At 45.2% G+C, this 144,179-nt stretch overlaps 3 protein-coding genes across 3 annotated transcripts in view; all 3 read left to right on the top strand.

The window, feature by feature from the left end:
- The window catches only part of LOC130371258 (protocadherin-15-like), a 191,955-nt gene extending 156,917 nt beyond the window's left edge, over positions 1-35,038 (top strand). Inside the window, exons 36-40 of the mRNA XM_056576975.1 lie at positions 25,772-25,793; positions 26,254-26,292; positions 26,571-26,644; positions 30,282-30,411; positions 33,786-35,038. Coding sequence (XP_056432950.1) covers positions 25,772-25,793; positions 26,254-26,292; positions 26,571-26,644; positions 30,282-30,411; positions 33,786-34,574 — 1,054 coding nt within the window. The 3' untranslated portion in view covers positions 34,575-35,038. The remainder of the gene's footprint in view (positions 1-25,771; positions 25,794-26,253; positions 26,293-26,570; positions 26,645-30,281; positions 30,412-33,785) is intronic.
- A 29,159-nt stretch (positions 35,039-64,197) lies between these two features.
- On the top strand, positions 64,198-109,622 carry svild (supervillin d). Its single transcript, XM_056577728.1, has 26 exons — positions 64,198-64,586; positions 79,366-79,465; positions 80,414-80,512; positions 80,690-80,973; positions 81,457-81,592; positions 87,755-87,902; positions 88,905-88,979; positions 89,295-89,381; positions 89,739-89,913; positions 90,696-90,868; positions 92,068-92,223; positions 92,730-92,866; positions 97,316-97,463; positions 98,680-98,825; positions 98,991-99,166; positions 99,931-100,066; positions 100,635-100,947; positions 101,628-101,782; positions 102,760-102,862; positions 103,475-103,682; positions 104,001-104,134; positions 105,162-105,317; positions 106,054-106,197; positions 106,536-106,648; positions 106,860-107,015; positions 107,229-109,622. The coding sequence occupies exons 1-26, from the start codon at positions 64,198-64,200 to the stop codon at positions 107,313-107,315; spliced, it is 4,134 nt and encodes a 1,377-aa protein (XP_056433703.1). The 3' UTR covers positions 107,316-109,622.
- Positions 109,623-114,095: 4,473 nt separating this feature from the next.
- On the top strand, positions 114,096-115,871 carry LOC130371866 (homeodomain-interacting protein kinase 1-like). The gene is made up of 7 exons (XM_056577725.1): positions 114,096-114,195; positions 114,288-114,411; positions 114,596-114,700; positions 114,782-114,881; positions 114,970-115,408; positions 115,589-115,671; positions 115,759-115,871. Exons 1-7 carry the CDS (start codon positions 114,161-114,163, stop codon positions 115,869-115,871), a joined length of 999 nt encoding a protein of 332 aa, XP_056433700.1. The 5' UTR covers positions 114,096-114,160.
- Positions 115,872-144,179: the final 28,308 nt, after the last annotated feature.

The raw sequence follows: 144,179 nt of genomic DNA, 5'->3' as shown, positions 1-144,179 counted from the left end.
GAAGACCGGCTGCTATTAATAACGTGTGTAGTGTGCAGGGTTTCATGAGAGTCACCGTCGCTATCTCTGCTTTGTGAGTGGCTTCGTGTGAGGATTGAATAATATCTTGTATTTTGTAAAAAAAAATTGTGAAGATAGCAGCAAATTCTTCAGTTTATGATGGTTCTGTGTGACACTCAGTGATCTAAAAGTGATAAATTGTGCATAAAGGAAAGAAGAGAATGTTGGTTGGACAAGACTGAAAGTCTTGAATGAGAGAACTGGATAAAAAAAGAGCGATACCGAAAGAACAGTAAAGAAAGTAAACATTTAAAAGTAGACTCCAGGGAGGAGGACTTGCAGAAAGATATGATTGGATGTTGATGTACCGTATTTCAGTTTGAAAGAGAAGCAGGATGGAGGGAGAGGAAGGGTGGGGAGATGGAGAGGGAAGAAGAGAATACGCTGAGAGAGACGCAGTGGTTTATTGAGTGTCCCAGAGTCTGCATCTAAAGCTGATAACATTTCCTATACAGTGCACACACATTAGGCTTTTTTATACTGCCACTGCCGGCAATTTCCCTGCCTTGCTTGTGTGAATCCGAGGGGGTAGAATCCCCTGTTCGTCACTGCGCGGGCTTTCTTGGTAGGCGGGGCTGCGCATGGAGAGTAGACCTCTTTAGAATAATTTGCATACTCCCAAATGTTTTTATTTGTTTATGAAGGAAGACACCTGCATGCAAGAATGAGTAAAACGTGATTAAGTATTTACAAGTGCAAAAACGGCAACATATTCTTTATTTTGCTGACCACTTTTTTTTAAAAGTCTTGTTCGCGTTGTCGCCCAAGTATTGCCGCATGACAAATCATCATCGCTTTGCAAGTTTTATCTGGCGAATTCGTGGCGCCACATCTTTTGCCCGCCAACGGTGCTTCATGCCAATTCATTCTCAACCATGGCCGAGATAACCACCATTGCATGTCCCTTTACTTGTTGTGGAAAAAGGGAGAGACGTCGGAGAACGTTCTCCGACACAGTCTTTTCATAATATTGTAATGACCACGGAAGAGGCAGTAAATGAAGTATTAATTAGACAACCACAGCAATGCCGGTAACTACAACAAACCCTGCAAAGCCCTGTCTCCACGAGACAGGGCGGAGGCGCACACAGCTTTTGACCATGATATTATATATTATATTATATTATATATAGAGCTCCGGGAGTCGCAAACAGCAACAATCACTTTCTCCTCCATGCTGCGGTTCACTCCGGACTGCACTGCAGGGAACGGTTGGCCGTTTGAACGCTGATTGGCTGTTGTGAATTGAATCATGGAATGCTCGGTTCTCAGCCGAGTCAGTCAGACTCAGCTCCTCACTCCTCATTCTCAAACGATTGTTGAAGTCGGTCATCAATCAACACAACATTATAACTTTGGCTGGGTCTCAATTCAGGGGACGCATCCTTGGAAGGACGCGGTCTATGAAGGTGTGGCCTTCGTAGAACCTGAAGGCCGGAGCAAAGGCCGAACAAACGTTTTTAAATGAGACGGTCTGGCCTACGGAGCATTTCAGGTTTGCGTCACAAGCCGTTAACACCCTTTACCTTGCGTGACGACGCGCCGCTCCTGTCACCTAGCAACCCTGACAGCTGCGGTTCAAACCGGACGGCGGAGGAGAAATATGGAGCCGCTATATAATAATTATGTTAAATGTAACGTTAATTAGTTTAACGTTATATGTATACAAATTTAAAATACCGGTAGTCCCAACTTTATTTTATCATAAAAAAGTGTTTTTACATAGTTTTGTCATTAAATATGTAATTTGCTGCAACTGCCGCTTCCACTCTATCCGACGCCATTTCTGTAAAAATCCAGCGCGCAATGAATCTTGGGATACGTTGGGCCGTGAAGGATCCAGCCGGTGGATATATATAATGTTTGAATTGTGCAAATAAGTTATTTTGCATATGAAGAGCATAGTTAGAAATTTCACAGAATGTTCTGGAGGTAGTTAAGGAGTCTGATGGCCTGTGGCAAAAAGCTGTTGCTGAGTCTGGTACTCCTGCAACCGCATGCTGCGGTAGCGCTTGCCAAAAGGTAGGAGGGTGACCAGTTTGTGTGCTGAGTGGGAGGCGTCTTTGATGAGGGTGCTGGTGGCTCTCTTGTGGCAGCGGGACGGGCACAGGTCCTGGATTGATGGTTGGGCTGATCTGGTGATCTTCTCTGCTGCCCTCACCACCCTCTGTAGTGCCTTCTTGTCCGCCGCAGGGCAGCTGCAGTACCAGACTGAGAGGCTTCCGGTAAGGAGGCTCTCAATAGCACCCATGATGCCCACTACAGTTGTGTCGTCTGCGAATTTGATGATGTGGTTTTAGCTTTGTCTGGCACAGCAATCATGAGTCATCAGAGTGAACAAAAGCAGGCTCAGGACACACCGCTTGGGGACCCCGGCGTTCATGATGGACATCTCTGAGGATTTTATCCCACCTATCTTCTCACTGTCTGTGGTCTGTTGGTCAGAAAATGCAGTAGCCACTTGCTAAGTGAGGATTTAGATTTTTTGATTTTATTCACCGGGTGTTGGGGGATGACTGTGTTGAAGGCGGAGTTGAAGTCGATGAACAGCATCCGCATGTAACAGCTTTTCTACATCTGCCCACACACACACACACACACACCAGGGGTTAAAACTAACTTTTTGTACTACCTACCCGGAATCGTCCCGAAAAACCTTTTGAACCGTCCCAAATCGTAAGTACACCCTTAGTCACAGAAATGTGGTCTACTTGACCTTCTGCCAGTACTCCACCATTAGTGACTGCATTAACTGAGTTGTATTGATTGAATTGAACGAAGCTCAGTCCTTTTTCCATTTACCTTTTCATATTATACATGCAGAAAGTGTTGAAAACTTAAACAGAAAAATTAAGTCAGGGCCCACAAAAATCTCTTCGTCCCGAGGTCGACCCGAGAGAGAATATTGATCCACCCGATGACAATTAATTACATCCCCGGGACGTTGGTAGTTTTAATCCCTGACACACACAGGTACACACACACACATACACACACACCCTGTAGAAGCTCCCCCTCTGACACTGACAGCTTGTGATGCGTCGTGTTTGTGTTTGTGTTGTGATGTAGGACAGGGGAGGGGAAGACCGGCTGCTATTAATAACGAGTAGTGTGCAGGGTTTCACGATAGTCAGCGGCGCTGTCTCTGCTTGGTGGGTTGCTTCGTGTGAAGCACTGCTTGTTTCAATGCTCTAAAATTAATAATTATAATAATAATAAAAATAATAATTAATGCATACAGGAAAGATGAGAAAGTTTGTTGGATATTGACTGAAAGACTTCTTGAATGAGAGAACTGGATAAAAAAAAGAGCGATATAAAAAGTAGAAAGGAAAACATTTAAAAGTAGACTCCAGGGAGGAGGACTTGCAGAAAGATATGATTGGATGGGGATGTACCGTCTTTCAGTGTGAAAGAGAAGCAGGATGGAGGGAGGGGAAGGGTGGGGAGATGGAGAGGGAAGGAGTGAATGGAGCGAGAGAGTAAGAGAAAGAGATACGCAGTGGTTTATTGAGTGTCTCAGAGCCCGCTCAAAAGCTAATAACATTTCCTGTACAGTGCACACAAATTCACTCAGACAAAAGCGAGCACACACACACACACACACACACACACACACACACACACACACACACACACACACACACACACACACACACACACACAGACACAGACACAGACACGCACGCATGCACACACACACACACACACAGACAGACACACAGACACACACACACACGCACAAACACACGCACACACACACACACACACACACACACACACACACACAAACAAACCAATTTTGGAGTTGGTGAATGAACTTAAATCATAAGGAACCCTTCAGGGAATTCTGTTCTTTTAATGCAGAAATAAGTTTGTTATGAAATACAAATACAGATACAAAATGAGCCGGGACACAGACAAAGTAGCTTAACTACTGCAGTGAACAACTCCGCCACCAGGGGGCGGGGTTTCACCCAAAACAAATCCAAAAATATATATTTTTATTTAGAGCTGACGCATGGTGACACCTGGCGGTAGCTTTTTGAATATCCCACTTACATTTTCAGTGGGATATTCAAAAAGCTACTGCCAGGGGCCTCTACAAATAGTCAAATTTCCTATCCTTTATGCCTCCTATCCTTAACCTTTGAGGAAAACGTCATCGGGTCAAGGAGAGATGAAAAGGTGCTTCCTTTCGAACATAGGAAAAGACAGCACTGTTTAAAATTGGGTTAGACGGCGGTTGTGCTGACCTCTATCGCCTCTAGTTTGAAACTACAATTTTCCGAAGATAGACTAAAACAAGCGCTCTTTGATCCATGCGTTCTTGTCGTATTGATTTCAATCAGGTTATCGCCAACAGTGAGAATCACTTAGGTTGGACTTGACCAACCGGAATATTTTAGGCCACTTGAATTCCAATTCACATGTGAAAAAAAAAGAGGCTAAACTTATGTTGATGTTGAAATTAACTGCCCCCAGTAGTCTTTCTTAAATGTGAAGTTGACATTTTCTTATGGTGTATTTTATGTGCTTACTAACCAGCAATAAATGAATTCATTTATATTCAAATAATTATGTTTCTGGAATTGGTATCCATTATTATCAATTGCGTCTTCGCGTGGTGTCTTCGTCGGTGGCATGTTGCTTTAAATATTGCCGCCGTAAAGGATTATGGGATACCACTATCTCCTTTCCTTACGCAAAAGAAGTAGGAGTAATGTTGATATATGTATGATATATGTATGATTGCAAGTAACTGTAGTTACCCGTTCAGAACCAAAAGGAAGCGCTGTTGCGCAATGCATGTCTGTGACTAGTATAGACCCTAGAAGAGTATCTGTGTTATAAAGGCTGGGAAGAATTTAAAATTACAAATATGTAAATGTTGAAAGTATATGGACCGTCGCGATCCCCATTGAAACGAATGGCGCGGTGACTTGTCTTCACACCGAGAGCTGGTAGGTTGTGAAAAATGAATTAAACTGTAATCAGACAACGCGGTTATATGCTATAGACCCTAGACTAGAGTATCTGTGGTATAAAGGCTGGGACGAATTTCAAATGAAAAATATGTACACTTAATGTCGAAATTATCGACCGTCCCGATTCCCATTGAAACGAATGGCGCGGTGACTAGTCTTCACAACGAGAGCTGGTAGGTTGGAAAAAATGAAAACTGTCCTGCTGTTTCTCCATCCGCCAAGCATGTGCCATTGGTGTGCCATTGGTGCAGGGATCTTCTACCCTATTAGAAGATCTGGGCTAATAGACGCCGGGTCTCTTTGTCTCGCTGCTCCCGTGTACCTGGTGGTTACTCTGCTGGCTACTCTTTCCAGCATGTTGCCAGCTGCTCCACACACACGTCGCGTTTTACACCTTTTGGTTTGATCACTCCTTGAAATACTTTGCACTACACCTTTTCTTTTTACAGTACTGTCTTTATTCTATCAATGTTAAAATAAACATATTTATCATTGAACCTTTAGCTATAGTGTGGTCTCCCATTTTCATGTCACAGCTGCTTTGAGCCAGGTGGTCGTGACACATGCTTGACCTGTGTAGCTGTGAACTCATGTTTTGTAATTTATTGTTTGATGTGTACTTAGGGTTATGATAAGTCCTATAATTTAGTGTTCACCTTGAATGACTCTGCAAAGCAGTGCCAAAATTTAAATATGTTTGAACCATTCAGTGAACAAAAGGCAACAGGCTGATTTTAGGGTGTCACTCAATGACATGCAAATGCAGACCGAAGCGTAATCAACACGCACACTCAAATGGTGTGAAGTGCCGACTTTCTACTCCTCATTCACATAAGGGAATTAACATTTCCGATGGCTAAAATACTACCTTAGTAATAGTAATCTATTTTAAGCCCCACTGTCAAAGATAAATAATGTTCAAAATAAATGGTATAACAATATTATAAATGAAAATCGGAAAACATTCAGTTTAATCCACCTCATGTTTGTAAAGAAACCTCAGTAAATCAAACATGAAAGATACAGTTCTTTGATTGGCCATATTTTTATTGTTATTGTTCAAATAAACCGTCATAGACCCTATGGACAGGTTTTACGAAGTTTACAAACAGAAGAATAAGTCAAGTAGCACTGCTCATCATTCCAACCATTCTGCGCCCAAAATGTATTAATGGCACAATGTTCAGTTCCAGAGTGGTTGTTTGGCTCGTTCTGGTACCAAAAAGCAGAGTCACTTCGGGACCCATCGCTCCACATCCAGAAGCCTTCTTCATGCACATCACTGAATCCTATCCAGTGGTGCCCTTTGTCCGGGTCAGAGTTCTCTACTAGCGCGGTAATGAATTGCACTTCTTCGGAGCTATGGATGGAGACCAGGTGTGCGTCCATAGATTGGCAGTGACGCTCAGCTTGGGCCCAGGTCAATTGTCTACCAATATATTTGTAGCAGTCTGTGTCAAATTCATTCCAGAAGGACGGACAGGAGCCGCGCTCAATTTTCACATTGGAGTCAGTTGAAGGCTTGGTAAGTGGACCTGCCAGGGCAAGGGCGTGCAGGCCACACAGGAGAACGCAGCGCAAGAACATTGCTGGACTCTTTCACTCTCTATTGAGCTGTGTCTGGAAATGTGTGAAGAGGTAGTGAGGAAGGCTCTCTTTTTATTGGCTTATTGAAGGACATCTGCATGATGCAATGGATTACATGGAGCCAATAATCAGACTTCATGCAAGAAAGAACACATCCAGCAGTGCCAGCACAGGTGGCAGATTTCACATGGAACTGATAATCCACAATCAGTTGGCTTCACTTAGAAAGAACATTTATGAAAGTTCCTGCTGGACAAACAAGTCCACTTTTTGAAGTGGGTCGCGGCACCGCCACAGATGCAGTTCAATTCAATTCAATTCAATTCAAAGTGTTTATTGTCATATGCACAAATGAGACGTTCTCGGTTGTGCAATGAAATTCTTCCTTTGTTTCCACAGACTGAATGCCAATGTTTTTTACAAGATAGATAGAAGAAATAATACATTTAAGTTAAGTTACAATAAATAAATAAATAAAACAGAATGGTGCAAAGCCAAAGTGCGTGAGCATAATGTAAACAGCTGCGGCAGTCCTGAGGTAGAATACTCCTTAACAACAGACTCCTATCTGTTGTTAAGGAGTCTGAGGGCAGTGGGGAAGAAAGAGTTCTTTAGTTTTGATGTTTTGGACTTCATATTTCTGTACCTCCGTCCTGAGGGTAGAAGTGTAAACAGTCCATGCTGGGGGTGGGTGGGGTCCTTGAGTATGGAGGCAGCTCTCCTGTGGACTCTGCGGTGGTAGATGCTCTGCAGAGAGGGCAGTGGGGTTCTGATGATCTTCTCTGCCGTCTTTACCACTCTCTGCAGTCGTCTGCGATCCAGAGCAGAAGTGCTGCCGTAACAGACAGCGATACAGCCGGTCAAGATGCTCTCAACAATGCAGCTGTAGAAGTTTCTGAGGATCTCAGGCGACATGCCAAACTTCCTCAGCCTCCTCAGGAAGTACAGCCGCTGTTGGGATTTCTTAACCAGCTGTGTGGTGTTGAGTGTCCAAGTGAGGTCGTCGCTGATGTGGACGCCGAGGTACTTGAAGCTGCTCACCCTCTCTACTTCAAGCTCCCCGATAAACAGTGGCCGATGAGGACTCCTTTTCTTCCTCAAGTCCACTATCATCTCCTTGGTCTTGTCCTTGTTGAGGGTGAGGTTATTGTCCTCACACCATGACACCAGACTGGCCACCTCCCTCCTGTAGGCCGCTTCGTCCCCGCCCGTGATGCGTCCTATCACTGCGGTGTCGTCCGCAAACTTCAGGATGGTGTTGTCTATGTGGGAGGCGACATAGTCATGAGTGAACAGGGTGTAGAGGATGGGGCTGAGCACGCAGCCCTGTGGCGTGCCAATGTTTGTGATGATGCTGGCTGAAGTCCTATTTCCAATCCTGACAGATTGGGGCCTGCCAGTCAGAAAGTCCTGGAGCCAGTCACAGATGGTGGGGTGCAGACCTAGTGTAGACAGTTTGTCGGTGAGTTTGTGGGGGATGACTGTATTGAAGGCGGAGCTGTAATCCACAAAGAGCGTCCTGATGTAGGAGTCTTTATTTTCCAGATGGGAGAGGGAATAGTGGAGAACAGCAGCGACAGCATCAGAGGTGGACCTGTTGGGCCGGTAGGCATATTGCAGGGGGTCCAGGGTGTCTGGTATGCTGCTCTGAATGTGGGTCAGCACCACTCTCTCAAAGCACTTCATAATGATTTGAGTGAGTGCTATTGGTCTGTAGTCATTCAGGCAGCTTGGTGGGCTCTTCTTTGGAACAGGGATGATGGTTGTGGTCTTGAAACAGGAGGGAACTGTGCAATGGCTGATGGAAAGGTTGAAAATGGATGTGAGAACATCAGCCAGCTCGTTGGCGCATACTCTGAGAGCTCGCCCAGGGATGTTATCTGGTCCGGCTGCCTTGCGAGGGTTGATGTTCCTAAGGACTCTGTGTACCTGTCCTGATGAGACGGTTGGTGGGGGGGAGAGGGGGAGGGTGCTCCTGGTGTGTGAGGGCCTCCTCTCTGTGGTGGGGCTGGAGGTCTCGAAGCGGGTGTAGAAGGTGTTGAGCTCATCCGGCAAGCTGTCTGTGGAGCTGATGGTGCTGGTGGTGGTCCTGTAGTCAATGATGTGCTGCAGGCCTTGCCACATCCGCCCGGAGTCAGCAGTGGAATAGAAGCCATCCAGCTTCACTCTGTACTGCCTTTTGGCTGCTCTGATGGCTTTTTCCAGAGCATACTTCGCAGCTTTGTACTCCGTCTCATTGCCTGATTTAAATGCACGCAGCATGTGGCGTACCTGACTGTTAATCCAGGGCTTCTGGTTGGGAAACCTCTTCACTTGTATGGTGGGCACGATGTTGTCAACACAAGTGCTAATATACCCACTCACATACTCAGCATAGTCCTGTATGCTGACAGAAGAGTCCTCCAGTGTGCCTGCAGCTTTAAACACATCCCAGTCTGTCTGAGCAAAACAGTCCTGCAGGATGCTCTCAGTGTCTGGTGTCCAGAGTTTGACTTGTTTAGTCACAAGGTTTGTCTGTTTCAGCCTTTGTCTGTATGCAGGATACAGGAACAAAGAGATGTGGTCTGAGTGCCCGAAGTGGGGGCGGGGTGCGGCCCGTAGGCACCACGTATGCTGCTGTAAACATGATCCAGTTGTTGTGTGCGATATGATCAGTGATGGGCCGTCAGGGCCAGCAGGGCCTTCTCTGCTGGGCCTGTCAAAATCCAAATAATATATATATATTTTTCTTTTTCAAACTTATATTAATTTGTGTTTGAACGCATCTTAATTCCATATTTTTTTCAACACAACATAATTCCTAATTTTTTGTAAGGCTGAGCTCAGCTGAATAACGCGTCACAGCTGGGTTAGATGGACCGGCGGGGCCAGCACTGACAGTATTGCTAGCCTTTCGCTGAAGCTGCAACCTCCCATTGGATTATAAATTTGACCGACGTTTGAAATCAGCCAATAAAATGTTGATTTTTAGTAATAGAACGGCCCAAGGGCCCAGCAATATGCCGGTGTGAGTACCATATGTGTTCGGCTGCCAGATCGGCTCGGGGTCCTGCGCTTACTGATGACGTATTGACACTTGACGTATCGACACAAGCCAACGGACATCCCCCGGAAGTGTTGTTTATAAACGGTGCTCAATCAGTTTTGGCTTTGATTTCATTGAACGGAGCCTGTTCTCTCACAAAGCCATTGGAAACACGTCTAAAAGCAGTGATGAATGCATATTTTTATTTTCACATATGTTAAAGTAAGGATTGGCATTGTTAAAGTTAGATATTAAGACAGTATTTTCTATTAACTGAAAATGAAGAACTTGGACAGTCATATGATTGATGAGATTTTATTTGCTCATACAAAACAGAATAAATAAGACAATACATTGATACAACTGAGGAACAGCTAAATGTAAATCCATAAAAAACGGCATGATTTGATCCCATGGTGAATTGAGGATGAATTCATGAATTTGTTCATATTAGATATTCATCTTATTCCTTGAAAATTGATTTTCTTTTTATGATTTTCCAGATTTTCAATGAATTGTATCCTTGCCTATACAACTAATAACAATGAATAATGTAACATTTTCCTCATTTCCACTAGGGGTATCTTTGCTCTATAATTTAACAAACATCGTTACGCCCAAACCACACCTACGGGTAATTAGGCTACTTCAGACCAACCCTTTTTAGATTTGCGCCGGGCGAAAGAGTCATTTTTCGTGGCGGAAAAATAGCGACGTCGCCATAGAACCGCCTACAAAGCTTGGCGCTTGGCGCTTCTCACTTGCGTTTCAGACCGTTAAAATAGGGCCCTATATGTTCCACATACACACACACCCTGTAGAAGCTCCCCCTCTGACACTGACAGCTTGTGATGCGTCGTGTTTGTGTTTGTGTTGTGATGTAGGACAGGGGAGGGGAAGACCGGCTGCTATTAATAACGAGTAGTGTGCAGGGTTTCACGATAGTCAGCGTCGCTGTCTCTGCTTGGTGGGTTGCTTCGTGTGAAGCACTGCTTGTTTCAATGCTCTAAAATTAATAAATTGTGCATACAGGAAAGATGAGAAAGTTTGTTAGATATTGACTGAAAGACTTCTTGAATGAGAGAACTGGATAAAAAAAAGAGCGATATAAAAAGTAGAAAGGAAAACATTTAAAAGTAGACTCCAGGGAGGAGGACTTGCAGAAAGATATGACTGGATGGGGATGTACCGTCTTTCAGTGTGAAAGAGAAGCAGGATGGAGGGAGGGGAAGGGTGGGGAGATGGAGAGGGAAGGAGTGAATGGAGCGAGAGAGTAAGAGAAAGAGATACGCAGTGGTTTATTGAGTGTCTCAGAGCCCGCTCCAAAGCTAATAACATTTCCTGTACAGTGCACACAAATTCACTCAGACAAAAGCGAGCACACACACACACACACACACACACACACACACACAGACACAGACACAGACACGCACGCACGCACGCACGCACGCACGCACGCACACACACACAGACACACACACAGACACACACACACACACACACGCACAAACACACGCACACACACACACACACACACACAAACAAACCAATTTTGGAGTTGGTGAATGAACTTAAATCATAAGGAACCCTGCAGGGAATTCTGTTCTTTTAATGCAGAAATAAGTTTGTTATGAAATACAAATACAGATACAAAATGAGCCGGGACACAGACAAAGTAGCTTAACTACTGCAGTGAACAACTCCGCCACCAGGGGGCGGGGTTTCACCCAAAACAAATCCAAAAATATATATTTTTATTTAGAGCTGACGCATGGTGACACCTGGCGGTAGCTTTTTGAATATCCCACTTACATTTTCAGTGGGATATTCAAAAAGCTACTGCCAGGGGCCTCTACAAATAGTCAAATTTCCTATCCTTTATGCCTCCTATCCTTAACCTTTGTGGAAAACGTCATCGGGTCAAGGAGAGATGAAAAGGTGCCTCCTTTCGAACATAGGAAAAGACAGCACTGTTTAAAATTGGGTTAGACGGCGGTTGTGCTGACCTCTATCGCCTCTAGTTTGAAACTACAATTTTCCGAAGATAGACTAAAACAAGCGCTCTTTGATCCATGCGTTCTTGTCGTATTGATTTCAATCAGGTTATCGCCAACAGTGAGAATCACTTAGGTTGGACTTGACCAACCGGAATATTTTAGGCCACTTGAATTCCAATTCACATGTGAAAAAAAAAGAGGCTAAACTTATGTTGATGTTGAAATTAACTGCCCCCAGTAGTCTTTCTTAAATGTGAAGTTGGCATTTTCTTATGGTGTATTTTATGTGCTTACTAACCAGCAATAAATGAATTCATTTATATTCAAATAATTATGTTTCTGGAATTGGTATCCATTATTATCAATTGCGTCTTCGCGTGGTGTCTTCGTCGGTGGCATGTTGCTTTAAATATTGCCGCCGTAAAGGATTATGGGATACCACTATCTCCTTTCCTTACGCAAAAGAAGTAGGAGTAATGTTGATATATGTATGATATATGTATGATTGCAAGTAACTGTAGTTACCCGTTCAGAACCAAAAGGAAGCGCTGTTGCGCAATGCATGTCTGTGACTAGTATAGACCCTAGAAGAGTATCTGTGTTATAAAGGCTGGGAAGAATTTAAAATTACAAATATGTAAATGTTGAAAGTATATGGACCGTCGCGATCCCCATTGAAACGAATGGCGCGGTGACTTGTCTTCACACCGAGAGCTGGTAGGTTGTGAAAAATGAATTAAACTGTAATCAGACAACGCGGTTATATGCTATAGACCCTAGACTAGAGTATCTGTGGTATAAAGGCTGGGACGAATTTCAAATGAAAAATATGTACACTTAATGTCGAAATTATCGACCGTCCCGATTCCCATTGAAACGAATGGCGCGGTGACTAGTCTTCACAACGAGAGCTGGTAGGTTGGAAAAAATGAAAACTGTCCTGCTGTTTCTCCATCTGCCAAGCATGTGCCATTGGTGTGCCATTGGTGCAGGGATCTTCTACCCTATTAGAAGATCTGGGCTAATAGACGCCGGGTCTCTTTGTCTCGCTGCTCCCGTGTACCTGGTGGTTACTCTGCTGGCTACTCTTTCCAGCATGTTGCCAGCTGCTCCACACACACGTCGCGTTTTACACCTTTTGGTTTGATCACTCCTTGAAATACTTTGCACTACACCTTTTCTTTTTACAGTACTGTCTTTATTCTATCAATGTTAAAATAAACATATTTATCATTGAACCTTTAGCTATAGTGTGGTCTCCCATTTTCATGTCACAGCTGCTTTGAGCCAGGTGGTCGTGACACATGCTTGACTTGTGTAGCTGTGAACTCATGTTTTGTACTTTATTGTTTGATGTGTACTTTTAGGGTTATGGTAAGTCCTATAATTTAGTGTTCACCTTGAATGACTCTGCAAAGCAGTGCCAACATTTAAATATGATTGAACCATTCAGTGAACAAAAGGCAACAGGCTGATTTTAGGGTGCCACTCAATGACATGCAAATGCAGACCGAAGCGTAATCAACACGCACACTCAAATGGTGTGAAGTGCCGACTTTCTACTCCTCATTCACATAAGGGAATTAACATTTCCGACGGCTAAAATACTACCTTAGTAATAGTAATCTATTTTAAGCCCCACTCTCAAAGATAAATAATGTTCAAAATAAATGGTATAACAATATTATAAATGAAAATCGGAAAACATTCAGTTTAATCCACCTCATGTTTGAAAAGAAACCTCAGTAAATCAAACATGAAAGATACAGTTCTTTGATTGGCCATATTTTTATTGTTATTGTTCAAATAAACCGTCATAGACCCTATGGACAGGTTTTACGAAGTTTACAAACAGAAGAATAAGTCAAGTAGCACTGCTCATCATTCCAACCATTCTGCGCCCAAAATGTATTAATGGCACAATGTTCAGTTCCAGAGTGGTTGTTTGGCTCGTTCTGGTACCAAAAAGCAGAGTCACTTCGGGACCCATCGCTCCACATCCAGAAGCCTTCTTCATGCACATCACTGAATCCTATCCAGTGGTGCCCTTTGTCCGGGTCAGAGTTCTCTACTAGCGCGGTAATGAATTGCACTTCTTCGGAGCTATGGATGGAGACCAGGTGTGCGTCCATAGATTGGCAGTGACGCTCAGCTTGGGCCCAGGTCAATTGTCTACCAATATATTTGTAGCAGTCTGTGTCAAATTCATTCCAGAAGGACGGACAGGAGCCGCGCTCAATTTTCACATTGGAGTCAGTTGAAGGCTTGGTAAGTGGACCTGCCAGGGCAAGGGCGTGCAGGCCACACAGGAGAACGCAGCGCAAGAACATTGCTGGACTCTTTCACTCTCTATTGAGCTGTGTCTGGAAATGTGTGAAGAGGTAGTGAGGAAGGCTCTCTTTTTATTGGCTTATTGAAGGACATCTGCATGATGCAATGGATTACATGGAGCCAATAATCAGACTTCATGCAAGAAAGAACACATCCAGCAGTGCCAGCACAGGTGGCAGATTTCACATGGAACTGATAATCCACAATCAGTTGGCTTCACTTAGAAAGAACATTTATGAAAGTTCCTGCTGGACAAACAAGTCCACTTTTTGAAGTGGGTCGCGGCACCGCCACAGATGCAGTTCAATTCAATTCAATTCAATTCAAAGTGTTTATTGTCATATGCACAAATGAGACGTTCTCGGTTGTGCAATGAAATTCTTCCTTTGTTTCCACAGACTGAATGCCAATGTTTTTTACAAGATAGATAGAAGAAATAATACATTTAAGTTAAGTTACAATAAATAAATAAATAAAACAGAATGGTGCAAAGCCAAAGTGCGTGAGCATAATGTAAACAGCTGCGGCAGTCCTGAGGTAGAATACTCCTTAACAACAGACTCCTATCTGTTGTTAAGGAGTCTGAGGGCAGTGGGGAAGAAAGAGTTCTTTAGTTTTGATGTTTTGGACTTCATATTTCTGTACCTCCGTCCTGAGGGTAGAAGTGTAAACAGTCCATGCTGGGGGTGGGTGGGGTCCTTGAGTATGGAGGCAGCTCTCCTGTGGACTCTGCGGTGGTAGATGCTCTGCAGAGAGGGCAGTGGGGTTCTGATGATCTTCTCTGCCGTCTTTACCACTCTCTGCAGTCGTCTGCGATCCAGAGCAGAAGTGCTGCCGTAACAGACAGCGATACAGCCGGTCAAGATGCTCTCAACAATGCAGCTGTAGAAGTTTCTGAGGATCTCAGGCGACATGCCAAACTTCCTCAGCCTCCTCAGGAAGTACAGCCGCTGTTGGGATTTCTTAACCAGCTGTGTGGTGTTGAGTGTCCAAGTGAGGTCGTCGCTGATGTGGACGCCGAGGTACTTGAAGCTGCTCACCCTCTCTACTTCAAGCTCCCCGATAAACAGTGGCCGATGAGGACTCCTTTTCTTCCTCAAGTCCACTATCATCTCCTTGGTCTTGTCCTTGTTGAGGGTGAGGTTATTGTCCTCACACCATGACACCAGACTGGCCACCTCCCTCCTGTAGGCCGCTTCGTCCCCGCCCGTGATGCGTCCTATCACTGCGGTGTCGTCCGCAAACTTCAGGATGGTGTTGTCTATGTGGGAGGCGACATAGTCATGAGTGAACAGGGTGTAGAGGATGGGGCTGAGCACGCAGCCCTGTGGCGTGCCAATGTTTGTGATGATGCTGGCTGAAGTCCTATTTCCAATCCTGACAGATTGGGGCCTGCCAGTCAGAAAGTCCTGGAGCCAGTCACAGATGGTGGGGTGCAGACCTAGTGTAGACAGTTTGTCGGTGAGTTTGTGGGGGATGACTGTATTGAAGGCGGAGCTGTAATCCACAAAGAGCGTCCTGATGTAGGAGTCTTTATTTTCCAGATGGGAGAGGGAATAGTGGAGAACAGCAGCGACAGCATCAGAGGTGGACCTGTTGGGCCGGTAGGCATATTGCAGGGGGTCCAGGGTGTCTGGTATGCTGCTCTGAATGTGGGTCAGCACCACTCTCTCAAAGCACTTCATAATGATTTGAGTGAGTGCTATTGGTCTGTAGTCATTCAGGCAGCTTGGTGGGCTCTTCTTTGGAACAGGGATGATGGTTGTGGTCTTGAAACAGGAGGGAACTGTGCAATGGCTGATGGAAAGGTTGAAAATGGATGTGAGAACATCAGCCAGCTCGTTGGCGCATACTCTGAGAGCTCGCCCAGGGATGTTATCTGGTCCGGCTGCCTTGCGAGGGTTGATGTTCCTAAGGACTCTGTGTACCTGTCCTGATGAGACGGTTGGTGGGGGGGAGAGGGGGAGGGTGCTCCTGGTGTGTGAGGGCCTCCTCTCTGTGGTGGGGCTGGAGGTCTCGAAGCGGGTGTAGAAGGTGTTGAGCTCATCCGGCAAGCTGTCTGTGGAGCTGATGGTGCTGGTGGTGGTCCTGTAGTCAATGATGTGCTGCAGGCCTTGCCACATCCGCCCGGAGTCAGCAGTGGAATAGAAGCCATCCAGCTTCACTCTGTACTGCCTTTTGGCTGCTCTGATGGCTTTTTCCAGAGCATACTTCGCAGCTTTGTACTCCGTCTCATTGCCTGATTTAAATGCACGCAGCATGTGGCGTACCTGACTGTTAATCCAGGGCTTCTGGTTGGGAAACCTCTTCACTTGTATGGTGGGCACGATGTTGTCAACACAAGTGCTAATATACCCACTCACATACTCAGCATAGTCCTGTATGCTGACAGAAGAGTCCTCCAGTGTGCCTGCAGCTTTAAACACATCCCAGTCTGTCTGAGCAAAACAGTCCTGCAGGATGCTCTCAGTGTCTGGTGTCCAGAGTTTGACTTGTTTAGTCACAAGGTTTGTCTGTTTCAGCCTTTGTCTGTATGCAGGATACAGGAACAAAGAGATGTGGTCTGAGTGCCCGAAGTGGGGGCGGGGTGCGGCCCGTAGGCACCACGTATGCTGCTGTAAACATGATCCAGTTGTTGTGTGCGATATGATCAGTGATGGGCCGTCAGGGCCAGCAGGGCCTTCTCTGCTGGGCCTGTCAAAATCCAAATAATATATATATATTTTTCTTTTTCAAACTTATATTAATTTGTGTTTGAACGCATCTTAATTCCATATTTTTTTCAACACAACATAATTCCTAATTTTTTGTAAGGCTGAGCTCAGCTGAATAACGCGTCACAGCTGGGTTAGATGGACCGGCGGGGCCAGCACTGACAGTATTGCTAGCCTTTCGCTGAAGCTGCAACCTCCCATTGGATTATAAATTTGACCGACGTTTGAAATCAGCCAATAAAATGTTGATTTTTAGTAATAGAACGGCCCAAGGGCCCAGCAATATGCCGGTGTGAGTACCATATGTGTTCGGCTGCCAGATCGGCTCGGGGTCCTGCGCTTACTGATGACGTATTGACACTTGACGTATCGACACAAGCCAACGGACATCCCCCGGAAGTGTTGTTTATAAACGGTGCTCAATCAGTTTTGGCTTTGATTTCATTGAACGGAGCCTGTTCTCTCACAAAGCCATTGGAAACACGTCTAAAAGCAGTGATGAATGCATATTTTTATTTTCACATATGTTAAAGTAAGGATTGGCATTGTTAAAGTTAGATATTAAGACAGTATTTTCTATTAACTGAAAATGAAGAACTTGGACAGTCATATGATTGATGAGATTTTATTTGCTCATACAAAACAGAATAAATAAGACAATACATTGATACAACTGAGGAACAGCTAAATGTAAATCCATAAAAAACGGCATGATTTGATCCCATGGTGAATTGAGGATGAATTCATGAATTTGTTCATATTAGATATTCATCTTATTCCTTGAAAATTGATTTTCTTTTTATGATTTTCCAGATTTTCAATGAATTGTATCCTTGCCTATACAACTAATAACAATGAATAATGTAACATTTTCCTCATTTCCACTAGGGGTATCTTTGCTCTATAATTTAACAAACATCGTTACGCCCAAACCACACCTACGGGTAATTAGGCTACTTCAGACCAACCCTTTTTAGATTTGCGCCGGGCGAAAGAGTCATTTTTCGTGGCGGAAAAATAGCGACGTCGCCATAGAACCGCCTACAAAGCTTGGCGCTTGGCGCTTCTCACTTGCGTTTCAGACCGTTAAAATAGGGCCCTATATGTTCCACATACACACACACCCTGTAGAAGCTCCCCCTCTGACACTGACAGCTTGTGATGCGTCGTGTTTGTGTTTGTGTTGTGATGTAGGACAGGGGAGGGGAAGACCGGCTGCTATTAATAACGAGTAGTGTGCAGGGTTTCACGATAGTCAGCGTCGCTGTCTCTGCTTGGTGGGTTGCTTCGTGTGAAGCACTGCTTGTTTCAATGCTCTAAAATTAATAAATTGTGCATACAGGAAAGATGAGAAAGTTTGTTAGATATTGACTGAAAGACTTCTTGAATGAGAGAACTGGATAAAAAAAAGAGCGATATAAAAAGTAGAAAGGAAAACATTTAAAAGTAGACTCCAGGGAGGAGGACTTGCAGAAAGATATGACTGGATGGGGATGTACCGTCTTTCAGTGTGAAAGAGAAGCAGGATGGAGGGAGGGGAAGGGTGGGGAGATGGAGAGGGAAGGAGTGAATGGAGCGAGAGAGTAAGAGAAAGAGATACGCAGTGGTTTATTGAGTGTCTCAGAGCCCGCTCCAAAGCTAATAACATTTCCTGTACAGTGCACACAAATTCACTCAGACAAAAGCGAGCACACACACACACACACACACACACACACACACACAGACACAGACACAGACACGCACGCACGCACGCACGCACGCACGCACGCACACACACACAGACACACACACAGACACACACACACACACACACGCACAAACACACGCACACACACACACACACACACACAAACAAACCAATTTTGGAGTTGGTGAATGAACTTAAATCATAAGGAACCCTGCAGGGAATTCTGTTCTTTTAATGCAGAAATAAGTTTGTTATGAAATACAAATACAGATACAAAATGAGCCGGGACACAGACAAAGTAGCTTAACTACTGCAGTGAACAACTCCGCCACCAGGGGGCGGGGTTTCACCCAAAACAAATCCAAAAATATATATTTTTATTTAGAGCTGACGCATGGTGACACCTGGCGGTAGCTTTTTGAATATCCCACTTACATTTTCAGTGGGATATTCAAAAAGCTACTGCCAGGGGCCTCTACAAATAGTCAAATTTCCTATCCTTTATGCCTCCTATCCTTAACCTTTGTGGAAAACGTCATCGGGTCAAGGAGAGATGAAAAGGTGCCTCCTTTCGAACATAGGAAAAGACAGCACTGTTTAAAATTGGGTTAGACGGCGGTTGTGCTGACCTCTATCGCCTCTAGTTTGAAACTACAATTTTCCGAAGATAGACTAAAACAAGCGCTCTTTGATCCATGCGTTCTTGTCGTATTGATTTCAATCAGGTTATCGCCAACAGTGAGAATCACTTAGGTTGGACTTGACCAACCGGAATATTTTAGGCCACTTGAATTCCAATTCACATGTGAAAAAAAAAGAGGCTAAACTTATGTTGATGTTGAAATTAACTGCCCCCAGTAGTCTTTCTTAAATGTGAAGTTGGCATTTTCTTATGGTGTATTTTATGTGCTTACTAACCAGCAATAAATGAATTCATTTATATTCAAATAATTATGTTTCTGGAATTGGTATCCATTATTATCAATTGCGTCTTCGCGTGGTGTCTTCGTCGGTGGCATGTTGCTTTAAATATTGCCGCCGTAAAGGATTATGGGATACCACTATCTCCTTTCCTTACGCAAAAGAAGTAGGAGTAATGTTGATATATGTATGATATATGTATGATTGCAAGTAACTGTAGTTACCCGTTCAGAACCAAAAGGAAGCGCTGTTGCGCAATGCATGTCTGTGACTAGTATAGACCCTAGAAGAGTATCTGTGTTATAAAGGCTGGGAAGAATTTAAAATTACAAATATGTAAATGTTGAAAGTATATGGACCGTCGCGATCCCCATTGAAACGAATGGCGCGGTGACTTGTCTTCACACCGAGAGCTGGTAGGTTGTGAAAAATGAATTAAACTGTAATCAGACAACGCGGTTATATGCTATAGACCCTAGACTAGAGTATCTGTGGTATAAAGGCTGGGACGAATTTCAAATGAAAAATATGTACACTTAATGTCGAAATTATCGACCGTCCCGATTCCCATTGAAACGAATGGCGCGGTGACTAGTCTTCACAACGAGAGCTGGTAGGTTGGAAAAAATGAAAACTGTCCTGCTGTTTCTCCATCTGCCAAGCATGTGCCATTGGTGTGCCATTGGTGCAGGGATCTTCTACCCTATTAGAAGATCTGGGCTAATAGACGCCGGGTCTCTTTGTCTCGCTGCTCCCGTGTACCTGGTGGTTACTCTGCTGGCTACTCTTTCCAGCATGTTGCCAGCTGCTCCACACACACGTCGCGTTTTACACCTTTTGGTTTGATCACTCCTTGAAATACTTTGCACTACACCTTTTCTTTTTACAGTACTGTCTTTATTCTATCAATGTTAAAATAAACATATTTATCATTGAACCTTTAGCTATAGTGTGGTCTCCCATTTTCATGTCACAGCTGCTTTGAGCCAGGTGGTCGTGACACATGCTTGACTTGTGTAGCTGTGAACTCATGTTTTGTACTTTATTGTTTGATGTGTACTTTTAGGGTTATGGTAAGTCCTATAATTTAGTGTTCACCTTGAATGACTCTGCAAAGCAGTGCCAACATTTAAATATGATTGAACCATTCAGTGAACAAAAGGCAACAGGCTGATTTTAGGGTGCCACTCAATGACATGCAAATGCAGACCGAAGCGTAATCAACACGCACACTCAAATGGTGTGAAGTGCCGACTTTCTACTCCTCATTCACATAAGGGAATTAACATTTCCGACGGCTAAAATACTACCTTAGTAATAGTAATCTATTTTAAGCCCCACTCTCAAAGATAAATAATGTTCAAAATAAATGGTATAACAATATTATAAATGAAAATCGGAAAACATTCAGTTTAATCCACCTCATGTTTGAAAAGAAACCTCAGTAAATCAAACATGAAAGATACAGTTCTTTGATTGGCCATATTTTTATTGTTATTGTTCAAATAAACCGTCATAGACCCTATGGACAGGTTTTACGAAGTTTACAAACAGAAGAATAAGTCAAGTAGCACTGCTCATCATTCCAACCATTCTGCGCCCAAAATGTATTAATGGCACAATGTTCAGTTCCAGAGTGGTTGTTTGGCTCGTTCTGGTACCAAAAAGCAGAGTCACTTCGGGACCCATCGCTCCACATCCAGAAGCCTTCTTCATGCACATCACTGAATCCTATCCAGTGGTGCCCTTTGTCCGGGTCAGAGTTCTCTACTAGCGCGGTAATGAATTGCACTTCTTCGGAGCTATGGATGGAGACCAGGTGTGCGTCCATAGATTGGCAGTGACGCTCAGCTTGGGCCCAGGTCAATTGTCTACCAATATATTTGTAGCAGTCTGTGTCAAATTCATTCCAGAAGGACGGACAGGAGCCGCGCTCAATTTTCACATTGGAGTCAGTTGAAGGCTTGGTAAGTGGACCTGCCAGGGCAAGGGCGTGCAGGCCACACAGGAGAACGCAGCGCAAGAACATTGCTGGACTCTTTCACTCTCTATTGAGCTGTGTCTGGAAATGTGTGAAGAGGTAGTGAGGAAGGCTCTCTTTTTATTGGCTTATTGAAGGACATCTGCATGATGCAATGGATTACATAGAGCCAATAATCAGACTTCATGCAAGAAAGAACACATCCAGCAGTGCCAGCACAGGTGGCAGATTTCACATGGAACTGATAATCCACAATCAGTTGGCTTCACTTAGAAAGAACATTTATGAAAGTTCCTGCTGGACAAACAAGTCCACTTTTTGAAGTGGGTCGCGGCACCGCCACAGATGCAGTTCAATTCAATTCAATTCAAAGTGTTTATTGTCATATGCACAAATGAGACGTTCAATGGATTGAATGCTTGTTTTTTACAAGATAGATAGAAGAAATAATACATTTAAGTTAAGTTACAATAAATAAATAAATAAAACAGAATGGTGCAAAGCCAAAGTGCGTGAGCATAATGTAAACAGCTGCGGCAGTCCTGAGGCAGAATACTCCTTAACAACAGACTCCTATCTGTTGTTAAGGAGTCTGAGGGCAGTGGGGAAGAAAGAGTTCTTTAGTTTTGATGTTTTGGACTTCATACTTCTGTACCTCCGTCCTGAGGGTAGAAGTGTAAACAGTCCATCCTGGGGGTGGGTGGGGTCCTTGAGTATGGAGGCAGCTCTCCTGTGGACTCTGCGGTGGTAGATGCTCTGCAGAGAGGGCAGTGGGGTTCTGATGATCTTCTCTGCAGTCTTTACCACTCTCTGCAGTCGTCTGCGATCCAGAGCAGAAGTGCTGCCGTAACAGACAGCGATACAGCCGGTCAAGATGCTCTCAACAATGCAGCTGTAGAAGTTTCTGAGGATCTCAGGCGACATGCCAAACTTCCTCAGCCTCCTCAGGAAGTACAGCCGCTGTTGGGATTTCTTAACCAGCTGTGTGGTGTTGAGTGTCCAAGTGAGGTCGTCGCTGATGTGGACGCCGAGGTACTTGAAGCTGCTCACCTTCTCTACTTCAAGCTCCCCGATAAACAGTGGCCGATGAGGACTCCTTTTCTTCCTCAAGTCCACTATCATCTCCTTGGTCTTGTCCTTGTTGAGGGTGAGGTTATTGTCCTCACACCATGACACCAGACTGGCCACCTCCCTCCTGTAGGCCGCTTCGTCCCCGCCCGTGATGCGTCCTATCACTGCGGTGTCGTCCGCAAACTTCAGGATGGTGTTGTCTATGTGGGAGGCGACATAGTCATGAGTGAACAGGGTGTAGAGGATGGGGCTGAGCACGCAGCCCTGTGGCGTGCCAATGTTTGTGATGATGCTGGCTGGAGTCCTATTTCCAATCCTGACAGATTGGGGCCTGCCAGTCAGAAAGTCCTGGAGCCAGTCACAGATGGTGGGGTGCAGACCTAGTGTAGACAGTTTGTCGGTGAGTTTGTGGGGGATGACTGTATTGAAGGCGGAGCTGTAATCCACAAAGAGCGTCCTGATGTAGGAGTCTTTATTTTCCAGATGGGAGAGGGAATAGTGGAGAACAGCAGCGACAGCATCAGAGGTGGACCTGTTGGGCCGGTAGGCATATTGCAGGGGGTCCAGGGTGTCTGGTATGCTGCTCTGAATGTGGGTCAGCACCACTCTCTCAAAGCACTTCATAATGATTGGAGTGAGTGCTATTGGTCTGTAGTCATTCAGGCAGCTTGGTGGGCTCTTCTTTGGAACAGGGATGATGGTTGTGGTCTTGAAACAGGAGGGAACTGTGCAATGGCTGATGGAAAGGTTGAAAATGGATGTGAGAACATCAGCCAGCTCGTTGGCGCATACCCTGAGAGCTCGCCCAGGGATGTTATCTGGTCCGGCTGCCTTGCGAGGGTTGATGTTCCTAAGGACTCTGTGTACCTGTCCTGATGAGACGGTTGGTGGGGGGGAGAGGGGGAGGGTGCTCCTGGTGTGTGAGGGCCTCCTCTCTGTGGTGGGGCTGGAGGTCTCGAAGCGGGTGTAGAAGGTGTTGAGCTCATCCGGCAAGCTGTCTGTGGAGCTGATGGTGCTGGTGGTGGTCCTGTAGTCAGTGATGTGCTGCAGGCCTTGCCACATCCGCCCGGAGTCAGCAGTGGAATAGAAGCCATCCAGCTTCACTCTGTACTGCCTTTTGGCTGCTCTGATGGCTTTTTCCAGAGCATACTTCGCAGCTTTGTACTCCGTCTCATTGCCTGATTTAAATGCACGCAGCATGTGGCGTACCTGACTGTTAATCCAGGGCTTCTGGTTGGGAAACCTCTTCACTTGTATGGTGGGCACGATGTTGTCAATACAAGTGCTAATATACCCACTCACATACTCAGCATAGTCCTGTATGCTGACAGAAGAGTCCTCCAGTGTGCCTGCAGCTTTAAACACATCCCAGTCTGTCTGAGCAAAACAGTCCTGCAGGATGCTCTCAGTGTCTGGTGTCCAGAGTTTGACTTGTTTAGTCACAAGGTTTGTCTGTTTCAGCCTTTGTCTGTATGCAGGATACAGGAACAAAGAGATGTGGTCTGAGTGCCCGAAGTGGGGGCGGGGTGCGGCCCCGTAGGCACCTCGTATGCTGCTGTAAACATGATCCAGTTGTTGTGTGCGATATGATCAGTGATGGGCCGTCAGGGCCAGCAGGGCCTTCTCTGCTGGGCCTGTCAAAATCCAAATAATATATATTTTTTTTTCTTTTTCAAACTTATATTAATTTGTGTTTGAACGCATCTTAATTCCATATTTTTTTCAACACAACATAATTCCTAATTTTTTGTAAGGCTGAGCTCAGCTGAATAACGCGTCACAGCTGGGTTAGATGGACCGGCGGGGCCAGCACTGAAAGTATTGCTAGCCTTTCGCTGAAGCTGCAACCTCCCATTGGATAATAAATTTGACTGACGTTTGTAATCAGCCAATCAAATGTTGATTTTTAGTAATAGAACGGCCCAAGGGCCCAGCAATATGCCGGTGTGAGTACCATATGTGTTCGGCTGCCAGATCGGCTCGGGGTCCTGCGCTTACTGATGACATATCGACACTTGACGTATCGACACAAGCCAACGGACAGCACCCGGAAGTGTTGTTTATAAACGGTGCTCAATCAGATTTGGCTTTGATTTCATTGAACGGAGCCTGTTCTCTCACAAAGCCATTGGAAACACGTCTAAAAGCAGTGATGAATGCATATTTCTATTTTCACATATGTTAAAGTAAGGATTGGCATTGTTAAAGTTAGATATTAAGACAGTATTTTCTATTAACTGAAAATGAAGAACTTGGACAGTCATATGATTGATGAGATTTTATTTGCTCATACAAAACAGAATAAATAAGACAATACATTGATACAACTGAGGAACAGCTAAATGTAAATCCATAAAAAACGGCATGTTTTGATCCCATGGTGAATTGAGGATGAATTCATGAATTTGTTCATATTAGATATTCATCTTATTCCTTGAAAATTGATTTTCTTTTTATGATTTTCCAGATTTTCAATGAATTGTATCCTTGCCTATACAACTAATAACAATGAATAATGTAACATTTTCCTCGTTTCCACTAGGGGTATCTTTGCTCTATAATTTAACAAACATCGTTACGCCCAAACCACACCTACGGGTAATTAGGCTACTTCAGACCAACCCTTTTTAGATTTGCGCCGGGCGAAAGAGTCATTTTTCGTGGCGGAAAAATAGCGACGTCGCCATAGAACCGCCTACAAAGCTTGGCGCTTGGCGCTTCTCACTTGCGTTTCAGACCGTTAAAATAGGGCCCTACATGTTCCTGTTACTATGTAACCTAACCATTAATATAGATCCCAAATGTTTCCTTGCTGAAATGCTATTTATTTAAACTACTCTGAATGTAATGTGTTATCCTATGGGTGAATGGTTTTTAATAGAATCATAAATGTATATATTACATATAAATAGGATGCTTCTTCAGGCACTGAGTGAAGATAAATATCTGGTGTTTCATTCAACATTTGAATCCTATGATTTGTTACTTTAGTTGATTATTTTTTTTACTTGTCCTATGATTTGTAAACGTTGGATATGGGTCTGAGTTAACTCAGCCCCTCTTTATGTTTCTCTCACTCCCTAAACCCCCCTATCTCTCCTCCTTGTCTCTAACTCTCCAAAGCACTGTCTCTCTCTATTCATCTATACCAGTGTTATTCCTTACCTCTTTGTCCCCCACTTTGCATCTTGGACCGTTGGTACTACTTTCCTTCAATCTACTTACTTATTTTATTAATATCCTGCAGTGTGCAATGACCTTTTTATCCAATTCCAATATAATCCTAAATCAAACATTATAGTTGTGTCTCCATCTCCCATTTCTCCCGTTATCTCATTCTCTCTCTCATATGTCCATGCTGGATATATTCTCATGTCTCTCTCTATGTCTCTCTACCATGCAGGCGAGGATATGGCCAACAAGAGGTAGGTGCAATGTACCAAACGGTCCTCACGTCCACACACTGTGTAGCATGGCTCTCTTTACCATAGATGTCCCCTCTACTTCTCTCTTGTCTTTTCTATCTCGGGTTGAGATGGAGAAGAGAGTCGTCACAGTGCATGAGATGAAGTGTTTGTGGCAGATGACTCAAAACGTCCTTTCTATGCTAAATGCTTAATCATAGATGGCAATGCATTTATATAGCGCTTGTCTTATCTGTGGCCAGTAGCAGCACTAAATGCCTTTCAGACCACCATTCATACACTCATTACCCATTCACTCATTAATGCCACGGTGGTGGCAGCCATCTAGAGATCACTGGGTGGACAAACTTCCTTTTATTTGTCCTTTATCTCAACCTTCTTTGAATGATATTCCTACCTTTTCAAATGGTCCTTCCCTTCTCTCCGTCCATCCTTTCTTCCTTCCTCTCCTTCATGACAGACACAACAACTCCTCAGACCGTCTCTTCTTCGACCAGAGGTATACACTCCTTCTCTCTATCCCTCTCAATCTCTCTCTCTTTCTTTTAGCAGCCATGTTTTACTCTATCTACCTGTCTCTCTAACTATATTTCTGTCTGTTGTATTTGTTTGTGTACGGTGGGTCTCTGCATATCTGTGTGGGTCTCTGTGTATACCGTCAACTCAGTGGGGTGGTCAGTGGTCTGAGGGTTTTGGTGTGCATGTGTGTGTTTTTGTGTTTGTGGAAGTGTGGAAGTGTGTAAGTCCTGCTAACTATGTCTTTATCAACCTGTGCAGGAGCTGTCTATGGAGTCAGGGATCGATCCCGGGCAAGACTACTACGCACAAGAATACTACAACTATGAGCACGGGTTGGTGTCTGTGTGTGTGTGTGTGTGTGTGTGTGTGTGTGTGTGTGTGTGTGTGTGTGTGTGTGTGTGTGTGTGTGTGTGTGTGTGTGTGTGTGTGTGTGTACACGATTTTGAAAGGCAGATTATATCATGTATGTATGTTATCTCCTGACCTTAATCAGAATCTAAAAACTTAAACATGTCTAAATTCAATGAATCTCTGGTTAAGATCAAGATCAAATGCTGAACAATGGCTTGCAGTTCATTTACCCAGCCTGTTCTCTGTCTCCCTACACTAAGGAATCAAAGCTCATTAGCTAGCTGACATTTCAATGTCATCTGTCGGATCGGTGGTTCACTTTAAAGGGGTGATATCATGCCACCAGGTGTGAGTGGGATTAGCCGTTACAAGACGCTTGAAAATCTGACTTTCCCTGTGCCTTAGTGACATCACTGGCTGGATAGATCAGCAACATTTGCCACAGTACACCGGGTAGGCTGGTGGGCTGATCTATCCAGCATACATCTAGGTGGACATGCCCACTGGTGATTTTACTAGGGCCCAGGTAATGGCAGATTTTCAAACGTCTTGAAATGGCTAATCACACCCACACCTGGTGGCATGATATCACCTCTTTAATACAGGTTCACTCCGTTTCCCCTTGAGAGGCTCCACCCAAACTCCGACCATTGCGTCGTAAATGACATATTTATAATTTTTTAATTTGCTATTTTTAAAATGTGCTGTATTGTCCAATCCAGATAGAGCAATAAGAGTAACTGCTGTTGAGTGAGATACAGTCGACCCCCAGGGGAGGAAAGGCAGTGTTTCAAAGTCTCGTGAGGACTCAACGAGAAGCGTCTTGTCTCCTCTGATGCACAACGCTGTCAGCACCGAAACCCTAGAAGAGCACTCACACACTCACACACGTTCTGACACACTTACCTGAACCGTGTGTGTCACTGCATAACCTGTGTGTGTGTGTGTGTGTGTGTGTGTGTGTGTGTGTGTGTGTGTGTGTGTGTGTGTGTGTGTGTCTGTGTGTGTGTCTGTGTGTGTGTTTGTGTGTGTGCGGAAATATGCACACAGCGAAAAACAAACAGATGCCAACACACACAATTGTTAACCACGTAACACCAGAGATGTTATAAAATGCGCCTCGACAGCAACATTGCATTGCTCCCATCTGTGTGTGGTTTTGTGTGTGTGTGTGTGTGTGTGTGTGTGTGTGTGTGTGTGTGTGTGTGTGTGTGTGTGTGTGTGTGTGTGTGTGTGTGTGTGTGTGTGTGTGTGTGTGTGTGTGTGTGTGTGTGTCAGCCATCTGTGATGGATTGTGCAATTTTTATCATTTTGGCTTCAGACTCCTGGGAAGAACGCACACACACACACACACACACACACACACACACACACACACACACACACACACACACACACACACACACACACACACACACACACACACACACACACACACACACACACACACACACACACACACATATTCATCTCTTACAATTTATTTAGTATATCTCTCACTCACTTGATTACCATCCCTCTCTTTTAATGAACACACACATGCACACACAAACACGTACACACACACACACACACACACACACACACACACACACACACACACACACACACACACACACACACACACACACACACACACACACACACCACACACACCACACACACATAAACACATTTGTCTCTTGCTGCAGTGGAAGCTAATCACATAGCTGGCGGGATGTGAGAAAATAGGCCAGATGTTGGTGGCTCAGAATGATGCTAACAAACTCCTGTCTGGCTATTGGGACAGGACAGGGCACGGCTGTTAAATCCTGATTCAGATTAACTCACACAGGGGGGCCGAAATTGGGGTATAATTTTGTTTCTGATAAATTTCCATACTGGTGGGAAACTGGTCTCTCGTTCTGATTAATTCACACAGGGTGGAGAAACAGTTTTTCTATTATGATTAATGTAGGTTAAATCTTGAATGATTTCAAAGGGTTTATACATGAACGTAACGTATTTTTCTTTTTCGTTGTTTTTTTTGCTCATCCCATTTGGTTCTAAATGCACTTCCAGGGCCGATTAACACAATTAACACAATATACGGGGACAGCCATTCTTGTTTGAGACAACACATGGCTTCAGCTTCTCTTTAATGCAAAGATCCAGGCCCTCCGCCCGCTAAAGAGATGAAAGTAACAAATGGAACAGTTTACACAGTACTGTGGCTGACCAATCAAAAGGGCTGCCATTCACTCAGTACCGTCAGCGTTAGTTCTGCACATGACAACCGGCATCTCCGTTTATTTTGTGGATTGTAGTCATTGCCAAGACAAAGACAGATTGTATAGAAATAATGACAATATGTCATTTTTAGGCTTGGTATGTGATTGGCTGATTCATGGGATTAATGCTGTAGTGGGAGTGGCTAGAGTGTTTAGATACTGTTTATGGTTGATCTCAAAAGATAATTCTGACATGACGTATCTCATTCAGTTGGGAATAATTAAGAGACGTTTTACTCTTTATCATTTGTCTTTGCTACATGATTTTTCTTATCCAAATATGGTAAGTCAATTCGCGAGTCCTGTTCATGTTGATTGTAATAGTACATGCATTCTTTCTGTTGAAGTGTTCTAGAGCCTCCTGTAGGCCAGTAGGTAGAACGTATCCTACTCCTGTTAATTAAGATTGCATTGAGTTTGCGTTCTCATTGGGTGTTTAAAGTCACATGTTGTCAGTCCCTTGTTTAGTTCAGAGGTTAGCAACCGCTTTCCTGTAAAGTCGGCTAGGTACAAGATCTCTCTTTTCATTTGGCTCCATCTGCCTGAAAACGGGCACAGGAAACGACCTTCAATTAATGGACATACAAGTGCACGTTGACAATGGACTTTATGCTGCCTCGTCATTGAAGCGACCTGGCGTTACTTCAATCGAGTTAGAGTGTTTAGCTATCTGGTGATGGGTGCAATGTCACTATCTGGTGAATAGTGACATTAGGAAGACTTCATAATACATGACTGCCCTCTAGTGCTGGGTTAGAAACAGAGTGAAAGAGTAAGAGCAGAGTAAAGGTGACCATTCCAATCAGAAGGCCCCATAAAAGCAGCCCTGCCTGATTTAAAGGGAAGGTTAATATGGACTGCATCAGCAGCTCTGGACCAAAGCAGGAGGCTCGTATACATTTCACTCAAGGGCCTGTTGGTATCTCTCCTTTTGCAGTTCTCTCCATCTTTTCACTTTATCACTCCTGATAAAAGAAACAATTGAAACGGTCAAGGCTTTTCCTTGTTTATTGTCAACCGAAAGCATAACATACCTCAAAGTGAGAGAGTTGGAGAAGCGATACACAAAAAAAGACACAGAACACACTAATCCTTGATAAAGAGCTTTTATAAACGTATTTTATCCTGCCATGCAGACAGACCATCTTTGCACTAAGCACCGGTTTTACTACTTTATTTTGCTTTATTAATATTTAACCCAACAGTGTGACATTGTTATCCAATTATAATATAATTAAATAAAATACTACAATTTTATTTCTCTCTCTCTCTCTCTCTCTCTCTCTCTCTCTCTCTCTCTCTCTCTCTCTCTCTCTCTCTCTCTCTCTCTCTCTCTCTCTCTCTCCAGCTATGAGCTCCCTCAGTACGGCAGCCGCAGGAAGTTGATCTCCCCCGCGGGTCTCTATGACGAGTATGGTGAGGTGGTCGTCGATGACGACGGCAGCTTCTACTACAGCCCCCAGGACTCTGAGACCGAGGTGTGTGTGAGGGGGTCCGACGTTAACATGAACATCAGGAGTAGAAGTCACTGGACAATTTAACGACTTTTTATAATTGATGTATTTTAAGGAACTAAACGCGCTGATAAAATGCAATTAAGCAAGATTACGTAACGTCAAATCAAATGAAACTACAATGGATACAATGTTATGCCATCACATCAGATAAAGTCAAATCAATTTGGGGTTACATTGTGGGGTTAAATCAGTCAACATGAGATCAGATCAGATCAGATGAGATGGATTTGGTTTGTTTTCTTGTTCATTCCTCATGTTTGTTTTTGTTCCATCATATTTGTTCGACCATTTTCTTTGACAAAACTCCCCCGGAACACAACGTTGTTTTTTTCGTGCAACAACAATATCGCCATGCCAATAGGCGCCACGGGGGCACGGCGGCAGAAGACCACTCAGGGCGGGGAAGATAGCCCCAAAGCCGACAAACTCCCTGGCTCCTCCTCCTCCTCCTCCACCTTTTACTTCTCGTCCCCCCTCCACTACCGGAACCACAGCGGGGCCCCTGGGGCCCGAACGGGGCCCCTCTCAGGCAGTGGAGCAGAGCCAGACCAACGGGGTGGTCCGCGCTGGGGCCCAGAGCCCCAGAGCGGCCCCTACAGGGGCAGCAGCAGCATTTTCCCGGGTGATGGCTGCCCTGAAGCTGAGCACACTGTTCCCCTCTAGGGGTAAGAAGACGGGGCCGCCCCCGGCCCTGCAACCCCCCTGGAGCAAGGCCAAGGTGGGGCCCCTGGAGGAGGCGGGCGGGGGGAGGCCAGAGGGGGATGGGAGGAGAGAAGGAGCAGGGGGTAGAGGGTGGGAGGGCGAAGGAGGAATGGAAGGAGGCAGAGGTAGAGGAGGAGGGGGAGAACCTCGATGGAAGGACAGCAATGGACAGGCAGGGGGAGAGGGGGGGGGAGGAGGAGGCGATGGGGGAGGAGGGAGAGAAGGTGGAGGAGGAAGAGGGTGGGCGGTGGAAGGAGGGATGGAAGGAGTCAGAGGTAGTGGAGGAGAAGGAGGAAGAGGAGAGAGGTTGCAAGCAGATCCTCGATGGAAGGGCAGCAATGGACAGGCAGGGGGAGAGGGGGGGGGAGGAGGAGGCGATGGGGGAGGAGGGAGAGAAGGTGGAGGAGGAAGAGGGTGGGCGGTGGAAGGAGGGATGGAAGGGGTCAGAGGTAGAGGAGGAGAAGGAGGAAGAGGAGAGAGGTTGCAAGCAGATCCTCGATGGAAGGGCAGCAATGGACGGGCAGGAGGGGAGAGGCGTGGAGGGAGAGAGGGAGTGGGAGGCAGAGGGTGGGAGGGGGAAGCTGGGGTGGAAGGAGTCAGAGGGAGGGAAGAAGGAGGAGAGAGATCGCAAGGAGGAGAACCGCGATGGAAGGAAAGCAATGGGTGGGCCGGAGGAGAGGGGCAAGTAGGGAGAGGAGGAGGAGGGGGAGGAGAAAGAACAAAAGGAGGAGAACCTCGGTGGAACGAGAGCAATGGGTGGGCCGGAGGAGAGGGGACAGTGGGGAGAGGGAGAAAGGGAGGAGGAGTCGGAATGAACGGGGGAGAACCTCGATGGACGGACAGCAACGGATGGGCAGGTGGAGGGAGGGAGAGGAGGGAGGCCAGAGAGATAGTGGCAGGGGAAGGAGAGGGGAGAGGCCGGGAGCGGTGGAGGGGCAGAGAGGCGGAGGTCATGAGGAGAATCGAGGCCATAGCGATGAGCAACCGAGGGGGGGAGGGGTGGGGGAGGGGAGTCGTAGGGGGAGAGGTCATGGCGGACGGCCCGGCGTTCCTCGACGAGGGCTACTTCAAGGGGTCCCAGGACGCACGAGCACCGGCCCCCAGCAGACAGCAGCTCGGCCCCGACTCCAGCCTGGCCTCCCTCTACCACCGGCTCCTCCGGCTCCCCGGGCCCCTCAGGGCGGGGGGCGGAGGGGAGGGGGAGGACCGCAGCAGTGGGAGGAGGAGGAGGAGGTCCGACTCCATCGGGGATCTCAGCGTCTCGGCGCAGGTGTCCCGGGGGTCCAGGGAGCGCAGGGGCCCCGGGCGGGCCGGAGAGCGCAGGGGCCCCGGGGGGGCCCGGTCACCTGACTCTCAGTGGGAGAGGGGCAGCCAGACGTCTGCCTCAGAGTGGGCCGACTCGGACGCAGAGCTGAGCTCCAGGACCGGGACGGAGTATGGTACCGAGTCCGGGACGGAGTCCGGGACGGAGTCGGGGTCGACGGGGACGGCTGGGGAGGAGACGGGGTCCGACGGAGGAGGGAGGGAGGGGGAGCGAGACCCCAGGAGGGGGGAGGAGGGGGAGGATTCGGTTGGGGGGTCAGATTCAGAAGGGAGAGGAGGAGGTGGAGGAAGAGGAGGAGGAGGAGGAGGAGGAGGAGGTGGAGGGGAAGACGAGGGCGAGGCTTCGAGTGGCGGGACGGAGAAGTCCGGCTCCAGTCGAGCTGTTGAGAAGAGAGGGAGGACTCACAAAAGCACTGATGGTTTCCGGCGATCAAGGCCTAAAACCTCCCGGCACTCTTCCTCGTCCTCGACTTTGCACAGAAGAATAGAAGAAGAGGGAGAGGATGAGGAGTTGGGAGACGAAGAGAAGCCCAGCAAGGGGTCCCGACTTGCCAAGTCGAGTCGATCTTTGTCATCCTCATCGACATCATCGTCCTCGAGGAGGCGGTCCTCTGACAGACACGTCTGCCAATCAGAGGACAGCTTTGGCGTGATTGACATCATGAACGAAATCCTATCGCCAATCACAGAGGACGATGAGGAGGAGGAGGGAGAGGACAGTGTACACACAGAGAACGATGGCATGGATGGAGGGAGATGAGGTTGTAACTTGGAGATTAGATGATCTGCAGAGACAGTAAGATCTTCCCCAACAAACAGCCCTGGCTGGAGTTTGCCGTGATTACCTGAGTGGAATTAACCTTTATTTACTTCTTTCCTGCCTGTGTTTGGCGTACTCTTCGCTGACTCTTTGTCCTCGAGGAGTTACTGTGTCGGTTTTCAAACTTTTACTCTTCCTCTTTCTGGTTATTTATTCCCCGCCTCTTATGCCTCTGATAAGCATGCTGGGATTGACTCTCCCTCTGTATCTTCTAACCCATCTGGCCATGGAGAGAGATGGTCTTTTGGCCTTCATTGGTCTCTGAAGAAAACCTTTCGGGTATTTTTGGATTTCCAGTGTGGAGATTCTCATTCCCCTTTTGGTCATGTCGGCACTATCTTCACTCTGTGACCTTGCTTGGTTTTTAAGTTCCGCCCTCATTTTAAAACCAGTTTCTCTGTCTGTATGCTTTTGTGTGCAATACATTTAAATGACAGATAAAGTCGTTTAGACTCTATTCTAATTCTAATGTGTGTATGTGTGTCCCCAGTACGGCAGTAGGACGCGCCGTGTCAAGCTGGTGATGGACCGGGAGTACGAGACCAGTTCCACCGGCGAGGAGAGCGCCCCGGAGCCCCAGCGCCCCAACCGCCTCGCGTCGTCCGTCAAAAGCCACGCCAACAACAATGGCAGCGTCTACGTGGCGCAAAACGGCTCCATCGTCCGCACCCGTCGCGCGGGGTCGGGTGTGGCGCCGGTTCAAGCGCACACCACCCCCACCAACAACAACCTGCTCAGCTCTCCTGTCCTCAGCTCCAGGCTGGTCAAACACTTCCGCAAGCTGGAGAAAATGGCCGCCACGCTAGAGGAACGCATTCCCCTCAACAACCACATAATAGCCGCCGCTGCGGAGGAGGTCAGCGACGAGGGGCGCAGCAGCTTCCAGGGGCCCAACTCCGAAATGGCCGCCCCTGCAACCGCCACCGCCTCGTTCTCAAATGACGAAGAGAAGACGTTAAACGTGGGACCTTCTCATGTGTCCCCGGGGTCGACCGGCAGTGGTCACGCTGCAGGTGTAGTGTCCAGGGCGACCCTTGTCGCCGCTGCTCAGAGCAGCACAGAGAACATTCCAGAGGCCTCAAGAGCGAAGGAGGGGGAGGGCGGCGAGGAGACAGCGGGATTGGAGGAGGAGGGGGAGGAGAGGGAGTCGGAGGTGGACATTGGCAGAGCGACGGCCAGAGAGCTAACGGAGTGTCTGAGTGACAGAACGCAGTCGGACGAGGAGGAGCTGTGGATGGGTCCATGGAACAACCTGCACATCCCCATGACCAAGCTCTGACCGACTGACCTGGACGCAGGTCTGCTTTTGACAAGACGTTTCTGGTGTAATCTACGGTCGTTTAGTAGAACTGAAGGAACACATTTAGTTCTGCATCAAGTGAAAATGATTGAAACAGTTTTTACATTTTAAGATAAAACATCGTCCAAGCTGCATTGACACTTGAAATGCACCCAGCGCCAAGACATCTGTGAAATGATCAGATGATTACCTGTGTTTTCATAATTTGGGGAAACCACTGAACCGCATTGAGATGACTCTATATTTCTACTTTGCTATATGTCGAACTGAGTAACTTTATCGACCACAAGAGGCCAGCCGTGAACCCTTAACCGGACTGGAAAAACATGTTTAATTTACAGTGTTGCAACTCATCTACTGCTGTTGTCAACATTTTACATCAAATTGTTACGGTTTTAAATACAAATCAAAATGCAACCTTAATAAAAAAAATAAAAACATAATAAAACCTGAATAATCTGTTGTCCAGAATTTACTGATGGTATATTAATCACATGTTACCTATTCGCAAAGTTGGTTAAAGTATTATTTGTAAAGATGCTTTTCAGAGGGAGATAATCATTTTATTTTTCATGTCCACCATCCAAAAATTTATTAATGAGAAAGTTTAGCCCTGTTAGACCAAGGCTTAGAAAAAATATATTTTTTGACCTTTCAAATGTTGTTGTATGAGGCCTCTGATGAAGAAATGAAAGTGTATTGTTATAGTCCGTTTTTAGGAACATTTTGTAATATAGCAACGTAACAGGGTCTGAACATAGATCACCACAGGGGTGAAGGTAGAAAAAAATTCTGAGCCTGAACTTTTTTCCCTGGGAGGTTAGCGGGCCCCTAAGCCTAGATATATGCCCTGATCAACATAATTGTCAAGCGGGATCCAGGGGTATGCTCCCCAGGATGAACATTTTGATAAAAATACCCTTTAATGATAGATTCTGGTGAATTTTGTGGAAATAACTGGACAACATTCAGACATGAGATGAACAAACCCAATATAAGCCTAATATAGTAGCATCTTTGTGTAGAGCACCAGAGCTCTTGGGATCCGGGACTTAACTAGTCATTTACCAATTTACTTATTCTTTGAATAACATACTGAGACTACAGATACTACAGCCATACCAAGAAAGGTCAGTAGGCGGCAATTATAATACTCCAACGTAAACTAGGAATTGATTAGTAGCCTAACCATTGACTTAAGGGCATGAACAAAGAGACATTATTTTTTCTGCAAAATATGCACCATTTATTTTAAATACTTTTTGGATCCAGCACATGGTAGTATAGTGCAGCACGAGCACATACAGTAGCTCATTCACCCTGTTGAATACCTCCAGCATTTGAATGAATCTGTTACTGATAGGCATTATCAAGCTCTTGGGGGAGGAGATGGAGTAAACTTTGAAACTGTGCAAAAATCTCCAACTGTTTAGGTGATTTCTCTATATCATAATAGATATCAGAGCAAAAAGCTTCCACATTCTGAGCCAAACGGTCTCATAAGGTCCTTAGCACTATTGGACACCATGTGAACGGTGTCTCCTGATATGTCCAGCAGATTAGGGTTCTCCTTCCTAGCTAGCGTTAGGAAGCCCAGATTTCTTTCCCCTCATCATCACAGCACAATTGTCCAGTAGAACTGGTGACTTGTCTCCACTCTAGCCCATATGATTGCAGGACATCTTTTAGTTGCAGCATCAGTGCTGAGGCAGTTGCAACATTGACCTTTTTGCTGGCAAGGTGCTGTATTTTCACACTGCCTGCATCCTCTTCATAAAATCGGACCCGTACATTTAGAATCTTATCGATGCTTTTGTCCGTGGCCTCATCAATGTTAAGTGAAAACATGCCATTCTTAAGCTTGTCGGACAGATTTCTTTAAACTCTGGCGAGATGCCTTGTGTGATAAGATAGCTCACATGCTGCCTCGAGACAGACAGATGCGTAAGGGCAGGTTTATCCTCCGCTAATTTCTTAAAGTGACGAGTGAATGAGCGATGTAAACGACAGATCAGCAATGAAGGCGCACAAATGAATTTTAAATCAGCCGCGCGATCGCTCTTTGAGGGTCGGATATCTGCTGTGGCTGTTACCCCCGGCAAACGTGAGGTGCATTGAATTGCTCGGACAGCTGCTTGATGACGAGGATGTAATTTGTGCCGTGGCAGCACTTATTTCCCGCTAGTTCCATATAATATTCTCCTTTTTGACACCAGCTTCCAAAGGGCTTTGCGTCTCTACCCACCTCCTCTATCCAAGACCAGTGCCATTTATTCTTTAATCCTTTATCGAGAAGTTTGGTGTCTTCCCCTGGCTTCATAAAGTTGCAGTCCATGACTTAGGATACTTTTCGCGTTGCCAGTTTTGGAGACACATTCGCAGTGTATGGGAAACACAAAACACATTCCCTCTTGGAGTGACTGCTAGAGTGAAAAGAAGAGAGAGTAGAGTGAGAGCGCATCTCAACCCGTCTTCACACAAAAAGCGACAGGCGCCTGGAACGCGTCTATACGTTGACTTTGTACAGAGTCGCTTTTGGTGTGAACGCGCTTTCGAATCTTGGGAAGTGTCAGATCACGCGAACGCAAACCTGATTTTGATTTTTTTTTAAAAATCGCACACGTTGTTACGCCGGAAATCCTATCAGGCATGTCACCAGCACCAGCAAATCTTAAGCAATAAATATTGCGTCTTAGGTACCTTTATTTATTTGGCAGTGGTCTGCAGATGCATCCCCTGATGTAGCCTACCACATCCACTTAGTTCAACAGGTTATCGCTCTGATACTGCCCATGGTACTAGAAACCTGGTCTGGTGCTTCTTACGTACAGTATGTATTCAGGCTAAAATGACTTGATTGTCTGATGGTGTGTTCCTGAATCCTCGGACGCCAGCCTTCCGTATTGCACTTTTGACGTAATTTCCGGTCTCGGTCCTGTTCGTCTTTCTGATTGTGTCATGAAATTGGCTAGTCGTTGTTTATTGTTAGCTACATTAGCCTCTCTAGCAAACCAGCCTGAAAACAAACAACACAACTTGACATTGTATTGGACGCGCAGCAAGACCATGCAATGTATAAATTGGTGACCGGAATAAAGTAGCAATGTAATCAAGTGTGTAAGAGCATTTAAAATCGACATTAAAATGACCAACCTAGTACAAATACAAAGAAAATAAATCTCTTCATGGGCGCAGCCATTTTATTGAGAGCATCATCACTGCTCTCGGTCTACTCTCAGAATTCCGAAAGATGGGGGCGTGCCTCTGAGAAATACCGCAAGAAAGCTGGGAGATCTTTGACTTTCGACTCAGAAGTGTGGCGTCCGAGGATTGAGGAACACACCATTAATACCTCATTCATTGTCCAACGTAACGTGCCGCCCACCGGGCCGCCCACCCCACCTCCAGCCATCCTAGAACTTATCCCAATGTTACAATTGTTGACAGAGAACCGTGTACCCCTAGGCTACGTAGTAGCAGTATGGCTGTGGGGTCAGTGTTTCCGCTAGAAGAAATTGGTGCCGGTCAAATTGGAAAAAAATCTGTCGGATATTGTCCGTGTTTATTGCACTTAAGAAAATTGATAGGCAGGCTATATAAAGAGGAAGAAGAAGTGTGCGATCATATTTTGATTCGCCATGGTTGTTAAATACCGGTACTCCGCAAAGCTTGCCGCAGGCTTCGCTAGCTTGCCGCCGTTTAGTTCATAAACCTACGGTAGTCTATAGCGATCAATTTGAGCGAGTGCACGAAATGTAACAACTTATTTATTTTATCACAAAGGCTACACTACAATCAAAACCCTCATTATTTTCCATGAATTGGCTAAACAAATGACCACTGTAGCATATCTAAACACAATTCAAATGAACACATTCAAAAGTATTTTCTGCTCAATTTAAAAGGTTGAATCTCCTCGTGACTGAATGTTTGCATACTGCGCGCATGCTGTATGCGCGAAGGGTTGATGCGCTCCACTTTTTTCTGTGGAGAACCAGCGCCTTGAATATTCCGCATAAAACGAAACCAGATCGTTTTCGCCCGTTTCGGCTCCGTGTGGACGGGGCCTTATTTCCAATCGGTCATCATTTTTTGTGGCCCCTCAGAGTGGAGGTCGTAGACAGCGACGAGGAACCGCTGGTGATAAGGCACACCATGCAGCTCGCCACAGAGGTCGAGTTGAAGGTGCTCCCAGGGTCGGGACGGCCAGTTCAGCGGCTGCCTGGGTCAATATCATCCCACTGCAGACACAAATGGGCGTTCTTGTGTGGTGGAGGTTCCCGTCTACGCAGACTGGAACGCCCCCTTCTTATTCTTCGTCGCCTTTCTCGCTGAACTGGATTAAAATGTCAAAGTGTACTACTCAAAAACCATGTAACTAGTGTTGTAAATAAACTTCCATAGCTTTTCAAATCTTATTTGGAAAATAACTTCACATGGTGTGTCTTTTTTACAATTTATTCGTTAGTGTTGATCGTAGTGTTGATCATTGAAATAGTCCGCCAAAGACGTTGACGTCGCTTAGCAACCGAAGACGCTGGGGTTGACAAGTTACCGGACTACCGGACTAACAAAACAAACACAAACGCTCGATCAAAGGCCTGGCCCGACACGGCTCACAGAAGCGGATCTTCCATTAGGCAAACCTAGGCAAGTGCCTAGGGCCCCAACCAAATCTGTCTTTATTAGGGGCCCCCAAATCTGACCCCCCCAGCCATTACTTATGTAAAGTAAAAAAAACAACAACATTTCTAGTAGAAAAAAATAACAAAAATATCAACATAACGCCGAACTAATGCCTAAATAATAATTTTCCAGCACACATGCCCCCCTCCATTGTGCATTGGACTAGTCCAGAATATGATTACGTAGTAACGCGCGCAGCGCGAAATAACGTACTTCAAACCAAAGCAGAGGGATGCGACTCGGTGAAAATGAAGCGGCGGAATTGCATGGAATTATGATAGTGGTTGTGTTAAACGAAAACAAAAAGCTGAGAAGAAAAGAATTGCAGATACACTGCCGAAATTGACTTCATTTTTTACACCTGCTGCTGCCACAGCAGCCGCTGCTGAACTTGCGACAGGCTCTGCTGTTGGGGTTCTATACTGTTGCTCACCACTTTTCTCTGATATGAAGACTTTTGAGAAGACGACAACAGTAGGACTTTGTGTTTACAAATGCTTTCTGTCTCACACACACACACACACACACACAGAGCTTTGCCACTCACTCACATACTCTCACTCACTCACTCACTCACTCACTCACTCACTCACTCACTCACTCACTCACTCACTCACTCACATACTCACACACACACACACACACACACACACACACACACACACACACACACACACACACACACACACACACACACACACACACACACACACACACACACACACACTGTTTTACTCACATGAAATGGTGAAGGCAACAGGGAAAATGGACATTTGAAGATGGAGAACTTAACCACTTGCACACCTAAACACCCCCCCCCCCTCTCTCTCTCTCTCTCTCTCTCTCTCTCTCTCTCTCTCTCTCTCTCTCTCTCTCTCTCTCTCTCTCTCTGTCTCTCTCTCTCTCTCTCTGTCTCTCTCTCTCTCTGTCTCTCTCTCTCTCTCCTGTCAATCACTCACTCACACTGAACCACTGCTTTGCCTGTCTCTCACTCACACACACAGCCACTGTTATTCCTGTCCACACACAAAATCTTTTCATTGGTCCTGTTTAAATGTAAATGGTGGTTTTCATAGACTCATATCCATTATGCATTTTAGTTCTGTTAAGTGCAAGATCATTTTGTATCTCTGGCAGAGAATGGAAATTCTAATCTCTCTCTCTCTCTCTCTCTCTCTCTCTCTCTCTCTCTCTCTCTCTCTGAAAGAAATCTGAAACTGATTTTACTGTGGAGAGTTGAGTGGCAGTGCACTATGGGTTTATTGCGATTCTAAGAGTATTGGGATGGTTATTTGTTTTGTGTACGTGTTTCAAAGATGAGGGCCCCATGTCTATATTTTGCCTAGGGCCCCAAAATGGGTAGATCCGCCCCTGACGGCTCAAGAATAGTGGTGGGAAATATCGGCGGGCCGGGTCGGGTCAATCAAAACCCTCATTGTTTAACATGAATTGGCTAAACAAATGACCACTGTAGCATATTTAAACACAATTCAAATTGTGCAAGGAATTATTTCCATTGGTCATTCTAACCGGGGACATTAAGAAATTTCGGTCTTCCTCATTTTTTCCCGGGTCAATGACCGGTAATAACCGGACAACGGAAACTCTGCCATAAACCGACCTAACTTCCATTGTCAACACCGAACCCGATTTTCTCAAACAGAAGTTTCAAAATAAGATCTAGTAGTTAGAACGGGTAGCATAGAACTAACGTTAGCCAAGTGGGGGCTCCATGATTGGTAAATCTAATGAGAGAGGTAAAATTGCCATTAAGGAAGGAAAGCATAGTATGCCTTCCGACTGTGCTTCGCAGTATGCCTTGCGAAACCCAGTATGCCTTTTGAAACACCGCGTGATTGGTCGATGAAACGCTACCAGGAACGCCTAAAGGGCGTTCTTGTGTCATGACGGAAACGCCCAAGCCTGCAGATTGACCCTTCTCACCTGGGTGGGGGTGGGGCTGGGGCCGGGTCTTTCCGATAAGGAGGCAAGCATTGCAGTCCTTGACCAGGGTCTTGATTTACCTATCGATGCCTGGCCACCACACTACGTCCTGACACCACTGGGACAGGCCCGGTGCACCAGTACTATACTAAAACCAGCTATCCAGCTTCAGTTCAGACTTCGCATTTTACACAGGCCTTTCTACCAGTAGATAGACAAGCACTTCTGGGTAGTTCTACTGATGACATGTTGGGACAAAAACATTTACTGTGCTTAAAAGATAGTATCACATCATGTCTTATGATGTGGAGAAAATTTCAGCTGCAACATTAACTTATTGATATCCAAGCTTTGTATATGAGATAGGTTTTTGATATGTGTGATGTGTGAGGTGTAAAAAAGAACAGAATTCTACACTGAAAAAAACAACATGTGACTGCAATGCAAAAATAATCAATTTTTTACTTAATTTGACACAGCAAATAATTGTACATTGTCGTTCACATTGAAACTTCAAAATAAAACAGATTTTAGCTGAACACGGAAAGAACAACACTTTTTTCTGTATTTACCAAAGTGAACTACTACATGTCATGTCTTCTTGTACTGCCTTTCTCTGTCTTGCATTTAACTATAAAACCAAATTAGTGATGTAACTTTCACAAAAAGTAATCAGTAATAGTGCCTCTTAAAATTAACACGATTGTAAATAAATACAATCAAAACACAACTGGCAAATATGGGTTCTTATGAACATAATACATAACTAAAATAAGCTGTTGTTGACTTACAGTGCTGCTAGAAAGTATGTCAACCTCTTGAGCCTAATTGGAATTTTATTTAACCATTATTAATCATTTTAACAATACCAGTATGTTTTACATTAAATAACAGGTGTGGGTTTATCAATAATAAAAAAAGAAATCTCCAGAATTGTGTAGTTAAAAATTCAAATACAACAATTATTTGCTTACTTGTGTGCAAAAGTTAGTGAGCCCTGAGCTGCATTGCTTAAATCGAGCAGGTAAACACAATCAGGTGGGACACATTTAGTGATTAAACGGAATGGGTTCACTTTCCGTGAGCCTAAACCTTGGTTTGATTTGTTTTATCTTGTGCTGCCCAATTTCTTCCCTAAAGATCTCTCATTACATTGGTCCATTTCATCATTGGTCCCACCTGATTGTGTTTACCTGCTCGATTTAAGCAATGCAGCTCAGGGTTCACCTACTTTTGCACGTACATAATAAATAGGCAAATAATTCGTTTTAACAATTGATTTTCGGACAATAAAAATTTTCAGGTTATAAACACACATCTGTTATTTCATATAAAAATACTGTCTGGTATTGATAAAAATGAATTAATAATGGTTAAATTAAATCAAATTAAAAAAGGCTCAAGAGGTTCGCATACTTTCAAGCAGCATTGTAGCCTTATGAGACTAAATAATTCAACATTGTCATCCACATTGTAAAACATGATCAGTATTTATATAAGTGAAGCACTAAATGTCACAAAATAATCTTACATTATCATTCACAAGATAATGGTTGAAATATACTTTGTGTCTAATACATCTTTAGATGGAACTTTCACCTTTTGAAGTAAAGGACAAAAATAGAGCTTTTCCCTGATATTCTAATATTATGAGATGCACCTGTATGTGAAACACTTAATGTCATTAAGTGCTTATTCTGATGCCCAAAACGTTTAATGCTGACAGATAAAACCCAATTAGTAATGTTTTGTTTAAAGATCCCATGCCATTCTATTTTATGATGCTTTAATATAGGTATTAGTGGGCCACAAACACAGTATTCAAAGACGTCCCCGAAATTCAGCCGTGGTGCAGAGTTACAGTCACTCCGAAACAGTCGCACATTGAGCTTCCCCCAAACGCGCTGTTTCGGTGGGCGTGTCAAGGCAGGTCAAGGAGGGGGGTGGGGGTGTGGCCCTGAGCAGCTTGTAGCCACTACCATGCGCTCTGTATACGGTGGGCGTGTCAAGGCAGGTCAAGGAGGGGGGTGGGGGTGTGGCCCTGAGCAGCTTGTAGCCACTGACAGTACCATGCACTCTGTTTACGGTGGATGCATCGCAATGGCTCGTAGAAACCCATATTATACATAGATATCTATATCATATAATATATAATATATATTATCACCTGGCCCTGAGCAGCTTGTAGCCACGGTACCATGCGCTCTGTTTACGGTGGATGTATCGCAATGGCTCTTAGAAACCCATATTATACATAGATATCTATATCAAATAATATATAATATATATTATCACGGCCAAAAGCTGTGTGAGCCTCCAGACGATAGGTTATTATGAATCTCAAACGACCGCGTCTACTTCAGATTGATGTGGAAGTGTCGTCTGGACGCGCACACAGCTTTTGGCCGTGATAATATGTATTATTTGATATAGATATCTATGTATTATATGATATTATTTAGATATAGAGCAGAGCTCCAGGACTGTAACGCAAGTGTTGTACACTTCCTTGTTATTTGGATAACCGTTCTGCTGTTGGTGTGATGGCGCATAACACGTCGGACTCTCGTCTCTGGTATTTCTACAACGAGACTCGTAGTGGGGGTTATCTCAGCTATGTTTGAGAATGAATTGGGGGAAAGGAACTTTGGCTTTGACTCCCTGAAGTAGGCTACATGAACCACGACATGGAGGAGAAAGGGATTGTTGGCCGCGAATGTATCCCGCTTGAGCCCTGCTTCCCGCCGCCTCGGCAGCGGTCAGCGCTAATCACCGCATCCTGAAGCCGAGGCGGTGGTCCAATCGGCAGCGAGGCTCCGGCGGGAGACGACCGCGGTCAACAATCCCTTTCTCCTCCATGTCGTGGTTCATGACTTCAGGGAGTCAAAGCCAAAGTTCCTTTCCCCCAATTCATTCTCAACCATGGCTGAGATAACCCCCACTACGGGTCTAGTTGTAGAAATACCATAGACGAGAGTCCGACGTGTTATGCGCCATCACACCAACAGCAGAACGGTTATCCAAATAACAAGGAAGTGTACAACACTTGCGTTACAGTCCTGGAGCTCTATATCTAAATAATATCATATAATACATAGATATCTATATCAAATAATACATATTATCACGGCCAAAAGCTGTGTGCACGTCCAGAAGATATAATGAATCACAAAGGACTTCGTCGGGTTCTCCGACGTCTCTGGTTCTTCCACTTCCACATCAATCTGTAGTAGACAGAACCGTGCGCTGCCTGCTGCCTGCTGCCGGCGCGAGGCACCACCGCCCGGCTGCCCGCTGCCGGGAGGTGGTGCCTCGCGGCGGTGGTGCCTCGCGGCAACCGGCGGCAGGCAGCATGTCGCAGTTCATGTAGTTCGATGTCGTTCTGCCATTGCATTAAAAATTCTGTAACTAGCCTGTTACTACGAACTAAGCAACTACCGTACACGTATTAGCATTTAGCACTAGCTCAATCACGACTCCTTCAGAATTCTTGTGGGTGGTTACGAACCAACCAAGTGGGCAGGGCCATGAATAATAATTTGACAACGCTACGTCACAGTGTCACCTTATCCAGATCGGCTCATTTCTTCTGCCTTTTTCCTTTCATTGCCTATTGCATTCAGCAGACAAACTGCATAGATTTCAAACTTACCACAGCTCACAAACTTATTCAGACCTATGTTATTTAACAAACAATAGGAAAAATGTGATTTTAATGGCATGGGCTCTTTAAAACCCAATTAGTAATTTTCACAAAAAGTAATCAGTAATACATAGTGCATTTCTTAAAGTTCACAAGATTGTAAATAAATACAATCAAAACACAACTGTCAAATATGGGTTAATACATTTAATACATTAATAAAATAAGCTGTTATTGACAATGCTTTGTGAGGACAAATGATTTTACAATGTCATTCAAATTGTTACTTGTGCAGCCTACAAGTATGTAGACAACAGGCTGTCAGCAGCCATTTTCTCTAACTGTCCCATGTTGTCCAGTATTCATGAACAACAAGCTGGAGAGTGGAGACTGTAGGAGGTTCCAAGACAGTGGCACACTTGATCCACCAGGGGGCACAGGATCCATCCTCCTCCCTGCTCTGCCGTGCGCGCCATAGATAAGCTATATACATGGATGCGCGCATTTTGCACACGACGCCGGCCGGGGCGCAGTTCACGCGCACCTGTCAGAAAAATAATAACGTTCTTATCGGTTTAGTGAACAAAATAAATGCAGCAAACAACTGTAATTAATGGAAATTGTCACAAGTTTAATTACAATTTGTTTTGTGCGCAAGTATTTTATTATTCATCACCCCCGTAGAACCGGGCCTGCACGGGGAGGTTGACTATGTCCAAGTGGCCCTCGGGCGCCCGAATGGCACTCGGGACTACAGTGCAAAGCCCGCGAGCGATGCAGATGTCGTTCCTACATGTGATGAGATAAGCAAAGGTTTGATGAAGTCAGTATAAAGCAATAAACCACCAGGTCCCAGTAATGATGTTTTCAGAGGAAAAGTGGAACTAAATGGTATTTCAAGGGTATAAAGTTCTGTCGTACTTTGTATCGTCTTCGTTGGAATCATTTGTCTCCTAACGCAGACGTTCTCAATCTGTGGTACGCGTACCACTGGTGGTCAAATCTGTCCCTGGGAAAAGTAACGTTGCTTGCGCCGAATTGAAAAAGGAAACCGCTATAATGAAATAGCGGTAATATTTCCACATTAATTGATAAAATAACAGGGGATTGGAAGGGGGGATGGCTGTTTCAGAAGGGGGATGATTTTGATCATTTTAATTCCAAAGGGGGATGCCATCCCCCCTCAACTCGAGTGCTGGAAGCAGGTTGGATACTGAACGAAGTCTGAGGCTAAAGCTAACCTCAATCGACCCAGACATCACACCCCTCTCACTAAGCATGATAGGCCTAATTTTCAATGTGTGCCTGAGTACATTCTCCTTCAAACCCAAACATAGTTTATATTCTGACCTTATGGCACTTAATGCAGTATTTTTTAATACTGAATACGTTGTTTTTCTATGATACGCTTGTTCTTACTCATGATAGTTTGATTACAGTGTTTTCGCAGTACACATGATTTCTCTCTTTGCTGTGCATGATTGCTTGTAACAGGATTGTTTGACTCCAGTATTTAAATATTCATGTTCAATTCTTTGAATGTTTTGATGCAGTACAATTTACCTCTCATGATTGGTTGACTGCAGTTGTTAAAATTAATATTCAGTGCTCTGAATGCTTTAATGCAGTATACTTGTTAATAACCTCACTAGATTGACTGGTATGTTATATGCCAGATGCTATCCCCATTTGCTGGGTAGCATTATTGAAGCAGTTGTTCAATTGTTAGTATTATCCCGTTGCAAGTGTTTAAATACAATACATGAGTTATAGACAGTTGGTTGCTTCATTCAAGTAAAGTTATGTGAATAATGAATCGTATTATTAATATTAATGCCTTCTGTGTAAACTCTATGTAGTTATAGGCCTACGCACTTTATTTTAATTCCGGTGGTACTTGGAGAGCCAAATCATTTCTAAGGTGGTACTCATGGTAAAAGTTTGAGAACCACTGTCCTAACGTATCAAAATACAACTGGAAGAAAGCTAAGGGAACGCTTTTACTTTGAAGGAGAAGAAAACGACCAAATATTTTTCAGAGCTAGGAAACAGACACGACAACAAACCAAAGAAACAAAGGAAAGAGATATTTTAGAGCGTATCCACGCTGACAGAAAAACCTGAAGCCAGGACACAGACCAAGTTAACGTTGTAGCAGTTCATTCCTTTTCCGACAGGGGGCTCCCGACTCCCATTTGGTTTTATAAAACATATTTATTATCTTTATTTTATTATTGTTATTATTATTATAAGTGTGAGTGTGTGTGTGTGTGTGTGTGTGTGTGTGTGTGTGTGTGTGTGTGTGTGTGTGTGTGTGTGTGTGTGTGCGCGCGCGCGCGTGCGGTTGTTTCTCTTCAGGGCCAGGCCACGCCCATGGGGAGGGGTTTCAAGTTTGAAGCGATCAGAGGAGCGATAGGCCACGCCTCCCGAACAACACACTGTCACTTCAAACGCTAGCCGTCAGACGCTTTTAGACATTCCTGCCTTTTTCTTCGACTGCAGAACGCACTTTGGGTCCACTCGTTCTGCCTGGTAGTACCTCGTCTCGTCTTATTTCCCCTTTTTAATGTGCATCGAGATGTCCGCGTCGCAGGGTGGATAAACAAAGCCGCAAACTACACGTGTATGAGTGAGTTTCAAACCATTGTAGGTCTGTATGTTCTGCATCTTACTGCGAGACGTTAGTGTGCTAAACCACACAGTTCCAGTTCCAGTTAGTAGTTCTTCTTTGCATGGCGTGGTCTCGAGATGCATTGAGAGGGAGCTCCGGCAGATTGCAGGTAAGTCCCGAGAAAAGTACAACGTCATGCATTAGAGAGAGCAAGTATAACTATCACGTTTCTTATACTTTTCAAGTCAAACTGTGAATTGCACAGGAAATAATACGCTTGCAATCACATCGAAGTATAACAACAAAATGCGCCGGTCAAAGTCATAGTTTGAGTGTTAATGTGGCTGTATTGAAATCTATATCTGATGTTGTCAATGAATTGGTCAGCTGGTGTTTCCTTCCCTAAAGTGTGTGTGTGTGTGTGTGTGTGTGTGTGTGTGTGTGTGTGTGTGTGTGTGTGTGTGTGTGTGTGTGTGTGTGTGTGTGTGTGTGTGTGTGTGTGTGTGTGTGTGTGTGTGTGTGTGTGTGACATTCAGATTATCATCACCAACACACGTTGTCCTGACTATCTCTATGGCTACCATGTTCTGCATATGTTTGTTGTTTACAATCACCCAATGGCCAAAGCTACATGTTCATCAGGCGCGGGCCAGATGTCACGTTGCCTGCTACACCAATATCTTCGACTCACCTGTCAAACGCCCCTTCTGTGCCAAACCCATCCAATAAACACGCCTGTCACTCACACGTACGGTATTTGAAAGGAAGACTGATAAGCACACACACAGACACAGACACAGACACAGACACACACACAGAGACAGAGAGAGTCAGATTTGGCTCAGTGCCCAGAGACGTTCTGCCTTATAGTAGGCTAGCTCTCTTTCTTTGACTTATTTATTCAGCCTATTTACAATCAATGGCACAGAAAATGCAGTCTGTGACATGTTCCAATGCAACATCTGAAAAACAAAGCCAGGGCGAGTACACGGGGGTAGTAATAGTTTCGGCCCTGTGTGACATAACTTTTACATTCAATCATTGGTTTATTACCAGCCTCCCTGAGTTGACATAACAGGGCTATGGTAATCTGATTCAGAATTCACAATAGCAGATTCAATCACATTATTTTCCTTATTTCGATTTTTGTCAGATGTTAGCATGGGAGCAATACAAATACATGCAAATTATTCTGGTGGCTAAAGAGGTTTTCGCAAGCTGTAGTTGTTCTTTGTTTTGAATGTCCTGAGGGGATTTGTTTTAGTTTCATCTTTTTTTATCGTAGTTTATTTTCAAGGGGCCTTCATGGCGTCATGAATCATTTTTCTTCAGTTCTGCTTTGTTTTGATAAAGCCGCAATACAAACACAAAGTCTGGGTTCAATTCTGATCTCAATTGAAGACTTTTATTCAAGATTTACTCTAGGCCTTCACATCACTTTTAATACCGAAGGGTTTAGTCATTGTGATTCGCAAAAAAATAACTACTTAATTTTGGGTTTTATTTTGAAGGCGTTGGTATTCAGACTAGAAGCCAAACCTGTCGGCCCTCCTCTTGCGTGGCTCTGACAGCAGCCGGAGCCACCTTATAGATAGCACAGGAATGTAGATCGCTCTGTTGATACAGTTCGTCTCTACACGTGTCACTGTCTGTCTTTTTCCTCACCAACATTTTTTATTTGGCTGTACGTTTTATGCTTCTCACACACACACACACACACACACACACACACACACACACACACACACACACACACACACACACACACACACACACACACACACACACACACACACACACACACACACACACAGCCTGCTTGGATGTAGCTGGGAATCACGCCATGTTCAACCTGTTGAGCCAGACCTGCCTATTGTTTTACATCCTTTCTTTGTCATGCTGTGTGCCAATTCTTTATCATTTTCAAACCGAGATCCTATCAAATCAACATCCCTTTTGCAATCAGTGGTTTATTATAATCCCCAAACCTAATATTCTGGCTTCTCTCACTCAATCTGCAATCTACTCATTCCTGCATTTTTACTGTCTCAACTCATCGTTCCTGCCAGTGTCTTGTTTAGTCTTGTTTCTCTTTTGTGCCAATGTCCTCGTCGCATGGTGGATAAAAACAAAACCTTGCACTTCACGTGCATCAGACGAGTTTATAACCATTGTAGGCTCTATGTTCTACATCCTATTGCGATACATTAGTGTGCTAAAAACACACTAGTTAAATCAACCGATTCTCCATTGCATGGAGTTGTCTGGAGATGCACTGATAGCTCCAGCAGATAATCTGAGCAAAGCAACATGCCTAATGCAATCAGCTAATCATCATAGTACATTTTATTTAGCAGACGCTTTGGTCCTTAGCGGCTTGCAGTATAAAATATAAACCAAAAGGAGCAAGAATAATTTTGATCTCAAAATGCCGTCTGCAGCTGTGGTAGTTTCTGCTGCATGGGCAATAAACATCCTTTATCAGTAGACACAAGCAAATTGCATCCCTATGGCAATAGTTGTATTATCAACGACATTTGCCATGTATTTGATGGAGACATGAAAGCACAAATGCTCATCAAAATCATTCAAAACTTATAATTTTCATACTAGTACTTTATTTACGAATGTGTGGCTCTCTTTTGTTGCTTATGCAGCATCTCGCCGATTTATTTGCAAGGCATTCAGTGCGATTCTTTCAATAAAACTTGTGAGTGTGCGTCGAAGAAATCTCAATTGGGAGGGCTATTTTTAACACTTACCCGTATCAAAACCAGAATCAGGAGGCTGCCCTACCCCTATGCATGAACGCACCAAACGGAGGGGTAGGCTGAGTGATGGGTGCAAGCGGGGTATTCTGATTGGGCCAAAGTGCGACCCGTGAGATGGGATGTGACCAGGGCGAGTGCAGAGCCTGAGAGACCCAGTTCTTGGAGGGTGGAGACTGGAGGATCTGGTGGGTCACTGTGTCAAAGGCTACTGAAAGTCCCAGCCGAATGACAGCGGAGGAGAGGGAGGCTGTTGTAGCGGTGTGAAGTATCTCTCTGACGGCAAGGAGGGCCATCCCAGTGGAGTGGCCTGCCTTGAATCCAGACTGGCGACGGTCCAGAGGATTGTTCTCATGGAGCAATGCAAAGAGTTGGTTAGAGACGGCATAAGTGTTTTGGAGTTGAATGGTAGAAGAGAGACCGGTCGAAATTCTTGACATCAGCTGGGGTGCGTGTGGGTTTCTTTGAGAGGACCATTGTAAGCGGTGTTAATGAGACATTAATGGGCGGTGGGACTGACCAGGGATAGTAGTCAGATGGTGACTGCAGGGGGGTAGACACACCATCAAGGGTATTTCGCCTTTTTTTTCGCCTTTTTTTTACAAATCACTGTTGTAGGGAGGAGGGGATTCTGTGGGATTGAGCACGGTGAAGAAGATGAAAAAAGAGGATTGGAAAATGAAGATTACATTTTAGATTAATCAATGGAATTTAACACTGCAGATAGGAGGCAGGAAGGAGTAGAGAATAGATTAGGAGGCAAGTTTTAATTTCACCAAGTAAGTTACAAACACATCGGGGAATTCGAAGGAGGTAGTGAGTTAGGCAGTGCACAAAGAGACAGTTGTACATATCCCTGCCGGAAGGCCTAGGTGTTTGTGTGTGTGTGGGTGGAGGAGTGGGCTGAGGAGAGGGTTGAGGGGGTTTGATCTAAGTCTCAGTGGAAGAAAGGAGGTCCAGGGACTGCAAGGAGGCACAACCAGAGATGAACTCAGTCTTGCAGGTAGCTGACTGTCAGTTCCACAGGCCACCTGTGACACAGTGTTTGTGTGTGGAGGGAGGGGCGTCGATGAGATTGGAAAAGATTCATGGATGTAGTGAGCAGGTTTGTGGTCTAGAGTACCTACGTGAAAAATAGTGTACAGGAATGTAAAGTTGACCCATATTAAATGAGGAAAAAGAGCAAACAGAGAGTGCTTGACCCGTCGACACTGAATAGAGACTGCGCCTAGTGAAGGTAAATATTCTTCCTACTTGGTCGCCTAAGAAAGACTCCTTTGTCTTCATATGATGAGTCTGATGCTTAACCTGCCGCTTCAAACAAAGAGGGACTTTAAAGATAAGTCTTGGTTGCTCAATTTGCTACACACATGATAAATGATCTCCATCCCATTAAGTGATCCAGAAGGCTTACCACACACCCAGTTAATGAGTCGTTCAATGACTCAGATCATGATGGCCTAGCGATATACACTAATTTCAACTGATAAGTCAACAACAAAGTACTGGTTTATCTCCTCAAAATGGAAGATGGCTGATCTGCTAAAGTTATGGAACTTCCCAAATTGGATGCTGAACTGTGTTAAGAATAAATAATTAACCGACAATGGTTTGAAGATTCATTTAACGCAACATTATGTGCCAGTAACTTTAGCTTACTCACCCTAAGCCAGAACAGAATACAGTTTTAAATATAGCAATGGCCTAACTGACCGTACCTGATGCAGGGCAATATACAAATAAAAATATTTAAACCCAGTACCAGAAAGACTTCCAGACATTCATCATTCTTATCAAATCAAGGGACGGTAATGTGCATTTGCCCTTGGAACCTGAATTCACACAGAAATGCCCACGCAAATACCAATTGTTCAGGAATCAGGTTTCTGTTTTGGATAACATACACAAGGTCAGCAGTGGAAGAGGGAGGCTCCAACCCAATCATAAACCTTGCTTCTTTTCCAGTGTGTCCTTTACCTAAACACATACTTATGTTTTGCTTTATCTAATGCTCTCTGCGGCCCCTGTTGCGACCTCAAACAAAACGACAGGGCCTCCATTGTGGCTGTGCGGGTCATCCAGGTGTTGCATGTTAGCGTTATCTCCCTTAGCGGGAACAGCTAATGTCAGCTGAAGGGCCAGGCGAGGTAGGGTTGCCTTGGCTGTTATCTTGTTGCTCAACACTGGGGGAGAGGGGGAGAGGAGGTCTACTGTGGATTAAAGAGGTCCACTGTGGATAAGGCTGACTTTACATATTGCCTTGGACTGCTCCGTGGTTAAGTCTTGTCAGAGGCCATCTGGAGATAATGCAGGGATGTTTAACATTCCTCTTAAAACGTTCCTTCCTATAGGTAACCAAAAACACTTATTTTGTGCCTACAAGGTAAAGAATTCCGTACAAAACAAGAGTTTAAATAAAGGCTGCAAGCCTTTATAGAATGCTTGACTTGACTTCACTTCCATTTATGCACTTTGAGCACGCAAGCAAATTGAGCTAAGACTTTCCTTCTACACAAAACCTTGAAAAACAAAACTGTGCTTGTTAAGTAGGGCCTTATAAGGCCATTATCCCTTTGAACACCATTTTCTTCTCCCACTTTGCTATCTCAACTCGTGCCGCAACTGATAGGGGTGTACAGAGTGTGTGTGCCTGCATCTACTTGTTTTGGTGTTTTTCGTGGTACTGCCCTTGTATTACACAATCCCTACTGGTCTCAGTATGTGTCCATAGAAGGATACAAACAGAAGGGCATCCAGGATGTCTTCATTAATACCACCACCCTGACTTAAGAATATAATTAAGGGCAAAAAGCCACAAGATTCAAAGTCCCCTCCAGGATAATTCTCCAGCCCTTGTTCCATGGACGGCTGAAGGCAAACAGTACAGCTGTTCTTTGTAAATGCTTCTCTGTACACTCCAGCCTGTACCAAGGCGGGGCACCTCGAGCTGAAGGCGATGACACGCCACAAGCTTCTGGATCGTCCTCACAAGAACCCCCCGTCAAACCTCCTCATTCCTCTCTTATTGAGGGTCTCACTGCTCTGCTGGTCTGACAGCTAGCATGCTGCTGTGGTGGCCGCTGGTGGTCTGTAGTGTTCAGAAGGAGGCCATGGGGAATTGGAACGAGGCATGACTAGAAGATGAGCTTATACAGTCAGGAAAAGTACACTTGTCTCATGGTGCATCCATTTTGGCTGTAATAAATGCATTTGTGTATCCAATCTATCACTAGTTATTTCTAAGGTGGTGAGGTACTAGGGACTGGCTGGTATAAAAGCATTGTCCCTGCTGTGGGGTAGTTGAAACGACCTACGTATACATCAGTTACTTTAAATGTACAATATAAGAACAGGTTGTAATTTAACTGAAAAACTGATCAACTCGCACTGCTCCCATTTTCAGTTGATAGCTTGCGTTTAGTCATGATTATAAAACAGTTCTTAATTATTGTAATTGTATCATGCCAGGAAGCTCTCAATGCACAAGCTTCAGCAGGCTACAGTTCAATACCGGCCAAGGGTGTCAGAAGAGCAGGAGAAGGAATGAGAAAGAATTTCTGATTCGTACAGTCCCTTTTTTTTTTTAATGAATTTATCAATTCATTAAATTACCATGCTGGAACTACAGGGGAAACTTCAAACCCAACACACATGTTGGGTTTCTCTGGATTGATCCTGACGTTTGCGTTCTACCTCAAACAACAGCAAGTTGCCAGAACTCCCACCTGCTCCTTTAAAGGACCTGTCTCTGTATGCGCCAGAAGTTGCTTCAGATTAAGAGTTTCCCAAATGAGTAAATATTGATAGTCGTTCCATAAATTATTCCTCCCTCTCTTTTCTGTATTCCTTCCAATTATCTCCCCCTCGTTTTCGTGGACATATTAAATGAAATGGTAGCATAAAATGTTAGAAATGATATAAAACTTGTTATATAATTACTAGGCATTTTTATTCACCTTGCACCTAGAGATGTTTCCCTTCCTCTCTCTAATTAAAATGGGTAAAGATTTTGAATTTGCATTGCCACTGTAGCAACGAAGTATGATACTGAGGCCATGCCAATCTCCTGACGTCTTTTGATGTGTAGATTCCACTTTACCCCATAGTGTACTGCAGATTAACTTGGTCTCTCCCACCATTGCTTGCTTCAGCCATGGTCAATCCTAAACTCTCCACAATGATGTTCCCCCTCTCCTTTGTTTCCTTTATTGTTACTAACTACGATTTGAAAAATTCCCTCTAAGAATCATGTACACCCGTTGTCTCATATGCTTGGTTAATCGCTGCCGGTGTCTTTCCATTATCAATGCTTCAAATTCAATCCAACACTTTGCTGTAAAGAAGTGTCCTAAAGCAAATAGTCTGTCATCAATCACTCTCTCTCCTCTGCCTTAAGCAGGCCCTGATGTTGAACGCTTGCTCGCTAGTGGCGTTTACAGTACAAATATTGACATTAAGAAGGGGGGAGGGAGGGGGGGGGGTGTGTGCGATGGAACAGCAGGTCCGACAGCAACCCCCCCGGGGGAAGCTCTCGGAGTCAACCGCGGGTTAATCTCCGCTAAGACATATTTACAAATAGTGCTAGCGGTTAGCGTGGATAGGGTCCAGCGCTGACACTCAATATGGTGAAGTAGTCCTCCTCGCCTCGAGACCCACAGCGGGTTTGGAACACGTACAGGTTCACGTTTGAAACACCACACAACATGTGGTTACACTTGCAGAGGAGATTTTAAATGTGTGTAGATCTTAATGTCTTCCAGGTGAGGTGGTGGAGGTGAACACCTTTTTATTTGTTGCAGTATCCTGCCGCAAAATGTGAGAAGGCTTTCAAAAAGTACATTTTTGAAGCACTTTTTAAAAAAAGTCCCGGGAGGCACATGGGACCTAGGCAGTATCTAAACGGTACTAAACCCTCTCCATCACATTTGTTCCAGGTTTTCTTATTTTGTCTCGACAGAACAAATTGATTAGAGAGTAGAACTATTGTGTTCAGTTCTCTTCAAAGCGACTGCCATCTAATCTTTTTAAGATGGGTGTCTTTAAGGACCAGGGAGGGCATCTCGCTCTAGGAGGCCTGAAGGTACTCTGCAGACATTTGGGCCCAAACACAGAACCTTTCACCCCAAACTCCACAGCTGCCTGATCCCCATGTTTAGCATTATCTCTATCTCCTGTCCAATCCCACTCCCGCTGCCTTTCCCAGTTACCAAATGAAACAGTCAGACAGGGCTTAAGGCTTGTCTGTCTGGGTCGTAAATGTTTGACTCTGCCGTTAATACTGAATCTCCCCATTCCCCCCCCCCCCCTCCCCGCTCTAATGACCTGATGCCCCCATAGGCCCAATCCCATTCGCCCAGATGGTGTCTGCCCCACAAGACTGTTAAGTAGAAGGGGACCATGGAGAGTGAGGATGGAGGGGGCGTGGAGAGGGGGGTAGGGGGGGGAACCGATGAGTCAGAGGTTTGTCTCCTCACTCATTTGTCTCGTATCTCGCTCTGCAGTTTTTTTGACGCATCTATCCTTTGCAGACCTCTATAATCCCTACGTCCTGTTCCATACTGAATGCCTTCTCTGTCTCCCTCGCTGTATTTCAGTGCGTGTCTCTGTAGCTCACTGTCTGTCTCTCTCTCATGCACACGGTCTCTGCATCTCCCTGTGTCTATTATCACAGTGTGAGGAAAGAATTAAACGAAAGGCAGGAAGTAGGCAAAGACATTGTGACCTCTTTCTCACACTTTTGATGACTCATCGTGTTCCTTAAATAGGGTCTCTGTCTTGCTGTCTCTTGGTCTCTCTTGGTCTCTCTCTTTGACTCTCTCCCTCTACGTCGTCAGGCCTTAAGGTAATTAAGTCCCAGGGGTATGGACCTGAACCAGGTCTTCTCTTAAGTCCTTGCTGATAAGTCGTTGCCAAGAAGTTTGATTGGGTTATTTTCTATAGGAGTCTATGCTTCCTCGGTAGTTCAAATCCACACTATAACAATAATTCACACAAATCAAACAGTACTGCAATTTCTTAGATATAAAATCATAATCTGATTATAATTTTTTTTTAATTTTACCTTGTACAAGAGCCAAAAAAGTAAATCTACAAATTAGCAACTGCAAAAAGCACACGCATAAATAATACTGTTTCTTTTTAGGTTGAAACCATCCAATTCTCTGAACAGTTTTCCGCTAATCATACGGAAACCATGATTGTACTAAATCGTAAACAGAGCAATCATATTGTTGATTATGTTTAACCCAAAGTTATTTTCTGTCATGATTCCTTTTGGTAGGTTGAGACTTTAAGAGAAACAAACTGGATTCTAAACTGTAAACAGAGGAATTAGGATGTAGTTAAATAAGTCTCAAGGCTGCAGGTAAATGTATGAAAATAAAGTAAATGGTTGAGAAAACAAGACATCAGCTTTTTTTGTTATGGGTCTTTTCACCCCATTCTTGGTGACTGAGCTAGCTTGTTATCATACATTCTCTTCGTCGTCTGGTATTGATTGAAAAGTGTCTTCAAACAGACGGCGCATATGGTGCTGCTGAACACATGAGTTTCACTTTGACCCCAGTGTGTTTATGTTAGCCATAGCTGAGCTAGCTATAGTTTAAGCAGCACCAAGTGATTTGGCTAAAGCTGGTTGTGGAGCCTCCAACGTCTCGTGCCTGCATGTGGTTAGACTACTACAGCTATCTATTGGGAATCAAAGTGTGTGCCTTTGTGTGTGCAGAAAACTCTCTGTATGTACATTATGCTTGTGATTTGCTCGCTGGATAAACACATAAAACCACTCCCTTCCTCTCGGTCTCTCAATCTCCGGCAGCTGTGATTCGTGTAGCAGTCAGAGAGCCAAACAGGGTTTGTGGTTTTGTGTTTGTGAAGCCAACACAGTGGGAAAAAATTATTTCTGTCCATATCATTATACTTGATGGACTACGTTTTTACTCCTGTGTGTGTGTTTGTATGCGAGTGTGCGTGTGTGTTCGTTTTTCCCCCTAAGTCACATTTAATGACTCCTTCTGAATGGTGCAAACAGATAGTCCCGGGCAGACATTTTTATATTTTCGAAGCAACACACTTTCCAGTAGCGACATAAATCGTTTCATCTCTGTCACATCTTGTGCACTCACAGTCTACCCACTCAAATATAATATAAATTGTGTCAAATCCTTTCAAGTGATGCTAAGAGCAATCAAAGATTACAATTGGTATTGCTGTACAAAACTAGAGTGCAGCATGGTTGTCCAAACAACTTGAGTGTGCATTGCAGCGAGAGTAACGGTACACTTGGTAGGGAGAGCAGAAGAGATCATTAGAGATGACACACTTCAACAAAGTGCCTTCTGAAGTCAATAACAGAGCTAAAACCAAACAGACCCAGAAAAGTTAGTTTAATGCCTCAAGTCAGTGTGGGAGATGTTCATACCAACGACATCTCAGGAACATTCATGTCAGCCTCTGGGGGGGGGGGGGGGGGGGTTGGTGTTATGTTAACCTCTCATAGATGGACTTCTGGTAAAGTGTGTGTGTGTGTGTGTGTGTGTGTTAGACCGAAGCTCATGTCTTGGCCCCCTCCTCCGCGACTGACTCTGCCTCATTAGGTTGGGGGCCCACTTGGCCCCCCAGAGACCTTCGGCCACACACTCACACCCAGGCCCCTTCTCCCACTCTCTATCGTGTTACTGCTTGTTCGCTCTATCTAGTCTCCCCTCTGTTGTAACTCGTACTGGATATTCGTGATAGTTGCTCTATTAGTACCAGTCCTTGAAGTACTCTCTCATTGTGTGTGGTGAGATGTCATGTGATGCTTGTTTTCTTGTACTAACGGTAAAAATGCCCTTTTTTCAAATGAATCGATGTAACACCGCACCCTGTGTTATAAAGAACTGAGGCAGCTCTCTCCCTCAACTATTACCTCAACTTCAAGGTGGATGGTGTTGGGCTTAATGAGGGCCTGGAGGGAGGGGTGGGAGTTGGATACTTTTACTCTGGACGGTTACTCCAGTTATAGCTTTATTCTACAATCCTCCTCAGCAGAGGGGAGAGTCTTGAAATGCTCTGAAAATATCTTCTTTTTTTTTTAAATACCTCTTTATTCTGGCCATGCTTCCAGGCAGAGCCCTCACAGCCTCAGCCAGACAGTGACTCACTGAACGAGCTCTGAAACCAGCATGGGGTCAAGGATAGTGTTGTGGTCGGGCTGTTTGACACCCAGAGGTACTTGATTCTATTGCCATTGTTTGAATGATGTAGGCGTCGTTGGGCAGGATGCCCCTAGTCCCTACCTCCTTAATGACATGTATCTGAACACCTAAGGGGCTTTTGATAGAAACCATCTCTAAATGACTCTGCGGTTAAACTGACCCAGTCGGTTGATAACACACCATCTGTAACGTGGAGTCTTTCCAAAGCGATGGATATGCTGTGAGTTTGGCTCATGAAGAAGTCGAGGCAGGGTTTATTGGATTAAATGGGCTGATGACCCGGGCTGAAGTCGAGCCTATCGCCTGCCGTTCCAAGGGGCACATGACCTGGCACAAAGGTGGCCGGTATTCCAAACATCTGAAAGAACAAGGTAGAGTAGTTGTCAGAGTTTAACGACTGAAGAGGAATCGCCGTTCTTTTTAGTTGCGATGTAAAGGTGAGTTTGGTGTTTTTGCTTGATTGTGATGTTGGGTGAGGCACAGCAACTGGCTCATTTGTCTTGACAACATGGTGTTTGTTTATTTATCCAGTATTTATTCAGGTGAGCCTCACTGAGGTTGTGAAACTCTTTTGCAAGAGAGACCAGATAGCTCCAGTTGACATGAATCGGTTGTGTCCAAAGAGATGGAAGTAAATGTATATATTTTCCGTTAAGAAAACCTTAAAATAAGGGTGACCCACTGTCTGTTCTGATTGTGAAATCCTTTCAATAACAAGAAGGGTATTCAAACGGGAGGTTGGAGAGCCTGGCCATGTGGCGTTTGACTTTGCTTTACTGTAGTTATAGGTTTTGTGCCCTTAGTGCAGCGTCTGCTCGTATTTACAGGTCAGTAAAGTTTCCACCTCCCTCTGAGAAGAGGTCTGTGTGTCAGGATTTGGCCCCAGTCTCCTCTCTGTGGGCACAAGCGTGGCTGTTCAAACTCTTACTGCACCAGCTTTATTTGGATCTCCCAGCTTTGGTTTTTACTATCCCAACCTGTCGTCAAAGACCAGACTGGTAACCCTCTTTAATTGCTTTTCCTGATCGTGTGAGATGAAGCACTGTATGTACATTTACGGACACACAATTGTTTTTTATCCACTTTATCAAAATATTTTTCTATACACTTGCAGCATATATACTCATATAAATACGTAAACAAACATCTGGCAGGAAATAATTGATGTTTAAACAATTGGTATATTCTCTTGAAAGCGGAGTTATGAATTTCTTGACCCCTTTTCCTGACATTGTTATTGACCTGTTGTGAAGGAGGGACACCACAATTGTCAACAATTCTTGGGGCTAGGTCATTCTTTGTGGCATTAGTGCATCGGCCCCTGCAATCAAGGCAGTGAATTAAGGGTGTCTCTGGGCTGATTTATTGAAAGGAAATGTGTTTCACCGATCAATAGCCTCTGGCTATTTGTTTTTGTTCAGCCTCTCCTCTCTGCTGCCTTGCTTTTTCAAATCACACCAGTAAAAATGTTTCTGTGACTGGCACCCCACCCTCCTAACCTTTCTGAGCTCTATCCAGTGTCTCTTGACTTAGGGCAGTATAACCCAGCATTCCTGCTCTACACTCATGTGTGAGCAAGTTCTGCCGAAACATCCCGACCAACAGACTGCAGATCAGCATTTTGTCCCGCGGGGCAACTTCCTGTCTGAGCTGGGTCCCGCTTGGAGCAGAGCTCAGAGTGACTTGAAGAACAATGCCGGCTTTATCCCTTTTATTTATTGATTATTATTTCTACCATCCTCAATGTAATTTCAATAAGTGCTCACGTTTCCGTCGGAGTGATGGACTTGTGACCTATAGTGCAGTTATATATACTGCATCCTTAAAAGCCCATTAAAATGAGTCGCAGTAATGTTGCTGTGCTCTGGGAAAATCCAATTGTACGATGAAACAAATGGATCCCGAAAGGTCTGTGTGAATCAGAGGATGTTCTCAAGCATCAGCCCCGCCCCTCCACTGCTTTGTTGAGCCACGTGTGAAATCAGCCACACAAAGGAGAATAATCAAGGATTTAAGTGACGCATTTTGTAGTACACAGATTTCCAGTGTTTGGTAACACAAGACATGTTGCAATCTTCTTTGTTGAGATTTTTTTCCCCCTCGAGAGAAGGAGAAAGAGATCATAACAAAATCAGGTGTTCTTTGTTTGGAAAGAAATCAGAGTACAAGAAAACATGAGCGCAAGGGAGTTCCACAGCTGGCTATTCGGTCAGAGGAAACGCGGTCTTTGAACCCCCAGCAGAAACCCTGCACACACTTCCCAGCACCATCCAGGAACTCCGACCCCTTCCTGAGAAACCTACACGCACGCCGCACCCTATTGCTAAATTACGAGCGATCCTGATTCATTTGACAACAATCACGTGATTAGGTTTGTGTAAGAGGATATGGCGGGCGGGGGACGGACACAGGAAGTGCCACACTTGGCCGTTGTTGAAACAGGGCTTCCTTTCGAGGCAGATGATGGCTCTCTAAGGGCAGTCCAAGGTCAAGAGAAGTCGGAAACAAGTACCCGTTTTGTTTATTTGTCCTTGATGGTTTCTGTTCCTAATGTGAGAGAGCTGGTTAAATGTCTCGGAGCAACAGCAAGGCATTTTACTGTTTGTTTTTCTTTTCAAATCTATTATTGAATGACGTTACATTTACGTTTAGGGCATTTAGCAGACGCTTTTATCCCAAGCGAATTACAGAAGTACATTTGTCAGAAGAAGGAAAATCTATGTATCGCTGTCTGTACAGTAAGGATGTTCATAGAATAAGTGCTAAGCACTAACAATAGTTAGGTTGACCCATTCCCCATACACAACGAAGCTAGCTAGGATAAGATGCTACACAACTTCATGTAAGTACTATTTTTAAGTGCCAGGACGTACAACATACAAAGACATATCATTCTGCACAAAAAGGAAAAAACAATGGATTTTTGGAGCTTCTCTGAATGACGGTGTAATGTCACTTGAAAAATGCCACAAGCCCTGGTATTCCTGTGGTGTGGTGTGGTGTAACATCAGACCCCCACCACATAATGCAGAGAGCTGTTGAACCATCGTGTTTTCTCTGTGAGTATAGTTCCTCCGTCAGCGAACTCTCTTTGGAGATCTATGTTGCGCTGAGAGCCGAGGCGATTAGTTTCCTCTCGAACACCGGGCTGCCCTCAAAGGTCACGGAGAGGAGTGAGTCATAGAAACATTATGAAAAAACAAAACTAAAATCCAACTGGAAGTTGGTAGGTGTTCCCTGGCCACTCGTTGCCGAGAGGTTAGCAGTGAGCATCATGGAGTCCTTTTGGCCCAACATGTTTTCACTCGTTCCCTCCTGTTTAGGAGTAGAAAGAGAAGTAGAATTCCCCCAAAGCAAAATGCCTTTTTTAGTGTGGCTTTACAACTCTGTCACTCAACACAAAGCGTATTAAGAAACTAATTTTAAAGGTCATCTTCTACGCGAGGCCATGTGCAATATTGGATCTCCAGGAATCCTTTGCACTATTCAGACTTCATGAGGCAATCTTTTTGATACTTGCTTTGGGGTCGGTGTTGGAGATAACAATGTTTGTTCTTTTTTTTTTATGGGCTTTGGTGCCTTTATGAAAAGGTCCCTAGTGTGGTTGCGCCGCATATCGTTTGTGATTGACGTCTTGGACGGTTGCTTCATCAAGGGTTCATCAGCCCAGCGAGTTTCTCCTATTAAAGGTTGGGCTTGATGTTTGTGCACAGTTGTCTGTATTCTTCTAGTTCTTGTGTTCCCCAATGAATAAGGTAGAGCATTTGTGTTTTTGTCCGTCACCCTTTCAACTGAAGTAGACCGTGAAATTGACAGAATGATTCAAGTTTCTTTCGACACCAAACTTGGTCTTTCTTTATGTATTTGCTGTCAGTGACTAAAAGCCTGAATCCATAGGTCCCTGGCCAAATTGTTAACTTGATCTAGAGTTGTGTTGCCTTATATGCAATACTGAACATCGGGTTGCCTCTGTTGTGTCGAGATAAAAGCTGCAGGGTAAGGTCAAGCTAAACGCATAAACACACACCATACACTGGATTCCTGTCTATCATTTCAAAGCCATATTTTTATAGGGACTCGGAGATTCTGGGCTGGTGTTTTATGGCCCAGCGGGCGGTCACGACGTCACGGTGCCAGAAAAGCACGTTTTGGTGGAGTGAGCTCATCCACTGCTTTGCCTTCTCTCCCTTCCCTCCAATCTGCTTTCATCTCCTCTCTGCCTCCTTCACTCCCTCCCATTGGCGGTCTCCACACTACACACCCCCCACTGTCACCCCCTCCACCCCTAACATCTGGCAGCAGTTGAATGTTGAGATCGTAAATCTGCTGTATTATTATTATTATTATAATATATTTTTAATACGCTTCACGGAAGCAATCTCCAAGGGCCCACCGTACCCAGTATGTACCCCCCCCCCCCCCCCCCCTCCCTCACCCCCTGATGCTTGTATAAACACACAGCCCCTGTACACCTTCATGCCCCCCCCCCCTCCCCCCCAATCCATTAGTTCGGGGGTCCAACCCGCTGTGAGCTCTGTTTGAGTTTGGAGATGGATTTCAGGGAAAGCCAATGCATGCACTTTACATTGCACGGAGTGAGAGAGTTAAACCATGCATGCATATGCTTTATAGCCACTCTCAAATGTGGTCACATTTTTTATGGGTTCGCAATTGCAGCCCATGAATCGCAACACATATGTACCATATGTTTATTGCATTCCGTTTATTTTCCATCTTAAAAACAAACAAAAAGAACATTATTATTTTAGGTTTTTCCTCGAGGGCGAAGCTCTATGTGGAAAGGGACATGGAAATGGAAATCTTTTCAGTCAAAAATAAAATTGTGAATACACACAAAATGGGCCCATGGGCCCATTTCGAAGGTTGCTATTTCGATCCCCAGCTCCTCCTAGCTGAGTGTTGAGGGGTCTCTGAGCAAGACACTTAACCCTAACAACTCCTGACGAGCTGGCTGTCGCCTTGCATGGTTGACTCTGCCGTCGGTGTGTCAATGTGTGTATTAACTGATGTAAGTCTCTTTGGATAAAAGCGTCTGCTAAATGCCCTCATTGTAATTAATTGTAAAATAACAAAGAGAATGGGCTTAAGAGTTTGGTGAGTGAAGGCTGCTGCAGCTTCTCCCTCCAGGCCGCTGGGCTCCTTCCCCAGTGAGTGGACGGAGCAGGAGACTGTGATTGAGTGTTACAGACCCGTCTCACTGCGGCGGTCAGCCTGCCAGCTCCAGGGAAAGCTCAGCTCCTCCTAGTTTGTTGGCTGACATCAGGCTCAGTCGTGGGTGGGGGTAGGTGGGTGGAGGGGGTGGGGTGGGTGGAGGGGGAGGTTTGTGAGCCACATCTGTGTTATTTTTCTAAATGCCCGGGCATAGATCCAACTCCCCAGCGATACAGGTTCCATCTCGTCTGCTGTGATCGACCTCCCCTGAGCTCCTGCCTCCAGAGAGAGCAGGGTTGAATCTGCCATTGTTGGAATGTTTGGTTATGGCCTCTGAAAGTACATCACATCACGTTATGTTATAACTAATCCCGTTTGTCTTCTTTTCCCTGTTCCCCATAGCACGGGGATGATGCCGACTGAGTGAGGCTGCTGTCGACTCTAGGGCCGCCGGGGGGTTACACTGAAGACGACCGGTCAAAGCAAGCAGCAAGAAAGTCCGCTTTGTTGTTCTTCTGCATTTGATTCAGCAAAGGGGATAGTTTACCTCTGACCTCTCGAGGGTAAATTTTTTTTAAAGATGGAGGGTGTGGATACCCTGCAGAGCTCCACCCTAGAGACCAAAGCCGACCGGATCGCCCGCTACAAAGCGGAGCGGAGGAAGGCGCTGGCCGAGCGCTATGGCAACATGGAGGACTGCACGCCCAAATACACCCGCCGGGAACGGAAGGCACCCGAGCCGTCAGAGATACACTTCTCGATGGGCAAGGACGCGGAGAAGCTGGAGATCAGCGAATCGGAGCAGAGCTACAGCAGGAGCGCCCACCGGGGCAAAGCGACGGAGCCGGTGGATCAGGGAAGCAGTGGATCCTCCGAGGACACAGGGGGAAGCACTGAGGGGAAACCTGAAGGGCATTTAAGCTGTCAATCGGAGACTACCAAGAGCATCAGGATTTCATCTCATAGCAGGTGGGTACATTTCTACTTGTATGCATGAAAAATATATACATACCCATCTTCATTTTGGTCTATGCCCCTCCCCAACAGGAATGTAGTGGTCACCAAAGACAACATACTTCTTCCAAAACCTGGAGTTGGACATAAGGGACATATATTGCTCGGTATAAATGAGTAGGAGGTGTCTAATGAGGCCATATTTAGAGGCATCAGACCCAGGTCTAACGTTTCCATAATGGTCTTTGGAGGAGAGGAGGACTGATTATTTTCTGTTGGGAAGCAGGTCCTCCATGTTGGTCAGCTTGAACACCCTGGACTCTGCACACTTGTGGAAGCCCAAACCATCAATTTGCATCTTTGCATCTAAAAATGTCCTTTTACTGTTTTTTAGAGTTCATGTTTTGAGAGAGAGAGAGGGAGGGGGGGGGGGGGGGGAGGGGGGGGGGGCTAAAAATAGCCTGTCATGTCTAGTCAGGATGACAACCCCTAGCGCGGGAGGACAGAGTTGAGAACATGAGATTAAAGGAGCAGAAGGGATTGTTGGTAATGTTGAATGTGCCTCAACCCATCCTTGCTGCAAAATGTTCATGCCCTGCGCTCAATGAACCACAATGTGATGTAATAATGTTGATTCTAATATTTTATTATTTTATTCTAATGACCATAACAAATGGTGTGTGTGTGTGTGTGTGTGTGTGTGTGTGTGTGTGTGTGTGTGTGTGTGTGTGTGTGTGTGTGTGTGTGTGTGTGTGTGTGTGTGTGTGTGTGTGTGTGTGTGTGTGTGTGTGTGTGGAGAGAGCAAACAGAGCCAAATTACAAAAGCTGTTACCTGAAGGCATTGCGTAACATCCTCAATTTGTTTGCTAATGAAAGCTTGGCAACTTGTGTTTGTGCGTATAAATTCGCTTGCAGCATAATTGCACAATTTCCCCACTTTGTTGTTTAATGGCTATATTGACACCAGCTACATGCACAGTGAACCCCTTTCCGCCCTCTCTATATATATACACACACACACACACACACACACACACACACACACACACACACACACACACACACACACACACACACACACACACACACACACACTCTCTATCAGGTATCGGAGGCGGGCTGTTATGACATGTTATTGTATTTGCTTCATGCTACCCATCTTGTCAGAGCAAATGAGGACCTGCGTGTTAAAGCATGAGTCAGTCTCTGTAAGGACAGGCCTTTGATTAAAGAACAATGAGTGGACCACACAATGAGTTGCCCCAGGCCGACCACAGATTGAATGAGCATGTGTGGTGAAAGGTTGATGTTTATGGTTAAAAGTAACATGGAGTTAAACAAAACCAGGGTTTACATATGAAGGCTCAAAGCTGCAAACAAAGCATTCCAAAATAAACGTTTTCCAAATAAAGCATTTATTTCATTTAACTGAATTAGTACGTTCATTTATACTGAATAAAACATAACAAATATTATATTCTTCAACATGACTCTTCCTGCACACAGATGCACAATTAGACACACATGTAGATGGTTAAATCTTTGAAAAAAACAAAACAAAGACATTCTTCAAAATCTATTGTTGTGTCGCCATGATAATTAATATGGGTGACGAACAGGCAAACCAGCCGTTTGGCCGTGACTCTCATAGCTCTCATAAGCAGGCGTCCTGCGTGCGTGTCTTCCTGCTCCGGATTATAATGACAAGTCATGTCGGCTGGCTTATCTGGCATGGAGAGTCTTCCTGCTCCCCCCCATCCATCCAGAGCTTAATGCTCTGCTTGGGTCAGGACATTGCAAGTCCTTTTTCATGAATGGTTATGGATGAGTCCATTTGGTTGTTTCTCTTTTCTTTTATCTTTTATTAGTCCAGATTGAAATAACTTATCCAACCAAACCGCTAAACACAGGGACATTAAGAGCATATTAAGAGCATTTGTCCATCGTAAAGCTTTGCAAAGTAGAAGTATGGATGCATGGTTTGATGGATAAAAGGATGGTTAGATGAATGGATAGATGGGTGGATTATATGAATGCACGTCTAGGATGAGTGGGTGGATGGACTTGGAGGGTGAATCAATCTAGCTACTGGGTGGGTTGGGGGACATATGAATGAGATCCATCCAGAGCTGTGATGCCCACCTTCAGTCGGCCTAGAGCCCCGCAGAGGACATGTGGGACGAGTTAAGGGATTCATAAAAGTCATCGCATAGAATTGGAGTTTGTTGTCCCGGCGAATGAGTCACAGATTCCAAACCAAGGTTTACTGCCAGACTCTGTCCGGTATTGGTATTAATGATGTTAGTGCTGGTGGTTTGTTTTGTTTGTGATACTCCTCCTTCTGGACCTCTTCCCTGCATAGTTCTGCTGCGTGTTGCTCTACTACAAGGTTAAAATCCATGATGGGCCAAAAGTGGAATGAAATGCAAGAAATCCCCCAACCCTTATGACAGTGTGAGGATAACGGGGGGCTTTAACGGGGGGCTTCTCTGTGTGTTTAAAGTGTTGAGTCTCCTTGTTCTTGTTTCGCTGTTCTGACTTCCACCTTGTGCTATCTTTACATTCAGTTGGGGTGTGTGTGTGTGTGTGTGTGTGTGTGTGTGTGTGTGTGTGTGTGTGTGTGTGTGTGTGACACCCCCGTGGTTAGCTTTAGCAGCAAGAATGCCGTGTGCATAGCCCCTCCCCGTTTAGGCGCCAGTCATGGCGGGTTTGGGGTCGACCAAGCGGCGCCGGAGCCTCCGGTTGCTAGGGACCCTCCGGTTGCTAGGGACCCTCCGGTTGCCTGGGACCGTCTCCGAGGGGGGTGGCTGTCCGGCTCGCGCATGTTTTCAGACCCTGGGCGCTTCACACGCCGTGGGGGATGCCCTGTAGACAGACCTCCATGGAGGACTCAAGAAGTCACTCATTAGTGGTGTTGAGACCGAGGCCCGGGTGCAACACACTGCCTGGTCGTACACACTTTATTCAGGGCTGGGCCATATTGAAATATTTATATCACGGAAATCGGGAATTTCACATCTATAAATATTATGTGACTATGAGGCTTGGTTTCACTATTAGACCGGTAGGTTTATTTCATGGCGACACAATAGCATTCAGAAACTATATGGATAATATTGACCGGCCAGTCCTAACCATATTATTTGGTTAGTAGTTTAAATATGTAGGAAGGCATTTGGTTCAGGAGGTAGAGCGGGTTGGCTGGTAACCGGTAGGTTGCTAGTTCGATCCCCGGCTCCTCCTAGCTGAGGGTCGTGATGTCTCTGAGCAAGACACATAACCCTAACTGCTTCTGATGAGCTGGCTGTTGCCCTGCATGGTTGACACCGTCGTCTGTGTTAATGAGCGCATGAATGGGTGAATGTTTGGCAATATTGAAAAGCGCTTTGACGGGCTGCAGTTTAAATGCAGTCCATTTGACCTGGATAAGATGGTAACCACAGAGTGTCCTTACCCAAAAAAAATTGGTAAATGTGTTTCCTGCTAAAATAAGATGGGACACTTATCGATGTATGGCATTCATCATGTTCAACCCTGGAATTTCTTTCGAGGTGAAGATAAGGCTGGGGAGGCTTAATGACACACAGAGACCTAGATATCAGACCACATAAGCTCCACCGTGTGGTTCGAGGGCATGTGGCGTCCTCAGACCAATCAGTTTCCCCCTTCCGTGACCTTTGACCTGACCCCCCCCCTCGGTCAATCCTGGCCCTGCATTGTACCTCCTCCACACCATCTTCATTACATCATGGCTGCCTCTCCTCCTCCGGCAGCTGGCCGTCCATCCATATTAATGCCTGTTCCAGGGAGATGAACGAAGCCGTGGTCATCGTCGGCCTGGTGGCAGCATTGTAAGTGGCTGCCGCTGCCAACATGGGTCGATGCTGGTAACAAAAGGACCATTGTGACTAGAATAGATGTGAATGGATGTTTCGGGATATCCATCTCTGAGTGGGTGTGCGGCTAGACATGGCAGCTTGCTTGTTTACACGGAGAAAGGAAGATGTATGCTGTTTCCAAAAAGACACGGGCCAGCCAGACTGGCGAGGGATTTGATAGCGGGGCATTTTGTGATCTTATCTGTCCGTCTCTGTGACTCTGTATATAAATGTTGGATGACGTATGACACAAGCATAAATGGGAATGTGATTTTATGTTTTTATGATTCTGTATCAGCCAACTGTATAGTCATCCCTCTTGTTCCGTGGGAGTACGATTATATCTTTCTCTTTCTTTTTCTCTCATTCCAGACTTCTAAATGCGGTCGAATCAGAGGAACCAAAAGGTGAGCGCAACACTTTTTTAGAAGGGGTTATAATTTGATTTAGTTCAGTCCCTTGTTGTCCTACCAATTTGTACAGAGCTGTGAAGTCCTTCTTTCTGGCCCTGTTGCTAAGACCCGGTCATTACCCGGGCTTGTCGGTTGTCAAGTAGCAATAGCTGTGATTCAATGTAAGTCGTTCAAAATGATTGTTCACCAATATGGATGTGGTTCCTAGTGGATGTGCTTCATTATGATTGTGATTCCAACTGAACGTTCCAACTGAACTTGCTTCCCCTCTCCATGTGCTGAGTGGTGTTGATGTGTGTATGTGGTAATTTTCCCTCAGAGAAACTCGACTGACTTGTTTGTTTTGTTTGTTTTGTGTGCGTGGGTGTTTATAGCCTGGCTGATTTGGTCCATTCCTGGAACCGGGTAGTACGCAGTGTTTGGACTCCGTCTATTTGGGAATTCATCTATGAAACAGATATGAACAGATTTTTTTACCTGGTTCACTGAATGCACATTTCCTAGGCGTCTCTGTCTTTATTGCCTAGGTTTGCGTTTTGTACGAGTCAGTATTCATGCCAGTCTATTTGTGTACCTGTAGGCATCCTTTCTGCAATCTTCTGGTGTGTTTATGCTGTTTATCGATTACGACATTATAGATGTCAATCCAGTTTTCGATGTGCAGATCGTGGGGATTTGTTGAACATCTCTAGTGTTAAAGAATAATAAGACCCACTCTTCTGGTTGCCTCAATTACAACAAAAAAACGCTTAATGAAGATATATTATGATGGCACAATTATAATAATAGCAGTTATACATAAAAGTAACTATGTAGTATATAAGTATGGTTTAATATCAAATATAAGTAGGAACAGTTTACCATAAAATAGACATGTATGTTTATTAAACTGTGAGTGAACCCCCTGTTTCAGCAGGAATTCAAACACTAAGAAAGTGAATAATGAGCAATATTGTATGCGGTGAGATGCTGTGCTCCGAACAGTTGAACCCCCACTCGGACTCGGTCATCAGAATAAGCCGCTGCTCAGATGGCTTCACCATCCCTACACACCGTAGTGTTAAACTATACGTTTCTGTGAAGCCTAACCTTCTCTCGGAATCAAACACACCCAGTGGAGTTATACTATAAGGGTCCGAAGAACGTAACCCTCATACAGACCAATACAAAGCAAATACATAGGATTTCACTGGTCTTTTCTCTAAATGACGTCTTATGATGTGATATTTCAGTAACAGTGATACCATGGCATAGATTACTATGTTGAAGATCATAAGATACATTTTACCACATTTAAGACACAAAAACTAGTTTGGGTTCCCTTGTGCTTTAAGTGTGTCTGGATGTTATCCATGCATTTGTATTGCCCTGGTGGTTTCAGAGGTAGTGTATGCTCTGCCCGTTTAGTTCTGATGATATAAGCAGTTGAAGGTGACCAATCCCAGATGATCTGAGATTTACAAGCCTCCCCTGTGAGCCAGTCCTAGATTTATTACGGCTTCAACCCACTGAGGTGTATAAACACGGTAGACGCATTCTATAGCTCACTGGAGGACCGAATTTACAGCCAAAGTGTAAAACTGATGTTTTTCTACATTTTGATCATTAGTTTGCAGGATACTTTCGTAGGAAGATGGGGGGGGGGGGGGGGGGGGGGGGGCAAAAAATTTAAAAAAGGAGTTAGCCATGAATATTATATTTATGCACTTCATTTACACTCATGTTGAATTACTTTTAGTCAATTGATTGTGTATGTCTTTTGACCCTAGTTTGCTCCAGCGCCTCACCATTGGAGGTTTAATCACATTAGCCCGCTGACTCATTTGTAGGGCTATGTAGGGCCGGGGATGGGATCCCATCCAGGAACTCCTGCTCTGTCAGACGGGTGACACGGTCGCTTGGCAGACGGCGCAGAGTGATTCAATTTTAGAATTTGAGGTTTCACTTTTTCTCTTCTTCCTCGCCTCTCAAATCCGTCCTCCAGCTCGGAGCGTGGAGAGACGGAGGAAGGGACTTGGACTCAACTCAAGCCCGAGTGGCGTACGCTCCGAGGCCCTCTCCGCCTCGGTGCCGGGCCATGAGTCACGTTACATCATCATCGCAAACTAAACCTCGCCAACGCTCACAATGGGCCCCCACGTTGTTGAGGCTGGAAAATGATGTCTTCCCTGTTTAGAAAATGGGGCTTTTCTTTACCTCTCCGATGGCCCACATTGTTGATTTTTATCGTGAGGCGTCACGCTGGAACAATAAAAGTAGATTTACAGCGTACGAGGAAAATAGAGCAGGGGAAAATGGAAAGGCACCCAGATTTTCATTTTTTTCGGGTTGTTTTTCGTCTCTGTTGCCGTGGGGATTTCACGTTGCTTTTTCCCGTTCGAATCAGTTTTGAAGCAAAAAAATCTGAAAAAGCCTATGACTTTTTGAAAGCGTTGGGTATTAAATATGATATATTGTCTCAACTGGGCACATAAAGGCCGTAGAGGGAGAAGTGATGATGCCAACCATGTGTTTCCATCCAACCCCTACAGCCTCTGGGTCTCTCCCAGAGAACTCTGAGCTGCTTGAGTTTCTACATCAGCTCAGTGCTGTGGAGAAACTCTAGGGAAGGAAACATGATACGGACTTCTCTGCTAAGTAACCATCCTGTGTTTGAAAAAAGGCTGCAATTTGTCCGGGAACTGCCACAACACTTTTGGACAATTTTATAGACCACATGATCGATCGATCAATAGAAAAAGGATCCATATCCTATATACAGTATGTGTGTCATATGCATGTGTAATGTATGTAATATGGTGATGTAGTCTTTCTACTGCAACACATTGTCTGTGGTGTCTTTGTACTTGTAACTTGTGTGAATCAGTTACCTCCTCTATCATGAATGACGGCGTGTCTGTCATCAGAACAGCTGGTGTATACTATACTCCCATTCCTAGCGCCACTATTTGTCTGTACACTCAAACTCGCACTGTGTGTGTGTGTGTGTGTGTGTGTGTGTGTGTGTGTGTGTGTGTGTGTGTGTGTGTGTGTGTGTGTGTGTGTGTGTGTGTGTGTGTGTGTGTGTGTGTGTGTGTGTGTGTGTGTGTGTGTGGACGCCTCCGGTGTCTTCTGCTGCATATAGTGGTTGAGGGTATGCCCGCCCCCCCCCCCCCCCCCCCCCCCGTGTTAAACGATGTCATCGACCACGATGACCTCATCAGTTTGCTCTCCTGTCCTAACACTTCACAGAGGGAATGTTCCAGAAGACGGAGCCCACTGTGAAATTGACTGTGATGATTATATGTTTGTGACTTGGTGACACACGCCACCTAGTTACCCAGAGCAACATTTGGGAAGGAAAACCATATTTTGAGACTTCGGGAGAGGAATATCTTCGTAATACTTCGTCCCGCTATGACAATAATTGTATAGTATTTTATTTGCTGGATTATACCGATTGGGAGGGAGGGAAAGAGGGAGGGAAAGAGAAAGAGAGGGTGCGGGCGAGACTACATTTCCCAGCATTCCTCTGCATGGAAGCCAACTAGCCATTTGCTTCTTTAGGGTAAAATAAACTTGATATAATTGTATGAAATATATAGGGCTAGGCTACCAATAGCTAGCCTTGCTCCTCCATTGGAATATATAGGGTAGTGTAAAACACACGTCCATATTTTTTTCTCCAACCTCTGTCACTGTACCTCTGTACAGTGCCGACCGTGGGAGCTTGTAATAATCAGAGTCTGTCTCTCTTTGTGTGTCTCTGTTCTCTAGTTGAAAGGAAGCCTGCTGATCCCGCCAAGATGAGCGTCGCGTCCAAACAGTCAACTGATAAGGTTCGGTTTACGTCTTCCTCCATGGGATACTTTGCATTCTTGTTTACTTTGTGCAAGTCACAGGCGTGGATGCACACATGCACTTTTTTTGTGTTTTGAACAACTAAAACTCAACACATTGTTTATGGTCTTTACTACTGACTCTTGGTATTTGTTCAATGCTGCAATGAAACAATATGCATGCATAAGGGCTGGATAGTGTCGTGGTTAGGTAGAGGGTTTGACTCCAAGAGCTGAAGGCGTCCCTGAGCAAGGTGCCCTGACCCCTACCGGTGCTTTGATGACATGTGACCGTGGTCACCATAAGTCATACACGCATCTCCAGAATGACCACGGGACATGGTGAATAAGTGGGCTTATACCACGGTCTGGGGAAATACTCGATTCTGATCGGCTGCAGGGTGTGCATTAACCCCTGATATACGGACACCTGCTAAGTAGTTCCGGTCAAATTGTCTGTTCAGCCTTCAAAACGAGAGCTGGTCAATTGTGAAAATCGCATTAAACTGTAATCGGAAAACGCGGTTATATGCTATAGACCCTATAGTATCTGTGGTATAAATTCTGGGACGAATTTCAAATTATAAATATGTACACTTTATGTTGAAAGCATAGACCGTCGCGATTCCCATTGAAACAAATGGCGTGGTGATTCAGTCTTCAAAAAGAGAGCTGGTAAATTGTGAAAAATGCATTAAACTGTTATCAGAAAACGCGGTTATATGCTTTAGACCTTAGAGTATCTGTGGTATATGCATATGCATTACGTTAGCTCTCTGGCTCATAGCTGAGCGGACTATAATACCTCCCGTTGCCAAGTCGTAGCTAAGGTCCTTCCTATTTACTGGAGGAGTGAACAACGTTTCCATTGCATAAAAACCTTACAGGAGTGTAATGATTGTTCCAGGTATTAGTCAAACCCTGAGGCGCTACAAGGGAAACTAAGGTATGGCTTGTCTTCATTTATTTTCATTAGCAAGTGACCGTGGTATAAGCAGGATAATGCCCTTCATTATCCATTATCAGGAATTAATGGACTACGTGTTGTCCATTAATTCCTGATAATGGACACCTCGTCGGGCATTATCCCTTTCATAAAATATGATGAGGTAAAATACGAGGTTCCATAAAAGCTCCAGGTGTGACTAAACACTGCGTGGATTGAACTCACAACTCGCACGCAGGAGACCTGGCGGGAGACGAAGTCTCGTCCTCCCTCCTCTTCAATTTCCTTCCCTTCATCCGTCTGGGTTCATCTCTCAGCTGCAGATTATTCCATTATCAGGACTCCCAGAGACGTTCGACCGAGCCGCAAAGCCAGGCCGCACCTGGTCAGACCCACCGGCCAAAGTCTCTCGGCTGAGGATGGACTGATCTGGGATTTTCCCACGCGAAAGGGAGGACATGGAAAAAAATCAGGTCTTTCTAAACGCAAACTACACTCGAGCAGATGTGGAGGTTTACAAAAACTCAAAGCACACATTATAATCTGTAATAACTTGGAAAAACAGCAACATGTCTGTTAGGCCCATATCAAAGATGATGATGCAAACAAAACACCTGTAGAGTGTGTGTGTGTGTGTGTGTGTGTGTGAGAGACACACACACACACACACACACACACACACACACACACACACACACACACACACACACACACACACACACACACACACACACACACACACACACACACACACACACACACACACACACACACTGTGTGTGCGTGCCTGCGTAATCAGGACTATTAGTAGGAGGCCCGGACACGCACTCATCTGGGACTATGGGTGACATTCCCATGCCTGCTGTGGTTTCCGTGGCGACGGTTGGGTTTTGCCAGATGTACACTGCCGTTTGTAGAAGTGCTAACTGGGCCTGCTCAGAGCTGCTGGCACGCCGCCAAGACCTGACCATAGTGAACTCCGAGGGTAGCAACCCCCGCCCCCCCTCCTCCCACTTCAAACCCCCTGGAACCCAGCACTCCACCAGCGGGATTTACACCTCATCACACTCTGCGCTCTCTCTCTCTCTCTCACCCCCCTGCTGTCTTTATTCAGTTATCTATTTCTTGCTTGTTGGGTTTTGCTTTTCCCTCAGTCCCCCACCACCATATGTTAGAGGGCTGGTGAACCTGAAAACGTTTTTGTTTTAAACATGCTTATGTTTTATATTAGCGTCAACATCGTAATCGATGCCATTTTGTTTCTGTTACTATGATGAATCCGCTATTTAGGGAAAACTGGGGTAAAATCCACTTGGCTGTTGAGCTCTCGGTGCAGCGTTCTATGGCCTTGTCTGAGAGAGGGTTAAGCTTCACTGATGTTTATATTATAAAGCCACGGAGTGTGACTCATTTCATGTACAACATCGCTCATTATAATGCACATACACAACGACGTACTAAAACAGTACAAGGTTGGTGTGGGTCATTATTATGGGGATAACACGCCCCCCTCCTAGGAACCCAGCACAAAATGTTTGCTCCAATTTAGCTGGAATCGGGAGTTCACTTCCCTTCTCGGTAAATGGTCTCTTTCACACTTCCTTGTAATTTCCACTAAGGCCTCCGTTGCGAAACATGCCTGTCTCATGCACGCCATTTTCCCGGCATGGTCCACGCGTTTCCCCTGCCTGAGGTAAATCCCCGGCTTGAGCTAGCACCCCAATTTACCCTCCCGGACCCTACACACATTGGCGGTTTCATTCTGATGTAAATGCGATAAGACTGGTCCTCGGCTCCAGGGGCGGGACTTGGGTAGAGGTGTTGCTGTGCTGTCTCGACAACAGAGACAACTTTGACAATTATTGCGTCTAGGAAAGATGAGATTTCTAACTGCAAAAAGCACACAACACTTATATAACAAATATAACCTAGGTTTAATGCATGCATACATTAGAGTCCTCTCCAGCAGAGCGAGTCCGGAATGCAGTTTGACAGAGCTATATATACAGTTTCCGATCCTCCCCATATTGCAGATGTCAATAATCAAATCAGGTAATGTTTACCCAAGACACAGAGTTGCCTGTGTTCTCATCAAACAGAAGAGTGCACAAGAGGTTGTCCTATCCCTTGTGACCGTTTTACGTGTAGTACGATGCTGAACATCACGATTGATTCTGAGGAAGGCAGGCCGATTACCCATAGAAAAGGGTTTACATTTAGATGCCACTGAAGAAGGTAGGAAAGATGACCAGAGCAAAAGGGTAGACATTTTGACGACATCACTCACTCCAGCGCTGAAGTGGCTGAACCTAGCACAAAGGTTAATACATAGATGGTACTGAAGAGAAGCAGGATGGCAAGACAATGCACAGAATGGAAAACAAAGCCTATATGACAAAAAGGTGGCAACATTAGAAATTTTCCGTCACACATTGCAGCGCTATCAACATGAGGAGTTCTAACTGGAGAGACAATGAAATCCGCGTGCTGCTGATCATGTGAGAGAGGGTGATTAATGTTTGGCAAGACAATACACAGAATGGAAAACAAAGCCTATATGACTAAAAGGTCGCAACATAAGAGGTTTTCCGTCACACATTGCAGCGCTATCAAAACTGGTCAATACACAGATGGCCAAACTTTTCTCTGTTACGAGTCGTAACAGAACAGTTTTGATAGAGAGAGAGAGGTGGTCATGACGGAGAACAGGTGTGATAGAGAGAGAGGTGGTCATAACAGAACAGTTTTGATAGAGAGAGAGAGGTGGTCATGACGGAGAACAGGTGTGATAGAGAGAGAGGTGGTCATAACAGAACAGTTTTGAAAGAGAGAGAGAGGTGGTCATGACAGAGAACAGGTGTGATGGAGAGAGAGGTGGTCGTAACTTACGAGCACCTCTAAAACTACATGTTGACCCATTTATACAGATACTGTAAAGATGTTGATGATGGGGTTCAAATGTGTGTAAATGTGTGGGCAAGCAGATGCAGAGCAGTGGAAGTAGTTTGGGGCTCAAGAATATCCTGTCCTCAGAATGGGGTCACATGGGGAAAAAAACGTATGGAACCAATGTCCCAGTGTCTTCAACCCACAGCGGTTGCGTCTTGCTCCCAGTGAAGGCACTGGGGCAGGCTTCTCAGTCATGTGGTCAGGCCGGACTCCAACCCCACCACAGAAGGTCTTGGTTTTCCATCAGCACTGACTTTGGTTTTTAATTAGCAAACAGCATCTGCAATGAAGCATATGGATGTCCAAATCTGATATTTTGATTTAGACTTTGATAACGTAATTACATATAATTAATATGCATTTAGTGATCTAATTTACTGTCTTATAATAGCGTGATTGCATATATTCTCTGGTTGTCTCCCAGCTGGGAAATCAAGCCCTGAACCCTGCTAGCATTAATGTCTTGCTCTACTTGTTGAGACACAAACTATTGTTGCTGTTAACAGGTTTTCTAGCATTTCTCAACTCTGGCCAACCACTTTTTTCCTTTTCACGCTCTGTTGATTTCCCTCCTCTCTGCTGGAGGGCTGAAGTGTTTTCTGGTTTTCCTCGGGGGTCTCTGCGGTCCTATTCTTCACAGCCAGGGTTCTGTCCAGCTGCACCACTCCTACTCAAATCTGAAACAAAAAAAGACTGCAGAAAAACTCTCAGAAACTTTGTTCATTAGTGAGTCGATTCAGCGGGGATTTCCGTGCCTGACCCTACCGGTGCAGGTCTCACGGTACATTACGGGGTGGAAAAGTTTAAAAAAAAGAGTATGATTGACTATGCAATCATCTTTATATGTTATATATTATGGCTATCTCTGAGGGAGTGAACTGCTGAACATACAATACAACAACTGATCCCAAAACCAAAAAATATAACTGCAAATGAGGAAGAATCACGTCCAGTTTTCTTGTAAAGCAATGAACAAAGTAGGATTTAAATACACAAATTCCTCGTTACAGTTAAACGGTTCATAAGAAATTTACATAACTTAAACAGTATTCCATTTCAGAAAGATGACCGTATCTTATTTTTTATTTAACCTTTATTTATTCAAGGCAGGCCATTGAGAGCGTGCTTTCTCTTTCAATGACGCCCTGATTACAACTTGCACATAAAAACAGAAATACAAATGTACAATAGATATAAACTGTCGGTCAAACAACCAGAAGAACATAATACAACGGGACAATAAGAAAGCTGCTAAAAACACAAGCAATCCTTATTTAATGCGACTTGAATCATCACCATGAACGTCTCAATCGAGACCAATCGCTCCAGATTTAGTCCCGAAGTATATTCCATCTGTCAGGAGCATAAAAGTGAACATATCAACATTCTCAGGCTGCACGTTGGCTTTGAGATGACGTTGCACATCGGGCAGAGATCATGCTAACACTACCAGTTAACCGAATAATGGACGTGACATCTGCTGTACAAACACTGTACAAAATAATAACATGATACAGCAGGCTTGGGTTCGGTTCTCTCCATCCTGGTGCATTCCATCAAGGTTCTGTACCGCAAGATACCAGCGTAGCCCCCTCTGTGGGACCACTCAATGGCTTCCACTAGGATTATACGGTTTCTGGCTTAAAGTATTCTTTGAAATACTCTATGTATCATTCTATTTTTCCCCATTCCCACTGCTCATCATGATGTGAAACTGAATGCCTTGTATGAACGCAAAGTAATAATAGATGAGAGTAAGAATGCTTTTTATTGGTTTGTGGTTGTCTGTGTACTATCAGCATTCTAGGCTGTTGATGTTGGGTTGGTATTATTCCGATGTTTTTCAGTATGCTTGATCAATTATTAATATGAATCATTTTTATAATGATAATGTAATAACAATACAGTTTAATTTGGGCCGTTTTCTATGGAGCTAGCTGTTTTATTATGACTCAGAAATGGGGAATGTTTTTGTGTTTACGCTTCTCCATGAAGATTAAGGGTGCACCAAGGGCAACATGGTATTCCACTAGGATATTTTGTCCTTGGATACCTTGGTAAATGGTGCTTATAAAAGTAAATGAAGGAAAATGGATGAGTCTAATTCAATCCTGGTATTCACTAGGGTTGAATCGTCCCAGAGTCAAAGGTTGCATCAGCTCTGTTTTAAATGAAAGGTGTAACGCCTTCCCTAAACGTGTTTATAACCCGGGGTTACACAAGGGGTTTGGCGGGGTATATCGCATTCCGAGTAACAAAAGGGCAGAGTCTCTGAGGACAAACTGACCTTTTTACCTTTTTTTAAGGGGGTATGCTTTTTTTACAAGCATGACATGAACAGAGGGGACCTCTTTTTACCGTGATGAATCCCTCTCAGGACCTGTGGTGATCTTCCTCTACTGGTCCTTTAGGGACTCACTGGGAACATTATGGAGGGGATTAAAAAACACAATCTCTGCTCTCTAAGTTCGAGAAAGCATTTCTATCTCTCTGCATTAATGACAATCAAAACAATTGTGTAAATGACCTTCTCCATTGCTCTTTTTCTTGTCTCTCGTCTCTTCTTCAACGGAGAAGATGGAGGATGAGAGCGATGGTCACCGTGCCAACGACCAGGTGCATCTGCAGCCAATCGAATTGGAGCAAAGTACAGCGTGTACCAGGTGAGGGCCTCACACTAGTACATGGCACGTTACGGTTACGTAACTAGATGAGACGGCTGACCATGTATGCCCTCCCCCTCCCCCTCCCTCTCCTCCCCCGTCCCTCTGTCTGACTTGCTGTTTCCAGGTCTCGTCTGAGGAAGGAGAGCCAGGACCAGCCGGAGAGCACGGCAGAAGCAAAGGGGAGTGATGAGCCAAGAAGCGTGGCCACTGCCGACGAAGAGAAGGCAAGTGTTTAGTATTCACGGCCTAACTGGGTTAGAGGGGTCGTGTCAGAAAGGGTTTTCTCAAACATATTGCTGTGAGACCGTTTTACCAGATTAAAAATAAATAAAATATTTGTCCATTTATAAATTCATTTATTCTTACAAATAGTACTAAGATGAAACGCCAATATTGAATACATTGAATACAATATTTAATCATTGAGTTTAAATGTAATTTCATATTTAACATCAGGTTATAATTTCCATTCTTAGTCTCATCAGACACATTTCCTCTCATGAACATAATACCACCGTGTGCAGAATACACAATAAGAGTCAGCACAACAAGACCAAACCCCCCCCCAACCCGCTTGACCTTGGACTTCTCCGCGGTGCTGTTTTGGTCTGGAAACGGCAGGAGAAGAAAGAGGAGATTTTCTATTTTATTTTTTCCACAACCCAATGATGCTAAATTACCGTGGAGCCAATGTGCTAAATTACCTTATTTTAGTTTGCCAATTGGCATTCCTTCTATTTTTCTGTTCACATTTTCTGTTTACGAGTAGTTTTCTTCTATAAGTGACTGCATAATAAATAAGATGTTTTCAGTCTTGGCATTCTTGAACTATTTGCTGTATACTGCATCACATTTAGGTCCATTCATTTCATTTTAAAAATAGCTCTGACGTAGATCGCAGGGGTCACCTCTGTTAGCCTGAAGCAGTGTTGTGATGGATTTTGTGTGCATGCTTGCATGTGTGTGTAACTGACGGTTGACATTATCCCTTAGCCATTCCTTTACCTACTACTCCGTTCCCTGATTACCTTCTCTGTCTCTGTACCTCCCTCTCCTCCATGCAGTCTTACAGTCCCATCTCCGACCAAACCGACGTCCTCCATAAAGACACACCCTGCTCCTCGTCCTCGTCCTCGTCCTCCGTCTCCTCGTCCTCTTCCTCCTCCCTCCAGCGCCAGGACTCTGGCCCCCGCGGCATCCGGGGCATCCTGAAGAAGAGCCGCTCCACCAGCCTGGAGTCTGACCTCGGGGACGCCACTGTCGCCACCGCAGTAACCACGGCAACCGCCTCCGCGGCCCCCGTCGCCGGGCTGACCCGGCAGACCAGCATCACCCTCAGTCACCCTGAGAGTGACCATGAGGAGGAGGAGGAGGAGGAGGAAGAGCAGCAGGAGGAGGAGGAGGAGGAGGAGGTCGAAGAGGAGGAGGAGGAGGAGGAGGTGGAGCAGGAGGATGTGGAAGAGGAGGAGGTGGAGCAGGAGGATGTGGAGGATGTGGAGGAGGAGGAGGATGAGACATTGAACGAGGAAGGCATTGATCGAGGAAGTGGTGGCAGTGTTAGGGTGGAGGAGGAGGAGAGCAGCTACAGTGGAGGGAGTGTAGAGGAGGAGGAGGAGGTGGGGAGCGCCTCTCTGGACGAGAGCTTCGAGGAGAAGACGCCGTCTGCGTCGGAGGACGGCGAGGAGCTGGACAGCAGCCTTGACGGGAGTCAGGGGTCCGCGCTCAAGCAGAGGTCAGCCCAGAGGTTCTCGTCTGGCCGGCTGTTGTTGGTCAGGTTGAGGGGACCACGTGAGGGGAGCCCTGGGAGTTTGCTGCTCGAGCTAAATAACACATCGTTTGGAAACATGCTCGCTAGGCTAATATGGAAGAAATTGAATAATAATACCAAATATGAAACATCAATTGGTGCATGGAATGCATTGTAATACGAATAAACTCTTAATCTTACCTTTTTAAATTAATCGAATAGTAATTGAAACAAACGTGTATCATCTATGAGAGTTATTTTGGACATATTCCCCTTGGGTTAAGTCAAGTTTAAGTTTTGTTATTTTGAAGGGTAAGGGTCAGACTCTCTGTTATACTTCATCATTCCCAACAATTAGGAAAATTTTATATGACATACTTGAAAGGAAACAACTTGGCATTTCAAATGTTCCGGGAAGCGGTTTGTCCCTCTGCCGTCTGACTGTCCGTCCTCCCCCCCTCCCTGCAGGCTGGCCGAGTTCAGCGGGGGGGTGGAGGGCCAGCTTGGGGGCCGGCTGAAGAAGACCCAGTCCCCGGAGGTCCAGAAGTCCCTGGCCGCCCGCTTCAACCAGCTCAACGACGCAGAGAACGCCTGGAGGAAGAAGGTACCGCCCGCCGTTACTTCAGCCACTGGTTTGCCGTGCGTGTCGGTGGTTTATAATAAAATAAGATATTAGGGGCGCCCGCTGGCTCACCGGGTACAGCGCGTAGTCGTGTACCATCAAGGCTTAGTCCTGACCGCAGTGACCCGGGTTCGATTCCTGGCCGTGGTCCTTTGCTGTATGACCTCCCATTTCTCTCCCATATCTTCCTGTCGGTCTCACTCTATCATAAAGCATACCATTTCTAAAAGAAACAAGGCATGTGGATCAAATGAGTACAGACGAGAACTCGACCTCCAAGCATGCCCAATAAATATGTGGAATAAACCACAACGAGATGTCCTATTATTGAAGAATAATGTACAAATGATGCAGCCGAGGAAATGTAGAGGTACATTTTTTTCTAACAGTTAACAATCGTGATGAGATAGATAGTATACAGTTATGGTTTTATATAGACTTTACACCAGCTGGAATTCAAATGTTCTTCTGTGGCACTTTGAGCATGTGTTTTGCGTTATCACGGACCATATCATTTGACCATTGTTGTTAATGTAGGATTTGTAGTAAAATTGGCGAGGGACTGTTAAAAGGCAGAGGTGTACGTAGAAAGAATGCACACCCTTGGAACGTTGACCAATCAGGATCAAGTATTCGAGAAATCTGTGGTGTAATGTGCAATAAAGAGTGGCAGCGATGAAATTGGCAGCAATGAAATTGGCGGCCGTGTGTGGTGAGAGCATGCATCCATGGTTGACGAGCTTGGACAGCCCTTGACCCCCCAACTTCAGGTGGGGAAAGACAAGTCCAACTGGTAACATTGTTTGTACCTTCTCTTCCCCACACCACCATACACAGGGTCCTGAGCCGTCTGTTGGGCAATGCGGGTGTTCCTCTACCTCGCTGGGCTTAAGGGCTGCATTCCCACTGGGTCTGTCCGTTCTTAGTGATGAATGTAACTCGTAACGCACTCTGGATGTAATCGAATGTCTTTCATTCATTTATTTATAAATGAAAGGGGATGAGGCCTCGGGGAAAACCCAGGACTTGTGGAGAGATTATATCTCCACACTGGCCTGGGAATGCCTCGGGATCCCCCCGTTGGAGCTGGTCACTGTGGCATGGGAAAGGGAAGTCTGCCCCCCCCCCCCCCCCCCCCCCCCCCCCCCCCCCCGCGCAAGAGCTGCTGCCCCATGCGACCGACCCCCGGATAAGAGGTTTTGAAGATGAGTGAGTGATGACCATGTTTTTTCATGAATTGAGGGTTAGGGTGAAGCGGTCAAGATCCTGAGTATACACACTACACCAGTCTGAGAGGGCTCACAGGATGTGAATGTGGAAACTCTGAAGGGAATCCCCCAGAGGGAACAAAGAAACAACAGGAGTGCTCCCTCTTACAGGGAATGCTAGCGGGCTGTAACGTTTAAGGCATGGAAGTAGGAGATACTACATTACTACTGCACGTAGTAAAACTATTGTAATACTTGGGCGTAGTACTGGTTCAACATACACATTTTACTAGTATTCTTTTAAAACTGTACTACAGTCGAAAAAATAGATCAACTCTCTGAGAAAATGTCTTTCTCCTTCGTTTCGCTAACTTCATTGTATTTTAGTGACAAAGTCCAGACCTGTGGTGGTGGCTGGTGATCATCATCATCTTTGTACGGTGTGGTTTGACTCCACACACTACTTGTTAATTCCTACCTCACTTTTTGAAACACTGGTTTTAAAAAAGCTGAAAAACAGCAGATGGCCCGCATAGGAGACCAATGGCCAACAACAGCATGTCAATCAAACAACGATCTCACGGCCAATACACAGTAGACAACGCAAACAGTTGTCTTACAACTGAGGCATGGGGAGCCTACAGCTATAACCAGTTCAAACCCTTATAATATCCTGATCCCCACATCCACAGTGATGTCATCCCTGCTGGCGTGAGCAGCTCTAGATTGATGACCACCTGAGGAATGCCTTTGACTCCAGCTAAACACTTGGCCCACAGAGGAGCTAACCTCTGGATGGATTCCCTCTGAGCACGGAAAGAATACGGGCAGCTCTGAAGCCTGTGTAGGCGGCCGACCAATGGCATTCAAGACAAATTCCCCTCAAACCTACCCAACGCCTGTGAACTGATGTCATCTCTTATTTATGCAGCCCACTTCAATGGTAAATCAATATTATGTCAAAAATCTGGCATGAATCTGCGCACTTTCTGGAAAACTGCATCTGTAGGGCCAAGCACGTGCCTGAAAGGAAAAACGAACTTAACATTTAAAAAAAAAAGGCTTACAGCATTGACTTTATTCTGACTGGTGTGTGTTGTGACTGAGGATCCCCAAAATGCGCTGTGGCTCTGGATTCTGTGGTCTACAATGTTGAACGTTCATGTGGAATTTCTGCATGTATGCGGTTCTTATTGACTTCAAGGATATTTGTTTTACATACTAATTCATGGGGTTTTAACGTAAAGCTCGCCGGTTATCAGTGTGTTTTTGAGTGGCCAGATTTGATGTTAAAATAAATAAGTGAAAATCTAGAAATAGAAATCTGCCACATTTAATACTAAAGGCAAGTTAAGCTTAACATAGTTTTTTAAAATTATGTATTTTGATTGGAATTTTCCAGATATATTTAAAATTGTGTCCATTCCAGGCCTGGGATTGGTTTTCACTTCTGGTTAGTCATAATGGAAATGTAATTAAACAAGTGATTTATTACTTCTTAATCGAATAAGCGTTCCTCAGCTTTAGCCATGTCTTCTCCACTTCCTGTCTGTCTCATCTTTCTTCTTATGGGAACTATATTATGGTCTGTCTGTCCCTCTGATGTGCTTGTGGTTAGAGTGTGCCTTTAGCTTGGCTTGGCTGTCATTCGCCTGGCTGTGCAGGCTGCCCTACCTTTGCCTTTTAGTTTTTAGTCCTTTAATATTCCCTTCTTCTTTCCTCCCTCATTCCTTCCTCCCTTCTTTCGGTCCTTCCTTCCTTTTTCCAGTGTCCTTATTCTTCTTCAGACTCTTCCCCTCCTATTCGACACCTGCCTGTCAAACAATCCCTCTCCTCAGGTGAGTTTCACTTGCGTGCATGTATGCGCACATTTCGTGTGTTCATTTACCTTTCGCATGAGCTCATGGCCTTGCTGAAGTTGAAGTTTGCACATAACATTATCGTCTCTTCCCGGTCCTATGAAAGATTAACCATTAAGAAGCCTGCCGGCTCTCTGGTTGTTTCTCCCGATGGCTGGGTGAGAAATGGCCCTCTATGATTGATTGATGCATGTCTTCTCTGCTGTAAGGCGCCCCAGAGATACAGAGAAATATGGTTTCCTGTGGGGATCCCCCCCCCCCAAACCCCTCGCTTACCGTCACCCCCACCTCCTGTTCGATGACCTCCCACCCCAGACCTTGGTAGTCCCCCCCCCCTCTGATTGACTCCAGAGCCAGGGAAACAGCCGGCCTGGATTGTGCTGGCATGTGTTCACCTTTTGAGGCTTTTACCGTACGAGTTGGAAGTATGAATTGTGGTTTTTGGTTCTTTTAATGGGTTGTGTTAGTTCCTCCCCACCATGTTTCTTTCATTGCGGTTTGAAGTATTCAGAGACCTCCGCCGCAACCTTGTGCCAAGTCCACTTCCTGTCCGTCTCAAGTTCACTTCCTGCTGTTCCCTGGGCGTGTTATTGATAGCACCATGTCATGCAACTCGACATGGATATATGGTGTCACCCAGTTGCTCTTAAATATGCTTTTGACATTATACTTTGAATCCTAGAAATGGTTGTTTATTGTAAACCGATACCTTAGCTGGATGTATTTTTACACATACATATTTTTGTGGTATATTATCAGTTATGTATGAAGTTGCATTCCAATGACTGTAGGTAGCAGGCAGGTCTATTGTCTTAAAAAATACAGCAAAATATTAGTTTTATGCTGTTATTTTACTTCACTATTTTTCCACTGAAAAGTGTTAGTCGAACAGCTAATATTTAACCAGGTGAGGTCATGCGTGTGCCAGACATGTTTTTGTAGCTTGAATGGTTCCTGAATGAGTCTTATGGGTTAGTCTGTTATTATGTAAGTATGCACAGTGTTTGCATTGCGCTCTCTGTCCTCATAAATGTGCATCAGAAGTGGTACTTGTAAGGCACGGCTCTTCAAGTGGCCTGTTAGCATTTATCTTCAAAGTCTTTGAAACTGAATTTCCAGTGTCTTTCTTCTTGGCCACTTAACAGCATTTATATACAAATATTTGACATGTAACCGTTTCCTACCCATATACAAAATCCAATCCATTGTGAAAATTGGAAAAGCACTTGCACACTTGCCAACTAACAACGCAATAAATATGAATAATTGTTATGCTCCAAAATCATCCATTGCTGAAATGAAAACACTTTAAACTCTTTGAAATGTGTTATTGTACAGTGAGAGTAAGATCCTCTTTGTTTATCTTTCCATCATTCCGTTATGCACTAATCGTGGTTGGCATGTAGTTCAGGAGCTAGAGCGGGTTGGCTGGGAACGGGAAGGTTGCTAGTCAGATCCCCGGGCCTCCTAGCTAGTGTTGAGGTGTCCCTTAGCAGGACACCTAACCCTGACTGTTCCTGACGAGCTGGCTGTCGCCTTGCATGGTTGACTCCGCCGTCGGTGTGTGCATGAACGGGTGAATGTGATGCAATATTGTACAGCGCCTTGAGTGGCCACTGGTTAGGAAAGCACTATATAAATGCAGTCCATTTACCATTTACTAAAACAAGATAATGGTGGAAAGATAGTCTGGTCTTAGTGGGTTAGGGTCTACCTGTAGGCATCTGATGCCTCCACTCCTACCCGCTCATTAATAAATCATGATGTCTTGAACACCAGTACTAAGTCAACCTCTCCCCAGTGAACAGGAAGCTGGTTGTTATTGGCACATCACCGCTAATACACATAACTGTTCACTGTTATCTTAATTCAACTTTAATGGCCAGTAGCCATTTCAAAAACTTTTGCCAGGGAACATAAACCACATTATGTTGATTCATGAGTGGAATAATGTTAAATAACAAGAAGCCGCCGATGGCGTGGACCTAACAGGCATGTAAGTAGTGATTTATTTAAAATGGAATCGGCTGAATTCAGGTACAGGTTCTTGGGCGAGGAGGAGAGTGAATCACCAGAGTTGAAGCCCAAGGAGAGCTTGTTTGCCAGAACAAACAGCTTATTTTCCTTCACTTGTCTTTAGTTTTCTGTTGGAACAGAGAGAGGAGATGATGACTTCAGTTTCATAGCAGCATGTGCTAATGGGCTCAACGCCTGAAGTATAAAAGTTGTTTGTACTCCTGGGTCCCAAATTCTGTTTCCATACACTTATTTATCCTTTTATTATTGAATCTAAAATGTGTTAATCAGCCTAAACACACCCCATACACTACTTCTGTATCACATCTACTAGACTCTACTAACGCTTGATACTGATAGTCATTTTTACGTGTCGTATATTTTGCTGTCATTTCCATATCCTATTAGTTGGCAAATTCTATTCACCCAGTGATGCATCACGAAGAGGAGTTCCTTATTTTTTTGCAAAGCGTAATGGTACTCTTTCACATGGAAGCCATCACTGCATGCAGAATTGATCCTTTACACAGAGGCATCCCTGTGAGACAAACACAGATACTAACCCTAATTATGGGTCGGCTCCTTTCATGACCCAGGACACGGGTAGTAGACTCCTCTTCACTAGTTTAGTCTAGTTTCCCGGTAAATCAAAGTTTCAGGGTGTATCCTCGGGGAGTAGCTCAGGAGGTAGAGCCGGTTCGCTTGTGACGAGTAGGTTGCTAGTTCGATCCCCAGCTCCTCCTAGACTCCCGAGTGTCGAGGTGTCCCTGAGCAAGATGCCTCACCCTGACTGCTCCTGACGAGCTGGCTGTCGCCCTGCGTGGTTTACTCCGCCGTTGGTGTGTGAATGAATGGTTGCAAGTCGCTTTGGATAGAAACGTCAGCAAAATCACCTTAATGGAAAATGTAAATAATTAGTATGACGAGCGACTTGGGGCGCGTTTGTCCTACAATGACACCCAAGGCCAAAGGGTCTCTTCCCACACCTCAGCCAGTGCTTGGAACAAAGGTGGAACCCAGACGGGCCGCTCATTGTAACTCCCTGCTTTTGCGGTCGTCAGAAGTCGAGTGCGGACGTGGAGACCAAGGTGTCCCTGGCGGACCGGATGAAGGTCCTGCAGGAGAAGGAGGAGCAGTGGAAGAGCCGGGGGAAGGGCGCCGCCAACGACTCGCGGCAGTTCACCGTGGCCGGACGCATGGCCAAGAAAGGTGGGTCCGTCGCCCAACGTTAGATCACGCATGCACACGCCAATCCCTCCACTGTTCCCGTACCCTAGAACCACACAGTTTGATTCTCTCAGTTATAAGAGTGGCTTTTTGATTTCATTCATATCAAAACCAACTTTCACACATGCATGTCTCTGGATACCTCAAGCCTTTATGAGCGCAGTTGTACACGGTTGTTATGGAGCTTCCAATATTGAGTTCTGTGTTAAAGGTGACATATTATACCAACAGGTGTGAGTAGCTGTTACAAGCCGTATCGAATATATCTGCCTCTTCTGACATCACAAATGGGCGGGTGCAACTAGTTGTGTGCTGGACAGATCAGTCTACCGGTCTACCCAGTCGACTGTATCAAACGTTGCTCATCTATCCAGCACACATCTAGGTGGACACGCCCATTTGTGATTTCAGAAAAGAGAGATTTGTAACGGCTATTCACACTCACACCTGGTGGTATAATATGTCAACTTTAAAGGATGTTCTGGGTGTAGAAGAGCCGGTCTGACGCTGCCGTCTGGCTGCCGAGTGTCTTTAGGATGACTCCGCTATTTCCCTTCTTAACCACTTCCTGGGGATAGCTCCGATCAATACATCATAGGGAAGTAACTTCATGACTTGGCCAACAGTACTTGAGAAAAGCCAATGAGGAGGTTGATTCAAATGAATGCAAGGCCCCTTATCTAACCACCAGGTGTGACGTTGTTTGACGTTGTTGCCCTTACATAAAAAAATATATTTGAATGACTCACAAACCTGGTCGTAAAATAAGAACACAAAAAACTGAAGTCGCTTGATTGACTGAACAGTCGATGCTGCCTTCTAATGACTCTGAAGCAGCCAAGCCATCCAAGTCGGTTCCTATTGCACATCGCTGCTCTACAGCGCTGCTTCTGCTGCTCAATGCTGTAGGGCATTGGTTCTCAAACTGTGGTCCGTGTGAATACACATTGCTTTTTTCTTACTGGGTGATGTTGTGTCTAACAGGGCTAGTGTCCAAGGACGACTCTCCACGCATCCAGCCAAAGAAGGCCACTGCAACCCCAGTCAAGCCACAAGAAGGTAAACAAACGTCTTCTAGACGAACGCACGTAAATGTCATGCATTTCAAGAAGGGTTGTCTGAGATTTGGTTTATTTTCAAATGCATCTCGTCAGAATCTACATTTCACCGTCATGTCACACTTAATCCCGTTTGTGTAAAACAACAAATTCTATTCAAATTGGAATGCTTCATTTGATATTTTTCTACTTGTATCAGTGTCCTGTCTATGCGACAATGCTTCTGGTGTTGTTCTTTGTCCTAGTCTTGCCAATTAGACTATATAGTGTATTTCTATATATAAACAACAATATAAATGATCCCTGCTCTGTCCAGACATCTCCACCAGAACCGGTGCCAAGGTAGAGGGGGATAAACGCCTGGATAAGCTGGAATCCTTCTTGGACAAACTCCACAATAAAGGTACTAAAAAATACATGCATTTCTTGATTTATTGATTTTCAGAAAGTTAGCCAAAGTACGCTAGTTTTAAGACTCTTTTCTTGAGCTGGATGTTTATCTGGAATTAAAATATTCTTGTTCTGAACCAATCTCTTGGTTCAGATGCGGTTCTAGTGCAGTAAAATGTGCAGAATCACCCAGGAACTGTTATGGTGTACATGTGCAACAGATGGCCTTCCAAGGAAGTTGGGAGTGTTTACATACTCGCCAAACCCACCCACACATTCCCACCACGCTGACTCAGCTAAAAACACAACAACTTCAAAGCTGGGCTGTGACTGGCACTAAGATATCCCCATCTCCTGCGGTGTGGTTTAGGCGGGGGTCACGGCAAGGCGTCCACCATCGAGGTCACGGCGGAGACGGAGAAGGAGGTCATGACCCTGGACGACGAGGAGACCTTTGGCCGTTTCTACAAGACGGCGTCCTCGCTGGACTCCGGCGTGGTCGTGGCCGACATCGACCTGAGCCTGATCCAGAGCGACACGCCCATGTACGTCAGTGTGCGACGGTGGTCCGTGTGGACTAGAAATAACACAAAGTTGGTACTTTGAGCTGTGGAGTCATTAGCAGAAGATTTGGTCCACAGTGTAAACAGATGCATGTCATTAAGGATGCAGGTAAAGGTTATAGGAATCTTGCTCCAAGGGGCTGACGGGGATGCTGTGGCCATTGACGTTTGGACAGGGTACATTTCATCCTGGAGACAAACACCCTTACCACTACCACACACCCCAACACGTGATGATGTTGTTGTTGTTGGATGCTGTTGCAGTTATGTTTTTAAATGTCATTGTTCTTTTCATTAAGTTATATAATTGCTATCAGTAAGAGGACTTGATTTGAGCGGGTGTTGTCGAATGTTTCCATTGTTGCATGAACTCTGCAATATTTTATTCTTGGTAGATACCGTTTCTGTGGTTGTGTGTGTGGGTGTGAGAAACTCTAAATTTCACAGGAAATAATGCGCATGTTGCAATCCAACTATCGACACGAGTGTGAGTTAAATTACAAAATGCTGCGGTTAAAGTCATAGTTTAGTGTGTGCGTTCATGTTGCTGTGTCGAAACCTGTAGATGTATTATGTTGTCATTGAATTGGCCAGCTGGTGTCACCTTCCCTAAATCCTGTGTGTGTGTGTGTGTGTGTGTGTGTGTGTGTGTGTGTGTGTGTGTGTGTGTGTGTGTGTGTGTGTGTGTGTGTGTGTGTGTGTGTGTGTGTGTGTGTGTGTGTGTGTGTGTGTGTGTGTGTGTGTGTGTGTGTGTGTTCCTCCAGACTGACCTCGGCCACGGCGGAGCACCGGCGGGCGATGCGTCCGGCGCGGCGCACCAAGGGCTCCAGGAACCCCCTGCGGGCGCTGGCGGCCCGGGCCGACCTCCGACAGGGCTACACGGAGCAGAGGCTCAACGTGGCCTCGGTGGAGACTCGCAGGATCCAGGTGGAGAGAAGTACGACGGCAAAGTGGTTGCTTTTGATACTTCCCTTTGTTTGAGACTGTTATATGACCTATGTATGCATGTTTCACGTCTGCTAAGCTAGAGAAATCTGTCAGGGAGAACGATAACGCCCCTCAATCATTGCGTGAAACAGCTTGTTTGTCCTCAACCTTTACTTCCGTTAGAGTGACGTCAGACTGGGCAGCGGGCGCTGCTGAAGTGCAGAAGTCGCGCCTCCCAGATATCTGCGATGTTTACAATCCGTCGTCTTCATATATAGATCACCAGATGTCAATAAATTTGAGGATTTGAGTTGACAATGCTCATTGTCAGAGAGGCAGATACGTAAATGCAGCAGAAGTATGATTGCCCCCCTGTAGCTCTATACCGACGGCACCATCTAGAGTACTACATAGGTCATTGCATTGCTGCATATTTTTGGGAAGTTTGTCTCAAATTGAAGCCTATCAATGTCTCTTGCTGGTATGAATGACTTCTGAAATATTTGTATCAACTGATTATTCAGATCTTTTTTTATAGGAAACACACGCAGTACTAATTTTTCAAACAGAAAAATACCCCATTATTGGTAAAGCCATCTACAAATCTTTAGCAAAAGCAGCAAACACCTATGCTTCGGATGAAAACATCTGCTAAATATAAAAAATGTACATCAAATTGAGATACACTAGAGCAGGTCCCTTTTTATACTTTAAAAACGTGCCTGTTTGGAATGGGCCGATTGTATTAATGACTGATCAACTCATCAGAACAACTTAACATCGGACAATGCACTTCTTTGGGTCCTCACAATACACCCGCCAAGTGGGAAGTGGTTCAGATGGATGGTTGTCTAGAAAAGAGAGCGAGACTCTTTCAATAATAGTGAGACTTTATTAATGACCATTTGAATTAGGAATGAGAGCGTCTTGCTCAAGGCTGCCTGCAGGTAGATTGTGAACACGGTTAACAGGATCTTTTTACTTGGAGTCCAACATCCTAACCACAAAACTAACCAGTATCGTGGCTATCTGTTAAGAAATGTATGTATTAAGGGATTGGTGAGGAAAATGCAGCTTAAAACTAAATGCCCAATGCCGCCACAAAATAATTTCACATGTTAAACTAAGTTGAATATATTGTGTTCACAGCATCTGTCTTATTATCGATCTTTACCCCCCTCTCCCTGACGTGGTCCCTCTCTCTCCCAGTGTCCAAGCACTCCAACCTGGCCGACGCGGCGCTGGCCGGCCTGGCCAGCAAGGAGAACTTCCGCAAGGTCAGCCTGCGCAGCGTCAAGTCCACCGAGGTGGTCACCAACAACAGCACCCTGCCCTTCCACAAGCTCATGCTGATCCGCATCAAGGGTGAGGGACACCTGGGTGAACCACCGCTGTGTGTGTGTGTGTGTGTGTGTGTGTGTGTGTGTGTGTGTGTGTGTGTGTGTGTGTGTGTGTGTGTGTGTGTGTGTGTGTGTGTGTGTGTGTGTGTGTGTGTGTGTGTGTGTGTGTGCAATAAGTGAGTTGGATCATTCAGTTGATTGTTGGTGTGTAAATGCCTCCAAAGCTGCTGCCGACTGTTTTTGAACTGAATCAAGAATCAAATGTTGGAGTTTTTTGAATGGTCTTTATTATGCGCAACCCACAGAAGACGATTCGTATTTTGTGTACTGCAACAAACGTGTGAAAGTTAGCGCGGTTTTAATTCAACAAGAAACAGGCGGACATTAAAAACAATTTGATTGTGTAATATCCGTGTGGATATCATCTTACGAAGCACAACTACCAAATATTAGTGGATCGTGGTACAGAAAATGCAAATCATCTTCCGTAGTCAGCCCAGTCTAAGTGTGTGTGTGTGTGTGTGTGTCCAGGCCGGAGACACGTGCAGGTGCGTCTGGTGGAGCCTGTGGCCAGCTCCCTGAACAGCGGCGACTGCTTCCTCCTCCTCACGGCCAAACACTGCTTCATGTGGAGCGGGGAGTTCGCCAACGTCATCGAGAAGGCCAAGGTAAGACCCCCAGCCCTCCAGCGGCCCCCCTGAACACCTCCATCACACACGCCTCCTCGCACTGAGGCCGGCCCTCGTTGTGGCCAGGAAGGAATTCAACTCGCATCCTTCTGCTTCTTTCAATGACATCCCTTCCACCAGGGGCGGAGTGGGGCACTAATAGCCAACGGGAGAATCCTCCCGAATTTTTGAGCACTTAGATGCATCCCCCTCCAGAATCCGCCTCTTCTTTATTCTGGCCTTTTCTGCCCCTCCTTTCTCTTTTCTCTTCTTGCCTTCCATGAGTGCCACAACAAGCAAAAGCAAGCAACCACAAACTTGCTCGCCTTCTCTGTCTGACGCGTCTTTAGGGTCATGCCATTAGACGTGGGGCTGCTCATATATTCCCCCACATTTCAGAAAATGGACTTGACCTGCAAGCCGTTTATTGGATAAACGCATTTCCCAATCCCAGGAGTCTTTGCTCCATTCTACGTCAATTCAAGAACAAACAAATTAAAGTAAACTGTAGTTCGTATTATTTATTTATGGCCATGAAAGTTCTGTAACGCCTGAATACCCAGGGGAAAAAAAATACTATAGTTTACTACAGCATTTACTACCGTATACTATATATTACTATAGTATACTATAATATACTACAATATAGTGTGGGATTTACTATAGTAATTTTCCAGACATTGTAGTGTACTATGGTAAATACTATAGTAAGTTACTACACAGTGTAGTATACTATAGATTACTATACTATACTACAATATAGTGTGGGATTTACTATAGTAATTTTCCAGACATTGTAGTGTACTATGGTAAATACTATAGTAAGTTACTACACAGTGTAGTATAGTATAGATTATTATACTATACTACAATATAGTGTGGGATTTACTATAGTAATTTTCCAGACATTGTAGTGTACTATGGTAAATACTATAGTAAGTTACTACACAGTGTAGTATACTATAGATTACTATACTATACTACAATATAGTGTGGGATTTACTATAGTAATTTTCCAGACATTGTAGTGTACTATGGTAAATACTATAGTAAGTTACTACACAGTGTAGTATAGTATAGATTATTATACTATACTACAATATAGTGTGGGATTTACTATAGTAATTTTCCAGACATTGTAGTGTACTATGGTAAATACTATAGTAAGTTACTACACAGTGTAGTATACTATAGATTATTATACTATACTACAATATAGTGTGGGATTTATTATAGTAATTTTCCAGACATTGTAGTGTACTATGGTAAATACTATAGTAAGTTACTACACAGTGTAGTATACTATAGGTTACTATACTATACTACAATATAGTGTGGGATTTACTATAGTCATTTTCCAGACATTGTAGTGTACTATGGTAAATACTATAGTAAGTTACTACAAAGTGTAGTATACTATAGATTACTATACTATACTACAATATAGTGTGGGATTTACTATAGTTATTTTCCAGACATTGTAGTGTACTATGGTAAATACTATAGTAAGTCACTACAAAGTGTAGTACAGTATAGATTACTATAGTTAACTATAATATACTTTTTTTAATATATATTTTCATTATTCTGTAATTTGTCCTAAAATGAATATGTGAAACATAAGCCAAATATTTGTATTATGTGGATATTTTATTGTAGAAACATAAACCACACATAAATATAAAACATAATGCACAACATGCATAGGCTACAACAGCCAGAATATAATAACAATGAAAGAGAGTACAATTGAAGCCTTACTAACTTTAAACATTTTCTAATACAGGCATCTTGATAAGATTAATTGACTCATCGTTTACGTAGCAAAAGCATTTGCACAAAATATCATTAGGTTTGCAAAGAAGTATTTCATGGGTCTTTCTGAACTTCACAATTTGCTTAGCAGTATTCACCTTAGCGAAATCATCATAGATTCTTAATTGTCTGGAATCCTTTTTGAATCTAAAAATGTGTAGGTACACCTCTTCACAATTGAGCTTACAAAGTAGTATGGATTTAATGCTACCATGCTCTCCGTTTTTTAGAGCCACACAAGAATTATTGCATTTAAAATTTGCTGCATACATTTCAGTGGTGTATAAAGTGTGGTGGATGAAACATCTCTTGAATTCTTTGACACTGGCCTCTATATAATTTCCAAAGAGAATGGACTCCCCCACTGTAATTACTCTTGTTGTGTAATTCTCGACAACCCGAGCACCACTACCTACTTTGTATGATTTTAACACTGTATTGTCTTTATTAACAAGTTTGTTGAAAAGATCACAGACATCATCACTGGCATTGTTGAATATTCAGTGTGGTGCATTAGTGTTTTTGTGTTAAAAAATCTCTTAAAAATGTGTTCAGGGACTGCCTGTGTACCATTGAACATTTCAAGAAGAGTGCCAATTGTGTCTTCATAAACAAATGAAGAGTTGGCCCACAGCGGACCCCACATGTCAACTGCGTTGCTAAGATGGGTTAAGCAGTGAACATTATAAGATACAACATTTTCCATAAAGCTCTTGTACCTCGACAACAAAACGCGTAAGACAAGAGGAAGCATGCAAAAGATCAGCTTTTTGGATATTATCCTGGAGGAGTGTGTAGATGGAGAAGACAAGTAATAGCCAGTGATTATAATAAACCGGGGGTAAAACTGTTTTCAAAAGAATGGGGGAATAAAAGAAATGCCCTCCATTCAGATGCCTTCCATTAGTGTCTCTCGGATAATGACCTTGGACATCTTTTGACTTCATGTGGTGGTTGTATGGTGAGGAGAGAACTGTCAATCTGTTGGATTATTTTCGGTTGTAAATAGAATGGCAAAGCAGAGTTTTTGGAATCACACCAAATACTGACAAATTGTTTTGTTACACCAAGTCAAACACTATGCATATATTCTGGGACAAAATGTTTGATAATGTCGAAATTAGGAAGTAGCAGCAGTTGACTAGGTCCCTTAACCCCATTAACATCTGTGTCTGATTGTATTGCAGCAGATGCCTGATGGGTAGTCTGATCAAGTGTTCTTAGTTGAGGATACTCAGTAGAGTGAGGATATACACGTGTAAACCCTTTTCCCTTTGGTTCTATTTCTCCCATATGCAGACAAAACCCACACCCATATCTGCCGTTAAATTGTTTCATGTCCTGTACCATGGCACGGGCTGGCGCATCACATATGCAGACACCTGGGGCAACTTTTGTGGTGTGTTTATGACCAGTGTTGTCATGCCAGGAAAACCCTTCTGTGAATAGCTCTTGTAATTCCTTGACAAATGGCCTTAACAGTGTTGGCATTTCGGGTTTAGAACTAAACCAAAGGGAATGTAGAAGAGCATACTTTCCACGGATAGTAGATGGAAGTTCATTGACTGTGCAGATAATTGGCCAAATTGAGTAATTGGATGATTTAAAAACTGAAGCCACATCAATATTAAATGAAAGTGAAATGTTGTCAAGGGTATCAACAAAGGTTTTAAGTTTTGTAAACTTAACTTTTTTTTTTTGTAAACTATAGAATTTTCAGTAGTATACTATAGTTTACTGTAGTAAAACTACTATAGTAAGGTTAAAAAACACTACAATGTTTACTATAGTATATATAGGGTATACTATAGTTTATTTACTATAGTAAACTATAGAATTTTCTGTAGTATACTATAGTTTACTGTAGTAAAACTACTATAGTAAGGTTCAAAAACACTACAATATTTACTATAGTATATATAGGGTATACTATAGTTTATTTACTATAGAATTTTTTCTGAAGAAATAAATGAAGTAAAAAGAAAATAATATTAAAAAAAAACATGAATGAGACATAGCGAGTAAGCAAGTGGTATAAATATTGTTTGGATGTTCCCGAGACATATATTGTTTATTTCAGGGAGTTTCACGGCTTCTTGACGGGAATAAATGATGCTCAGGGCCGGCTTGCAGACGCCTCCTGGCCGCTCACAACTGTGGGCCGGTCCAACTGACTTCACAGGCCGCTACACAATTGTGGGCCGGTCCACCTGGCCTCGCTGGCCGGCCGGCCGACCGGGAAATCTCCCGATCATCCGGACGGCCACTCCGCCTCTGCCTTCCACTGATGCAGACTTCTTTGATGAAAGCCAGAAACAGCACGGGAATTTCTGTCTTCTAATATTATGCTGCGTTTTGGTAATATCGCACACGTGATCGACTCACACTGACTTTGATGAGGTTAAGGATTGACGTTGTAGTTACAATTGTACCATTCAACGAGGTTATCCTGAAAAAAGAATTGTGACCAATTCTCTGCGAGACAAAATAGAAGTGGAACCAGGGTTAGAGATGGGGTAATCAAACATGGATGATATCAATGCTGTAAAGTCGAGTTCACAACAAGGCTCCACATGCTTCCATCCTGGATCAAACCGAGTGTTTCTGTTTCTTTTCTCACCTGTTCTTGGTCAGACATCGGAGATGGCCTCCTTCGTCCAGGCCAAGAGGGACCTGGGCTGCAAGGCCCCCCAGGTGACCACGCTAGAGGAGGGCATCAACACAGACAGCCGCACCGCCAAGGAGTTCTGGAGCCTGCTCGGGGGCAAGACCAAGTACAGAGGTACAGGAAACTAGACTCGGTACAGGAAACTAGACTCAGTACTGAGGTACAGGAAACTAGACTCAGTACTGAGGTACAGGAAACTAGACTCAGTACAGAGGTACAGGAAACTAGACTCAGTACTGAGGTACAGGAAACTAGACTCGGTACTGAGGTGCAGGAAACTAGACCCAGTACTGAGGTACAGGAAACAAGACTCAGTACTGAGGTACAGGAAACTAGACTCAGTACAGAGGTACAGGAAACTAGACTCAGTACTGAGGTACAGGAAACTAGACCCAGTACTGAGGTACAGGAAACTAGACTCAGTACTGAGGTACAGGAAACTATACTCCGTACTGAGGTACAGGAAACTAGTCTCAGTACTGAGGTACAGGAAACTAGACCCAGTACTGAGGTACAGTCAACTACACTCAGCACAGAGGTACAGGAAACTAGACTCAGTACAGAGGTACAGGAAACTAGACTCAGTACTGAGGTACAGTCAACTAGAGCAAGTACTGAGGTAGAGGAAACTAGACTCAGTACTGAGGTACAGTCAACTACACTCAGTACAGAGGTACAGGAAACTAGACTCAGTACAGAGGTACAGGAAACTAGACTCAGTACTGAGGTAGAGGAAACTAGACTCAGTACTGATGTACAGTCAACTACACTCAGTTCAGAGGTACATGAAACTAGAATCAGTACTGAGGTACAGGAAGCTAGACTCAGTACTGAGGTACAGGAAACTAGACCCAGTACTGAGGTACAGTCAACTACACTCAGTACACAGGTATTGGAAACTAGACGCAGTACTGAGGTACAGTCAACAAGACTCAGTACTGAGGTACTGTACACTAGACCAATTACTGAGGTGCAATATTTTAGAACAGTGGTTCTCCAATGGGGGTACTCGTACCCTTTGGGGTACTTTGGAGTACTGCAGGTGGTACTCCTGAAGAAAAATAATAATAATCTGAAAGCTAGACAAAAGAAAATCTAGAGAATGGACGAGTGGTTGAAACATCAATCTGACAACAATACTTTAGTAGGATTCCCCTCTCCCTTTTCTGATGCTCCCCTGGTGTTGTGCTTCTTTTGTGGAGATACATTTGCCAACAAGTTGCTTGAAGCACAGGCCCATGTTTCTCACTAAATTGTGAGTTTATGCACCTTCATGTAAACACTGCCAAAGAAAACGAACATACGTGTGTGCGTGTGTGTGTGTGTGTAGGTGCAGGGGAGCCCGAGGAAGATGAGGACTATGAGAGCGGGGTCCTGGACTCTAACGGGGTCTACCGTCTCCACGGCGACAAGCTGGTACCCGACCAAGATGCCTGGGCCTCCATCCCTAGTGTCACCCTGCTGGACTCCAAAGAGGTACTGCCAATACTTAAGACATACAACACATAGTACTACTACATACAACACATATTACTACTGCAAGTGGGACAGAGGTGCAGAGAGAGGGGGAGAGAGGTGCAGACAGACGTGCTGCCAGAGGGACGGGCAGACCCATAAGCAGTCCCTGTTCCTCTGCCCCAGGTGCTGGTGTTTGACTTCGGCAGCGAGGTGTACGTGTGGACCGGCAAGGACGTCCCGCTGGGCGAGCGCAAGGTGGCGGTGAAGCTGGGCAAGCAGCTGCACGCCGGCGCCTACGACTACACCACCTGCCGGGTCAACCCGCTGGACTCCTGCTCCCTCAACACCGACGTGGCTCTGTGAGTCCCGGGGCTGGCGGGGTGGAGAGGGAGGGATGGGCTGGACGGAGGGATGATATGGAGGGGTGCGGTTTGGTTGTGTTTATAGTCCGGTTGAAGTGGGCGGCCGTAGCTCAGGAGGTAGAGCGGGTTGACTGGTAACCGGAAGGGTTGCTAGTTGCTAGTTTAGAGTGTCGAGGTGTCACTGAGCAAGACGCCTCACCCTGGCTGCTCCTGGCAAGCGGTCTGTCGCCCTGCGTGGTTGACTCCGCCGTCAGTGTGTGAATGTGTGAATGAACGGTTGTAAATCGCTTTGGATGAAAGCGTCAGCAAAATCCCCTTAATGTATATGTAAATGTAAGTGAGCCCCCACATTTATCAAATAAACGAGGAATACGTCTGGGAACATGGCTAGGTATTGAATGATAAATACAATTTCTGTGTGTCTATTACTACAATAAGATTGGGTTTCATTCCGAACAATGACTTGAAAGTAAGCTGTCCAGGACGCATTGAATTATTGGGTTATACTGTCCCCTAGTGGCTCCAGAATACCATTACACCTCGGATCTGCATTGAGCCATTCTTCAAGTATAGTCCATTCCATATATGTCTGTTTGTGTGTAGTCGATGGGTGTCTTTAGACATGGGATGTCATGGGTTCAAACATGTTTTTTTTACTAAGTGTGTGTGTGTGTGTGTGTGTGTGTGTGTGTGTGTGTGTGTGTGTGTGTGTGTGTGTGTGTGTGTGTGTGTGTGTGTGTGTGTGTGTGTGTGATGCCCAGGCAGGGTAAGGGCCGCCCCAGCTGGTCTCTGTTCGGCCGGCTGTCGGAGCACAACGAGACGGCCCTGTTCAGGGAGAAGTTCCTGGACTGGGCCGAGCGGAAGAAGGAGGAGCCGGCCGCCGCCGAGGAGGTCAAGGTGAGGGGGGAGTCTGGCGTCCTGCCCTCTCTATCCTAAACTCACCTCCCCTACTCTGTGTTCTCTCTCTGTTTCTCCTGCTCTCTCTCTCTCTTCCCGTCAGCAAATAACCCCTGTGGCAACATCATTGCATAGGGCAAATTATTGATCCAGGTCACAAAATGTATTTCCAATACAAGGCTGTTGGAATAGTTCATATAAAACACCGGTAGGATAACGTAACGCGAATGGACCAAATGTACCATCAAAACAGATCGATGCAGGAATGAGCGCCAAACAACGACGTTAGCCTGATTCATAGCCTCGAAAGCTAACAATTATTCAGTAAAAAAAAATTTGTAATGGAGCAAGTGATAAACTTTATATAATGTATATCAATTAAATACTTCGGTCGATTCACAGCAGACTGGGCTACTGGGGAAATGATCGGTGTGAGAATAATAAGGGCTACTTCTATCATACAGGCATGCAATCCTATTTTAGTAGTACCCCCAAATGCAATTATTAACCCCCAAAAAACCTTGAAACCCCCCCCCCTCCCCCCCCCCCCCCCCTCCCCCACCCCCAGAGCCCAGTGGGCGGCGGCGGGCCCCGCTCACCCCTGGAGCTGCTGGAGCTCCAGCCGCTGGCCGCGGGCGCCCTGCTGGCCGGGGAGCCCGAGCCGCTGCGCTGCCCCCTGGAGGGCGTGGACGTGCGGCGCGGCCGCGGCATGGTGCGCACGGAGGACGGCCGGCAGGCGGAGCTGGCCACGGTGGGCGTGGACGCCTGGCACATCCGCGAGCACGGCGAGGAGGCGCTGGACGGGGAGGGGGAGGTCCCGGGCCAGCTGCACGAGGGCGACGCCTACGTGATCCGCTGGAGGTACTCGGTCACCACCGTCGGTAGGTCGGGCGGGAGACCCACTCAAAGAGGTTCTTATGAGAATGTGTGTAGCGAACAGCAGGGGGCGATGTGGAGCGGAGACGGTGTAGAGTGAAATGAGAGCGCCATTTACAATGAGGGGATTTTTCTGACGCTTTTCCCAAAGCGACTCCATTGCACAACCATTCATTCACACACCGACGGCGGAGTCAGCCTCGCAGGGCGACAGCCAGCTCGTCGGGTGCAGTTAGGGTGAGCTGTCTCGCTCAGGGACACCTCGACACTCAAACTAGCTACCCCTCAGGTTACCAGTCAACCCGCTCTACCTCCTGAGCTACTGCGCCATGATGGTCGCCACTCCACATGTCCCGGCCATACATCCACATAACGCTGCCGTCCATTTAATCTGATGACTTTTAAGGTGAGAAATATGAAGGCGACACTCTCACACTTTACGTTGATCTAGAGGAGGACAGACAGGCAGGAAGGGAGGCAGGCCGACAGACAGACAGACAGACAGACAGACAGACAGGACAGACAGACAGACAGACAGACAGACAGACAGACAGACAGACAGACAGACAGGAAGGGCGGATAAAAAAAACCTGAAAGATGAATAATTTTATTAAAATGCATTTCGAAGGTGATTTGGACACTATGTAACGCAGTTGTTGTGTTTTTTCTGTTTTTCCTTCAACAGTGGGGAAACGGCAGAAGCCAGGAGAGCTTAGCTCCGGGGCGGCAGGCCGCGAGAGGTCTGCGTGTTTCTTCTGGCAGGGCCGGCAGTCGAGCGTCAGCGAGAAGGGGACGTCTGCGCTGATGACGGTGGAGCTGGGCAGCCACCGGGGGGCGCAGGTAAATACTTTTATGCTGGTCCACTTTTAATAATCATCACTCACTGTTTGGCTTTTAAAAAGTGTCATGCACGGTTTGCATCATCTTTTTACAAACAACCACAAAATAAAATACCTTGATTTACTGTAGTATTCTATACATATGCTCTTCATTTTTAATTGATTCACACAAATTATTACAATATCAATTAGAGTCCTTATGATCGATAATAGTCTGTAGTAGAGCTGTCAGTTAAACGCGTTATTAACGGCGTTAACGCCAACCAATTTTAACGGCGTTAAAAAAATTATCGCGCGATTAACGCAATTATTTTATTTAAAAATAATTTCTTTGGCCCAAAACAAAGAAGCAGTAGCCTGACTGCTATGTTCAAATGACATTTGTTCAAAGCAGTCGTTTAATTGCACTATAGGCTCTTTTTTTGTATCGTCCTGTTTTGATCAGTATGTGCCAATGTTGTTATCAATAAAAAATCATTTGCACAAGGCAAGCCGATGCACTTCACCATGTTGATAAGAGAATTAAAATGAGAAGAATTATGGGACAAAAAAATCAAGGGATATTTAGCATAGAAAAGAAATTGCGATTAATCGTGAGTTAACTATGACATTAATGCGATTAATCACGATTAAATATTTTAATCGCTTGACAGCTCTAGTCTGTAGTAATGTGACTGCTCGTACACCGTGGCTGTCTGAGTTATTTGCCCAGCTCTCTCACAGTACTTAACAGTGTTGAACTCAGAACATATCCTACCTTGCTTCAACTTCTACTTTGCATGAATACACACACACGCACACATTTTCCTTGTTTTGCATCTTTAAACCACCAGCCACATTGCAGTGACTATATTGTAGTATCAGTCTAAAGCACTGTGTTTGATCTTGATCTACAGCCAATGCCAACACAACCTCATCCGCACTATAAACTAGGTTTGTCCTAGATTTGGGCCTTCAGTGTGACTGGTTGCCCCCCAGGTGTTGGTGAGCCAGGGGAAGGAGCCCCCCTGTTTCCTGCAGCTGTTCCAGGGAGGCCTGGTCATCCACAGAGGCTCCAGAGAGGAGGCCGCCTGCCACACAGGTTAGCACCCAACACCCCCTTTTCATTCATGGCAAATGACACGCGATTTAGCTAGGGGCGACAGAAGCTCAGGAGGTAGAGCGGGTAGGTTGCTGGTTCGATCCCCGGCTTCTCCTAGCTGAGTGTCGAGGTGTACTTGAGCAAGACACCTCACCCTGACTGCTCCCGACGAGCGGTCTGTCGCCCTGCGTGGTTGACCCCGCCGTCAGTGAGTGGCCGTCAATGTGTGGAACTGTGGATGGGTGTGGTTGTAAGCTGTTTTGGATAAAAGAGACCCCTAAATGCAGGTTTTGTGAACTCATGCTAACTACCTTGGCACCTTTTAAATGGGATAGAGAAAGGGAAACATCTCTATTATTTTATTTTAACGCCTTTTCACTTGGTCTCACTTGATTTCCTCCTCTCTCCTCTCCCCTCTCCTCTGCCCTCCCCTCCTTCTCCTCTCCCCTCTCTCCTCTCCTTCTCTCCCTCTCCCCCCCCCCCCCCCTCTCCTCTCCTTCTCTCCCTCTCCCACCCTTCTCCCCCCCCCCCCCTCTCCTCTCCTCTCCCCTCTCTCTCTCCTCCCCCCTCTCTCCTCTCCCCTCTCTCTCTCCTCTCTCCTCCCCCCTCCAGGTGCGTGGCGTCTGTTCTGCGTTCGGGGCGAGGCGGAGGTGGAGGCGTCCCTGGTGGAGGTGGACTGCCGCTGCGCCAGCCTCCGCTCCAGGGCCAGCCTGGTGCTGCTGGGGGCCCACAGGGGCCGGCTGTACCTGTGGCACGGCTGCAAGGCCCAGCCGGGGGCCCGACTGGTGGCCGGCAGGGCGGTGGAGGAGCTGAACCAGCGGTGAGGAGGGAGGGAGGGAGGGAGGGGGGAGGGAGGGAGGGAGGCATGAGGGATACATAACAGAGGGACGGAGGGATGGATGTAAAGGTGAAAGGTGGCTATCAATGACTGGATTGTGGTTAGAAGGTTAGTTGAATGATTGGATAGGTGGATGGATGAATCGCTGGTAGAGGAATAGATGGATGACTGGCTGTGTGGTTAGTCTATGTGTTGATTGGCTGGACGGTTGTTGGAATAGAGAATGTGAAAAATAAAGTGTTCAATCATTTGTGATTGTGTGTGTCTGTCTGTGTGTCTGTCTGTGTGTCTGTGGTGCAGGTGTGCCAAAGAGCTGGGCCTGACCAGTGGCAATAAGGTGGAGGTGGAGGAGGTGGAGGAAGGGGCGGAGCCTGCAGAGTTCTGGAAGGCCCTGGGCCAGCAGGACAAGAAAGCCTACGACTGCATGCTCCAAGGTACCCCTAGTCTGTTGCACTAGACCTTTATCGATCCCTAACGTATCCGATACCCTTCAGCTCCCAACTGTATACATTTATGTTTAGTCTTTAGGAACCGTTTGTATCCAAAGCGGCCGAGCGGGAACTCGGATACAAATCATTTAACAGCAGGTCGGGTTCAGGCCAGGCCTGTTGCTGAACTGGTAAATGGTTAACGGACTGCATTTATGCAGGGCTTTTCTAGCCAGTGGCCACTCAAAGCACTTTACAATAGTGCATAACATCACCCATTCATGCACACATTCACACACACACACTGACAGTGGTGTCAGCCACGCAGGGCGACATCCAGCTCGTAGGGAGCAGGGCAGAGCAGGGTTTTTCTTGCTCAGGGACGAGTCGACACTCGTAAGAGCAACTTTCCGGTTACCAGTCAACCCACTCTACCTCCAGAGCTAGGGTTAGAGGTTTGGGTTACCATGGATACTCAAGGATGCCTACAGCTAGACTGCAGGCTAGTGCTGCACGATTAATTGAATCGCAATCGCGATATCAACCTTTGCGATTGTATAACCGAAAAAAGCTGTGATTTAATTAAAAAATAATAAATATGTATTTTCTTATTTATTTTATTTAGTTGTGTTATTGAGGAACCTAAAAAGTTTGCACAGCAGAAATGCCTTCATTTTGAAAAATATATGTTTTTATTATTTATTTCATTTAGTAAAATATTGTTATTTTGAAAAGAGTACTATACACATTTTTTAGTTTGTATGTTTGAGTTGAGAAAGAAACATTTTAAAATGATCATCGGTGGTCATCGGTGTGCATTTTCCTTGATAACCAAGCAAGTAGACTCATGACACCATTTGTTTATTATATCGCAAATCGCAATATTGTCCACAATAATCGCAACGTGACTTCTTCACCAAATCGTGCAGCACTACTGCAGACTCAACCCTGGTACCTGAAACTGTCTGAGCTGTTTGTGGTTCGAACGACCTCCCCGCTGACACGTGGATATCTCTTCTGTGATTGGTTGTAGACCCCGGGAAGTACAACTACACGCCCCGCCTCTTCTGGCTGGACGCCAGCTCAGGCCTGTTCCGGGGGGAGGAGCAGCTCAGCCCCACGCGCGTCCCGGAGGGCGTCATGGCCATGCCCTTCCTGCAGGAGAACCTCTACTCCGCCCAGCAGCCAGGTACCGGGGGGAGTGCGGGTCAGGGCATGGCTAGTGGAGGAGCCAGGTTTACTAAATGTCTAGTTTGCATATTTTGAGTTATGTTTTGTATTGTATATGATTATTATTAAGATTGCGTATTAGCTTGGACCCATAAGGCTTAGGCCCAATCTCATTTCTACCCCTTCCCCCTCCCCCTTGTTTTGAAGGGGTAAGGGGAAAGGGGGAGGGGTAAGGGGTAGAAATGGGATTGGGCCTTAGAGTCGTGACGTCATGCACAGGAAAACACAGAGCTAGATTCCGTAGAAACAGTTACTTTACCCTTGTTTCGATTTCATGCCTTTGAAGATTTATAGATTATGGGAGTAATGAAGTAATTATCGTTTATTGTAATGTAATGTATGTTTCTATTTATTGATTACTTGATTCATAAATGTATAGATTTGCAGATAATGGGGTTAACGATGTGTAGATGCATACAGTTGATTGTGGCGGTAATGGATGCAGACGTTTTTAGATTCTAGGAGTGATGTGGGAAACATGATTGATGGATTACAATAGTGATGGTTGATGTTAGTGGTTATGAATGTTACTGTGGTCATGCCCGTCTTAAACTTTAGATCGCCGCAGTAATGCATGTACATGGAAGGAGAAACTCCAATAGGAGTGAGTGTATGGAAGTGTGGATGGTGGCAGTGATCCATGCAGGGGTGGATGTGTTAGTGTGCTGACGGTCCTTCCCCTGCCCCGCCCGCAGCCCTCTTCCTCCTGGACAACCGCATGGAGGTGTACCTGTGGCAGGGCCGGAACCCCGACGACACCGCACTGGCCGGCTCCGCCAAGATGCGCTGGGACAGCCAAAGGAAGTGCGCCATGGAAACTGTGCTGCAGTACTGCAAAGGTGAGAGGGGCGTCGCCCACCACCAGCCGGGAATGAAGGGCCGACTTCCTTAGGATTACTTCCTTGTTAATTAAGGGAGCTTTTTCTTGCCCTCTTGAGGGGCTAGGGTCAGGTGGGGGGGGGGACATAAATATACAGCATATTAAGCCCTTTGAGATCTGTGATTAAGGGCTATATAAATATTAAAATTGAATTGAAATTGAATGAGGCTCTGAGAAAACAAACTATTCGTATGCTGGCTCTGGTGTTGGATCTTGGATTAGCCTTATCTTCCCTGATCAATATCATTGACTGTTTACACTGTGCTCACCTGTCTCTATCATCCTGTGTGTTCACAGAGAAGAACCCAAGGCGCCCCCCGCTGGCCTACCTGGTCATGGCAGGCTGTGAACCCCTCACCTTCACCAACATATTCCCCTACTGGGAGAAAGACCCCTCCGTGGCTCCACCGGTGGGTTACGTCTTCACATTGTATTCATTCAGCAGGATTATGGAAATCAAGCTGTCATATCCGCCCAGTGGGAGACGGGGTCTAGACCTGTGTGTGTGTGTGTGTGTGTGTGTGTGTGTGTGTGTGTGTGTGTGTGTGTGTGTGTGTGTGTGTGTGTGTGTGTGTGTGTGTGTGTGTGTGTGTGTGTGTGTGTGTGTGTGTGTGTGTGCAGGGGGAGGGTTCCAGGAGTAAGGTGGTGCTGGTGAAGGAGGTGCTCTCCAAGCTGAGTAAGGAGCAGTACTCCATCGAGGAGCTGACCAGGAAGCCCCTCCCCGAGGGCGTGGACCCCCTCCGCCTGGAAGACTACCTCGCCGACCACGACTTCAAAGTAAGAGCGTCTGAGCCACGCCCTCATCAAATGCACACAATGCCATTACATTTTCGACACAATATGCGCAAAAATACATGTTTAAAGGATGTTCATGTTGTGTCTTTGTGTTGACATTTGAATGTTGTGATTTAAATGATCAAAACCATTCCATCTTGTCTGTCAATCACGATGTGCTTTCCAACTCAAAGTCCTGTGGGAAATGTGTTGCAGGTGCTTCTAGAGATGAGTCGGGTGGAGTTCAACGCCTTGCCCAGCTGGAAGCAGAGGAACCTGAAGAAGAACAAGGACCTGTTTTAAAAAGCTTCACAACTGAAACAACGTTACCCTTATATATTTTTTGTATTCCGTGGAATGATTTCAAACTCTCATGTGAAACAAGCAATGAGATAAAAAAACGGAATAATGTATATTTGTGTTCAAATGTTTTTTTTTATGTTATTTGCATTTTTAATTTTTTTAAGGTTGCAATGAAACGGTTGCATGCAATTTGATCGTTGATGGCAAAGTCCACCCTCCCTCCCGATATAGAAATCTATAGATATATAACCACACACATACACACACGGATACACACAAACACACACTATAAATATGTAATATACAATGTTTTGTCTTGTGCCAATGTTAACCTTTCAATGTTTCAATATGTGGGTGAATGTATGAAATGAGCCCGTTGTTTAAATGATATATGCCAAACCTTTTGAGGGACTATCCAACTCCAGAAATGTACCTTATCCCCCTAGCATCCATCTAGGATCTGAAGACTGATGGGGAATCCCAATGCCGAAGTTTACATCCAAGATGTAACCTGGAGGGCCGCTGGGTGAATAAGGTCCATGCACGGCTCAATGCAGACATAATTGTATAATATTCATACATTGCAAATCAGAATGAAGTGTAAATCCCTGACAGTAAGGTGACATGAACTATTTCACCACAAAGCAAGTGTTTCATAACGACTGCCTTTTTTTATGTTGAAGTTAGCCAATAACAATTCAGCACCAAGCTAAAACAATGCTATTTGAGAATAGTGTCAACTTGGATTTCTAACCGAATCCTTTCACCACTGTTCCGTTTAAGTTTAAGTCCCTGAAGTCATAATTAAGCCAACAGTCGGGAATCTAACTCTCAGACAATGGGAAAGAAAGCCCAGTGGTGAATAGGCCTTTTAGGGTAAGTTTTCTTTGGTTCAAATGATTAGTAGGCTACACCTTGAATACAAACCTTCACTAACTAGTATTCACAGAGGGCAGAAAGCTCTACATCTTATCCCCTAACTGCAATTAAAAACATACTACATAGAGGATGTCTGAAGTTTGTAATTTGATCGCCATTGCAACTCATTGTGGAATTGTCTGTGTGTGTTTGAGAGAGACAAAGAGAAATCGTGTGCCATAAACTGCTTTTATAACATCTTTAGTGCTCAAACTCTTTGTAGGGAAATGCATATTCTAACAATATAAAATATATTGTAAATGGCAACTGTCTTGACTTATTTCTCTACCATTTCTATACCATATATCTCTGTACAATAATATCTTGACTAAAGTCCTAGTCACTTTATATACATGTTTTTATATATATAAACATTGAGATCTATATATTTAAACCTGTGTATATATAGTTTATGTACAGATATTTCGTAGTCACTATGTATGTATGCATGTATATGTATTTATTTATTAACAGAAGAGGTTGCTGTAGTCATAGATGATACCAGACTGCAGTAATGCATGTCAGAATATGTAGCTATAAGATGACTAAAAGTGCATTCCCGTTACAGCATGTTATTAACACCTTCCCCATGTCTCCAAGACTTGGTTAGATATGTACAAGATGTATATCACTGAACAAATGAACTCCATCAGAGACTGTTGGGAAGCATTCCCATTCCCTGATTACATTCATGATGATAAATCATTTTCTTTGAGGAAACGTATTTTAATATTTTTCTTTTTTGTATTGCTATTCATTTTGAACTGGTGTAGAACCCAGTGGGAGATTGATGGGGCCGTGTGTCTGTCTGTTCATCAATTTAGAGTACTTTCTATAGATGGTATTTTTCTTGTCATGACTTAAACGTTCCGAATAACACACCTAGCAAGCAATCTACATGCATTTAGAATGATACTATTCCAATTATGACGTCACAATTAGTTCCTAAGCAATATCTTGTGTTGTGCAGAGAAAATATATCAGTCGTTTGGACATTGCGTGTAGTAGAGAGAGAGAGCAGCTTCGTTGATAAATAGATATTTGCAAATCAACTTTTCGCCGTTGCTGTAGTGAAAACATGGAAGGTGAGTTCCCAGCTCTGTGCAGAGCAGTATATTTTTGGTGTACCGCTGTGAACGCTTCGGGTCTTCCGAGAGCTCCGCGGCTCAATACCGCCACCTTCAGTTCAGAGAAAGACGCACGTTCAATTTCGATACGAGTTGCAGTTGTATGTAGATTTGAATTTAACCTTTATTTATAATCGAGAGATCAATTGAGGGGTGACCCTCATTTGCAATGATTTCGAGGTTTATCGAAAGAAAATAGTTCGTGTTTAAAAACGTGGCATCATTGCTGGATGACAAAATTAACTCCATCAGAGAGACTGTTGCGAGGCATTCCCATTCCCTGATGATATTCGTGATTATCATGTTCTTCAAGGAAAGAGGGGTCGAATCCAAAGGAATAGCTTTAAAGAGATACTTTATTTGTATAAAGTATTTTCGGTATGGTAAACTGATGCTCTGAAGTTAAGAGAGATTGAAGATGTGCCTTAGCACGTGCGAGAGTGTTCTCCTAGCTGGTCTAAGACTTTAGCCCACGAATGTCCTAGCGCTGCCTGGAGAGTTCTACCTGTCTTCAAGATGTGGAGGCTTTCTTATGGACTCGGAGGACCGGAAGACTTGGAGAAAACCGGTGGGACGTAATCCTCGGTTTCCTCGCTTGGTCTGTGGTGCTGCCCTCTGTGGATAAAGTATCTATTGCAGCCTTCAGTAAGGCTCCCCTTGTGGCTATGTATGGTATTTACGGCTAATATGTTTGGTCTTCATTGAGTCTATGTGTGGGTAGCTTAGATTCTTAAAATACGTAACATGATGATAAACCATTTTTGTTGAGGAAGCGTATTCACTTTGAACTGGTGCAGAACCCAGGGGGAGATAGATGTGGCCTGGTGTCCGTCAGTTCATCCGTTGGGAGTTTTTTCTAGATGGTATCTTTCTCGTCATGAGACTTAAACGTTCATAATAACACACATAACAACCAATCAACATGCATTAGATTTGATGCAATTCCAATTATGACGTCACAATTTGTTCCTAAGCAATAGTTTGTGTTTAGCAGAGAAGATATATCAGTCGTTTGGACATTGCGTGTAATAGAGAGAGAGAGAGAGAGCAGCTGTCTTGAAAAAGAGATATTTGCTAATCAACTTTTCGACGTTGTTGTAGTGAGATCATGGACGGTGAGTTCCCAGCTCTGTGCCGAGCAGTATGTTTTTGGTGTACCGCTGTGAATGTTTCGGGTCTTCTGAGAGCTCCGCGGCTCAACACCGCCACCTTCAGTTCGTATTGTATTTAACCTTTATTTATACTCAAGAGATCAATTGAGGGGTGACCTTCATTTGCAATGATGTCGAGATTAATCGAAAGAAAAGAGTTTGTGTTTAAAAACGTGGCATCCTTGCTGGATGACGAGGATATCCCCTCACAGCAGGTAGCTCGTCTCCCCAACGAACATGCGTGTTTTTTTCTCACCTGGTGGAGGCGCTGCTAAGACACAAATCGTCGAAATGCAGGTTCCCTTGGAAGAACCTCCTAAAAGCAGTTTAATGCTATCCCGGAATGATTAATTGGCGTTGAAACCGTACAGTTCAACGGAATGTTTTGAATTGCTTGGACATTTTAAAACGGGAGTGAAAAACTAATGCACATTATGTTAACGACGTAGCCAACGAGAATAAATAAAATAGCTATTTATCTATTTTATTTTACAATTACAATTTCTTTACAATTACAAACCAATCTCTGGATGTCGATTTCATGTCAATAGACTTTTCTTTCTCTCTCTCTCTCTCTCTCTCTCTCTCTCTCTCTCTCTCTCTCTCTCTCTCTCTCTCTCTCTCTCTCTCTCTCTCTCTCTCTCTCTCTCTCAGGTCCATCATTCTCTGTGTCTAAAGGAGACCTGATAACCACAACGTCTTCCACCTACCTGGTGGAAGATTTTCTGGGGGAAGGAACCTTTGGGAAGGTGGCCAGATGTGTTAAAACAGCCACAAATGTAAAGGTGGCTGTTAAAATCATAAAGAACCACCCGTCAATGTTAGCGTCGGTTAGGCAAGAGGTAAAACAAAACATTAATAAGTTAATATATTAAGTTATTTAAATATATATTGCTAAAAACTGTGTGTGTTTCTTTTTGGTACTAGTTTTTCATGTGATTTCGCATTGTAAAATATCTCTTTAACCTGCTCTTTATTCTCAGATTCAAGTCTTAAGGTGCCTCCGAGCTCTGGACCCGGAAAAGTGTGGGATTGTGAGATGGATGGGTGCCCTCAAACACGGTCCGCACTTCTGTCTGGTGTTTGAGCTCCTGGACCAGTCTCTACTAGCCTTCGCCCATCAGACAGCAAACCACCGTCTGCCGCTGATGCAGATCAAAAATATAGTGGAACAGGTAAGGTTGGACCTCAACCTCAACACAATTGTACCCTACTGTTGCTCGAAACACAATACATTGTTGTATTTTGTGTTTCTTGAGTGTGTCTGATTGCGTATAAGACTTTATAATTAAACTTTACTCTTGTTTCTGTGGTGGATAAGCGTAGACTGGGTAGCCCAGCCCATTCTTCGAATGATGATTTGAGTTTGCAATGAAGAAGGGTCTGGAGAAGAGCAATACATTTCTTTCTAGTTTCAATACGTTTTTGCGGGAGCCAATCACTATGCTGGTTTTTCCCCCTGGCGCGCTTGCCGTGTTCCAATACCCATACTCTCCGTACTTACTAGCCACATTTTGAGTACGTAGTACGTTCCAATTCAGATCCGGCGAAAAGAAGTTGACTTCAAGGACCCGGATGTCGTACTCAAAACGGGCTAATCGTGAAGTGTGGATCGAAGGACACTTTCCGTACTCAGCGGCAGCCATCTTAGCTACGTAACGGAAGAGGCGGAGCCAGGCTGAGCCAAAGTCTGCGCATTTTCCACATAGCCTGCATTAATAGAGTCATTTTGTAGTTTTTATAGTTTTTATAGCTGCTAGGCGTAAAGAGTGTACCGTTCAAAGCGGGATGTTTATTGCGGGGGAGGAGCCGCGCGGCAGTCGTGATCGTAATTTCTGGTTAGTGCACCACGGAGTACTCGATTTGGAACAGCACTCACATCTGAAAAATTAGAAATAGTACGGGTTCCTTTAAGTATACTCATGGAAGTACGGGTATTGGCCAATTGCGTGCAGTCATTTGAACTAGGCCCATTGATCACACCTCTTGCGCTGAAGAAAATGACAGCAGCTTCCCAAGACCAACGTGCAATCTACAATGGAGTTTGGTCTGGCAATAGCCAGGCTAAGATAAGGGCGCAAACTTGTCTTGTTTCAGCAAAATTCACAGTTTTTTTAAAGAAATTAGTGCATCCACATGAATTGCTTGTCGACTTAAAGTGTAATTCCGCCGAAAATTGAACCCAGGATCTTTGTTTTGGCATGTAATCCCATCAAATTATCCCTCCAGATACTTTTTTCATTGAACATCGAGTGTAGAGTTTGCCCGGTGAAATGTTTGGCTTCCATGTTATTGGCTAGGGGCACAGCGAACGCTTCAAAATCAGCGTTTTTTTAACCACTAATATAACTCAAAATAGCACCAAACCTCTGCATTAGCATGATTAGGGTCCCTGCACATAAAATGAAGCATCAACAACTTAGTTAGCGTAGCGGGAGTTTATTAAAAAAGACTGTCTTTCTAGTCTGTGCCTTACTGGTAGGTCCATGTTTCCAGGAAGTCCACACTAGTGTTGGCTCGTTCAATCGCGAACTGGTTTGAATGAACAAGTCTTTAGGACGAACAAACCGAACCGGTTCGTTTCTCTTGTTCGTCTCGTTCACCATTCGATTCACCGGAAACCCGACTGAACGAATGAACGAGTTTCAGGTAGCACTAACTCCACTGAGTCTGACTGACTCACCTGAGAACCGTGCAATGGCGTGCATTCCATGGTACGATTCACCGCTACCGGAAACTAGGCTGATTCGCCAACGACTCTGAGTTTCCGGTGAATCGATTCACCGGAAACATGACTGAACTGGGAGAAGTCTTTCGCGAATCGTTTGTTCGTTCAGCCTGGTTTCCGGTAGCGGTAAATCGCATCATGGAATGGATGCCATTGCACGGTTCTCAGCTGAGTCAGTCAGACTCAGTGGAGTTAGTGCTACCGGAAACCCAACTGAACGAACGAACGATTCGCAAACGACTCCTTTTGGCGAACTGAATCACGCAAACTGGGTCACGGAAACTAATCATTAAATCCACCACTAGTCCACACAAGTCCAATACTGGCTACCGTAAATAATATAATACATGCGCAAAAAAATTAAAACAGCTAAGTATCAAGAGGGGAGATTGTAAAGTTAAATTAGTTGGTGCCTCTATTATATTATTTATAATAGAACATTTTCATTCTTTATTTTCTGGCCAAATAATTGTCATCCCCAGTTTGCACCCCTGTAAACCAAATTTTATACTTTAACAATATAAGAGAGTTCGAGAAATCTGACGATTAATGATCACTCACGAACAAGTAAGAACAAAGCCTGAGCTAGTTTGCCAAATAACCAAAGAACCACTCCCCAGACCTCTGCATACATGCTAAGGAACATGCTAGCAACACACATTAAACATTTGAAGCTTAGGGCGGCTCCAGGCCGACCAAACTCACCTCGGTTCAGCCTTAATGATAACAAACTGCAGCTGTACTGGGGAAGAGTGGTAACTGTCATCAAACATTGATTTTCAGCTGGCCTCAGCCCTTGACCACCTTGGCACCCTTGGGATCATTCATGGCGACCTGAAGCCTGACAACGTCATGATGACAGGACAGGACACTCAAGTCAAAATCATTGACTTCGGCTGTTCCCTCCATTTGTCCCAGGCAATGATTGGCCACAACTTCGGGACCCTCCCGTACAGGTGAGTAACTGACAGCCATCCTGACCTGGTTGGTTCCTATTGGTTGCTGATTACAATGGTTGCTCCAATTTCCTATGTTTCTTTCTTATCAGATCCCCAGAGGTCATACTGGGTCTCCCATTTACATGCATGATTGATATGTGGTCCCTGGGTTGCATAGCAGCTGAATTGTTAATTGGCGACCCCCTTTATCCCGGCTACACCGAGTATGATATGGTAAGTCTAACCGTGTATTTCAATATACCAAAAATCTTTTACACTGAGACAATGTTCAAAATTACAAGTCTGAGTCTGTGGGGAGCATTGGAAAGATTTTTGAATCCCTGAACAATAATAACGACCCTTCACATAATCCAGTGGTGGATTACTAACAGGAAGGATGTGTTCTGTTGTGTTTCAGTGGGCATACATCATACATACCCATGGTGAGCTTCCTGATGCTATGCTGGACCAAGGAATCAAAAGCCATTTGTGTTTCACCAAAGGATCAGTCTGGAGACTCAAGGTATCACTATACGTGTCAGTCTGTCACCCGGTCTTATCTACAGGTCAAAATAACTTAACCAAAACAGAGGCTATTTTCCAGACGCAACAGGAGTATAAGAAGAGTATGAAGAAAATAGGGCTCAAGCGGCGACGGCCCAGATCGTCCTTTTTCATCTCCCTGGAGGAAGTTGTCGAGGTAGGTGTTGATCCAGTAATGTTGTAGACTTAAATGCAGTGGCCATGTTGTTTCCAATCTTCTAAATCATTTCACTTCAAACCTGAAGGTAGGATATGAGCCAGGCCAAACTATCCCGCCGAGCTTCACAGACCTGTTGAAGAGGATGCTCCATCTGGATTGTGACCAGCGCATCACTCCACACGCACTGCTGGAGCATCCCTTCATCAGCCTGGGGACAGAGATCCAGACCGACAGCAGCTGTCCTGAGCCCACTCTGGTCCAGCCTTACAGCAGCAGCCCTGAGCCCACTGTGGTCCAGCCTTACAGCAGCAGTCCTGAGCCCACTGTGGTCCAGCCTTACAGCAGCAGCCCTGAGCCCAGTGAGGACCAGCACTACAGCACTTGCCCTGAGTCCAGTGTGGACCAGCACTACATCAGCTGCCCTGAGCCCATTGTGGACCAGCCCTGCAGTCTACCTGTTACCCACACACCTTCTGTGTCAGAGGCACAGAGGAAGGCCCCAGTAGACACCACAGACAGTGGCAAAGGGTAGGTGTGCCATTCACTCTCCAATGCGTCCGAGATCTGCCATTAAGTTGCTTCCTAATATTATGCTTTCAACATTCATTTGGTCCTGGGCTCAGGCACTGCTTAATTGTCTTTTATCAGGATTTGTTGATGGAATTATGATATGTCAAAAATCTTTTCTCCTGATTTTCGATTTGTCAGCACTGCATCCATACTTACCGCTTCCTATTGTGTTGCCACGGAGACTGAGGAGGTCAAGAAAGCCTTAGCAGACATCCCACTAGGTATGTCAGAAGTCAAAAGCCTTAGTCTACTCACGTTAGTAATTTAAACTAAAACATAATTTTGTCCTGTTTTGGTGTCATTTTCAGATGTCACCTCAAAGAACGAGAAGCAGAAACAGGGCAGAGTAAAGAGGTTCTTTAAGACGGTGATGAAGTCCTTCTGCTGCTGTTGCTGCTTTGCCCATGGGGACCTGGACTAACTGGTTCATACATGGAGGAGCTCAACAGTAGCTGCTGACCAGAGACCGGTGTGGACCACAAAAACAGTTGCTGGCCTGAGCCCAGCTTTGACCACCCCAAAGCAGCTGCCTTGAGACTATTGTGGACCACCCCAAGGGGCTGCTGCCCTGACACTAGTGTGGACCCAAAGGCAGCCCCCCTGAGACTAGTGTGGCCCATCCCCAAAGGCAGCAGCCTTTGGGGATGAGACTGAGACTAGTGTGGCCCAAAAGGCAGCCCCCCTGAGACTATTGTGGACCACCCCAAGGGCTGCTGCCCTGAGCCCAGTGTTGACCTACCCAAAGCAGCTGCCTTGAGACTAGTGTGGCCCCAAAGGCAGCCCCCCTGAGACTATTGTGGGCCACACCAAAGGCAGCAGCTGCCTTGAGCCAAGCGGGGGCAGACCGAAAGGCAGCAGCTTCCCTGAGCTCACTATGGTCCAGCCCTACAGCAGCTTTCCTGAGCAGATTGTGGTCCATCCCTGCAGTCTACCTGTGAGCCACACACCTTCTGTGTCAGAGGCACAGAGGAACGCCTCAGTAGACATCACAGACAATGGAAAAGGCTAGGTGTGCCATTCACTCTCCAATTCTTCCTAGATCCGCCATTGAGTTGCTTCCTAATAGTATGCTTTCAACATTAATTTGGTTCTGGCTCATGCACTGCCTAATTGTCTTTTTATCAGGATTTGTTGATGGAATTACATTATTTTAAAAATCGTTTATCTTGACTTTTTATTTGATAGCACTGCATCCGTACCTAACGCTTCCTATGGGGTTGCCACGGAGTGTGCGGAGGGTCAAGCCGGCTGTAGCAGACATCCCACTATCCCAGGTATGTCAGATGTCTAAAGCCTAAGACCACTCATGTTAGTATTTTATACTCACACATACATTTCCTGTTTTGGTGTCATTTCAGATGTCACCCCAAAGAAGAAGAAGCAGAAACAGGCAGAGTGAAGGGGTTCTTTAAGACAGTGTTGAAGTCCGTCTGCTGTTGCTGCTTTTCCCATGGGGACCTAGACTAACTGGTTCATACATGGAGCAGCTCAACAGTAGCTGCTGGCCAGAGACCAGTGTGGACCACAAAAACAGCTGCTGGCCTGAGCCCAGTGTGGACCACCTCAATAGATGCTGCCCTGAACTCAGCCTGGACTACCCCAAAGACAGCCACCCTGAGCCCAGTGTTGACCCTAAGGCAGCCCCCCTGAGACTAGTGTGGACCACCCCAAAGGCAGCAGCAGCCCTGACCGCAATGTGGACCAACCAAAGGGCAGCAGCTGCCTTTAGACTAATTTGGACCACCCAAAGACAGCAGCTGCCCTGAGACAAGTGTGGACCACACCAAGGGGAGTTGCTGCCCTGAGACTAGTGTGGACCACCCAAAAGGCAGCAGCCCCCCTGAGACTAGTGTGGACCACACCAAAAGGCAGCAGCCCCCCTGAGACTAGTGTGGACCACCCAAAAGGCAGCAGCTGCCCTGAGCCCAGTCCGGGCCGACCGAAAAGCAGCAGCTCCCCTGAGCCCATTGTGGTCCAGCCCTACAGCCTACCTGTGAGCCACACACCTTCTGTGTCAGAGGAACAGAGGAAGGCCTCAGTAGACTTCACAGACCATGGAACAGGGTAGGTGTGCCATTCACTCTCCAATTCTTCCTAGATCCGCTTTTGAGTTGCTTCCTAATATTATGCTTTCAACATTCATTTGGTTATGGGCTCATGCACTGCTGAATTGTCTTTTTATCAGGATTTGTTGATGGAATTGCGATATATAAAAAATCTTTCTTTGACATTTGATTTGACAGCACTGCATCCATACCTACCGCTTCCTATGGGGTTGCCACGGAGACTGTGGAGGTCAAGCCAGCCGTAGCAGACCCACTAGGTTTGTTAGAAGTCTGAAGCCTTAGCCTACTCATGTTTTTATTTTAAACAAAAGCATAATATTTTTGCATTTCATTTTCAGATGTCACCCAAAAGAATAAGAAGACACAGGGCAGAGTAAAGAGGTTCTTTAAGAGGGTGTTGAAGGTATTCTGCTGCTGTTGCTGCTTTGCCCATGGGGACCTGGACAAACTGGTTCATACATGGAGCAGCTCAACAGCAGCTGCTGGCCAGAGACTAGTGTGGACCACAAAAACTGTTCCTGAGCCCAGTGTGGACCACCTCAATAGATGCTGCCCTGAACTCAGCCTGGACTACCCCAAAGAAAGCCGCCCTGAGCCCAGTGTTGACCACCCCAAAGCAGCTGCCTTGAGACTATTGTGGACCACCCCAAGGGCTGCTGCCCTGAGGCTATTGTGGCCGAGCCCAGAGGAAGCAGCTGTCTTGAGCCCAGTGGGGACCACCCCAAAGACAGCTGCTGCCCTGAGACTAGTGTGGACCACCCCAAAGGCAACAGCTGCCTTTAGCCAAGTGGGGACCAAACCAAAGGCACCAGCTTCCCTGAGCCCACTATGGTCCAGTCCAAAGGCAGCAGCAGCCCTTAGCACATTGTTGTCCACCCCACAGGCAGCAGCTGCCCTGAGACTAGGGTGGATCACCCAAAAGGCAGCAGCTGAGACTTTGGAGGTCAGGCCAGCCGTAGCAGACATCCCACTAGGTTTGTCAGAAGTCCATAGCCTTAGGCTACTCATGTTAGTATTTTAAAATATACATACATTTCCTATTTTGGTTTTATTTTTAGATGTCACCCCAAAGAAGAAGAAGCAGAAACATGAAGAGTAAAGAGATTCTTTGAGACGGTGTTGAAGTCCTTCTGCTTCTGTTGCTGCTTTTCCAATGAGGACCTGGAATAACTGGTTCATAAATGGACTAGCCCAACAGCAGTTGTGGCCAGAGACCAGTGTGGATCAGCCCCAACCGCTGTTTCCTTGAGCCCATTGTGGACCACCACAACATGAGCTCTCTCTGGGAAAAGGAGACACAACCTTCTCTACCTGTGAGCAGCACACAGTGTATTTCAGAGGAACAGAAGAAGGCACCAATAGATGCCACAGACAGTGGCAAAGGGTAGGTGTGCCATTCACTCTCCAATTCTTCCTGGAATCCGCAATTGAGTTGCTTCCTAATATGTGTTCAACATTCATTGGGATGTCTACACTGAGCCAAGTGGGGACCACAAACACAGCTGATGGCATGAGTGCAGTGCCGACCAGCCCAACAGTTGCTGTCCTGAACGCAGCCTGGACTACCCCAAAGGCAGCCACCCTGAGACTAGTGTGGACCACGCCAAAGGCAGCAGCTGCCCTGAGCCCATTGTGAGCCACACACCTGCTATGTTTGAGGAACAGAGGTAGGCCCCAGTAGATGCCACCGACTTGGCAAAGGGTAGGTGTGCCATTCACTCTCCAATGCTTCCTCAATCAACTAATGTTTTGCTTACTATATTATGTGTTTCAACATTCATTTCCAACAGGACCTCCACAGATGACAGTCATCAGAAGAATTCTGGATTGAGGAACTGAAATCCATCTGCTGCTGCTTTGCCCATGGTGACCTGGACTAACTGATTCATGCATGGACCAGCCCGACAGCAGTTGCTGGCCAGAGACCAGTGTGGGCCACAAAAACAGCTGCTGGCCTGAGCCCAATGTGGAACACAAAAACAGCTGCTGGCCTGAGACTAGTGTGGACCACCCCAAAGGCTGCTGCCCTTAGACTAGTATTGAGCACACCAAAGGCTGCATCCCTGAGCCCAGTGTGGACCACAGCAAAGGCTGCTGCCCTGTTTTCAGCAAGATTGCTGGCACTCAAATGAGCAACCTCAGTGACCTATATAAGGTCAGGTCACTGAGGAAGGACCGCTCGATCATGGCTGAAGCAACCCATCCCCTGTACTTTGAATTTTTCTTGCTGCCATCAGGGAGCAGATATAAGCTGCCACTACGAACCGGTTAAAAAAATCATTTATGCCTAAGGCCATTAGTTTGCTCAATCATCACATGAAACAAGTGTGATCTGTTTTGTGTTGTGATCTGTTTTGCTGTTATTTGTTGTCTTATGTGTTTGCTGCATCTTTTTCACTGCTGGCTGGGCATCAAATTGGGGATAATAAAGATACCTTGTACCTGAGAGGTCCCACTCGGAGGTCCACCGAGGTCAACCTCATCAGATCGTAATGTAGTCCACCTAAGACTGTTGCAACATGAGCAGGTGGTGTAGCCAAGACTAGAGGTTTGGACTGAGGACAGTCCTCATCTCCCCTTGCATTTCAAGGCTGCTTTGAGTGCACAGACTGGTCAGTGTTCTTGGACGCCTCAGACGATGTAAATGTACTGACGCTACGACTATCTATATTGGGTTTGGTAAAGACTCTGTGATCCCTACCAAGGAAGTGAAAGTCTTTGCAAATAATAAACTCTGGGTTTCAAAATAATTAATATTTTGATTTGTATATAGAATGAATACAGAGTTTAGAAGTAATAAACCAAGAGCTGCCTGGAACGGCATGAAAATAATACTCTGTTATGAGAGGGGGAATAAGGTAGTTAGGCTCGATGATTTTAACTCTGATGCATAACTAGCTGGGTTTTGATGAGTTATACTTGAGGTTTAAATAACATTTTATTATTTTCATGATTTCATTATATTTTTTACATTGTTTTTATGGAACCTCTTGAGCTACTAAAGATACCAGTAATCTGGCAACACCAACTATTGTCCCTGTCTTCAAGTGTAAAAACAGTCTTTATTGATTTTAGACCTGTAACACTTACATTTTAATTTGTGAAGGTTTTTGAGAAGGTGATATGGCAGGCTGTTCAGGTGCAGGGTTCTTTAGATCAGAGCTGACAGAGGTGTAGAGGATGCCACCCTGATGATGCTAAACTGCCTGTTTTCAATGATTTCTCTTCTGCTTTAATACCAAACAGCCACATTTGCTTGTGGAAAACGTTTTAAACTTAAAGACTATGAGTTAACGGTGTCCTCTCAAACAAGCTCCACTCATTCTTTAAACAAATAGCTACAAGAGCAAGTTTAAGAATAGAAACATTTTACATTTTGCAGAAGACTTGATCACAGTAAGGCAGCACTGGATCATGGACCGCTCACTGACGACTTTGTGTCATGGTGTAAGGAGTTTTCCCTTGAACTGAATGTTTCAAAATCCAAGGACATCATTATTTATTTTAGGAATCAGCACCCACCCCCAAACTGAGGGAACTGAAACTGATTTAGTGGAGCACTAAAAAATATTTGGGTACCATGTGTGATACCAGGTTGTGCTTTCAGGCTAATGCAGATGCAATTTTTAAGAAGGTTTAACAATGTCTTTACTTTTTAAGGAATATAATTCCTTTACTGCGTGCACCAAAATGACGACGGTTGTACATTTCTATTTATACATACTTTTATTGAGTGTCTGCTGTCTTTTGTAATGTGATGTGGTTTTAGTCTGGCCAATAATAGGCGTGAATGCTAGTGAGGGTGGCCAGCAAAATGATTGGGGTGCATCAAGCACAGGCTCATACCATATAAGGTCTGTTTCAGTATCTATCCACCCCCTGCAGAAGGAGTTTGAGGTTCTATCTTACTAGGTAGAACTCAGAGATCTAAAAAATTCAAAGACTTTTCTTTGCACGGAAATTTGAAGGCTTAATTGTTGGCACAAAATACTGCACTAAGCCCTTTCTGCACTCAGTAATTTGCTTGTCATTGTCTTCAATTTAATTGATCTTGCATTGTACTGTATCCTGTCGTATGTTGTATTTATGATGGATTTAATGTGTTTTTACCTGGCTGCAATAAACGGTCCCCTTGTGGGTTAATACATTTGACTTGACCTGACTTATTTATATAAAGCTAACTTTGATGCCCTCAAACGTGAAAAAAAACAACTAAAACAAACATGGTCACAGCTGCACAAAACAAGCATTATACCAACAAGTATATATTCTTTTGTCAATTTATCAATCGCTTGTCAGGCCAGGCTGGGGGTAATTCTTGCTACCAGTTGCTGTAGATGTCATGAGGCATTTTGCAGTGAAATTATGATATTCAATGGCTTCTGCTCACCTGTATATCATTGAGTATGAATATTGAGTTTTTTTAATGTGTCTTCTTTTTACTATCATTAACACAAACACACGTCTGACGTATGTCAGAAACCAAACCGCTTGAAGATTGCTTAAAAATAAGGCAATTTAGAGTGCGGGACTGGGAATGGACCTCTGGCACATCGGACGTTCATTCATTCAGGTGGTCGACCCACGGCAAGATGGCGGCGGCATAGATGCATAAGTAATATCTAGCAACAATTGCCCGAGAGTATTTACCGTGAAAAACGTGACACTACTGATGATGATCCACATGGGCTGTATGTACAGTTTTGTACAGATTTGCAAACTCTCAATAATTAAATTAAATAAAAGCGACTTGTCACAGGCCCCCTAAATGTTGTTTTGTGCCCCAAACGGAGCCTTCAAAGCAGCGCACATGGTTTGAGGTTAGGAATTCAGGCGGGGAGGGCCTTCCATGTAGCGCTGCCTAGAAGGCTGCTTTGGGGCTCATAACACCATCGATGTTGATGTCTTCGCTGGCCACTATACTGTTTAGGGCGTACAAAATGTGTACACGGAGAGATAGGCCTACTGAGAGAGAGAAAGAGAGAGGGTGTTTGTGTGTGTGAGAGAGAGTTTGTATGTAGCGCATGTGTGAAATAAGTGTGTGTACTGTAAGTGAACTCTTTGTCAATAACTGTGTGTTAGTGTGTGTGCCTTTGTTTGAAAGAGAACGTGGAAAATCTATCACAACCAAAAAGGATACCAATCAACTATACACACTTACTGAAGCCTATCTATGAAGTTCTTGCGGATCGCGCCTGAGCGTTGCAATCAGTTGACTGGCACAGTCATTAACAGCAGCTTCCAAAGAGGCTAGTTTATCATTACAGGCTGGTTCACCTCCATCAACATTTGACTGCAACGGACCACTGCTCCTCTTATCAAACTTATTCTGCAGCATCCTCTGAACATTCAAAGACTCCACAGTCGCATTTGAGCTGGATGGAGTAGCAACAGAAGGCCACTCAGATTCAACAACATTATCATCATCGCTCAGACTACTCATCTGGACTTGTACCAGTGTAAATGCACAGTTTTCCAGTGCTTTGGCAAATAAGCAATCAGACAACAGCCACTGTCTGGGGAAAATCGTAACTTCAATCAAATATTTGGCCTGAAATTCTGTCTACAATGACCAAGAATATAGTGAGTGGAGTAGCTGATACAATCAGTTCTTCAGTATGCAAATATTATGGATGGAACACAAGACATTCCCGGGCAAGAACAGGATAATACTTGCCTGCGTTATGTTGACAATGGCCAGAAGCCCCATGGAGAGTTTATAGGTATGAATTATGTTTCTGAAACAACAGGAAAAAGCCTTGCTGGAGTAGTTAAAGATGTGCTGCTGAGATTAAAGTTACCGAGGCATGGTTTACGAGGTCAAACTTATGACGGGGCAACTAATTCAGCTTGAAAGCATGCTGGTGCACAGGCACTGATAAAACAAGAGCAGCCACTAGCACTTTACATTCATTGTGGAGCTCACTGTACTCATTTAATCACACAGAAAGCTTGCTTAGCCTCTGTTCTGATCAGAGACTCATTGGATTGGGTCAACCAGCTTGGGGTCCTTTTGTCTCATTCAGGGAAGTTTAAGGCTATCCATGCAGCAATAGCACATGCAGAGAATCCATCAGGCACTGCAATAAAACTTAGGGTCAAGAAATTAACCAAGGATTTCTTTCAACATTCGCTTGGTATCTCACTATGGGACACGCCCCTTGCGCTGTCCTCCAGAAACAATTTTAAACCACGCCAGTTTTGACTGGCCAACAGACGTGACTTCTGCTTGCAGAGGAGGGACTTCCTTCTACTACATAAGTCCTGTTGCCATGTCATCCCTTCAATCTATAAGCAAACACCTCTTCCTCGCTCCGGGCAAGGAGGGTGGTCTGGTGAGATATCTCACTCATGTATCAGAAAACCCTGTTTACACGAGGAGGCTTGCGGGTAAAAATGACCAAAAACTTTATCTGAATTGCCTTTCGTTTAGACCAGGGGTTTTCAAAGTGTGAGAGAGTGAGCCCCCCTCAGAGAAAAAATGTCAGCTGAGCCCCGCCCCCCACCCAAAACATTTTCTAAATACCTGTGTTTTGTAAGCTATCTTAATTATTTTACACATTTTAAACATCTCTGATCATAATTTTAAGACATTTTAAACATATTTTTGAAACATTTTAAACATATTTTTTAAACATATTTCTGAAACATTACAACATCTTTGTGCGTTTTTAAACACATTTCTTAACACAATTGAACAACTGTATCTAAGCATGTTTTAGCTTAACTTTTTTTAAATACATTTGAACATCTTAATCTGTGTAAACTGCCAGTTTACACAGATTCATTCAGGGTCCCCGACTCTGAATTTTTTGAGTCGAATCAGATCTGCCTTTTCAGTCCAGAGATTCGACTATTCGCCGGTTTGTTTACCGGCGTTGCTATGGTGACCTAAATTATTATAAGCAACTGAAAACGATGCCGGTTTGAAACTAAAACTGTGATTCTGAAAAAAGTATAAATGCTATCAAAATTCCGGTTCGATAGTATTGAAGATACAAGTGTGTATATTTGTTTAATGGTTTGAACGATGTTAAACGGTTGAAAAATGAATGAGTTACGATGTTTAGAAGTAGGTGTATCAGAATGGGCTGACGTCTTCAATGAAAACAGCTGAAAGCGAAGCGGAATGAAACTAAAACTGTGATTCAGAAGAAATTTTAAATTACATCGAAATTCTGTTTAGATATTATTGAAGATACATGTGTGTAGATTTTTTAAATGGTTTGCACGAAGATAAACGGTTGAAAATTGATTTAGTTATGTTACTTCTACAGTTGAAGTACGACTGATGATTTGAATCATCGACTTTCAGGTTTTTTTTCGGGTTTATTTTTTTCTCACGTCGCGCCCCCCCTGAAGAACTCTGGCGCCCCCCAGGGGGGGCGCGCCCCACAGTTTGAAAACCACTGGTTTAGACGATGATGGCGTTATTGAGGCTTAAAAACGCAAAAATCTGAAAACACCCTCCAGAGTGGAAACCTTCAATACGCTCCGCCGTAGCGTTTCCGTCTACACTGCGAAGGCACAAAACTCTGTTCAGATCTGCTCACGTTGCGTACGCGTTTACGTCACATACAGCGCCAGTACAGGGAAATAAACAAACATGTTGGATTATTTCCATGCGTCGGTCCGTCAAGCTGCTCTGGCAGCTCTAATACATTTACAGGAGTCTTTCCACGAAATGTACAGAATATGTACAGATAGTATTACTGAACAGAGAAGGATCTGTAATTATGTTTTGGTTTTCGCAGCACAGATAAGAGAAGAAGGTAGATTCTAGGCATGCGCTCAGACATGGTGGTGTTGTGTGATGGTGTATCACAGCAACACCTAGCCGCCTGACATGCATACCCAATCGAAATCCAAATACTTTTGCGTCACCGTACGCACGCAGATTTCCTCCCGAAAAGCTAGTCTAAACGCGGAATAAAAAGTGAAGAAGCGAGGCCACTTTTGCGTCTTCTGTTCAGACCGTCATCATGTAAACGTAGCCTAAATTTTCTTTCAACATTCGCTTGGTATCTCGCTATGGGATATAGTAACTCCCATTTTGCCAAAGAAGTAACAGTACAGAAAACCTGTCAAACAAGCATGTTTACTGATCCAACGCTCAAGACTGTGTGAGACAGATAAGGCGCAGTAACATCCAACCTATAGAATTGAGATAAGTGTGAGAGAAAAGAGGGCACTTAGTGTTCTCCTCAGTGCAAAGAGTTTGATCTCCGCTTGACTGTATCTGTCCCATATCTGGTTCACGACCTCCCTTGTAGCTAGGGTTGCCCCTGGACATTAAATCTGCTCCCCAGTTCCGTGCGCCCGGCACGTGTGCTGCTCTCAGAGACAACAGGTGAGCGTTGCTCCACATGGTCAGTCCGTGTGCCAACGTGTGCTTTTGACAGGAGCATAGCCCCCCCTGTCGGTTTATATATGCCACTACCGTGGTGTTGTCCCTCCAGACTAGAACATGTTGCACTTTCAGCGCCAGCGACACAGCCTGAAGTTCCAAGCAGTTTATGTGAACAAACTGCGTACGTGAACTTGTTTTTTTTTTTTTGAAGAAATGTTACGTATTTTAAGAATCTAAGCTACCCACACATAGACCAAAATGAAGCAGGACCAAACATATAAGCCGTAAATACTATACATAGCCACTAGGGGAGCAAGACCTTATTGAAGGCGGCTCCACCACAGAAGGCATCACCTGAAGAAGCCGAAGCCACCACGCCCACTAGGCCACGCCCACTTGACGGTCCCTTACCTGTGCACACTACCAGAAGGGACCAGAGATTTTCAGCGACACCCGCGAAGGGTCACGGGCCTCTGCCCGTGGCCCATAGTAGCCAGAGTTATTATCTCTCACACGTGTTCTACACGATTCCTAGAATTCCCTCCGTATAGCTTCACTTACCATGCCGAAACATGCCGACGACTTTATAATAAATGAAGTGAGTTCAAAGCAACCCGGGATTGGACAACTTTCTTCGAGAATATGCTATAGAAAGTAGTCCAATCCTTGGTCGCTTTTAACTCACTTTATTTGTTAAAGTAGGCCTATTTCGCTATGGTTACTATGAAGCAAAAGGGAGGGGATTGTATCTAACGTGTATTGAGAATAATATCGTGCCCTACTTGGAGTCCCTGGCATAGGCCCGGTCCTCTCGGCGCTGCTACCTATTCCTTCTGTCACCCAATCAGAATTCCGCGCTGTGTTGTTGGGTCAAGTGGGCGTGGCCTATGTGGAGTGGGCGTGGTCGGTGTTACGCAATGGCTCCGCCATCCTCACCTGTCTAAAGTTGCTGCCATCTGTGGCTGGAGTAGTTATTGCAGCTTATGTGTTCGATCCTGCTACCTAGTGGCTATGTGGGGGGAAGCTTATGTGCTTAAAATACGTAACAAACTCCACGTGCCATTTATTGTTCTGCCCTGGTATACGGCTCCCCAGCCTGCCCGAGAGGTAGCCTGGCTCCGCCCACCTAAGTAGGCCTACTCCTGCTCAATTTGAAATTCCGTTCAGTGCTAGGTCTGGATCTGCGGTATGTTACTGGGTTTTCCCCGTCTAAATTTCCTGCGTCTGTCGCGTTCTTGAAGAAAGTAGTCCAATCCGGATCGCTTTTAACTCACTTTATTTGTTAAAGTGTTTCGGTATGGTAAATATGAAGCAAAAGGGGGGGAATTGTATCAAACACGCGTGGAGAAAAATACCGCAGAGCAACTTCAAGCCCCGGGGCTTAGCCCCATGGCTCTCAACGGGGCTGGGATATGTTTCTGACCTCAAATCTGGTTAGTATCAAGTAGGCGTGGCCTATGTGACGTAGGCGTGGCCTATGTGACGTATTGGCTCCGCCCTCACCTGTCTAAAGGGGCTGCCATATGTGGCTGGAGTAGTTATTGCAGCTTGTGTGTTCGATCCTGCTTCCTAGTGGCTATGTGGGGGTAAAGCAGCTTGTGTGTTCGATCCTGCTTCCTAGTGGCTATGTGGGGGCAGCTTCAAGCCTTCAAGTAAGTGAACGTTTGTCAATTGAGTATGTGCAGACTCTCTGTACAAATGAAATGAAGTACGAGAGTCAGGTAGGACCAGGCTACCCGAGAGGCATCCGTCGAAAGGATTTCCTTGCAAGGATAGTTCACAAGGTAACGCCCAAAAGTCAAAACAACACATTAAGGTGTTAGTTTTATATAGTTTGTTGACTTACGCCTCTGAATTCATCAAAGATTCGCCAAAAGTTAGCTTTATTACGCACCGTTTCAAATTACAGCCGGTCTCTGTCATATGTCTTCCGTGGTATCGTTGTAAAGCACTCGATCTGCTGAACAACGTTACCTAATCAAAATATAGATAGTTCCGCTTTATCAACCACCAAAAGTGAATGTTTCTGTGGGGCTTTAAACATAAAACTGATATCTGATTGGCTGGACTCGATTTCCGACAAGACGATTGGTTCGAATGTATCACGTGGTACGCTCTCAAGCTTCCTGGTTAGCTTTCCGCGGGACATTCATTTTTGGAGATGGCTTCAACACATGCTTCAACACCGCTTCGAATTTGAAGCATCTCAGAAAATATGGAGTCAGTTTCCTGCCATAATTCAAACCTGAAAAAAAAAGTTTCAAAGGCTTGTAAGTCTGGGTTTGAAAACTCAACACCTTGTAAAAAAAGGTTTTGCAACACAGAAAAAATAGATTATAAGCTGTGTTCTATTTTATCTTCTTCATCATTTTCACCAACACATTTTCAAAGTTCAAACAATTTCACCAGCGCATTTGCAGAGTTTCAAATCTGGCACTGTTCTAACAGTGTATTTCATTGTTGCCCGGTTTTGAAACCTTGTAAATGGGATTCTGCAAACAGGTGTTCATACATTGATAAATAAGTTTTGAAAGGTTGAATATTTAGTTTTAAAAACTTGTGAAGTACGTTTACGACATTGTAACGTATTTTTTCCAGAACTGACTTTTCAGCACTGACTTTTCAGAGATTTGACCACACAGGCGCAAGCTTTGAGTCACGTGAATATTGGCAGTGTTCTGACGCGCACTCGTTTTGAAACTCCTGACCGTCGAATCTGAAAAAAAAAAAAAACGTTCCTGGGGGCGGGACCATTTAGCTCTAAACCTATTGGTTTCTCTCGGCTGACGTACATTCCAATCACATGTGCCGTTCACCGGGCTGTGCGTGATTGACAGTGCTCTGCCGATGACACGAATAACAAGCGACTTTCGCGGTTGATTTTGATTTCCATTTTCTGGAACCATGGCTGGGAGACAGGTGAGTAATTTTATTCGATATTGTATGCGTTCTAAATCGTCGCCTTATTCACTATGTAGGCTAGTTATATAATACAGGGAAATGTATCCGTTTAGCCCTTCCGTCCATAGTAAACCGGAGAATTCCGACACGAAAACGATCGCTGAGGTGGATATATGTCAGGCTGACCCATTGTCAGGGTCAGCCTGGTGTGAGAATGGTCCGAGTCGGGGATGGGCATATGTCAGTATCCCCGCAGTGTTATTCATTGCGCGGCCTGCGATGCTCGCCAAGCTATAATTTGTGGCTCGCATGGCATAAATAATAGGGTGATTTGACCACGTAGCCAATAGGCCTACAGATGGCCTATTTCATGAAAACACTAAAAACTAGCGGGGCTTCAACATGTAGGCCTAACCCATTTAAACTAGAAGTGTCTGTTCTTATTGTTCTCTCTTACCCAAAACAGTGGCATTACAAGGTGGACAACAGACAATAGATTATACTTGTATTTTTATTTTATTTATAATTTAATTAAAAAGTAATATTTATGCAGGCCTATCCAATATTCATAGGTAAAATGAATATAGAATGCACATCATTTTGAAAAAGGTTGAAATTTCTGTATTATTCATTCTTTTTGACTTTCTATGTAGTATTTGAATATTTTGAGATCCTGGATTTTTTATTCCATCAGGTGTAGTCATCATCTACAAAAGAAAGGCCTGACCTAGTTTTTCACTTTTTGTAATGAATCTAAAATATTTTCACTTTTTGAATGGACATGAGACAGGGCCGTCGATAAGGGGTGAAAGGTGATGACGATTGTAGGGGCCCACAGCCCAGGGGGGGCCCACAAAAAAATATATATATATATTTTAATTTTTTATTTTATTACCAGCCCATAGTACTACCATAGCCCCCCCCCCCCCCCCCCCGTCAACAATTGCTCCCTCATCAACAATTGCTCTTTCCACCGCCCCCCCCCCCCCCCCCCCCGTCAACAATTCAGCGCAGGGGGGCCCATCAGTAAATCTTGTCTAGGGGCCCAGGAATTGTAGCAACGGCCCTGACATGAGATTCTAATATTTTTAGATGCACCAGTTTGTATACTTTTCACATTGACAATATCTGCGCTGCATGTGTGAAAGGGTAGAACTCAGTCTTTATTTGTTTTTATGACTTTGATTACGCATTTCTAATTACTTTACTTTGCTCTTTTATTTCCAGGACGTCCTTCAGGAGGAGTTACTTGCACGGCTACAGTCAAGACTCCAGCAAGCACTTTCCAGGCAGCCTCTTGATTTGGACTTCCTAGAGTTTGTCTGCTGCAACGAATTAGTTTTATTTCAATCTTTTGCTGATCAGATCCACATAGACAATGATATTTTGCAGCAGTTAAACTATTTGTTGGAGCTGGTCCATGCGGCAATTGGAAACAGTCCAACTGAATCACATTTTGACACAGCTGTGGGTTTGAAGGGAAAACCCAGAATGATAATCCAGAAAGATCAGCTGCAACATTTGTTAGACTCACAATTCTCTGTACCATACCATGCATAGCTCAGTTATTAGGTGTATCACCAAGAACTATCTTTCGAAGGATGGCAGAGTATGGGCTGAGCGTGAGAGGATTCTACAGCACCATGACTGACGCAGAGCTCGATAATATGGTCAGAGCTATTAAAACACAGATGCCCAATGCAGGGTACAGGAGTGTAAAGGGACAGCTCATGGCAATGGGTAGCCGTGTTCAATGGGAGAGGATTACAGACTCAATGCATCGTCTCGATGCAGCTGGAATCCTGTCCCGACTTGCAAGGCTTGGCTGCACTGTACGAAGATCATACTCAGTACGAGGTCCCCTTGCATTGGTGCACATTGACACAAACCATAAACTCATCATGTATGGTTTAGGTTCCGTCTTCATGACTTTTAAGCTAAATTAAATCAGGTTATCTATTTTCCTGGGCGTGATATGAGTCAATATGGATGCGTACTAAACAACAGTAAATAAATTAAGGCATGCATGACAATTAAATGTATAACATTTATTATCTTTTAATTGTATTACTTTTATTCATAGGTAAAACCTGGTAATATTTGTTGGAGTTGATGGATTTTCCAGAAAGGTAGTACTTCATGCATACATTATCCAATTATTCATTTCGGTTAAAGCTTCACACGTTTTCCCCCAGAAAAAGTTGTTGCATACTAATTAGGTGGCAATAGTGCTGCAGGATTTGGTTAAATAGTGTCAATATGATGGACAATATTGTGATTTGCTATATAACAAATGGCTTGTATTATGAGTCTACTTGCTTGGTTTTCAAGGAAATTACAGACCAGTATGTTTTTTGTATTCTAAAGTGAAGACATAGAATTGTGTGGGGGGAAATTGTTATTGTACCAACATGTAAAATAAAGCTTACTTAGCTTACACTAGCCTACTCCTTTGGAAAAAAAAATTCAACTTAAACAAATGCATTCCTCCAAAAACAGTGCAAACCTGCAAAAACAGTAGCAGTGTAGCACTTACCATTATTTAAACTTGCCTGTGCCTTCCCTTGCACGCATTTATCAGACTGTTCTCTGTGCTGTCTCACCTGTTCATACAGATTGGTCATGTTGCCCGAGACGTAGTGACTAAAACTTTGCAAGTTTTGCTGAGAATACATCCATGGTCATGCTCCTTTCATTTTTGGCTAACATATTTGTCACTCTGTGGTCTGTGCCCTAAAAATAACGTTTTTCTTATGGCACCCTGCAGAACCTGTTAATGCTTATTAACATTACAATTAAGGTTAAGACTGTTGCTATTGTATTAGACCTAAACCTTTGACTGTCTGAGATCAAATTATCCTTAATTATGACTATATAATCTGTTATTCCCCTATTTAACTGTCAAATGTTGTTTTTGATTGTAATTGCTGTGTACATAAGCCTTTTCAGTTATTAATCAATGTTAATTTACACAGGTCCTGTACTTGGACCTGTGTAAATTAACAGTTGATCACATGACCCTTTTGGGTAGGCTCTCCAGCATTGGTTTATCCCCCACCTGTTGCAACTGGTTTGCCAGCTACCTGACTAACCGAATCCAACAGGTCAAGACAGATAACATCCTGTCGGAGCCACTAGCCATTACTAAAGGGGTGCCTCAGGGCTCAATCTTGGGCCCTATCCTCTTTTCCATTTATATTAATGATGTGGCCAAGGCTGCAGGCAGCTCCCGGATCCACCTTTATGCTGATGACACTATCCTGTACGCCTCTGGCCCTTCTCTCTGCTCCGCGGCCTCCACTCTTCAAGACAGTCTCACTTCTATTGAGCACTCTTTCCACAACCTTCACCTACGGCTCAACTCTAAAAAGACAAAATGCATACTTTTCAATCGAAAAAACAACACCTCCAGCCCCCCCAAGATCGTTTGCGCTGACAACTCCGAACTGGAGTTTGTCAAGTCCTATAAATATCTAGGGCTTTGGCTGGACTCTTCCCTTTCATTCTCCACCCATATTAATAATATTCAGATTAAAGTGAAAGCCAGATTGGCCTTTCTCTTCCGTAACAAAGCATCCTTCACACGCTCTGCTAAACTTACACTTGTAAAAATGATCATTCTGCCCATCGTTGACTATGGTGATACAATCTATAAAATGGCTTCAAAAACAGCGCTACACAAACTGGACGTTCTTCACCATTCAGCTATCCGCTTTGCCACCAATGCTCCCTTTAATACACACCACTGTGAACTTTTCAAACTGGTGCACTGGCCCTCGCTCCAAACCCGTCGACTCCGACATTGGCTTCAGTTTATTTAGAAGACACTCCTGGGCAAGACCTCGTATTACCTTTCCTCCCTTCTCCATCTCTCTAGAAGCACTTACCGCACAAGATCATCTGAGCTTATCAAACTCATCAACCCACTCACCAGGACTACCTTCGGCCGAAACTCCTTTCATTTTGCCGCAGCTTTTGACTGGAACAAAATTGAAGACACCCTCAAACTTACAGCTTTCATATCACAGTCTGCCTTCAAGCAGAAACTTAACTATGTCTTAGTAGACCCCCCCTGCTCCTGTTGATTCCACTGTTTCTCATTTGCATTACACCCTTCACACACAATATAACATTGACCCATCTTAATTATTATTATTATTTATAGTGCATTGGTGTTTTCTATTTTCTTTCTGTACATAGGTTATGTATTTGTATATCCGTTTTATATTTGTCTAAATTAGTCATGCTTGTGTTTTTGTTAATTGTACCTTTTATTCCTGGTGGGGCCTCTTGGACCAGATCAATATTGTAAATAAGAAACTGTTCTTAATGTTTTATCTGGAAAAATAAAGGTTAAATAAAAAAATAAAATAAAAATCTTGAGGTAGCCTCATTGCTGTGCTAAAGTGTTTTGTATTCTGTACGGCTAGCATAAGGCAAGCATACTACTATAATTCCTGAAATATTATTGGGGGTCCAAGCGTAACGTGACATGTTTTACTAAAATGTCATCATATTTAGGACCTGCAAAATCGAGAACTGGACAGGGAGGGTTCCCTGATGACCCCAGAGGCCACTGTCGGAGGAGTTCAGGTCCCGGAATTTCAACCGCCTCTGCCTGCTGAAGATCTGGCAGTACTTCAGTCGGCAATCAACCCTTTAATTGATTCAGATTCAAATGGTTATGACCTTTATATACAGGTGTTAGAATTTGTTAAACACACGCTTCAACACCCCATTGATTAGGTAGTTCTGGTTCCAACTAACACAGAGAACTCAAGCCTGCATCACACCAGGTCGTTCAACCTAGCTTTTTTTTGTTGCTATTATTTACAGATATAAGTGGGAGGTGATCTCCATTGTGCAATTACTTGCTGGAATTCGTCAACTTTTTCAAACAGAACAGCAGGGATTCTTGTATTGTGGAATAAAATGCTGAACTCAAAAAGACCACTGCAATGCTTTTCATTTTTACAGCATATTGAAACGCAAGAAAAGATCCAACACACTAATTGGCTATTCACAATGAACAATGTGGATTCAAAGCAAAACTATCTGAAATAGTTAAGTTTAAAGAAATTCGCTTCGGATCGGCAGTCATAGTCTCTCGCAAAGTTTAAAAAGACGCTCTTCCACATAAAATGAACTTAGTTGGAAAGAATTCAAATAGTAAACATGCTGCAAGTTTAGGCACAGCATCATTCATACCACACAATACTCTGCTTGCTAACAGAGAGAACCACTACATAACAAAAAATCTGAAAGCTTATTTAGAATAAAATTCACATTTCCATACAACAAACACAGGCGCTGCCGTCTGTACACAAAGCAAATAGGCCTCCAACTCGACTGTTCCAACCTAGCTCTTGAAGAGCTTTGCAATTCTAACATGAAGATGTAATTAACCTCATCAATCCAATAACAGTGTAAAGATGCTTGAACTCATCAACATTTAACAAGAACATTCTGCAAGGACCAGCAGCATTATACAAGTCCAAATCCCGTATCCCACGTCCCGATGGATGCCTCAAGAGCTTGTTTAAAATCGTCATAAGTTGAGAGGTGGCCAGGGATAAGGAGGCACATGTAACAGGTGGAGGATTTGGGGAACTGCCCACGCACAACCTCCACTTTCAGCATCCCAGATAACACTTCCCACCCAGTCCAAAACCGGAGTAGGTTTAACCGAGACACTGCTAGAGCTACAAAAAAAGAGTTTTAATTAGTATAAATAATTAAGGAACAAAGACAGGAACATATATTTTTACTGCTGTGAAATGGTAGGTCATACAAACAAAATTGTAGCCTTAAGCTGTGGGCTATTCTAAAATTACTGTCATCATTCTTTGACGTACATACAATACGATACATACAATATAGAATAAAATGACTCACCTGTCTCCCAGCCATGGTTCCAGAAAATGGAACTCAAAATCAACCGCGTAGGTCTCTTGTTATTCGTGTCATCGGCAGAGCACTGTCAATCACGCACAGCCCGGTGAACGGCACATGTGATTGGAATGTACGTCAGCCGAGAGCAACCAATAGGTTTAGAGCTAAATGGTCCCGCCCCCAGGAACTTTTTTTTTTTTTTCAGATTCGACTGTCAGGAGTTTCAAAACGATTGCGCGTCAGAACACTGCCAATATTCACGTGACTCAAAGCTTGCGCCTGTGTGGTCAAATCTCTGAAAAGTCAGTGCTGAAAAGTCAGTTCTGAAAAAATACGTTGCAATGTCGTAAACGTACACCTTTACAAGTTTTTAAAACGAAATATTCAACCTTTCAAAACTTATTTCTCAATGTATGAACACCTGTTTGCAGAATCCCATTTACAAGGTTTCAAAACCGGGCAACAATGAAATACACTGTTAGAACAGTGCCAGATTTGAAACTCTGCAAATGCGCTGGTGAAATTGTTTGAACTATGAAAATGTGTTGGTGAAAATTATGAAGAAGATAAAATAGAACACAAAATCATGTTTACAGATGTTTGAATTTTATTTTTATTTTTTTTCAGGTTATAATCTCTTTTTTCAGTGTTACAAAACCTTTTTTACAAGGTGTTGAATTTTCAAACCCAGACTTACAAGCCTTTGAAACTTTTTTTTTCAGGTTTGAATTATGGCAGGAAACTGACTCCATAGCCCAGTAGTCCGGAAAAATACCATTGCCCTTGAAATGTATGAACACTTTATGTTACTTTCTGTGGCCATGCATTTGCTGTTGTCTCCTGGTACATAAGAGGAATTGATTGATTGCACTCAGGGATTGCTGACTTCATTCGTAACTCACTTTGGGCAGCTATATGGGAAAGGTGAAATTACCTACAATGTCCATCAGCTGACACACTTGGCGTCAGAATACCGTCTGTTTGGTCCCTTGGACAACATATCTGTATTTCCGTATGAGAATTATTTAGCACAACAGAAGCCCCTATTGCGCAAGCCTCACTTGCCTTTACAGCAAGTAGTAAAAAGGCTCTAATGCCGCTTTTCCACCGCACATGTAGCTCGACTCGACTCGACTCGACACCACTCGACATTGTAGCAGCACGGGTCGTTTTCCACCGCAAATAGTACCTCCTGGACGTGGGCGGGGTCGGCTGCGCGAAAGGGCCGTGACGTATTTTTGTACGCGACGCAAATGTTGGGCAAAATAACCTGCTGAGCACATATAAATATAGCTAACTCCCACCCTAGCTTGAGGAGCACAACACATGGCAGTCACGTTACAATATAGTCAGCTTTTAACACATAACACAAACATGATAATATAGTCAGGTCAAGGCCAGAGCCAAGGCCCCATTTCCCAAGCAGGCAAATGGTAGACACTAACGGGAGAGCCACATTAATTCATCACACAAGAGATACTTCGATCACACAAGAGATACTTCGAGCACACAAGAGATACTTCGAGAACAAAGGAGACACTGAGGAGCTCTTCCCCGTTAGTAGGAACACAAGAAGATACACTTGCATACACCAGGGCCTAGGAGCCAAGGTCAAGCAAAAACACACAGAACCACACACACCTCATCGAGAGGAGGATACAGTATAAAACTGTATCACACAGGGACTCATGACCCCCTTTTCTTCTGAAGCAGACCTTCCACGGAGGCGAAGCTCTGGACGAACCATCAGCGCTGATTAGGGACTTAGACATATTCGATCTCTCACGCTTTATGACTCTGTATAACCGTTGCCACTTTACTTAATAAATCCAAGGTCCTCGTGCCGACAGACTTTATTACCTCTCCGTCTCATTTCATCTGGTCCAGTAACTAGACAGACCGTTTTTCCCAACACAAACAACACCTACGCAACCCACACATGGACAGAACCCACATAACAACAATGGAGGACATCGATGCGATGGTATTCGTGTTCGTATTATTAGCTGGCATGTTGAAGAAGTGGAATATGTTGGCTGCGGCGCTGCTATGGCTGTTACCAGCATGGTTGCCATGTCGCTCTCGTGACTTCGTCACACTCTCTGGCCAATCAGTGGCCGGCCGTCTGCCGACGTCACCTTTTAGCATCGGCTCAGCTCGCTTGGAACCTAGAGCAAGGTGGTACTAAAAAAAGCAGCCACTTCAGGTACCAGATACCATGTTTTCGCGGTGGAAACGCCAAAAATGCGAGCTGAGTCGAGTCGAGTCGAGCTGGTACCATGCAGTGGAAAAGCGGCATAAGAGTCACCTGCACCGACCTTGGACACTCTGAAGAAAGGTAAAAAATTCATGCATCCTTATTATGATGGTCTGTTGATTTCTTCATTAAGTTATGGAGATCAGTACCATAAGCTTGTTACGGAAAAGTACACGTTATCATCTAGGTCTGGGGATAACGGTTTTCAAATTGTAAATGACATTACCATTGTTGAAAACATTGTCAGGGTAGATCAGGATCAGGAGACTTACATAATTTTTCGAAAGTTTACCAAGAAAGAGTCCTATGGCCAGTATCCCTTTCCATCTGCAAACATTGGGGTGTATACAGTTTGGGGGTTGAGCAAGAATGTCAGTGTGACGAGGCTTCAGCACATTGGCAAAAGTACATACTTTACCCTGACAAATTACAGTTCATCGCCATTCCCATCATTCATACCGATTAAAATTTCCACATCAGTTAATATAATCAGTTCGTGCCGTTAGTTCATCGGTTTATCAGTTCATAAGTTAATTTTGGTGTGCTTTGTGTTCTATACAGTCTTTGAAATCCCCTGGCTTAAAAAACGTTATTGAGATCAGGGGCCTCATTACCGAAACTTCTTAACTCTGAAATCCTATCCTATCTTGAGATAGGAAGGCATTTAGGGGGTTTGATATTACAGAAGGAGGTTTCCTAACTTAACTTAGGAAGAAATCCTATCTTATCTTAAAGGCCCACTATGCAACTTCGGGAATTTCTTCGCTGTTTTCTTGGTTTTGGCACGCACATTTCTCTACACAGCGCCCCCTACAGCTTCGTAGTAGATATTTTACAACACTGTCGTAACAACTCGTTGACGACCCTTCCCCATGCACTTCTACGCGAGCCATGTGCATTTGTTTTCAAAGAAGCCGGCGAATGCGTGTGTAGGGAAAAACGGTCTGTCTAGTTACTGGATCAGATAAAATGAGACGGAGAGGTAATAAAGTCTATCGGCACGAGGACCTTGGATTTATTAAGTAAAGTGGCAACGGTTATACAGAGTCATAAAGCGTGAGAAATCGAATATGTCTAAGTCCCTAATCAGCGCTGATGGTTCGTCCAGAGCTTCGCCTCCGTGGAAGGTCTGCTTCAGAAGAAGGGGAAGAAGTGTCTGTGTGATACAGTTTTATGCTGTATCTTCCTCTTGGTGAGGTGTGTGCGTTTGAGACGTATGTGGTTCTGTGTGTCTTTGCGTGACCTTGGCTCTCAGGCCCTAGTGTATCTCCTCGTGTTCTTCCTGATGGGGGAGCGCCTCAAAGAGTCTCCTGATTGTGGCCCTCCCGTTCTGAGGATGAAACAGTGCATTGTCTGAGTGTTTACCATTTGCCTGGCGGAGAAATGGGGCCTTAGCTCTGGCCTCGACCTGACTATGTTATCATGCGTGTGTTATGTGTTTAAAAGTTGAATGTGACTGCCATGTGTTGTGCTCATCAGGCGTTAAGAGTTGACTATTGTAAGGTGACTGCCATGTGATGTGCTGATCAGGCTGGGGTAGGAGTTAGCTATATTTATAATGTACATGTGATGTGCTCAGCAGGTTATTTTGCCCAACATATCCCCCTCAAGTCGTCGCAAGACGACTTTTACTCATTTGGGATACGAGGGATAGGACTCCAGCGCGGGACTATCATTATAACACTTTTAGAAGTAACAGAAAGAAGGCAAAACAATCATAAAAACAAACAACCATGAGTATGGGACTAAAATAAGTCGCTGGACCGGGTGTATGGGGAAACCACGTGGGAGAAACGCCACCCATGCTTCAGACATGGGTATGCCATACACACCCCACCTAGGGGGTGGCATCCACCCCGGCCTTACATCGCGAACAGACGATACCAAGTAAAGTGGCAGCAGGTAATACACAAAAAAACAAACATACCACAAGCATACAATAATACAAAAAACAAATAACAACAACCAACAACAAAACTAACACCAAACCCTAATAATAACAACGAAATACAACAATAAAACAAACAGTAAACAATAAACAAAAATGCAACAATCACACAAATACCACACAATAACAATCACAGGAAAGAAATGCAACCTATAAAACGTGTCCCTAAATAATAGTAATAATAATAGAAAGATATGAGGTAGATAACGAATGGCAATCCCCCTCAAGCCATCCCTAGATGACCACACACTAAGGATGTGAGGAGGAGTTAGCTGGTCGTGTAACAATAAGCAATCACACGCATGGGGTATCCAGGGTAGGCACGGGGCACGGGAACAACTGAAACCACGGAATAGTCCTGAGCGTCATCACGGGCAGGTGGTCGCAAGGCGCCACCTGAGCATTAGACCCTTTTATTCAACTGCGCTCAGGACCTCATCTGATAAACGGGCAATCAAGGCCCCTGGAATCTCGCCCGTGTGTATCCCCGAGCTCCATCTAGTGGGACAGCGATATAAACAACAACATTTACGTTCCCGGCGTCGGTTGCGTAGACGCGGGCATAGATATGGGAGCGGCTAAAAACAGTGAAGCGTACAGAAGCGAATACAGCCAGGGGCGCCCTCAAGCCTTAAGGGAACGGGCCGCAGCCCCTGGTGCCGGAACGCAGATCCCTGGTCCGGGCGACGTGGGTGCATCAGGTGGGAGGGGGGTGGTGCCGTTGGCGGGGACGGGAATGCGGGGATGGGGCAGCCCACCTGGAGAGGTTACTAGCACGTCACAGGCGGGGGGGGGGGAAAAAAAGGGGGTGTCGTGGTGGGGTTTCAGCATACGGTGGTGGAAACAGGACGCCGGGGCCGTGCACCTGGAGAGGCCACTAGCACTCACGGGTAGATGTCCGGCTCGGCGAAGACACAGTCGAGCTCGTACTCAGGCACCATCTGGTCGTCCAGGGGAAGCTCGTCCAGGCAATCCAGAAGGGGCATGAGGGGGGCTGCTTCGGAGTAGGGAGGGGGCTGTTGTTTCTCCTTTTCGAGGGCCGTGGTGATGAGGCGTGAGCAGAGGGTGCGGGCACAGGGGATGCAGCAACACCCGCAGCAGACCACAATCCCGACGAAGCAGGCCAGGGATGTCAGGACGGCCATGAGAAGGCCCTTCCACTTGCCGAACATGTCGGTCATCCATTTCTCCATGGGGTTGTCGATCCCAGAGTCCTCTGCCATCTGGACGGAAAGAGCTCGAAGGCCGGCCAGGGCCCTTGTCACTGACCCGTCAGGGGCCGTGTTGTTGGGAATGAAGGTGCAGCACTGAGCCCCAAACATCGAACAGACCCCCCCTTTCTCGGCTAACAACATGTCTAGGGCTAGACGGTTTTGATACGCCATTAGAGAGGTGGCGGCCAGTTGTGAGGCCAAGCCTTCTACCGCGTCGCGAGTCAGGTTGGATAGGCGCTGGACGTTGTAGTGAATGTAATTAATGCGATCTACGTTTTTGTTGGGGGTGATTGGAAATATGGCAGAGATAAGGGGTATGTTCTCGAAACCCGCGGCGATCTGATCTGCTAACTTAAACTGGTTCGGAACGCCCCGGGGAATGCCTATGCTATCCATGTACGTGGGGGTGTTCTTGGTTAGGTCAAAGTGGTCGGTGAGAGCGGAGTCGCGGCGGTGTCGAGAGGTAGTTTGGTTATCGGGCCCGGGCAAACCCCGGGTAAAGAGCGTGACGGGCATAAGTAGGCGCACTATAATGCAGGTTCCGGACCAGTGTGCCGGGAGTGTAAGTCTAAGGGTGAATTTGTCACAGGACCAGAATAGGTCTTGGCGTCCTAGGCCCGGTTCGGTCATGTTGGGCCAAAGCGTAACGTTCGTGATGGAGTGGCACCACGATGGTGGTACCGCCCCAACATTTACCGCTCCGGCCCTGGTGATGCAAGAGTGGGTGTACTCCCCAGGGGAGTACACCGGGGGAATTGAGTCGTTAAGGCCGGGTGGAAACAGAGAGCTAAGGAGGCCGCAGCCGGCCGGTTCGGGGGTAACAAACAGAGCTAACATGCAGTGAGAGCCGATGGGGTCGCTGGTAAAATCGAACAGTACTGGGGTCGAGATTAGATGGGGGCGGGCTGACGCACAGGCTACGCAGTCGGACAGCCCCTGGAATCGGACCGTAGCAGCAATCCAGCTAAGCCATGCATTATCGTCTGCGTAGCCGGTCGCGAGCGCGATGGAATCGTGGGTGGGGAGTCGCCCCACGGAATTTAAATCAAAAATCGTGACCGGGCCGTCGCGAGTCATTATGGGTCGGACGGGGGGTTTAGGAGTTGTCGTGTTGGCCCTGGAGGCTGGTGCGGTGGGTGTGGTGGGGGCCTTTCTGAAATTTATTTTCAACAACGCCGTCGTGTCCGGGCCGGACTGGGATATCCCGAACACGAGGTAGGCAGAGTCAGTATTTACACCGCACGCCCGAGTCGACCCTAATGTGGGGTTGCCCCATCCTTGGTACGGGTTGCTGGTAATGTTCCTGAGGGTAAGGGTGATTCTGCCGTTGCCTCCCGAGAGGAAGCCCTTCGCCTGTAGTGCGGCCGTCGCGTCAGGCCTGTGGAGAGTCTGAGAGCGATTAGTCACATAGAACCCCTGGTGCCTCCCTGTCATCCATAGTACATTTCCCCATCCTCGACACCAGCTCTGGCTGTTGTCCGGGGACGTCATTACCCCGTTGCCCTGGACTCCCGCGAAGGAACCCTTGGGAGCATCGCAGATGTATGCATCGTACTTCTCCCAGGCTGCGGGTCCGCCTACGCACGGAACGACGTCGCATAGGAGGAAGGTATAGGCGGCGCTGGAACCATAAGTATAGGTTAGGGATAGCCCACCGTATTTGTTGAGGCAGGGGTCGCTGGGGGATTTGGCGGCTTGCAGGGGTGTCTGTCTCCTGCGGCGGTGTGGACTCTGGGTTGGGGGTCCCGATGAGGGTTGTGTCGTCGTAGACGGGGGCGTGATGGTGGAGGACTTTTCCGGGATGGCCGTATGGAAGTCCATTCCCCACAGGATGAAGAAACCCATCAAGGCCCCGGTTATTCCTACCATGCCGATGATGCAACGTCTACTGGTCCGGGCTTCCTGTGGCGTCAGTGGTAGTCTCATGGTGCAGCCGTGCGAGGTCGCGTTGAACGGTCGCCAAGGTGCGGTCATGCGGGTTGTCGGCCTTGCGGGTGGTAGACAGATGGTGCCAGCGGGCGCCGCTCCTTCCTGAAAGGGAGACAGAGAAGGGGGTGGCCAGTAGTACCTTATAGGGGCCTTCCCACCGTGGCTGAAGGCATTGTCTCTTGTGGACCCTGACCCAGACCCAATCCCCGGGATTAACGAGGACGGGGTCGGGATCTGCGGGGGTCGGGAGGGAGGTGACCTGTGTGTACAAGGCTCGGGAGGCGAGAGTCAGGGCCTGTACATATTCTAAGAGGGCTTCATCATAATGGTCTAGTACCGGGCCCCTGGGGGGAGAATGTGGCCCGGGCATGGGCCTACCTGTCACTAACTCGAAGGGGCTAAGCCCGCACCGGGAGCTAGGATGGGAGCGCACGCTGAACAACGCCAATGGGAGAGCCTCTATCCAGGTCATCTTTTTCTTAGAGGCGTAGCCCGCTAGCTCTTCCTGCAGCAATTGTTGTTGCTGGGGACCTGTGTCCCCCGGGTGAACTGCCTTTGCGATCACGCTTTTGAGAGTCCGGTTCGCCCTTTCCACCAGTCCCTGGCTCTGGGGATGGTAGACGGAGCCAAACCGGTGTGCTATTCCTAACGCGGCCTCTACCTCCTGCAATTTGGCGTTAGAGAAATGTGACCCGTTGTCCGAGCAGAGTAGCTTGGGGTAGCCCCAACGGGGAATGATGTCATTTAACAAAATTTTGACCACGGACGCGCTGTCTTCACGTTTGGTGGGGAAGGCCTCTACCCATTTGGTAAATCTATCGACGATCACCAGGAGGTAGCGTCTCCCTTGAGCGCGGTTGTCCGGCCCCATGTCGGTGTAGTCTATGTAGAGTTCTTGGAAGGGTAGTTGGGGAACTGGGAAAATTCCTCTGGGGGGTTTGTGGGTTGGGCGTGGGTTGTGTATTTGGCAGGCGTGACAGTCCTTGATCACTTCCTGGATGCTGGCTTTCATTTCGGGGTGCCACCAGTCTCGCCGGATTGTCTCCATTGTTGCGTTGGTGCCCTGGTGGGTGCGGGAGTGGTGTGACCGAGCCATGAGAGAGAGAGCTCGGGAGCTGAGTGCCGGTTTGCCATCTGAGTAGCGGTAGATTTCGGATTCGTCCCGAGTGCATCCTCGTGCGATCCAGCAGCTCTTCTCATAAGGACCGGCGTGTTCTTGCATCTCGCCAAGGTATATCAGGAGGTCGCTCATGCTCCTCGGGTAGGGCTCCCCGTCTAGGGGGTCCAGCAGGGAAAGGACTAGCGGCGGTGTGTAGCCCCCCGCCTTCTTGGCGGCGACATCGGCGGCGTTGTTACCGCGGGTGACCAGGGAGTCTCCTTTTGTGTGGCCCTGGCACTTGATGATGGCCACAGACTCTGGTAGCTGGATGGCGAGGAGTAGGCGGACGACGAGGTCCCTGTGCTTCAGGGGCGCCCCTGTAGAGGTCAGCATACCCCGCCTTTCTGCTTGGGTAGCGTTGAGATGGCAGAGCTCGTACACGTAGTTGCTGTCGGTGTAAATGTCGAGGCGTAGGCCCTTCGCGGCTTCGAGGGCTACGACCATGGCCGTGAGTTCAGCCCTTTGGGCCGAGGGATACTCCGGGAGTATCCCCGAGTGTCTGGTGTGGCAGACCCCTGTCGGCCCCTGTTCCACCACCGCCCAAGAGGCGATGTTGGTTCCCAGGGCATCCTTGTAGCAGCAGCCGTCGGTGTACCACACTGCTTTGGGTGTTTCTAGGGGTGACCCTTGGAGGTCTGGTCGTGCTCGGAGTTCCGACAGGATGCGAGGCGTGCAGTTGTGGGGGGTGCCGTCCGTGTCTGCGGGATACTCTCCGGTCATATTCACTCCTTTCGTCGAGTAGCTCACCGAGGGATCTGTCAGGGCCTCGGTCAACCGGATCTGGGTGATGGCGGCCGACAGGGTGAAGAGTGAGCTATCCACCGCAGCCTTAACTCCGTGGGTGGTGTGCACCACCGTGGGGTTGTTCATGGTGAGGAACTGTGTCTTTCGTAGGGCGATGGCGATGGCCATGAGATGTCTGGCGCAGTGAGGGAGTCCTAGGCCCGGAGTGGGCAGGGCCGAGCTGTGGTAGTGGAGGATCCTTCGGGTGCCTGCCTTTGCCTGCCAGAGGG

This window comes from Gadus chalcogrammus, chromosome 18 (genome assembly GCF_026213295.1).
Source record: "Gadus chalcogrammus isolate NIFS_2021 chromosome 18, NIFS_Gcha_1.0, whole genome shotgun sequence".
NCBI classification, from domain to species: Eukaryota; Metazoa; Chordata; class Actinopteri; order Gadiformes; family Gadidae; genus Gadus; species Gadus chalcogrammus.
The sequence above is the reverse complement of the archived record's forward strand: the minus strand, read 5'-3'. Positions and strand labels throughout refer to the sequence as shown.

Coding starts and splice junctions, on each gene's coding strand:
- LOC130371866 (XM_056577725.1), top strand. CDS start 114,161: ATGATTGGCCACAACTTCGGGACCCTCCCGTACAG. Junction 114,196..114,287: donor TTCGGGACCCTCCCGTACAG/GTGAGTAACTGA, acceptor CTTTCTTATCAG/ATCCCCAGAGGTCATACTGG. Junction 114,882..114,969: donor GGAGGAAGTTGTCGAGGTAG/GTGTTGATCCAG, acceptor ACCTGAAGGTAG/GATATGAGCCAGGCCAAACT.
- svild (XM_056577728.1), top strand. CDS start 64,198: ATGGAGGGTGTGGATACCCTGCAGAGCTCCACCCTAGAGACCAAAGCC. Junction 92,867..97,315: donor ACGTCATCGAGAAGGCCAAG/GTAAGACCCCCA, acceptor GTTCTTGGTCAG/ACATCGGAGATGGCCTCCTT. Junction 99,167..99,930: donor CTCAACACCGACGTGGCTCT/GTGAGTCCCGGG, acceptor TGTGATGCCCAG/GCAGGGTAAGGGCCGCCCCA.